Here is a 101365-nt window from a genome sequence, read left to right on the forward strand (position 1 = left end):
CTTTCTTGCTTTTTCTTTCTTACTTTCTCTCTTTCTTTCTTACTTTTTCTCTTTCTTTCTTACTTTTTCTCTTTCTTTCTTACTTTTTCTCTCTCTCTTTCTCTCTCTCTCATAGATAGAGCACCCACATATTTGAGCAGTGCTAGCAGCAGGGGCAGAGCAGTTCTGATGCATTGGTCCCCTCACACCACCACACAGAGCCAGACAACACACCAAGACTATGGAGACAAGAAAGCAGAGAAGAATTACACTGTACCTGGAAAACATTTGGCTATTCAGGCTTGCAATCCCTTTATGGGGCTAGAATAGAGCAAAAGGAAATAATTAAAGGCTAAAAAMATACCCTACTATTATTAAATTCCAGAGGATGAGCTATTTTAAAGGTATATAAATATTTGGCAAAAAATTCTTAACAATGTTCTTTTAAAGGAACTTCTTTATGTAAGCTAGGTTTAAGAAGATATCTTTGCAGAATCTAATAAAATGCAGAGTTTCATATTGTCTCGTACTTCCATTTAAACTGCAATGTCTAAATGGCAGAAGGTCCCAGCATAACTGAAAAAATATTTTTCACACCTGTTCCCAACATTGAAATTAAATATCAGTGAAGCATTATCAACTCTAGTGGTATAAATTATTTACTTACTACATACACAATTAACATTTTCATGAGTTTGACACACTYCGGATTCTATAAACATTATTGTGCAGTACAGGATTCCTTAATACTTTGGGGAGGCAAGGGATGAGAAAGAAAACCAATGTGCATTTTCATATCAGAAAGTGATCATAGAGCCATTTAAAGACAAAATCACAAATAAAACAAGGATACAAATCAAATTCTGTACAACAGAATTATGAATTGGGACAAAAAAAAACAACAAAAAAAAACAAAACAAACAAAACCTATCTTCTTATCTTTCACACAAACAGCCCAGAAAGCATGTTGGTTCATGTGCATCATCTTAGATTTGCTAACATTTTGAGTAATGCAGGCAAGATTTGCAGACACGTGATCATCCAGCACTTCTCAGCAGACTTTTTTTTTCTGAAAAAAAATCAAGAGTAACCCAGCTAAAACTGACAGTGGGTCTACAGAAAGGTAACACTTCAATAAGATCAGTGGAAGCTTTTCTTGCATTTTAACTGGCATTGGATTGATTAGGGGTCAGAAATGTCACAGTCCTTCAGCACAGTGCTGAGCTTGGGATGCAATTCCAAGGGCACAGAGAGAAGCATGTGGATGTGCCACTTGTTTTTGCTGCAGGGTGAACACCCACACTACCCACAGAGCAACTCTGCTGTCACACAGGTTTGCTACAATCCCACAAAGCTTAGAAATCTGCCTGTTGATGCAGAAAACAGGGTCATTTTCATTTCTAAAGCCAAGGCACCRAGCTGTGGCTGGGAGTTGGGAGGTGCCCCAGACCCCAGAGATGTTGGCTCTCACACCCCTCAAGGACCTGCTCGTGGGCCATGGCCTTTGTCTGACTGAGCCTTTGGAAACTTTTCAAAATCTTTGAGAAATTGTGAAAAGGTGCCTCCAGGTGTTTGCATCACCCTACCACACATTCAGCCTCKCTCCCAGCTACCAAGTTCCTTAGGAGAGATGATTTTAAATGGCAGAATTTGCTGTTGGAGCTGTGTTGGAGAGGGCTGGGATGAGCAGCAGCGCTGCTACTCAGAAACAACGATTGGCTAAGACTTCAGTTTTGTGGTGAAAATGGAACTACTTCCAAAAAATCAAAATATGTTCCTAAGTCCTGGTTCTCTCTCCTACAAAAAGACCAGGAGGCTGCCAGCTGAGCCATGTCTCATGGAAGTTTTCTGTTAAGAACATTAAACTCCAGCATCAGAAGAGAAGCAGAAATAAAGTAATTCATGCTACAGCAAAGGCACAAAGAAGCCAAAACTTGCAGGCAGMGTAGTGCCCAAAGGACACAGCATCTTTGAAGGACATTAAACAGCCCCCAGAAGACATCCAGGGGCATGAGAAAGGACACAGAACAAACAGCCAGGTATTGGCTCCTCCCTACAGAGAAGTAAAGCTCTTGCAAAGTCTTTTTGCAAAGCCCATTTATGTGTCTTCATAACCCATTAGTTTTTTGTCACACAGTCCCTCAGAGCTGAACTGTGCAGTAATTTAATTTTTTTTGCATGTGTTTAATGTCACAAACTTGTTGACAAGGCACAAAACCACAGAAATCATGGGGGAGGTCTCAYTGAAGGTTTGTCTATATGCATATTTTCTATTCTTCCCAAAGCCTTTAAAGCTAAACCACAAMAAAACTGTGACTTGTGGAACCAACGAGGCTGAAACCACTCCAATTGAAAATCAGATACCATGACAACAAGTGAAATACAAGACAACTGCTACATTAAATAAGATTCGGAATGCTGCAGGATTTTCTAAGTGTTGAGGATGGGATTGTTTGTTGGTTTTTTTTTTATCACTGGCTGTTACAGTTTCAGGTCTGAGTACTGACACAGGTCAGTAGACCTCCCTCTTCTACCTAAGAGGGTGGAAAGTCACCTTTTATTTACTATCATGGAATTAGGATAAAACTAACTACATAAAACTAACTCTGCACAAGTGGAGTTTCAACAGTGAAAAACTGGGAAAAGTAAAAGAGAAATAAAGCCTCCTAGAATCTGATTATCTTTAGGAGCTAGCTGGCAAGATAAAGGATCAAGCTATCAAGCGAGGCTTCAATTAGGCTGATTTTTAATTGCAAGTAGATTTGATTAGTAATGGAAATCACAGTATGAGGAGGCAACTTAAAATCATATTACAGTGTTGAAGTCACACAGTAATTAAAGCTAGACCACATCCCTAGAAAAATATTGGAAACCACCAGCCAGAGACAGGCTGCCCACATTCCTTTTTATTAACTCCTGATTCCAGCAGGTTTAGCTTTTATATTCTGCCAGCTATTGAATAGGAAAGCTAATATTATTAATTATTTCTAAGTCCAAGGAATTAATTCCCATTAGTTCTAGCTAAGAAGTAATTCTTTTAAACAATCTGCCATTAACTGGCATGACAGCGTGGCATGGGGAGGAACAGCTTTTCCCATGTCCCTTTGTTTACAGGATTTCCAGGCACTATGCCAAGATTTTTCTCTATGTTAAAGAAAACTCCATTCTTTCACATCCTTCATTTCCCTGCACACAGCTTGACTCCCATTCTGTCAAAATCCCTTTGAATCCTTGATACAGTCAAATCCAGTTTTTTGTGGCACTCTGAATTTATGAACTGCATTTTTGTTTGCTGTTTTCTCTGAGCACGGAAGGTTGGGGACAGAAAAGAGATGAAGGTGGGGAAATGACTCTTTGCCTTAACCTGGCTTCYATCAGATTCATCTGATGGCCCCTAATCCTTTCATCAGAAAGGAGTGTGAAAGTCAATCCCCCTTTCCACAGCACCCAAGGTTTTCAGCTGTTTTTGCATCTCCCCTCAGCTCTTTTTCCAGACCATGAATTCTGTATTGCTCACTCCCAGTCACTTGAATGCCCTTGCACAATATAAGATAAGCAAATTTGTTTCATCTGGAATATTGATCAGAGATTAATAAAGGCTGTCATGAATGAATCTGAATTTCAAGTTTTTACCTGTCTGATGTGAGGATTTTGTTTTCCAAGACAGAAAAACGGTGCAAAGCATATCATAGGTCAAAAAGCCCTCTCTTCAGTTTGGCTGATGTAATGTTAGTTTTGGTTAGAACAAAGCTATTCATTTTCCAGGAGATAGGAAAAAAATGTGGTCATTTATCTGTGCAAAGAAATATCTGCTCAAGGGAAACTATTGGAAAATCACTTTCAAAGTAGAAAAAAAAAAAAAGAAAAAGAAGAAATAAATTCTTAAAAAATACATCAGTATTTAAATATTTTCACATTATTGGGCTGTCTTCTGCCTGCTCTGTTTTCCCAAATCTCTAGTATCATTACACTACCATGATTTTATCATRACTCTAAAATTAGTTTAAAGCTTGAAAGTTTTTTTTAAAAAGTTTTTTAAAAAGCTATTTTCACAGCATATACTCTCATTCGGCCCCACACCAAGTTGAGCTTAATATTAACAAGGATTTTTCCCCAATATCAAAAGCAAAATCACTTACCAGTAGAAAAAAAAATACAGTGTTAAAGCTAATGGGTGTTGTACCCCTTAATCTCACTGCAGTATTTGATGTAACACTTAAGCATTAAGATTAAGCTTCAGGAATCTTAATTTACCATCACGAAATAATCTTAATTTACCATCACATACCTTCTCACCTTACACATTTGAGTCTGAGAAACTGAGAGACAGTGTCCAGTACTCTCAGCTATTTAGAAAATTCATGATTCTTGGTATGCTTTAGGACCAGAGAAAGAGGAGTTAATCAATATTYACTTTGATGCTTTGGACCTGCAGCATGACTTTTTAAGTCTCACAGTAATTTCAAAGCTGTGAACCCCCATAAGTCTCTCTATTTCCACTCAATATAATGAGCACATGTCCAACACTCTCAATTTTTTGTGTCTCCTTTTGCATGTCCAGGCTCATAACCTCTCCTGAAGAAATGGTAATGGAGGAGAAGCAGCAGGCATCAAAAACAACAAGTTCAGCAGTCTTAAATAGCTTTTCTTCCTCAAAACTCCACCTAAGGCTAGAAAATTAACTGAAATTAAACTGAACAAGAAGGATGAGGGGCACTGAACCCTGATTGAAAGAACAATAACCAAATTGCCTTTCCCCAAAATTAAAAGGCACTGAGAGCAGTGATGAGAGGCACCCGAGGACCATCCCATCACTGTGTAATTAGATTACACACTGTAATTAGAAATTTCCATATTTCTGATATGTTGGCTATGAAAGCAGCTGATAWTCCCAGCACAGGAAATTCACACTTTTGGGGTGGCTTTTTTTCAYTTCTTGCTGCTTGAATAACAGTGCTCTTATTGCAAATATCCAGGCAATGCATTAAACTGAATTCCACTTGGAACCTCTTCCCAAACGTTATGAGACAGACAGGAAGATAYCAAGAAAATATTCCTAATCTTTTTACACCAGTGACTGATTTTACTTACACTTCAAAAACCTACCAAAATCCAGGGAATCCTGCAGACAAGGGAAAACCATTAGAAGATTAAACTAGAATTATCTTAAATAAAAAGTTTGGACAGGGGAATTTAAAGTAAGTTTGTCTTGAATAAAAACAAGAAKGGCAGGGATGGAAATCATAATTTTAATTGCACTGTTCAAAGGAATCATCTCAGGGAAAATAATACAGAAATGGGAAAAAAAAGAAAAACCAAATAGCTTGATAGTTTCATTGGAATACTATTTTTTCATTCTAGGGCTTCCAACTCATAGCAGAAGTAATGGTCTGTATCAGGCTCTTTGAAGGCAACTGGATATTGAAAACCACTTATAACTTGTAGAAACATGTCTCCAAGGCAATCTCCATTGCTGCTGGTGCCAAGCAAAAATACCAGAAAATTTAATTAAAAACAGAGATTTAAACAAAAGTAGCTTTATACTGATTCTCAGTGGCCTTATTCTTCTCGCTCTTGACAGCAATCAGAGATGGGAGGTCTGATGTCCTGTAAACTCCCGTCCTCATCCTCCCTTGGCAAGATCTCAGCTCAGAGATGTAACCCTCAAAGCTGAGGTTCCCTTCAGAGTCRTCACAGGAGCGTGTGCCAGAGTCCTCCAGTTTGACCCCATCCACATCGATGATCCTGTTCACAGGGAGCTCTGTCCCGGGGTTCCCTCTCGCACCAGGAGGGTTAAAGCTTCTGCTGGGCTTTGTCACTGGACACTGGGTCTGCTCACAAGAGCTGCCTGAAGTCCCTTGTGAATCTTTTTTCTTTCTGTTTGCACCTAGCAGGAGAATTAAAAAAAAAAAAAAAAAAAAAAAAAAAAAAAAAAAAAAAAAAAAAAAAAAAAAAAAAAAAAAAAAAAAAAAAAAAAAAAAAAAAAACACAAAACAGAAGAGTTACGTATCATCGGGTTTTAGCAATTTGCAATATTGCAACTTAATGGAATATCCCTCAGCTGGGATATTCATTCACTCCACCAAAGAGATTTATTGATGCACCATGTAGGTAACTAAGCAATAGAACTCAAATGTGAAATGCTAGTATGTATCTGTTGTAATGTAGCATTTTTCAGATTTGAAAAAGACTCCTTTTAAAATAACTACTCAGTATAATTCTGTACTCTAGAAAAAAAGTCTCACATCAGCAAACCCAAAGGTAAAGAAGGAGAATATAAATCTTTTACTGGAGCAGAATGGGGGATATTCTTTCAGTTGAACTGGACTTSAAGACCATGCTGAGACAGTATTTTTACTTGGCTAGGGCTTAATTCTCTAGCAGACTTGGAAGGGATTATTTGAAGTTGCAGTTCACTGCTCTGAACTGCAACAGAGCAATTATAAACCACAGTTTACAGGACAAGAATAAAAGAAACAAATTCACAGAATCAYCAAATCACAGGATGGGTAAGGTTGGAAGGGACCACAGAGGGGCATTTGGTCCCACCTCCCTCCTCAAGCAGGGTCATCCCATAGCACATGGCACAGGATTGTGTTCAGATGGCTCTGGAATATCTCCCGGATGGGAGACTCCACAGCCTCTCTGTGGACAGTTCCAGGGCTCTGAACAGTAAAGAAGTTCTTCCTCACATTCCTGTGCATCATTTTCTGCCCTTGCCTTGTGTTCCAGCACCACTGAGCACAGCCTGCTCCATCCGCTGTCACCCTCCCTTTGGATATTTATAAACATTGCTGAGGTCTCCTCTCAGTTATTCATTCTAAGGCTGAACAGGCCCAGTTCCCTGATTCTCTCCTCATAAGGGAGATTCTCCAGACCCATGAACAGCTTAGCAATTCTTCCCTGGTCCTGCTGCAGGAGCTCCATGTCTCTCTTGTCCTGAGGAGCCCAGAGCTGGACAYAGCACTCCAGATGTGCCTCCCTGAGGCTGAGCAGAGGGGCAGGATCCCCTCCCTGACCTGCTGCCATTGCTCTTCCTAACACCCCCCAGGATCCCATTGGCCTTCTGGGCCCCAGGGCACTGCTGGCAGCTTCTGCACCCCCAGGTCCTTCCCCAYTGAGCTGTGCCCAGCAGGTCACTCCAGCCTGGGCTGATGTCCAGGGTTGTTCCTCCCCAGGAGCGGGACCCTGCACTCCCCCTTGCTGAATTTCAGGTTGTTCCTCTCTGCCCATCCCTCCAGTCTATTGAGGTCCCTCTTGAAGGGCTGCACAACCCTCTCAGGTTTGAGGGCTTTAAACATTCAAGAAACACCTGAGTTATGTGGGCACTTCTAAAATCAAATTGCCAGGACTCAGGCCTGTTCTCCAGAGTACACACACAAAGTCATTACCATCCCAAGACAACCACAGTTTAAACCCTGAGCTCCCCAAAGCCAATTTTGTGTCAGGGGTGACCCTGCAAACTATGAGGAGCTTCTTAAAGCAAATGCACAGAAGCTGATTTGCCTGTCAGCAGCAACAAGGGAAGAATGAAGAAAGAGCTGATTTCAAGATTTGCACCACARTTAACAATATGGTTTCTGTAGCTGAGGTTCCCCCCATAATGAGGGGCAACATTTTCAGASAACTGCTTCTATTAGATGAAACTGAGAGCCAAGAAAAAAAAAAAGAAACTTTCAAGGCACAAAGGCAGACCGGAGTAGGGGCTTCATTTCATATTTAATTCCTTTTTTCCATGTATTTTCTTAGCCATCTTTTAAAAGGTACCACCTTATCTGACATGCTTTACCCAAAATATTCTGAAATGTTGTGCCACAGTACTTGCAAGTGCTTAACCAGCACATTTAGCCACACAAATCCCATGAGACTGGTGTGGTTAAATCCCATAGCTGTCTTTCAAATCTGTTATTTGTGTTTGTTCCATGAAGTGATTGGCATAGTTTTATTCAAGGAAARGAAACTTCCATCTATAATCATCGTAATCAAGAACTTTTTGATATGGAGAATGGGGAAAATGCAAATGAAAAAAAAGAAAAAAGCACTTTCATACAGTTTCAATCAAATCACTCCAGGGTCTTTTTGAGGCATAAAGCTTTCGGTTTAAGAAAAATAAGTCAAAATCCTAAGTAATGCTGTGTTTAGTGTTTTAGCTACAGTGCAGYCCCACCTGAATAATGTGGGTATTCCGCATCAGTAATGCTTGCCTTATTTTCAGAGGAATTAGATCAAACTCCAAACAAATCAGCTGAGCAGAGAGAGGCAGAAAGCTTTCTCATCCTTGGTATCCCAGCATGAYTCCAGCCTACTAAATTGCAGCTAACATTTAATGGGACTACATTACACTTGGTGTTTAAATCTCCCTGCTGAAGCTGAACACTGGCTTAATTTTAACTGCTGCTGGCATGGCTGTGGTGCAAAATGCTRTTTTTCTGCTCTGAAATGTTTATCTTACATGAATGTACTGACTTGTTCTCTTAACCTCTTTAATTTACTATCCTACGCCCTTTGAGGAAGATCTGTGATTCTCCTTTCAAGCTGTTTTAAAAGCTCTACAAGTCACTAAAATGCCTCCTAATGACAAATTACCACAAATGCATTGCATTGACAGAACATGAGTCACCCAGCTGTCCTAGCACTGAGAGTACATCCTGTTAAATGTCACATAAAGGAACAACTTTGATTGGGGTGGAAGGTCTCATATCTGTTGACTTGAACGAGGCTGAAACACTTYCCACAGTCAAAAGATGCAATGGAAGGTGCAAGTATTTATTTGGTTGCTGAGCTTCTCTACACCTAAATATGAGAAATGCCATAAAGTCTTATGGTGTCACTGAGTCACCACACAAAGCAATGGGTGTGCAAGCTGTCTAACAGGAACACAGCAAAAACAAGGAAAGGTTTGCTCTCAGGCTTCACAGGACATAAGCTCGTCTGAACAAGAACACATTCACATTATGGACATTTATTCTAGTAATGTCCTTTTCAGGAGCAATCTCCCTGAAGCATCAAATAAATTACTAMTAGAGGCAGGACAGTAATAGAAAACATCTTGTCTAAAATTTCACTTCAAAAGAATATGGAATTACTAAGGGATGATATTGTGAAGATGATYTCACTTTTCTTGTCAGGGTAGAAAAGAATGTGGCTCATCTTCACCAAACAGGAAGATGATTTCAAGAGTTGCACTACACAGAAAAAAAAAAGTATTTTCATGTAATTCTTTTTCTTCATTTTTTTAAAGAAAAAAGCTTTGATGGAACAAAGCTCTTTTACACAAATGATAGGCTAGATTCCCCAAACCAGCTTGTGTATAAACATATCCACAAGTTTTTAAGCAGACCCAAGATTTGCATGTACTCTGTGGAGCTTTACAATGAGGTTTCAATGAAGTTGGTAACAATTTTGCACTGGTCTCCTCCTCGAATTTTCTTTTTGAGTAACAAATACCTGCACACACTTAGCTGTGCAGGGCACCATCTCAGGTACAGAGAGCCTTCACAGGTAAAATTTCTCTCCATATATTTTTGTACTGAAGTGATGAAAACGTCCATGGACAGCTTTGCAGATTGCTTTGCTTTGTATAAAGTATGTCAGGAATGATATTACATTTTCCCAAATCTGATCTGTCAACTGTTCTACCTCACTTCAGTAGGGAAAAAAAAGCCACTGCTCAGGGCAATAGTGACACAGATGAATTTCTAGGCTGGAACACCACAATCATGCTCATTGGTGATCTCCTCCTCCCTTGCTAAGCATTCCACACAGCTCTCAGGGAATTTTCTTGAGCTTCTGATCCTGTTAATATGTCCCAGCTGGTTTAAAGATGGGGAGATGCAGGTCATCTTTTGTCCTTAAACCAGAGATCTGCTGTGTCMCAGACTCACAGCCAAATGACTGATTAGAAGGCTAACTGCATCCATCTGCATTTTTCCAAAGGTTACAACAATCAGGCACTGTTTTGGCTGATCTCCTGAWTTCTTTCACCGATATTTCTATTTTTCTGACATCTGGATTTTGTTTATTATTGGCACTCTCAATTTAACATCATTGTGAAGAACTATCTTTRTGGAGGGAGACAAAGGGAAATCTTCTGTATATTCCTCAAACTCTAAAACCTAAGCAAGAGAGTACAAGACACTATCTTCCTGGCAGTTTAGGAATAAGGCAGCATTTGGCAAAATTCCAGACCAAGACAAGATTGCAAAAAAAGCTGGAAATTTCAGGAACAGCATTAACTGTCAATTTAGGYGATAGGATCATATAACCACAAGTCTAATGCAGATGCTTGGGGATTTAAAGGTCCACCCACAACACCTTGCAATTATATTGTTTCTATGCCATAATTATTAAATTCATTTAATTTCAATGTGCCAAATTAAAGTTACGATTCTTTTAATAAAAMCTCTTCCAAACTGAGTGTTTCACTAACCATTCTACCTTTGCTAAAATCCTTCTGTTCTTGTCAAAATCATTTACTATTTAGAYGGCTCTCAGTTCTACTGAAAGATAACAAGAACATCCTGTTGATTTTCATACCACTGATCCCAGGCATTTGATTTCTAATGTCAGAGAGGACCAGATCTCAGTTAAAGGGAATGAGCTCTGGATTAATGATTTTGTACTGACTTAGAGCAGATAAGAATCCCTTTGAAGTATTTCGTAATACTTAGAATACAACTTTTGTGAAAAGAAGCCAGTGAAGTTTTCMGGGGCAATTCCTGGAAATGGTGATTTATGGAGATATACCACCCCCAAATGCAATCAGACATTTCGGTCTCCAAAGCAGCAAAGCTTTGGGGTGTGCTCTAACATGGGAGTGTGGGCAGACACTGTTCCAGTCTCTGACTCCATGGAGCCTGTCCCAAGGTGGCACCACACGGCCTGAGAGAGCATTTTCTTACAGAGACTGAAAGAAGGAGCTCTGTGATGGTCACTTCTGTAGTGGGTGCTCATTTCAGGGGTCTGGAAATGCGCCAGTATGAGTAACTTCTTTACTTGGGCATAATCTGGCAGCTTCACTCTGTGAAAGACACATCTCCCTTCCTGTCCTAAACTACTASAAAATGCTACTTTTGCATTTTAGCCCTCCCACACATGGATTCTTTTAAGTGGTGGATGAATGACTTCCACAYTGACATACTGTTACTACTGCAAGAATTTTAGGGTTTTTTTAAGTTTGTGAAGTGATTTATGCTCCTGAAGGGATAAGGMTACTTTACATTCCAGTTTTAGAATTCCAAAGGTTAAATTTTCTTCRGCAGTTTCCTTCTTTTTATCTCTTAATTGACACAGCACCGAGAAGAATGYGGATTTAATAAAAGATTCCTACCTACAGTTTATGCTAAATCTTTTCAAAGGAAATTTGACTTTATATGCTGAATTTCACTTGCATGATGAAACAGCAATTGCAGCATATGCTCAGTGCCTTGAAATCTGACTCAGTAAAATGAAGATTATTTTACAAAACTGCAATATTCTACATTACCAGCTTATTTACCTTTATCCTTGGAATTTTGGGAATACATTTGCAGCCTAAGTCTAGAAATGGGCAGAATGGAAATCCTTTCATTGCACTCATCTCTAAAGCAATCACAAGAACAACAAAGCACCAACCATCATTCAGAAAGACAAATTTGGAATATTCTATGGAAGAGGAAGCTGGTATGGTCAAAACAGGGAGCACTGCAACCATTTCTTGCTGAGGGCAGTGACCTCTCACAGCTACAACAGCAGCTGAAAGGAGCTGCACACAGGGTCATTTAAAAGCCAGGAACAGTCCCAGAATAAATAAAAGTTCTGAATTTTGGTCCAGGCAGACATGMATGCCCTCAATAACACTGCCCAATTTGCTGAAACTTTCTGTTTCTCCGCTGCTAAAACTRAAAGAATTTTTGACTCCTTTCCAAGCAAGAGACGTGATAAAACATCTCTGCAGCAGCCTACACACATCCAGCCATCAGTGGTCAGTCAGGTTTAATTATTGCAGAGAGTCCTATGTTGGGAAATAGTGGATTAAATTACTTGAATCCATTTTAATTTAATTAGCCATTCATTCAGTTATTTTTCAGTTATGAAATTCTAAAATGTGGTTTTGTGGGGCTACTGGTTATATTTCAAATAATTCAATGAAGTTCATTTCACGATCCAAATGCTGCCATGGTTTGCTTACATCCAGGTGTAACCCACGTGCATTTGGTTCAAGGGACAGCTGTCATTTTTCCAACATTTCATCTAGCCAGTGAGAAAATTTGCAATTCTTTCTAAAACGTTTATCTTGTTGCTTGTTCAAAATAAGATTATTCAAAATAATATAATTTCAAGTAATCATCCCCCAAGGCCTTCCTTGCTTCCTAATTCGTCTACTCTAAACTCTCCTTCTCCTTTGTTTGTTGTTGATCACAGTCGTGTACTACATGTAATTCTCCCATTTAATCATGCCCTGATTAAAAGAGGATTAACACATCCCAGCCTTAGCATTTCTGGATCCTCATGAGTACTTATTTATATTGATCCAGAATCCAATTATCGTATATAAATTTACACAGAACTAGTAAGGATGTAAGTTACTGCAAGAAAACAGCCTTTGTTAAAAATAATGATTTACATTATTTTTAAATCTTTAAAGTCATAATTCCCTCCTTTTCTTGAATTTTTATTTATGTTTTCATTCATAKGTGGTTATCTTGATTTACACAGGGAACACCACTGGACTGTCTTTAAAATATGCCACATGAATGAAAAGATTATATAAAATATTAGTTATGTAAAATACTATACAATTTATTACAAAACACCAAAGGTTTCTTTTCAAATTTTGAAGATAGATATGGGATTGCTCTTAATCTCCTCTTAATCTCCTTAAGTACCTCAAACTTGTTTGTGCTTGGCATTCATTACCACTGGAATTGAAAAGTTCAGTAGCCAAAAAAATGCAAGTCACAGAAATGCCACACTGATCACYATTCTAATGATCTGATGTCTATTCCTCAGCTGTGGGGCACTGCATCCTCTCTGAATAATAAAAGAAGCAGTTGGGGAATTTTATTTTTTTTTGGCTTTGGGAACAATAGCCAGTCGCAGACTCTGAGAGACTACCCCGGCATTTGATTTCTGCATAATTTATCTTTCACAACAAAAACATCTCAGAACTGGTACTAACTACTCCATTTCTGAAAAAAAGTCTTTCCAATAAGAAAGGAAGCAAGTTACTTTGAGGGTACAACTGTATACCTATTTCAGAAAAAAAAAGAAGTTTCTTTAAAAAAAAAGTTATATAACTTTAGATTGTCTACATTCATTCTTTAACTTCCATAGACACTTCATTAAAGTATAATTCCAGAGAATTCATCATGCTTTTACTTCCCCTTGCTAGCTMTCTATCATAACCAATCACACTATATGCTTGTTAAAAGGGAGATTTGAATCAACTCTTTTTTTGATTGCATTGCTGGATCCAGTCTATATATCTGCCTGAAAAAAACCCCTTCATACTTGGTAGAAAATTAATTCCATTGACTATAATTGCAGTGTCATTTTAAGAATAATTCTCATCTTAACTGGGGGAAAAAAAAAAGCCCCCAAAACAACAGAGAACTTTTCAAGAGAAGGAAGAACAATTTGATGGACTCAAATCTTTACAGTCTGTGCCCCTYCAGTCTGGATTGCTGCAAATTGTCCTACCTCAGGATGAAATCGTGTTCCACGAAAAAGCCCAATTGCTATCGTGACTAAATGCCCAACTTTGTTGTGGAGGCAACAATCATGATGAACAATTCAGAGCAGTGGAACATTGCTGAATAAACAATCCAGTGCAGGGCCTGCAGCTTCATACTCACAGCTCTTGAGGAGAATAAAGCTTTGGAAAGCTGCCTTTCCCCATGGCAGCTATTTCACACTTGGGTAAAGCATGTGCCCAACCCCTTGCATAAACTGGACAACAGACTATACCAGACAATTAAAAAAATATTTAAAAAAAAATTAAAAAGAAAACAAAAACAAAAAAAAAAAAAAGCCAAAGATATTGAATTATTGAATTGGCTTTTTAACACTTTCAAAATTCAATGCATTGCTTTAAGCCAATCACACCACACAATAATTATTTCTTCCACAGATGGGTACCATCATTATGTGCAGAGACATGAAAGAATGTCTTCAGATTACAGAAACCTCTGATTTTTAAAGTGGGAAATTTGCCAGAACTAGCAGGCTTATTCAAAATAAAGACATTTTCTCTTGATGAGTAACGCAACTAGAATCAGTAATGATTCTTGTGTTGCTAACTGATTTGCTATTTACCTCACAGCTAAGTACTAATGCAGTATAAAAACATTTAATTTCTTTCAGAAAGTTAAGAACTGCATTTGAAAATGTGTTCTCAAAACCTCAGAGTGATGCAAACCTTATTTTGCCACCTTGTATTGTTCATGTTTTGCTTTCTAGATCACCAAATGAAAAAAAATCTTGAGCGTTACCAATTACAGGGATGAACCCTGGCCTGGCTTTGCTACACCAGCAAATTGCCTCCTGCAGAACATGAGGGACTCCTCCATTCCTCCCAGGCCTTTTCCCAGCATTTGTAAACCCAACAGGAGCAGGGTAAGCACATCATTTGTCGTTATGCCAATTTGGAACCAAGATTACAGACCTCTTCAAATTATGTAGCCATTATTTTTCTTTATATCCCAACATTTTAATTGAATAAACCAATCAGAAATGCAATTTCCATTGATAGGAGATTAAAATGAAGAACCATTAAAGCACTTAAAAAAGCAACCATTATTAATGATTTAGTCCTTTGAGATTTYGATTCTTGACTGGAGAGAGTTTCCAGAAGTTTTTATTATAATTATGTACATCATTGAACAGCCTTACCATGCAAACTCCAATAATGAAAATAGAAAAGTTTTATTTCAGCCCACACTTTTTCCATAAAATCACCRTTCTTTTCTAGAATACAGTTCCCATCAAATAGTAGTGTGTTGTGAGAGGAGTGTAGAATACAGTTACTATATGCGATAAGATTGTAGAAAAAAGGAAGGYGTTTTACATCTTTCTTTTAGATTTTCATTATCCCTAAAAAAAAAAAAAACAAACTGGTTTGCCAAAAAGCTAAAATAAATTTAGATTTTTAGTTTTGAAAAATTAGTTTGATTACTTACTCTCATGGGTGACTATGACAGAATAGTAAGACACAATCACCACTGAAAGTACAGAGGACTAGGTGGAATACATGCAAATTAAAATCCATTTTTAAAAAATTTAATTCAATATGGAGGGTATTAGCTATTTGTGGTGAAAAAGTCTAAATAATTTTAGAAGGGGAACTGCTACAAGACTTTMAACTGCTTTATTTTCTTCCATGGAGGCCCTCAAATACATGGGAACACAGTGACTTTTGGAAAAACTGGATTTTCAKCCCCCAGAACACAATGAGACCTAGTTAACAGCACAACAAGCATTTCTGCAGAATTTTCTTTTTAATTAGGCTTCGCAGTGCTGTTACAGGTAGGACCCATCCTGAAAAGTGGAAAGAGTAGTGTGGTGTCCAGCACCCATCCAACCCCTCATTTCTTACCCAAGATTWCCAAACAAAGAGGTGGTTACTTTGGTTACTCCACACCAAATGAGCTGAGACCACCAGCTCATTTCTTAAAGACCAGGGAAGAGTGGCTTTAGTTTAAAATAAGAAGGAAAGTAATGAATATAAAGTTTAGCCCAAGAACCCAAAGACAGAAGAAATTCTCATTTCAGGAGTTCCTGTTGTGACTGATTTAAAAGAAATCTCCTGTCTTATCTGCCTTCTGGAGCACATGCCAATGCTCTGGATTTCACATGTGACCCATCAGCATCTCAAGACAGTATTTGCCCTTTGATGTCTAAATTATTAACAAATCTAACTTTTGTCAGCTTTGTATCATGGTAATTGCTAGTTCATATTTTTTTAATCTCTTTGTTATAAGAAGATAATTTCAATCAGAATTCTTAGTCCAGCACTGAAAGAATTTTTAAAATGATGAAGAAAATGAAAGCTTAAAACCAGTTTGCGTAACTAGAGCTAGAATTTATTACTCCTGAGAGAACAAAGATACAAAATACATGTGAAAACTACACAAAGATTTCTAACAAAGTAAAAAGTAGAAAGTGGGAAAAGGGAAAGCTACAGCTCAGTGGTTACACAGRAACTTATGGCATGCATTAAAATATTGTAAATTCATGAAGTATTTTTTAAGTGCAAATGGTTTTTTTAACAGTTCTCACTGAAAAGTATGCAAATTGATACCTATGTTGTACACTTGTCATATTATCAGAAAGACACCAACACAAATCTATGCATATATACATCCATTTGTCTGAAGTACATTTTGTGGTTCTGTTATCCATAGGCACTGGTTACAAGTCCGTCCAATACTCAGTTTCAGAAATGAAGTGGAGCRCTTATAGAACATTTCTCAGATACTACTAATAAAGGAATTGGCTTTAAAATACCGAGGATGAAATAATTTGCATTGCCATTTATAAGCATCCAACAACCAAAGAAGTATTTACAKATCATCAACCATACAGATAAAGAACAGTATCAAATACTCTGTGTAAAAAGATAAATAATTAAAATGTATATTCCCACATCACAAAGAAATGTGATCATACAAATATGGCACCATATGTTTGTGAAACATCAAAAATAAATGTAGCACATAGATACCTCTTCTTATATTTTACATTAAAATGCACAGTACAGTGACTGCAAAATGTCAATGTCACGACACCCATTGTCTTCAAATTCTTGTTCCTGGCAAGAGTAATTATTATTAGAGTCCGTGTTTATAAAGAAATTCCATAYTTCAGCCTTGGGCTAATATTGCTCTGTGATATTGCTAGACCATGAAACTTACATCCTAAAAAAAGTTACATATTTTCTTTAAAATTAGATATCTAATAGGAAGCTACTTGATATGTGAATATTCTGGGAGGAAGTGTGATTGATGCAATCTATTTCCCTGTGTAGCAAAGTATGGGTTAAAAAAAATGACGTTTTTATTTTTAGTCATGAATATCTAATTTATTAGCGAAATATATTTTAAGTTGAGGCTTATCCATTTGGCTTATCCATAAAACTTTAATCATAAACAGTACTGCAATTTTCAACACWTAATTAGGGTTTTTGTTAAAGCATTTAAACTTCCAAACCCTAATCATGTATCTCATTATGAGAAATGGATCAGAAAATCTGGAACACAACAGTGCTATGGAGCTCAAAATGCTGATACCCTGTTTTGTACTCTGAGGGTGAATGAGATAATTATAGCACATGGATGTATTTCAAAGGTTTGTCTGCATGTGGCCATTTTTGGCTACATGCCATATCTAAACAAAAGTACATTGTTAAAGGCAACCAGAAATATTACAGTTAGAACAGACTAAGGCAATTAAAATCTTTTTTCCTTCTTTTTTTTTGGTTAAAAAAAAAAAAAAAAGTAAGGTGCAGAGAGAATTTTCTTTGTAGTTTTAATGGGTGCCAAATACTGATTAACAGTGYCAAGGAAAAAGTAGTTTTACACAAAAGGAAAGACTATTAAAATCTAGAAATACCTGAATTGGATCTTTGATATCCAGATTTTTCCTGATTACCTGCAAAAGGAGTTGGGGGTGGGTAGTTGGCTTCTGAGAGTTTACTGATGTCTGACGGTGGTGTTGGTGGTGGCGGTGGTAGCAAAGTGCTGTTGGGGCTACTGATATCTCCTTCAGCCACAAGAGTCAAGTCTGCCACGTTCTCATCATCCACCATTTGAATGCCTTCAGCTTGGAACTCTCTCGACTGCCTTTTCCACACCGCGGCGTTGTTTTCTGACGCGTGCGGGATTGGAGACAACGGAGGACTGAAAGGAACRCTGAAAGTCTTCTGACTGTGGAGTGCTGCCAAAGCAGATTTATGTTTATTTTCTGAATAACCCATTTTCTTAACTGAATTTTCGTTAAAGTTTTGCACGGACTCCTGTTTTCCACTGGGTGATGTACATCCATCACTGCTATCACTTTTTGAAACTCGCTTGCCTTTAGGAGCTGCGGGAGTGGATGAGGATGGTTCTGGTCCAGTGGGTGGTAAACGAAGAAAGTCAGGAAGAACAAGGTCTTCTTTCCTTAGCAGTCCACGTTGGTCATCTGCTCTGTTACTTTGAGCTTTGGATATGAGTTCAAAAAATTCTATTGGGGAAAAACCCAAAATTGACAAGTTTTTGTCAGAAAGTGCAATGCCATTAAAACGTACATTTTCAGCACATTTATTTTCCATGAAGATCTTCAATTCTCTCAATGCTGCCTTGAAATAAGATCCCATGTTAATTAGGAACTTTTTCAACTGCAGCAATGTTCACTAGCATCACTATAATTAAAACCATCAGCATTGCTATTGTAAGAGTTTTGCAGTTTAGAACAGCTGCAATTCACTGAGCCTTGAACACATCTTCTATTTTACGCMGTTAATAAATCTGTACACACACGCGGGATTTTTTAATTCTTTATACAAAACAAGGCTCCAGTCTCACAGACAATGGGTGCACGTTTTTATATTCTGGATGGGTTTYACCCATCTTAACTCAAAAATAGCATGCCATTTGAACATTCAAAGATTCAGAATGTTGCAAACTTCCTCATTATATTGAGTTTCTCTCAGTATAATTATATTTTATCACAGTTTAAATTCAATTCATGGTGTAGTTTTAAACCAGGATGTTATCATCACAGGGTATGATCAGAGGAGGATTTAAGTAACCCCATTTTACTTGGAGCTGCAATGAATCAGTAGCTTACAGGTAGTCAATAACCATCCAAGGAGCCATTACCAGAAGCGATGGAGCAGCTTTTTATAGAGGTTTTAACACAATTAAAAGTGATTTTTCTGATCATGTCCTTAATGATATCCAATGGTTTAATATGTTTCTATATATAAATAATACTCATAGTAGATCAACACTGTTCTAAAAAGTTTCAAAACTTGGCAACAAGAAACTTATCAATTGTAAGCCAAGAATTATACCACTCCTCAAAAAAGAAGCTTTGCAACAATWAACAAACTCTTTGGTACAAAACATAGACATATAAAAATATGTAATTCTTAATATAGGGTCTCTGCATGTCCTAAATTTTCAAGAAAGCACTTTAACTACAGAATATTAAAAGATGCTTAAAAAGGCCATCTCAAACAGATTAATTAAAATCAACAGTTTCAACCCAGCTTAAAAACAGTTTGAAGCAAAAGCCGTTAAGAACTAAAGCAACAGAATGTTAGTATCAGTTTTAACTTAGCATAGCATGAAGTCATACACTTGCAACTTGTATGACCTTATTCCTAAATCCTCTACTCATACTTGGCAGGCTTTGCAATGTATTCATAAAAATTACTTTTTCACATGCTTTTTCAAATGCCATAAARTCTGAACGTAGCCAAGATGGAAGCTTCAAAATGCTTCTTATTGCCAAAGTTTTGCAAAATGGCAGTAGGCATATTAAAACATGCAACATTTCTAAGATATGTCATACAAAAATGTTTCTGAAATTTCAAAATTCATAGAACAGTGTTTTGTTTTTTTAAGTTAAAAAACAGTCTACAACATTTGGTACGCATTTTCCAAACTTTGACAAATTTCACAAAACTCAAAATAAAATGTGAAAGCCTCGAATTCTGAAGTTTTCAAATTATGTTAATGTTTTACTCAGTCCTAGGAAAAAAATGAAAGTATTAAAATGTTGAAAACAAGCTAACAAAATAATAAGCAACAGAAAATAATTTAAAATGCACTAATATTTTGTAATAACACTTATATTAAAAACATCTATTTTGCAGTAGGAGTTTCAGCCATAGCATTTTTTCTCAGTTCTAGTCAGTGGACATTTATTCACAGATGAACATTCACAGGTAAACATTGCTGTATAAATGTGCATAACCAGGTTTTGGATATGCATACGAGGTAACTCCAGCAGTAAATTTTAATCTATGGGTCAAATATGCCCTTTGATTTTTTTTTTCCTAYTTGGGGAAATAGGGAGGAACGTGTAGGGCTGACAGACAGCTAATCACTTCARTTCATGTCCTAGGGCAGAGAGTGTTATGCCAAGATTTCTAGTGCTACATCATTTTTATGCCTCTTTCTCCCATGGACATTCSTTTTTTTCTATAAGAAAGCAAATTCTCTTCTGAGTTTTTTTACTATGGTATCACCAGAACTATTAAGATGTAGTGAAGGTAAAAATAGGACTTAGAAAATGCAAGATTACCAATGACCTCTCTGCTTATTTCTATTTGTGACCACTTTTCAGTGCTTTTGCTGAATGCAAATTTTACTGTTGCCCATCACGTCTCCTCCTCAGTCAGGCTGCACTGCCCTGGCTGTTACAGATTTAGCAGAAAACTCACAAAAATTCTTACCTGAGTACATTAAGGTCTACACTATGGTGCAATGCCTGTCAGTGAGTTGAACCCTTGTATAAAGGTGAACAGAAAGCCAAACTTCYACACAGCTTACAGAGAGTATCGAATGGGATGTTCAACTGCAGTTGRGTAGCTAATTCCTTTTTATTTTGCAGGAATTAGGTACCTCTCACTTTTGAAAATCCCACTCGGCACCTACATCTGTATTTAGATATTCTTAAAATTTTACGTTCAACTTAAGAAAACGTGACAATTCAAACACACCAAACAAAAATATAATGGTCACGACTATGATTTTCACAACACAGCATAAAACACATGGTACCTTATCCTACACACACACACAAAATTTTTCTAAGACTACTTATGTTAATATGTAAGCTATAAAGTTCACATACCCTCTGCTTCATCCAAATTTATTTTCTGACATTTTTTTTTCCCAATCTTTGCAATAGAGTCTTCTCTCTTTGACAGCCGGACTTCCCTAGCATTTTTTCCATTTTCGCCTTTCATTTTGATAGAATTAGACTTTCCTAGAGTTCTTCCCTCTCCCTGCATTAGAAGGAAAGTTAAGGTACTACTTATATTCAGGCTCTACCATTGTATACATAAAATGGCCTAAGGGAATGAGAAAGTTATTTTGGAAAGACATTTCTCTAATACCACAACAAATGCTTTAGCTTAGTCTTGATTATGGCAAAGAACATTTGCCATAGCAGTTCCCAAAAACRTAGAAATAAATATAATATTCTTTAATATGAAGAATTCACATAACAGAAAGGGCCTTGGAACTACAGAGTAAYTCAATCATTTTCAAACATAGATAAGCCAATGAGACACGAGACAACAAACACAACACAGTGGAGAGTTAACTGATTTATCACGAAGACAAAGTTCTTCACAAATAAATGCTGTTGACAGTGGAAAAATATCAGACAAATTACAGCTATATTCAATCTAGTTACATAATTTGGCCAATTCAAAATCATGTGTGAATGCAGCCTTTAGTACAGAATTCTAGAAGGAAACAGAAGATGATCTAATGGAGAAAAACCGTTGCAGAAGACTTACAGTAGATCCTTGACTTCTCGAAGAAGATACAGTTGCAGTCTGTTTTACTAATACGCCTCTTTGTCTTTCTGCAAACATTGAACATAAACATACCTTCGGTAACTACCGATTTATAATTCCCCAAAGAAGCAAGATTTAGGTGACAGTGTTGGACACAACAGATTTTTSCTTTCATATTGCACTAATACCTACTCAGAAAATAAAGAGTGAGCACAGTTAACATCCATGATACCTTTCAGTAAAATCCTACCAGAATCTCCCTCCTATCTTCAGGTTTTCCTCATACTTGCATTACTTTCAAAGTTTAAGGATGCTGAAGTTTCACTTATGTACTCAATTTTCAGTTGCTATAGATCAAATAATCCTAAAATCTGAGCTTATAATTGTGTGCAATTCTCAAATTCGGAATTTAAAAAAAAAATTAGCAGAAAAGACCACTGAAAGGCCATGTTGATTCTTTTCCAACCTGTTTTATGCATCAATTGTTTTGTAGGAACTGCCATATCTTCCTYGCCATCTTCTAAGTAACCAAATGGCTCCTTCAAATTAAATCTGCCTACAGCAAATGTACCAACACAGAATCACAGCCCTCCTTCACTGGTACATTGCCACAGCACCAACCCACTGCCAGAATGATCCTCTATGATTTTGGCTTTTACAGCTGCTGACAGCACATTGGATTTAGGCTTTACTTGTAATCCTTAAGCTAATTATCTGTGAGAGTATTTAGATTGAAAATTTCTTTCAAAATAACAATTGGTTCTGTTGACTAGAAAAATGACAAATCTGATTCTCCTCAATAAACACYTCAGTCTTTATAATCTCAGTTCTTCCTCAAAGAGGATCTCTGCTCTAAGTCTGTTTAATTCAACCATAACTAATTCAGTTTTTAAAACGAAGTGTTCAATATCTKTTAAAAGGTCTCCTAATGAAACCAAACCTTTACACTCAAGGCTGCTTGCACTAATCTAGAGTGTTAATTATGCCAAGAGATTGTCAACTGTTCAGTTGATAAATTTTTATTTTTCTATTTTGCCTAAGGTAATCACAAATTTTATCCTTTTTGATGTTATTTCCAGAAATCATCACTTAAAASTGGAGAAGTAGGCTCTGCTAGTTTCTCATGCTTAAGGAGGAGGTTATGATAGCAGTATATATATAGCTGCTGCACAAACTGTTTTATTCACACAGAATGTTCCTTACTAAATAATTGCCAAATGCACAGATATTTGGCACTTTATTCACATTATTATTACTGGACCCTATGTTCCTGTTTGTAGATCTATGGCAGAGTGCAAGCAAAGAATTCAAATGTTATTAGTGCAAAATTTCTTACAGCAACAGTAAAAGTACTTGCTATCACAGATTTAAATTATTCTTCAGTCTTCATAAACTGCATTCCTTTTTAGTCAAAAAGAATATGTGCCACATGCTACATATCTAAATTTAATCACATTTACCTCACCTTCACATCAACAGGAAAAACTRACCAGAGTCAGGGTTTATAAAACTGACTTGAGACCATAAACAAAAGCTTTTGTACCAACTTACCTCTACCCTTTGCTGGCTCTTTTTCATCTAGAACAACCCGTTGACCATCCAGATTAGAAATAGGGACACCAAGATCAAGTGGTTCCTGCTCACCACTCTAAAGTCGGATCACAGTTTGTATGTAATAGAGAAAAAGCTGTTTTCAGAACAAATTTATGCAGTCTAACATCTTTGACAGAAAACGAGCAATGCATTTTTATGCTTCAGGGTAGCTTCAATATCCTTCTACCATTCTAAAAATGTTTATTCCATTGGTGTAAAACTACCTTGATTTCAATGAGTGCAACCCATTTCTGTGAGGAGAATGGTTGTGGGGAAAAAAAGATACATGGAGAAAAAAAAATCATCCAATTTGTAAGTGTGCTCATATACTCTAGGACCATCAGTGTGTATGTGCAGCAAATCATGTTTTTCAGAGGACAYTTAAGATTATTTTATATTCTAAATTGATTGTATTTTGTTAATTTTGTAATTTTATTAAATTAAGTTACTGTTATACCAACATGTTTTTCAGTTATCTTAAAAACTTGGACTGGTTCAGCTAAGACAGCATACTCACATAGAAATACCACAAAAGTAACTTTGCATTCCCTGGTATTTCAGCATAATAGGAAAGAGAACATGCTAACCAAGAGCTCAGTAGTAAAGTTGAATCTGTTTGCTTTCACAAAAAGTTTCTGCAAGGGGATTTGTGGTAACCTTTGTGTTTCCCAGGATAATGGAAAAAGAGCTAATCCAACCGACTTTCCCTGGCTAATAATGGGAGTTGAGTTCTGGAAGAAGCTAAGTTCAGGCTTGTTTATTTAGGATGTTGGATTTATTCTGAAGAGGAATGCAAAACAGATTTAGACTAAATATTTGAGGYGACTACTATTAAGCACAATGCTTATGACTACAATGCCTTTTATCTCAAAAGGTAGCTATAGATATTTTAATGCCTAATTGTCAGGAGAGGAATCATTCCAGGGACTACCATATGATCTTCTCCAGACAGAAAATACTGCTGCTTGAATTACATCAAAGAATACTTACTAGTCTTGCCACAAGCTCGTTAAGATTTAAACCATATTTTGCCACCACAGGCCTYAAGACCTCTGTTACTGGCTTGGTGGGTTTCGCCTTCAGACCAACTGACCGATTGATTGGAACGAGATCCAGCCTGAAACACAGCAATTGTAACACTAAGTGTGAAATATTCCACTGAATAAAGTGCACAAAAATAAATAAAATCCAATCTACAGCAAAGTTAAACCAATTCACAGATAGTAACCAACTGGAACTGCAGTAGCACAAGTCTGTGCTGACAAAGAATTTATTATTTTACTTTTATTTCTTTGTTATTATATTTATTATTAACAATATTTAACACAAATCAAAATTCTACCATTTCACTTGCCAGAGCTTTTCACTCTGAGGAAAATGAGCCAATTTGTTTCAGACCAATCAAAAGCRTTCCACAGCACTTCCATCTTTACASTGAGATTACTCTGATCACTMTGGTCCAGGACTRCTTCCAAAGGGACTCCATGCCTGGACTACAGACTTGGATGCATGAAAARTATTTCTTCTCAATTCCACAGGAGAGACTCACAATCTCTTATTCAATTACATGGGATGGACTTGGACAAATATTTGAATTTTTAAGCAGAGGCACAAACACAGTAGAATTCCAGATGATGCTACTTTTTTAGGGTTGGTGCCACCATATGATGAAATACTGGCATCAGAGAAACTTATATACCAAAGCTGTTAAAGCATTTCACTTAGAATTTACGGGCTAAAGACACCTCTCTTCAGAGTCTATTTTGCAATTTTGCATAATTTGATTAAAACAACAAAAGAATAATGAAAACTAAATAAATAAATAAATAAACAAACCCAAATAACTAATTCATTTGCATCTATTTCTCTACACAGARTTGTTYCTAGCTTYGGTTTGGTTTGTTTTTTTTTTTTCAAATGCTCTTCATCTGAATTCTCCATAATCCTCATTTGACTGTAGTGGTAGTACAGCATCAAAACAAGAACAGGCTTATTACTAACAAAACAATCAGAAGAAATTTATATCTTCATCAGATACTACAATTACCAGTAATTTTGCCAGTCACAAACATAAAACTCATGTTTTCTCTCATAAAAATTAYTTAAATACAAGATGTTTAGTCATGTTGACTTTTCCCTTCCACAAGAAGCCAGAATAACAAACTTTGTCCTTCATATTACCTTTTCATTCATCAGTTACTAAGTTGAAATGACCCCTTTCAATTATTAGCTAGTAATTGATACAAAAGTGGCAAACATTCAGGTAACCAAGTAAACCCACACAGTATTTCTCTTACGTCTGAAAATGTTCCAAATATTTGACTATATTTGCTTACATAGGATCTGCCCAGAGAAGGGAATAATGTAGAATATATCTACATTTTAATTAACACACAACTAACATATGGTACTTCCTACTTAAAGCTCTTTTTTAACTTGGAAACTCAACAAGCTCACACCTAATAAAAGATTGCTCAATCTAAATTTCAAAACTGAATATGCTATGCAGTATTTATTAACCTGAAGTACCCTTAAATAGAAAMGAGCCCCCCTTCCTGAGGAAAAGTAATATAGAGCCAAAATGAGGAATGCTTGACAAAATAAACTTTATTCACTTCTGAAGTGCAGCTCAGTAATGTAATCCACTTTACTCYACTACTTTTTCCTGAAATAATTATTTCAGGGGTTTTCATAGCATTARTTTGGATTCATTTTGGAAAAAAATGCAAGCATTATTTTGAAAAAAAAAAGTATGCTATCAAATATATTGCATAAAATGAACTATATAATGTACTGCATTATATTATATCCATACTAATAATTTAWCATTGACTTGTTTAAGATTCAGGGYTCATCAGACGAATTTTATTTATACAATTAGTCTTACTGTAATTTTCCAGGTGGGCATATAATTACAGATATGACTGARTGAGAACATGTCATTAATAAATATATCCATTTAATTTTAAGACTAGGAGACTCACAGCTCAAGTTCCACCCCTTTCCTGTGCTACTCCAACCTACTAAACACATCTCTTCCTGATGTGGAAGGTCCCTCTGGACCCACAGATCTGTCCAGTGCTTTCACAGCTGCCTCAGCTTGAGCWGTTTGACATCATAATAATATTTAAATATGCCTAAGCTGAAACACTGGCATCAAAATCCCATTTGTATCCTGAAGAGCCATCCAAAAAGCCCCTTTCTGCAGCTGCACAGCCTTCTGTTTCGGTGCCCATCCTTTATTGCACTTAAAAAAGGTAAAATGGAAAATGGGGTAGAAAATGCCAGAGAAAGATGGTTTTTTTTGACTCTTACCGAAATAAAGTGCGTTTTTCTAAGCGCAGGTCCCGAGACTCCAGGATACTACTGTCTTGGTGCAACACCAGTGGCTACAGAGCACATCAGGAATAAAAGAAGAGAGGGAAAATTAATTTTAAAATATGTCAAAAAGAGGAGCTGTGTTGTTAAATTTTTAATGTAACTCATAATATTATTATATAGGTTGTATGCATTCTAGTGAAATTCATTTACAACATGGAACATGATTAAAGCATGTTTTTCTTTTGGCTAGGTGTGAAACAATGACCAAAATTCAAATTCCACTGGAGTCAGCAGGTATTCAGGAAGTCATGTTTTTAAAGCAGACCTAGATTCTTCAATTTACATAAATTACATAGAATGATCCATTAGAAAATATGGGCAGCTAACAGTTTTTAAAGGACTTAAAAGAAAAAGCTCATAACTATGAACATTCATTGATTTTTGCCATTGTAATCATCCAGATTGATCAAAAGCAYGACTTTAAGAGGATAAATACTTCATGTGCACAGCTTCYCTTTGAAYTGGAGATGTTWCTGTTGGACTAAGAACCATCAYACACACCCTGCTCCATCCACACAGATTGCTRTCTTGGAAATTTTCCTCATTATTAAAACCTGTACTTTATTTCTAGCATTAATGCATCCTATTAATCTTTGAACAAAAGAATGTCACTATGCTTTAGGGTTTTAATGCAGTAGCATCCACTACCACACATTTGTTTCCTTTATGGGTACTTTAAATTCTCCTTCAATTAACCAGCACTGCCAATGCAAAGCTACAGGCAGRACCAGTACAGAGAGAGCCGAATTCCTTATTTGTAAAATAGGGATGAAAATGTTCCCAAAAAAGAAAAGGAATAAGCAGTACCTTGTCACCTCCAACTAAAAACAGGTCCACTGCAGCTATGTTAATGCCATGCTTCTCACAGACCCCAGAGAGCACCTCTTTGATGGAGAACCCGGATTTCACAGCCATTTTGCTCGATGAACCGTCCGGAAGGTTCACGCAGCAGTATTTGGGRGATTTGTCTTTATCTGGGACAAATGCAGGCAGTCTTGAGGTTTCAGACTTGAAAGGAAAAAGAAAGGTCAGTGCCCAGTGGAAAAATTAGGACTGGGTATAAACTCTGAGAGTCTGCAAAAATCAAACCAAGCCAAGGACYATACTTTCTGCCATGCTTTAGAAATCCTTCCAAGTATCACAAATGTCAGGTAATTTTAATTCATTGGAAAAAAACCATTTAGATAAAGATCACAATACTGCACAAATCTAAATTTATTTAAAGAACAGACGAAGTTCTAAGCAGTGTGTAAAACAGTTGCAGGATTTACTAAAGAACTGCTACTTAAGAAGTATACATGTAAATAAAATCTTATTAAGCATCCAAATAGTTAAATATTTGTGCTCAGTAATGTCGTGCTGATGTAAAAATTACCATTAGCACACTGTGAATCGACATTTAAGTGAGGAGGAATGCCTTTAAACATCAGGCTCCTCAATCTTTCCTCTCAAAATTTCCTCTTCTTTTAACATAATCTGAGTTCTACGCACAAATACACCACAGTCAAATTAAAATTTTTTATTTATTCACTTCATGACCATTAATTGTTTTTATTAAAGGGAACTAGAAGTACAATGTTATGGTCTAGGTAATAACCTTTATCCTAGAGTAGCAGTAGAATAGTAATACTACTAAATATCAAAAGTTTATCTGAAAATTTAACAAAAAGCTCACTTACAACTTAAAAGGGTACTAAAAAATACTGGTTTTGACAACCTTTTAGGGTACTCATCATGCTTTTTCTCTTTAACTTGATGCTTCTCATTCAAATCACAGTAACTTTCTGACTTAAATCAGGTGGGAGTGGGAGAGAAATGAGGGGTTGTTGCTTTAGGGAGGCTTTGCATTTTCTATTTTTTAAGACAAGACTTTTCTGCAACAGAAATAAACATGACTTCACCATGCTTGTTCCTCTGATCAATATTTTTAGCATAGGTAAAATTACAGTTATTAGTTAGTTGTTCATTACCCAGAATCTAGTCTACTAGAGGGATATCAAAAGCACAAAAAATCTTTAAAATTTCCATCTTTTTTTATTCTTCCTCCATATCAGCATAGCTTAAATAAAGGATTACATTCTCTGTTTTATTAATACTGTTTTAATTTTGCATCTTACTTATTTCACACTGTGAAGGTAGAACTTGATGATTAGAAGTCACAGTGTCTTCATTTCTTATTTTCTTAGAGTGACAAAGTGCAACAAAATTCCCTACTTCTCAGATATTTAGGACCAAGTTGAGTCATAACGACAAGAACACRACTTTAAAAGAAACAGACAGAAAAGAAGTATGATAGAAACTGGCCAAAAAAATTAAAATAATGCAACTTGTATTGGTCTTATTGCATAGGCCAAGAAAGGGGAAAGTTTTAACTTGTGGTTGYTCAAAACAGATTCTCTCTCTGGTAGGTGGGACAAACTCTTTTTAAACAGCTACAGCCTTTAAAAGGRAAACTTTATTTTGGTAGTTCACTGGTGCCTGAAGTTTAGACAGACAAGATGCAAAGCATATTCCAATATTGCAAGGACAAAATAAGAAGTAATATATGAATGCAACCTCTATTACATTTCTAATTCTAAAATTGMTTAATATTGCATCTTGTGCTCCAACTGTATCACTTAAAAACCCTTTCCCAAGGTATTACATCAACCAAGTAGCATCACACTACTTGGAAAATCAGAAATTCACTGTTTTATCTGCTCCCCCAGTTGTTCTTTAGTAAGAGGCAGCCATTACCAAGTCCAGACTAGCAGTGGATGACATGGAGCCTTGGGATTCCCGTCTGTATGACAATCCATTGGACTGAAACGAATCTGTTTGTGGAAAGAATCAGCAATCAGTAAAGAGGCTTGCTTWATTATTTATCATAATGCAGATTAGCTTCTCTGGTCACAAATTTTTCTTTTTCATTAAAAGGAGATAAAACACCAAATCTTCATATYGTGCATGGAAATGTGGAAGCCAAAGCAACTTTTGGTCAAGCATTTCTTGGTTATGCAACCCCTGAATAAACCCACTTGCTTCTATATTTTTAAATCTCTTTTTTAAAAAAATCTTCATTTAATTAATCAGATTTAGCAAGATTTCAATATGTCATCTTAAAAATTATTCTACCTCTAGAGATTTTGAAGGGAGGTAAATATTTTTAAAGTGCAAGTATGGTGTTAGAAAACTAAAATCTAAGACAATTACTAGTCACTTCCAGAAGGTCAAGTCAGCAATATAATATAATATAATATAATCTCAGCAAGTATTTTGGATGTATTTTCACTTATGAATGTCCTAAGAACACTCAAATTATCCACAAGATCAAAGATATATTGTGGATCTGGGCATTTACCAGAAGCAAAAACCACAGTAACAAATATGGACCAAAGTTGGTGCTTCACTGGAATTTCTTCAYTTTTTTAGCTCAATAGAATAATTTTCTGCAAAATTTTCATCCCTTCTAGAGGCCATGTACAGGTGCTTTCATAAGGGAGATCTTCCTTAAACTCTCAAACACAATTAAGTAACAAAACAGCAGGTTACAAGGGCTTTCACACCTCTGACTCTTCTGTTTTCATTTTAGTCAGTGAAGGTGAAAACAGATGGTGACTCTTCARAAGTGAACATACCTGTGTGTTACTGATAAAAGAAAGAAAAGTAGGATAATGCAGAYGGAGGCATTTTTAAATAGCTGTAACTATGGCACTATTTGCTGTGCTGCTCCTGGACTTTTCTGGAAAGATTTGAAATTATCTTTCTATAAAAATAGTACCTCTCAGCTTGAAAAAGCAATTACCAGCATACAGAAAGGCAGAACGTGCCAAAAAGTAGGAAAAAATGTCTTGAGGAAGTCAGTAAAAACAAATTTAAACATTGCCATACTTTCTTCTATTGTACATCTTCCACAAGACTGCAGCAATACTGGCCATGCCACAGCCTTTAGACTTGACAGCTCTTCTCCTCTGTCACTCCCAAGAATGCACTTACAGAGCAACAGATCATGGTGAGATTAATCACATCTAATGCTGGAGCAACCTTGAAACAAAGTGGAATGTGATACTCACCGTTTGGATAATCACCGTTTTCTCTTCTCTTCTGTGATTTTCCCAAACTCTTACTTCTTGACCATGAGAAGAACGTCCCCCTTTTCTTCTTCTCAGTGTCCTCCTCTCCTGACTCTTCATTTAAAGATCTTCCTGACTTTGATTTACCACTTAGCTGTCACCAAAACACAATTAAATCACTGGTTGGATCACASTTGTGAGTATATTGTCTGAAATAAACCTTCCCACGCTTCTTCCTAAAACAAGAGTGTGATGGCCAGGTTAGCTGTCTTCGTTACCCCACGCACAAATGTCTGTGCCAACTTTCCTCTCAGCAGCAATCAAAAAAATAAAACCCAAAAAAATAAAACCCAAAAAACCTCACCAGTGGCAACAAAAAGAAATATATAGATGGAAATGTGCTGCTTGGTAGGGAGTACAAAGCAATAGCTGGAAACAAGCCATGGAGAGCTCCAGCAAATAGGAAAGAACTGTCCCCAGCTCACCAGTAACACCTAAGTTAATGTGGAAAGGCCATTTGCCTTGCTTTTTTAAACACTGAATTTCACTTTGGTATTTTTCCTAAGCTAGGCTTGAACGTGAACAGCTTTTAAAGACAATGACAAAGTACTGTTTAACATTTACAAGTATAATCAAGTATTTATTAGAGTTGAAGAATACAAATGTCAGGAATGTTTGATATTAAACTAAACTTGCTTTTAACAAGCTAGTATTCTTGTTAGATTATTAGAATATTCCTTTAAATGCTACTTTTTAAAGGTTCCTAGTCATAAGAATACATAATGGCAGATGGGGTAATCTGTAGTGATTGACATGAATAATGAAAAGTTATAATTTACCCATACAGTTATGTAATGCTATGGTGGTATTATCTGCAAGAAGAAAAAATAAACCCTAAATAATGTCAGGGGATCAGTCAGTAAGACTACTGGTCTAATTTTTAAGCAACTGTACTTATTTAACACGAATTATCTTAGTTTAGTAAGAGCTAAGAAATTTTAAAAACCACCCTCTGCAAAAATKAGTTAGCTTGGTTAAGCCTTCTCCAAAATTCTGTTAAAATGACTTCTCTCAAATTCTCTTAATTCCAATACTGAAGCAAAATAAGCTTCTGAACTGGTGCACTAAAACAACCCTTACTTTTTATTTGTACATATATATTTAAATAATAATTAAGATTTAAAATTATATTCAGAAAATCAAWATCTAGAAAACTGAGTCAAAGGCAAGGATTTAAAAAAAAAAAAGCATTTTTCTGAGTACATAAAAATTTTGTAATAATATTTGCCAGCTCCTCTAACCACACCTTTTAATTTTATTTTATATATTTCCTTTTATTTTCTAAAGAACTTGAAAAACATTATTTTAAAACACAGTTTTCAGCTATAACAAGGTAAAGGTCACCTTTTTTGGTGTTGACATGTTGGACTTGTCTGAGCTGACGCTGTGTTTAGAAGTGGGGCTGCTGGGAACACGCTGAGGATCAGGAAGGGGMCGTCCTTCCACTTCAGCGAGGATGCATTCTTGGTAAAGGGGGGATTTGAGGAAGCGAGTGTAGCTATCAAACTTCATCAGGTTAAATATCTGAAATTAAACCACAGTGGATAATGGTTACATATGCTTGACTAACACATCAAGAACATTAAGCTMCTTTGCAACAGCCAACTCCCACAAGATTTAGGACATTAAGCTGTAAACAGCAGTAGGTGTGACCTTGTTTAGAGCTGGTTAAATACACTGCACCCATTTAAAGTGAAACATTACTTGATCTATTCCCTTAGTACAGGCTCAGAAAAAAAGGTTATGATTTGTGCAAAGTGCAAACTGAGATGTTGTAGAGTCTTGACAACACCATCCTCTTTTACTGCATTGATGCCATCCTATGTGGAGATTCAGCAAGTTGGCCACTTAAGACATTTTGTACAGATTATTACACCAGTATGTGACAGAAGTTACACAAGTGTGTTTTAAGATAGCTGTGAACAAACAGGGTTTATGTTCTAAAACACACAAATATGATATAGTCACAATATGCAATAATAAAAGATACACAAAATTAATTGCTGAGGTGAGGAGAAGCTGAGAGTCCTTTAYAGTTYATATAATSTTCAYACTCATAGAATCATTYAGGCTGGAAAAGATCTCTGAGATCATCMRGTCCAGCYKTTAACCCAGAACTGTCAAATCTAACACAAAACCATGGTCATGGTCATGACCATAAGGAAAAAAAAAACTATCAGTATATTTGGACAATTCAATAGTCAGGGTGCTGTAGGTCTTGAAAGAGAATAGTTTACATTAAATGACCAATATTTAACCATAAAGAAAGCTGCTTTATAACAGGCCTGCAGCAAATATCTGAAGCTAATTTAACCAAAGCTAAACTTATGAAAGTGAAGAAGAGCTTTTTCTTAAACACTGAATAATGTTTAAATTTTTGTTCCATTTTTGCAAACCTGCTATTTTAACTGAATCCATACATTTAGCTCTATATCTTCTGTGATTCAGTGGCTCTGAGAAAAGAGTATGAATGGCCATTTCTCTGGACATGACAAACTCACCAGATGTGAAGGAAGTACACACCACCCAAAATTATGGCATTCCCAAGAGTATGAAGGAAAGTCCATCCCTTTGAGACAGAATGGCCCATTTATAGATGGAAACCATACTTCAGACTGTGCAGGGACACCTTCCCAACAAGCTTTAGCCAAAACTTATCTTGTAAACAGCAAGATAGAGCAGAGAGAACTGGATCCTGTCACAGAAACCTAACTCAAAACTGAATGCCAACTTCCACAGTCTTGCCTTTCCCTTCTGTATATTCCATTCCTGCTTAGGTGCTCCTGTCTTCTTTGCTGGGCCTTCCAATGCCTGTTTTCCACATGGTAAGCGATGGAAAATATTTTTGTATTTGTTAGCTTCATCAGCTTAGCAGGCTGAAATTGCTCAGTGCCAAGTCCAGTGTGCCCTCAATGCCATGACAAAGAGACCATGCAGTACCAGAGATTTCTCATTTGAAACCTTGCTCACAAAGGGGAATCTCTCTCACACCACTCTTTTCTGACCATAGGTAAATTTAAAAAAACAAGTTCCAGAGCACACGCAGTCTTCAGGCCAAGTCTCAACAGATTATTGAGTATACACAACACACACAGTTTTGAAACAATTCTTGAGTTCTGTTGAGCYCAAAGCTCTGGTGTATTGCCAAAACAGCATAAAATAAGGAGCAGCAATTACAAAAAATCAAAATGCCTCAGTCTCAAGGACTCACAGAAGCACCACTGATACAAGATTACTGGGGGAAAATGCTAAGTACAGTTTGCAGGCTCCAAGACAGATGTGAAAACCAAACTAACTGAAAAATATAAAATACTTCACCTGTCCTTGAGTTTCTTTAAGAAAATTAAACTTACAAAGGTTACACTACTCAACAAATCACAGTTTTTTAAACTGAATGCATTTTGTGCCCCTAAAATGTAAGACATGATCCCACAACACAGCTTACACAAATACCTTCAATTTAACACAGCTTCACAATGAAAAACAAAACTTTGCAYAGTTGCCCCCCACCACAGAATCTAGCACCAAAAGAAAATAAAATTGTTTTCCACGCTAGGTGGGAAGAATAAAAGGAAAAATTGTAGAGTACTAAGAGATACAAGAAAAGAGATGCAGTCTGCATATTAAATATATCTAATACAGCAAAAAAAATTGCAACCTTTTAACTTTGCTGGATAGAGTGATGAGAGCTTAGCTAATTTACCTTGAGCTGATTATCATCTGCCCTACTATGTTTCTAGCCCACGCTACATCCATGATTTACTATATTTAGCATTATTATCATATTTATGTATCTTAATGACTGCTGCTTATTTGAAAACAGMTAGCAGATGTTCTTACAAATGAAAAACGTTATCTTTTAAAAGCATAATTTGAAATTTTCAGATGAACAAGAATGGAAAAACTTACATCCATTATCAAATCTACATGAAGTACATGATATTTTATTCTTATTTTAGTATGTTCAAGTGACCTACACTCTCCTCCATCCAGAAACACTCAGAGTGATTGTTTGTATTCAATTTATAAAAAAAGAATATCCTAACTAGGTGTTTTGGTTGCAYCCACACTGCCATTACAACCTCTAACAAGAACAAGGACAAATTTGTCAGGACATGGACAGGAAGCAACTTCTACGGGTATTCCCAACAGGCAGTGCTTGAAAGAGAATGACCTGAAAGTATTTCCAAGGCACTTTTYCACATCCTTCTGCAACTCCACTGCAGCCTTACAGCAACACTCCCCATTCCCCAGCATCACAGTCATCCCACTGCCCCCACAGAGCAGCACCCTTGCACTCTGTGGTCAGTGTCCAACTCTAAAAAATCTTATGAAAACCACAAAGAGGGAGCTTTCACTCTGTGAAGGTTGTGCCACCACTGTGAGCTGAACTTTGAGAGTCTGTGGTGTGCTGCAGTGACTGCACAACCCACAGCTCCATGTTCTGCAGGCGCTGCCACCCACCAAAGTCACAAAAAGACCTTGTGGAGAAGCACCCGCTGACACCAAGGAATTCAGAGCCATGGAGCAGCTGATTTCCCAGCACTAACCTCAGCCTGGCAACACCACCAGCACCTCAGACAAACTCCAAGGCCATGTCCTTCAGCAGAAGGAACCCTCATCCAGCTTCACCTCATTTTTCAGGGGAAGGARCAGGTCTGACTGAGGCACTGACAACTGGAGATAAACAGGTGAGGCACAGACAGGCCTTGTGGCTGAGACTGGACCCAMACAGGAGCATTTTCTCTCACATTATGAGCCCTCCAACTAAGGATGCAGCATTTTCAAAGGGAGAAAACCTTCAYCAGCCCCATCACCTGACTCATCAGGACACCTTGTACTCCAAACAAACAAATAGGAGAGGATGAGGAGGAATTCAGGATTAGTTTCCACAACACCAGGATGAAAAACACATGAAAAAATGTCTGGGAAAGTGGTGGCTGGTAATTCCCACAGAAGGCTCAGGCTTGGGAGGTGCATAAGGAGCAGCTATAATGGTGGAAGCTCCCAGAGCAGCAGTCAGAATCACCTTTCCATCTCCACTTTCCAGGAGGACGATACCTCACCCAGCTGCTCAGATTCCACAAAAGCATCTGAGATTGTGTCCTAAAATTGTCACCTGGTTCATTAAAGCAATGGCCTTGATTTCAAAATGATCTCAAAATTACTTCTRCTAATAAAGTGGTAGGGTGGAAGAGTTACCAAAGAGGGGGCTTAAGAGAAAAAAATAAGAAACTTAAATTCTATAGGAAATGTAAAATGTATTCTGTTGTTACATAACTGTTCTGAATATCAATAATTATTTAAAAYACATGCACTTCAGAGGTCTTCAGATACCAACAGTTTTAAAACCTCTTTGCCTCTTTGACAGTGCTACTAAAGCATAAGGCAAGAATTCCTTTAACACAGCTGACAAAACCAAAAGCAGACAATATTTGTGCACTCAACTCTTCACTAAAGAAAAGAAAACCAGTCATATGCAAACACTTCATGCAATGGTGCTGCAACACATTGAATTATTTACTTGTACTAAACCTTCATTTCAATAATAGTACTTCTCAGATTATTTTTTAGTTAAATGACAATTTTCTACACATAACAGAAAAACAGTCAAGCAGCCTTTTTTCTACACTGTTAACAGAATCTAAAGTACACAGCATGTGAAAACTATGTTTATAGATCACAAAGGAAAAGATATCAGCTAAATATTGAGCATTCATGTTTACTCTGGTTACCTGAAGTTGCTGTTCCTTGAACATATCCGGATGGGGAGAATTGAGAATATCATCTGCCAGCTGTGCCTGGCTGTCAATATTAACTGGGGTTGTAGCTTTGCTACACAAGAACTTACTGAAGATTTCCCGAGCCCTGTAAGAAAGCTACAGAAAAGAAATGCTAAATGAGTGTTGGTTTTAAAACCATATTTTTAGCTAAGCATTTCTAACACTGATATATTCCACCCAAAAATACATAGCCACTCCTGAATCTTTGATATATGTATTTTTCATTAAACAGCTTTTGGTTTAGGTACATAAACAGGGTTTTTTTCTTTAAGATTACAAATATTCATCAAATATTTCTTAAGCAGAAAAGGCAATCCTCCAAATAAAAGTTAAAATAATCAAGCAGTGAAGCACAGCAAGCATTTTTTCAAAAAGGAGTGTAGATTTTGTAAATTTCAGACCTTTTGCGTAATAGTTATTATTTAAATAAATCCTCTAAGAATCAATTTCTAGAAGTGAGAAAAAGATAAGTACATATATGAATATTTACAGTCGAAACCACTCATTTTTAACTTGTTTACTTTGAAACACCCACATTGTGAAATTAATGAAAAACCCACTAAGCTGAGCCCAGGGCCCTTAAGGGTGGTGTTCAGAAAACACATTGTTTGAAGACAGAAGAAAGTAGGAGAAGAAAAACCTCATTAGTAAACAAAAGAGTAAAGACAGACTTGGAAGGCGAAACTGTTTCCACCACAAAACCTGACTGGATTTGGCTGTGGTGTAGACAGAAGTGTTGCCAGCCTGYACAAAGTTCAAAATTCACCCAAACTGCCTGACCAATGCAGGATTTCCTTAAAAAGATGAGATGGAGATTCTCATAGTAGGTGAACAAATGTGAGAGCACCACCCTTGGGGCAGCAGACAATCCAAGTTATTTAGAAACACAATCCTGGTTGGTGAAGGCAGTCTAGCTCAAACAGTGTCAGAAGGCTCTCCTTGATACGTTTAATTTGCTCTGCACTTCCATGCACTGGGCCACCACCACTGGCCATTCCCAACATCCAGGATACCTTACCTCATTCTTACAGAGCTGCCTCTGCACTTTGCTGCAGTTTAAATATAGCCAACATCTTAAATTTAGGTCATCCAACCCTGTTTTACTGATATCACAGTACAAAAACCAAGCACAGCTCATTAACTTCAATAATCTTGAAGGAGTAATAATTTTTGAAGAAGSAACACAATGTCCTGAAATACAACCYTGACTTACCTCTTTTTTATCATGTGCAGGTACATGGTTAAAATATTCACAGGCCTGCCAAAATAAAATATTTTCTTCACTAAATTCTTTCCGTAGAAATTCCTAGGGGAAAAAAAAAATAAACAAATAAATAAATAAATAAATGTCTCAGAGAAAATTCAAACAACATATTTATAATGCTTGGAAAGTTGTATAAAGGTAACTTTTCAATCACTCTCATAGTCCAGTTTTCTTCTAAAGTAAAAATCAATGTATGTCCAACACATACCTAGTGCTTCCCCTCTTTCTCCTGTCTTTTTAAAGATGTATAAAAGACAGAGAGAAATTCTGAGAAGAATCCATCAAGTTACAATCAAATAATTCGCAAGTACAAAGTTTGAAGTGTCATCCGAAGTAGTGTATAAACTAGTGAATAAACGTTTATTAAAAAATTCAAATAATTTATAAACTTCATTTTTAAATTACACTGTAAACTGCCTTTGACTGCAGTTCTACTAATATAAGACAGCAGATTTTTAATCAAGCAATGCCCATAATCAATTCTGGATTCATTAAAGTGTCTTTCTGCATCACACCACAACTACAAAAGAAAAATCTTTCATCACTGCTTGCTGATGTGGTTACATGGTTTCTCCTCAGAAAAGACTCAGAGGAAAAAAAAATATCTTCCAGTAAGACACACAATAATCAGGACATTTGCATTGCAGCATCCTAAAGTCCAAATGAACACCAGCACTGATTCAGCTGGAAAACTCTACCACCACAAACTATCCCATATTCAAATYTGTATAATTCAATATTCTCCCAAAGTCTTAAAATAAAAACATTTTAACCATCAGGGGAAAAATAAAGATACTGAAAAAAACTTGWTCCTCTAAAAAATTATCTAGACGTTTAAGTAATTGGAAAAAAAGCTTGTTTATATTTTAGAGCCTTTATTTTTAATTAATTAGTGTTTAATTGGAAATTTTATTCTAAGTTAGCTAGAAGCCACAACCTCCACTCAATTGTCACATGGGTTTCATTGAAGCTTATTATTCAAGGCAGCCTCAGAAAGCTGTGTAAGAAGACTCTCCACAGAAATAAACTTCCATTTMTTTGTGCTTTTCAGATTTACATGGACTTTAGGGACTCAAATGATAAAAAAGCAATTGAGATAAAGCACAATCTAAATCCCCTAAGCAATACTTCAATTTAAATTAAAAGTTCTTCAGATACATAACCTGGGACACCAAATATATAAAAAGATAATCCAGAGACTAGTCAGGGGACATTTCTGCATTTTACATGTAATTATATATTAAAAGAGAATCAAATTAAGTGAGCAGGAACCAAAACACAACTGCCTRCTTYCCACTTGGCACCTTCCCTGTGAATYTGGAGTCCATCTCCCACTTGTCTCCTTGTGGCCACAGGATTTGGGCACAGCTGGCTGTCCAAAATTCAGTGTCACCAGAAGGTCCAGTGCTGGCYCAGCTGGAACATCAGTCAGCCCAGCACAAGTCACACATGGTTGGGAAGGGGAGAGGTTGGTCTGAGCCCCTGCAGGTTCAGCTCTCCCACCTCCTGGGCCATTATGCAAAGTGTGAGTATTTGCAAAACATGCAAAATCTCTCCTTAGAGAGTTGCTCCTGCTCTGTGACAAAGCTGTCCTCAGGAAAGGCAGATGCTGGATCTCAAATGCACCAAGGCACACACTACACAACCATGGATCAAAGGCTGGTGCCTCAGTGCTCTTGGATACTGGCAGCAACCTGGAACTGCACAGTGTAATGACAACCAGGCTGCAAATAAGTCTGAGCAATGGCTCTGGACATCTCCTGGGCCTCAAGAAAATGGTGCTCCACATGAAAAATTTTAACAGTCCCTAATTTTTTTTTTAAATGGGTATTTCTTTAACACTCGTACTTTCACAATGTTTATAAAAAGAATTTTTAATTAGAATAAAATGGGGAGAAAAAGTAAAGCTTCCAGATTATCTGAGGCTGTCTTTCGCTGAAATGAAATGTACCTTTCACCTTTTAATCTGAAAATTTATTAAAATTTCATGAGCTACTTTTTACATTTTTCATGTAAGTTTTGAACTAACGTAGCAGTGAAAAATTAATGCAGCAATTTCCTGAGTGTACCTAAGTTTACTGAAGGTTTACAAGTAATTAGAAAAGTCAGATGAACTTTCAGCAGCAAACCCACAAACTACATCATTTTTCAGATGAACTCTGACATCAGATYAGAATTGTAATTTTTCTTCCAGCTTGACAAGAAGTTCCAGTATCAAAGCAGAAATGCGAATAACTCTCARGCTACTCTGCTAAACCAGGGAACATAATATCCAGGATGTATTATTTTGCTTTCCTCTTCTCTGTTTCCTCAAACAGATGTTCACTGTTAATGTGGGTTTGGGGTTCCCCCACCAGTTAATGTAGAAGTCTGTTTATTAACCATTGTGATTACTTAGTACTTYTGCATCAAGCAAGAGACTGAGTTACAGATTACTGGAATCTGCAGTATCTCCTACACCACAGGTTTCCTTATATTCTCTTTGTGAAAATTATTTGGGCAGAAAAAACTGACCCTGTGTAACTCATTCAGGATCAGCAACACACTCCCAAGTGCAACAAAGCAAAAGTATTTATACCCTCAGCTTCCTTGCATGTAAAAGAGAGATGATGCTATTTACAACTTCATAAATGAGAACAGGATTTAAGTACTGCAGAATATTTATGCTTTGCAAATACTTAATATTATTCCTTCAAGTTGCAGCTTTAACCAGTGCTCTTAGCTACCATAACTACTTCCAAAAAGTATTTYTAAAAACCTTTTTTCAGGCAAATAAGGCTCTCTGTCTTTGAAAAAATCTTCTATGTGGCCTCCAATGTTTCAGTAGAGATAGATGTGAATAATGACCCATTCTTACAAAACTACCAAAAGTACTTCCTTCTTCTTATACAAAGGCTACAGACACAAAAATAGCATTTTACAAAATGGGGAAGCATTCTGAAAGCTCCCAGACAAAGCCAAATATAGCTTCCATTTTCACCTGAAACTTCTGCTATGCAGAAAAGCATGGCAATCTATATATTACTATGAACTCTTACTCAACTGTGAACTYGTGTAAATTTAGAAAGGTGCTCAGAAAACCACTGAGTACAAATGGATTCCTGTGCAAGGACAGCATCAAGGAAAAAAAAAACAGGAAGATCACTGCAGCAGTATTTTGGAAAGCCTCTTAGTGTCCCTCAGAACTCACCGAAAAGTATTTGACACCGACAGAATCCTGAAGAAGACGCTCGAAGGAAACGGCCCAGCTGGCAACTCTGCGCTCCCGCAGCCGCCGGCAGCTCTGCACGCTGGGAAGGCTGGCATTGCTACTCAGGCTGTTCTCACTCACACAGTCCTTCAATTCCGTGCTATTCAGCTCTGTTGATAAAGGAAATCAAATCTGTCAATAAAGTAGTAGTCACTTTTACTCTTCAACATTGTGTACTTATCACACCTCCTGCTCAAGCTCACGTGGTGCAGACTTCTAAATATCCCTCCCCATTTTTATTAAGAGCATCTGCATAGAAAAAAAAAAAAATGCCCCGAACATCTCTCAGGTTTCCTCTGTTCCACTGCAAAGAAATTAAATGAGTGTCTTAAAAGCAGTCCCCAATAGAAGCAAAAGGAGCAGGCCCAGAACAAAATCTTTTTTCTTGTTCCACAAAATAAAATACATTTTCCTGTTTATATTTCTCACCCTATAGACTGCACTCCCTCATAAAACTATCCACGGAAAGTTGACTTTCAAGAACCCACTTGTTCACCAGAATGTGGGCAAAAACCTATTTGGTGATAGGAGACAGCAAAATTTCATATACGCTTCAAATGGTAAAGTCAGGGAATCTGTGAAATTTTACATGGAAATACAACATTCCTGTTCACACTGAAAATTTAGGAAAGGAGTCAATTGTGGAAAAGAACATTAAGGAAAATGAGCTAGTAATGGATGCCTTCCCCATCCACAGGAAGCAGAGGCATCAAACCATAGATCCTCAATTTATTATGGCTTCTGATAAAAAGCAGGATCCATTCCAGACTCCAGCCAACATACTACAATAATTTAGAGACCCCAAGATGAGAAATTACCAAATTCTTTAGACCTTGAAAAAACCAGAAGTGATTTTGTATTCTGAGAAACTAACACGAACCCATAGAGAATTCAGGGAAACACAAAAAAACCCCTTGTGTAGGAGCCTAACAATTTCAAGCATTAACCCCAGATCATCTTTGTCACATGTCAGTAAACAAAATACGCACACAAAAAAAATCTTAAGGTGACCATTTGTTCACAGAAGTAGAAAGAGGAAAGAAATGACTGTGGTAAGTAAGAGAGGGAACTGCTTACAACAGGGTTCTACTCAGATTTGTCATTTACTTGTTGCACACCCCTTTACAGGATGGTCCCTCCACGTCCCAGCGCACACAAATGTAAAACTGGCAATGCTGAACTCACAGACACAACTTCACAGAGGTGATACAAGGTTTAATTCATTCTGAGTACCCAACCAGAGCCTGAGCTCCCTGGTCGGATCTCCCTTCTTCCAACAGGACAGGTTGCACACAGAGATCCAAACTGAACGAGATTCTGAGATGAAAGGATTGAAAAAAACCAGACATTCAACTGGTTGAAAAATTTGCAGTAACAGATGTGAGAAGATAATATCCTCAAATTGAATAGATGGTATATTCAGCAGTTTTATGCCAAATGGAAGTGCATGCATGCAGTTCACTAGAAATGCAAGCTGTTTGAGAAAACTGAATTCACAACCAGTCAGAAATGGACTAWTCATCACAAGGACATTTTAATGATTTTCATCAGTTATTCATTAAGTCTAACTAAAGCAATGAGTAATTTCATCAAAAAAACCCCTACTTTACAAGATCTCCCAAGGTCTCCTTTTATGCTAGAAGTATCTGAAAGGACTTTGCATTTCCAAACTTCATGTTACAAAGCATTATTGTTCCTCCCTGGAAGTAAGAACTTTGAAAAAAGGACCATTCCAAACCATCTACAAGCATAGGAAAAAGTTATAAAGATAATTGTAAGGATAAGAAAAAAAAAAATTAAGGAAAGTTCTGAAACTTAATTTTTAAATGTATTCTTAGCTCAGAAATCTTCACTAAGATGCAACAGTTAACTATCCTGAGTTTCTGTAAGCAAAGCTATTTTTAAGACAAAAATAAAACAAGTATGGCAAAGATACAGAATTAGGTGAGGGAAGAACAAAATGTACCTTAGTATTTTGAACAAGGATAATATTTAAGGACACTAGTAAACAATCAGGSGTATAAATTATTTTCTTTGCCTAATGACCATATTAATCAAAGCTAATTACAAACATTCAGCAAATACTGCCAARTTTTCTTACACAAATATTTACTCACTTTTTCCTTTAAGGCATTTGAAAGAGCATAACCAAGTCAACTCTTAACTTCATGACAGAATACCTGTCACCACAGCGAAACTATTGTGAAAGAAGTTAGTGTGACTCTGAAGAGAATGATATCTAAATTTATTATCTGAAGTATTTTGCTTTAACTCTGCAGGTGGGTATGTTCTATTTTACAGTCCAGGATATAAATAGACACCCACTTCTTGATAGATCTGGAACAGTTTCAGATACTGCCTCACTCCTGGAGGGCTCAATCTCCAGTAATGAATGATGAAAATTTCCTTGTTCCTTTCAGGCAAAGTCAGAAAGGCAAACCCATCTCACATASCAAACCCCTGACTTGGCTGACAGAGAGAAATTGGGCAGCAGCCACACCAAGTGCTCACTCTGGATCCAGAGTCAGTGCCTGGGGACTCAGGAGGGATGGGGAAGTGGCAGGCACAGCAGCCACCAGCAGCCAGCCTCACCTCCCTCCCAGTGGCAGGCGCTCAAATTCCCYGTGGCAGCAGGGAAACCAAACTGCAATTACAGCCTCCAGTGTTTATACCAGTGGTAACTGCTAACTACCTKTAATTGCCAGCAGCTGCCTGCTCTCCCCAGCTCCTCAGAGTCACACTCCTCTCAGCTACACTGGCTTCTCCCTCCTCTGATACGCTGCCGACTCTGGAGATCCCATGAAAACAAATGAACCAAAATAAGACTCTATTTCCAACCACCGGAGAGCTACTGGCACAGGTCCTCCAACGTGTTAACACAGCATTAAGGGATTACTCATTCCCAGTAAACTGTCTCTGTTCTGGTAGATTTAATTTAGGTAATTCAGGCTTTTTTCAGAAAGAACTATTTTAATTTATACTTAACCCTGACATGGCTTTGGTTTCCCTTAATGAAAAAATGCAGTTGGTTTGTTTTTAAAATCTGTACAGCTTTCTGCTGAGTACCTGTGAAAYCTGAAAACAATACAGAACAAGGCTGGAAAAGGTTTGGTTATTCTCCATTACCACCCAATCATCAGCTGCAATTAAAACAGTTACAGCCTAGTACAGATATACCATTTAGAACTGGAGAAATGTCAGTGAAATGGAAGGAAAAACACCTCCCTGACTCTAACATCGGTACCCAATTTGACCAAATCACACTTCAATGAAGACTGTATACACCACAATTCCTGCTCCATTCCCCGTGCAGAGGAATGTTTCCAATGTAAGACTTCAGCATCAGGTTTCCTGACTCTCACAGCTCATGCATTCCTAGGTACACAGAGCCCACCTTGGAAAGCAGGAATGGAGAAACTTTCCAGCCAGGTCACATATTTCATGTAATGAGCCTTCTGTGATGATCATCAGGGGAAACACAGAGCCCTGACTCCCACCCTCAAACGTTCTCACCACAGGGCTCTTGCACAAAGTGAACTCCTCCTCCTCCTCCTCCTTGTAAAGTATTTAAAAATAGAAAATGAGCAATTGTGAATCTCAGGATGCCAGAGGAGTTCAATGTGAAAAATCCCAGCTCTGCATGGCCAACAAGGACAGCAGCAGTGCTGTGACGTTTCCAAATGCCTGCCTTCCTTTGTCATCACTGTCGGAAGCTCCGACTCATCTTGCATTACCTGTAAAAAGAGACTCCTTGCTCAAACATTCCAAATCCCAGGCACCTAACTTTATTTTTGTTCTGCTTGAAAGCAACTATATCTAGTGAGGAAAAACTACTTTCAGCGAAAACTCCTTCTGTTTCATTTATTACCTTTTGGAAATACAGAAATGTCACAGAATGCTATCTAAAAAATCCTCAAAACACAACATTTTGCACCTTCTCTGTTTACACATTCCAGGAAGGGTCTTGGTTTTATTTCTTTTACAAAAACAGCACTAGTACTATGTAAGAAAATGCAGGCATTCAATCAACTAAATCTTGAAAGTATTCACAGTAAGATGACTTCAGAAATTTTGATTTGGAAAATATAAAGCCATAAGCCTCATTACAATTAATGAAGGATATTTTGTATGCGCTTATATGTATTTTGTATACATTTTTCAGCCTACAACTACTTATTGTTGTGAGAAGCTAAGCATACTCCTTGTAATCATCGGAACGCATACAATCATATAATTAAGATATTCTACTTAATCACTAAGTACATTACCTGGATACAGCTGATAAGAACCACTGTGGTGCCACTTAATCAAATACTTCAAGCTCCTCACTGAAAGCCATCCTTCTGAATCCATACCAAGTTYAGCTGAAACGTCCCGGAACCCATTGGGTGTAGATTAATATGACTGTACAGCACATTGTTCCTCTGCAATTTTGGGATGAGGGAAGCTAACACATTTCCCACAGCAATTCCTGGTAGCCTCTAACACCATTCTAAACAAATTGATTCCTTACCCTCGTGGCTTCAAGCAGAGGGAAGCAATAGTATACTTAACACAAAGCATTATAAAATGCTGCATAAATAATTTAAAGAAAAGACCTTTTGCCACTGCTGCTAAAGGAACTTGAATTATTTATGCTGCAGTGGAACACAGCTACAGCGAGCAGGCACCACCAACAGAACTGGCAAATAAGKCATATACCTGTTAGAGGAAATAATCCATCTGTATTTATAGTGTAAAGAACATAAAATTGTGTTTTGCTTTATTTTGTACTTTATTGTGAATTTTTTGCCTTACCTTCTTCAGTTACTTTTTAAAATACAGTTTTACATTATTTATTACAGCAAACATCAGATTCCTTTCAAAATGGACTTTAGGAATGCTTTTTCTTATGAAAATTCTTCCCAGGTGATGAACACTAAAAGCAAAAATCTGCAGAAACTACAGCAAAGTAGTATCTTAGGAAAAAAGATGTGCATATAGTATCTGTYAGGCTGAAGTATTTGGAAATAGCAGACTCCAGCTTTGTGGAACTGATCTCTGCGGRGAAGAGCAGGTAAGAACTGACTCAGACAGGTCAGTTAAATCATCTTCTAATGTTTAACTGACCCTTATGGTCCCTTCACCACCTCTGTCTGGGAGATGAATGATGATGGCACTTCTGTTATAATCCTTTGACCTTCAGGTTTCCCCTCTGTAAAGTGCCATCCAGGTATAAATAGCAAAATCAGACATTAGCTGGGGACTATTGATCATCCCTGTGACAACTCAGATGGCACARTGCTCACAACACCAGGCACAGCCTGCGTGCTGTGTACACACTCCCACTGCTCCCACAGGCAGCAGCCAAGGACAGTTTTGAGGAGGGAAGGAASAGAAACCTGCTAATTGCAGGTCGCTGTAGTAACATAAAATGGTTCCTGMTATTCCCTGAGCAGAGGTGCTGCAGATTGGTTGATCTATAGCAGCAATCTTGCACCTAAGCGTTATTACAGTCTGCATTCTGATTGTCTGCAATTCATTACCCAAACCAATTATGGTTAAGAGCTGCTACTGGTCAGCACATCTGGAAACAACACTAATTTACACATTACCTATCTCACAATGCCCAAGTGCAGAGTTATGGCTGATAGGAACATCCCAGCCTTGCAAAAGCTGAGACCCATGCAAAATAAACTCAAGAGGGGGTAGATGGTTTCCAGGGCCAGCCTCTAACATAATAAAAGCAGTATGACATGAAGCTTCATTGACTTTGGAAAGGAAATGCACAGGGAACTRTTGTGCCTCCTACCATACTGAAGGGATGTATTTGAACACATAACTGCTTCTTACATGTGAATTTTCTTCCCTAAGAAAGAAAAACACTAAAGCATCTAGTTATATGTAAAATGCTAATATTAATTAGCAATACAAAGCAGGACAGAAGGTTCTGGAGAGACCTTAAAGGACCTTCCAGTACCTAAAGGGTGCTACAAGAGAGCTGCAGAGTGACTTCTGGCAAGGGCATACAAAGGGTAATGGTTTTAAACTGAACAGGACGCAGATTTAGATTAGATATAAGAAATTTTTCACTCTGACAGTGATGATAACACTGGAACAGGTTGCCCAGAGAAACTGGAGATGTCCCATCCCTGGAAGKGMCAAGGCCAGGTTGCATGGCAGGGGGGTTGGAACAAGTTGACCTTTACGGTCCCTTCCAACCCAAATCATTCTGTGATTCTGTGATGATAAAGATTTAGTCTAGAGARGGAAGTACACAGTGCTGTGCTAATGGTAACACTGGTGAAAATTAATCTAAACTAGACATACCCTAAAATGTCTGTCTGTGATCTATTTACATATTAGAGAGATTAAGGAAAACTGGAAAAATTTCAGTGCTGTGACATACTTAATGAAAGTAAAAGCTAGAAAATGTAATTCATCCATGAATCAGAACTTTTTATTCAATGCAGCTCAAAATGAAATTAATTAGGAATTTATTTGATTTCACTTTTTCTGATTACGGTCTCTCTGGCTCTTTTTTTCCCAACCCACTAKCTGGGTATTTAAGCATTGATTCAATATTATTCAGCATAGCTCAACTACCACTTTTATACAAATTATACCCCTTCTTAAGTAGCATTTAACAATGAAGAGAGAGCTCATGTTAAATTCTGAACTATCTGAAAAAACAGGGAATACAACTCAGTAGAAAATTGCACATAATTCCTTGGCTGCTCTTTCACCTCTGYGACCTTACATGGCCCTTGGATTTCATGAGTTCAAAAAACTATATAGAAAACAGTTACCTACAAATTTGGAATGAGATACAAGTCATATTGGAAGAGCTGAAAATAGTGGAACTTTTAAAATAAATTTTCAGCTAGAAGGATAAAAGCTTGAAATGATTGTTAGATGAGTACTATCACAGGTATTTCCAAGTCTGGATAAGCAACAAAATAACTTTCATTAATATAGAAGAAGAACCCTCATGGAGACAAGATACAAGTACATTGCATATTGCCTAAAAAAAGATCAATCAAATTTTTGGTCCTCACCAACTACATACATAAAGTCTGTGGTCTGTTTTGACTTTTCTATCAAGCAGGTAACATGCAAAGGAAAAAAAAATGTATTTTTCGCAGGAAAACACAGGTTACATTTTAGGAATAGAAAGCAGAAGAAACACTATTGTTTTCTGTTTTGTTGTTTTGTCTCTTTGCAGACAAGACAGATACAACACAGAGTCTATCTTCTCATCCAAACAGAAGTACTGCAAAGCAGCAGACTGTGTCAGCAGTAGAGAAGAAAAATACCTGACAAAGTCAGCCACTAGTTCCAGCAAAGAGCCAGCAAAAGAGCCAAAACAGCAATGTTTCTGTCAAGTGCAGTTTTAGTCTTGCAAGGAATTAGGACATGATGAAATTTGGTAAATAGTATTATTAATTTTGCATTTACATTTGCATGYACTATTAAAAAATTATCCTTACCATTCCAAATATTTTTTTCCAATTTCACTGCATCTGATTACAGTAACACAGCTTGTCCCCTTCTGACCTTTCYATTTAATAAAATTGTCTTGTAATCTTGTCAAAGAACAGCAAATGCAAAAATATSTAAGTGAGTTCCTCTACAGGATCAAGTGAACCAGCTCCTGCCAGAGAAGACAAGGAGAAAAGCCATCTCCTGTATACCCTACATTGTACAAATTCCTTTATTCCATTAAGGAAGCATTTTTTAACTGTTTCAATTAACTTCAAAGCTTCAGAGAAATCATCTTCTAATGTTYAACAGAGATTGGACATCCTTTAAAATATTAAAGGCATCTTATAATCAAAACAAGTAAGCTTATGTGCAATAAAGAGGATTTGACTTAGAAGTACTCCAGAAATGCAAAAGCTCCATGCTGGGATTTCACAAATATCAAATTACTTACCCCCTTCTCAAAAAGGATCACACTTAAGGAATTTCAACCTCAACAAATATACCAACACAGCTTACAACTTAGAAGCTAGAGCATCTCTTCAAAAGCAAATGAGGTATGTAAAGGACAATAAAACAGAGAATGAGATTTTATCTACCRTCCAATTATGCTGAAGTCTACCAGCTCTGCTTCTTTATTATCATGAATGAAGAAGCCTAGTTATCATAAAAATGTGCATATATAAATGTACCATAAAAAATACTATGCAAATAAAMCAGTGAAAGTATGTGAACACAGTCTTGCAATATTTTCATTGGCACAGTTCCCAAAGCTGTCACAGAGTTCTGCACCACCTTGGACTCAAATCTTGCAATATATCACATAATTTACCACATATTATGTTGYTTAATGTGGAAAATTGATTATTTTTCATTATAAAAGTAATAGCTTCATTATAAAAGTAAAAGCTTCATCTTACCTCCATCAGAAACAGTTGCTGACTGCAATAAGAAAGAAAAAAAGAGGTGTTACTGAAGTTTCATGGCAAGCATCAGAAATCTTTGAGCTTCACATAGTATTTGCAGTGTTAGCTACTTTTACCATCTTATTAATAACAGGTAATAWTAGAGAGAAAAATGTAAAGGAACCAGCTGTTACTTTCTCTTAGGTGTTTTCTCCCCACCATTAAATTCATCCTGAACTTTATAACCACTGGATCTGATCCCACTAATATTTACTGGAAGAAGCATTTCCTGAATGGTAARTAGCTACACTGCTTCTAAAAGTCCTTCTTAGAAGAACAGAGACAATTGGTTGGTACTTGTGACAAAGTAGATACCTAAAACTGACCTGCAAAGACTTCAAACAAAAACAATACCCCATACACTTTAGTTGGCTGCAATATGTGGAGATGCAGTATCTGTAATATCTGGCATTAAATGAAAATTCAGAGTGTTTTCAGTCAGGTGACTCTGAAAACTTCCCCTTCCCCCAGAAATCGGCCACTTCTGGTTGCCACAGACACAGAAGGACTTTCAGAGTGTTTCCAATAAGCTAGAACTTAACTTCAATAAGTAAGAACTCCTCATCACCTCTACCTGTATTGTACATCAGGTTTCCAAGGACAATTAGTGTTCTAGTGAAATGTTGATGTTTATATGCTTATCTTCCCTAAACTTTTCMCTTTTGATCACAAATTACCTCAGGTAATACCTCTATAAATCTGAGTAGTGACCATTTCCCAAAAGGATACTCCAATGCTTGAACCTTGACACTCTGCTGWGTAAAGTCTGGAGGACAAATGCTTTTTAGAGTTAAGTTTGTGTTGATTTTTTAATGACCATTAGAAAGAATTTTTATTTCAGTTTAGGGAATCTTTTCTTGGTCATTGAAAGTGTCCTTGAACCTTTAGGGAACCTTCTAAATAGTTTAAAAGAAACTCTTTTCTTTTGTTCTTTAAAAACCTAGGAAAGAATGACCTGCAACATCTACAACCTCTTCAACATCAGAAACACACATTAGAAGAAAAGCACAAATACACACACAATTCAAGTTAACAGCTACCTCTTCACAGTTTGTATTTTTCAGCCTTGACAACAAACATTCCCACTCTTCTTGAGAATCCACAAAAAGCTTTAGTAACATCWTATCCTTTCTTTATTGCACAGCAGGCTCTCACACTGCTGCTAAGACTCTCTGAAGAACATCCCTTGTCACAAACTGTTGTGTTCTCATCTCTCTCATCACCAGGAGAGGATCTGATCTAGTCTTTACAAGACTTCTGGGACTTTCAAAGTCTAAACTAATCTCCACTGACATCATTCCCCTGGTGTTAGTTCAGATAAACACAAATACATCTCTCATGAAAAAGATTTAAAAAATGAAAAATGGCGGCACTTCTCCTTAATTACACAAAAATAAATGCTTCAGGATCTGTGAAGCACAATAATGTAATCAAAAGTATATCCAAGCAATCTCTTTTTAATATCATTGTTTCAGGTATCAAAAATGTGGTTCTGTTTTGGTTACAGTTCTTCAGTGGGGCTTAGGACATCCTATTACTTCTATTTTGCACATAAGTCTAGTAAGCACATTATGCATTCAGGAGCCATAACTTAATTCATGTTTGTAATTTAGAAAATTTAATTTCATTACTGAAAGCTGGTTTATAAATTTGATTGCTTCTAATTTCTTAAGTCACATCACTGCATAGTACAGTTAATGAACAAACAACTTCAATGTCATTTCTCAAAGAAGGAAGAAAAGGATGACTCAAAGTAAAGTAATAGTATCAGTTTACATTTAGACAGAAAAAAAAATCAAAGCACTTTCGAAATATCTATATCTTGGAATGGTCATTTACTTTGCCAGCTTTCATTAACCTAGATTGAAACACCAAGTACAATTCTTCATATTTCTGAAAGGTATGAAGCAAAATTTATAGAAAAAGAATATTCACAGTACTTTTGTCAAAACCTGGGAAGTTAACAATTATAAAGACTCATTTTAAAGGGAAAATGGTGCCATTTTATAGAAAGACTCAAAAATTAAAGGGCAATGAGATGCAGTTTTACCTCAGCCCATTTAGCATAAGTTAATGCAGTGAACTTTCTACACACCATGAGTTKGTTTTGTCTGTTTATTTTAAGTGCTTTGTCTACTGCACATCACATTACATGTATCAGCAACTTAAAATCTCTCCAAGCAAAGCCTTAGTAATTATTATGTTAAAACAAAGCACCTATAGGAGGAATTATATTTTACATTAGTGTCACTAATTCTGTGAACTACAGCATTTGTTTCTGTAGATCATAGAATAAAATCCATTTTAAGAACATTTCTTTAAATTCATCTRTGTAACTAAATCCACCTAATTCAATAAAACCACCTAGAAACTAAAGCTTGTAATTACTGTGTAAGAATTCACAGCAATATGTTCAAACCATGTTTGCGAGTACTKAGAAATCTCAGCATAAACCTGTCAGAAACTGCATGCAGTCCACGTTCAGACAAAGAAGTTTCTCTTCTAAACTGTTCAGCTGAAACTTGTCTAGATTTGTCTTTGAAAGGTATAAGTTGCAAGACCAGATTTTTTTAAATACTATGATGATCTCATTTTAAAAATACACTTTATGTTGGGGGCTGTTTTTCATTCTTCAGCACTCATGTTTCCCACCACTGGAGGCTCTTCAGGACAAAATTTGATCTACTGCACATAAAAAGTTTGATTATTTTATGAAATTTAACACCACACACATATCAAGAACCACCTATTGAAAAACATACATATCAGAAAGCTATCAAATTGAACAGTTCTTGCAGGTAGACATTTCTGAAAGAGGAGGAAGGACAGGGTATGACTCTGCCAGTTAGGGCTAATGTGAGGATTTTCTTAAACGTATTTAAGCATCTAATTCCAAATGACAGAACATATATGTTGTGAATGCATACAYGAGCTATCATCCAGAGATAAAATCTAATTGCATGAAACCATCAAATCTTTCACAACAAGATGAGAACTGAAATTAGTTCTTCAAGTTGCCCCAGTTACCAAATTGGTTTAGGAAAACGTCCATGGTATAGGCCAGCACTCTGATGGCAACAAATTACCAAAATTTTGAAAATAAATCTAATTTAGGAAWGCTAAAATGTCTTCCAGTATCTGTTTATGGGAACTCTGCTTGCTCATCTGGCTGAATTAGCAGCTGAGTTACACAGACACACACACACCCCACACAGTTGGGGGATGCAACTCTGCTCCAGAGACTTCAGGGTGGGATCTTGATCCCTGTGATTCAGGAGAGAAGCCCAGTGCCAGGTCCAGCAGGCTGAAGAGTGGCTTCCCAGTTATCACACAGCATAAAAGATGYTCTAGGTCTCTGTAAACTGGCAAATGCTTCAGAATATATTTGATRGCATAAAGTTCTGAATAAGAGAAAACATGTTACATTTCCCTTTTCATCATCTCCCTTTGCTAGGTGGAAAAACCAGAAGGGCCCAGAGCTTTTGATGTCGTGTTCAGGATCTTCTTGCAGCAAATCTAAGAGTTTTAGCCTACAATAATTATCAGGGAGAAAACTACTTTGTGAGTAGCTAATGTTATTTTCACCAGAATAGAAAACATAGCACCTTGCACCAACAACGAGGTACAAAAGGAGASAGGGCATAGAGGAGAATAATTCATAAGGCTGAAAGTTCATAAGGTTGGAACAAGCTGTATCTTCCACCTTCATGGCCTATAACCTGCTGGATGTGTTCACCACTGCGTGAAGCCTGTCTGATGACATCTYTCAGGTGACAGAAACTCTTACCCACTTAGTTCCATCTTACACATCCCATTTTACATGGTCCCAGGGAAGTGACCAGGCACTGTCAAATTCTGCCATAATAACATCATGAAGAAAACCAACAAATACCCTGCCCATAGCTCAGACAAATACATATATTGAGCAAATAAATCCACGTGTACAGACTACCCAGRTAACACAATACAAAAATGTCCTTTTCTCCACCACAAGATTTGTCACTCAAGTTGAAGTCATGCTCAAATACTGGAGCAGAACAAAGCGAAAGAGGGGGATACCAGCAGAGGTGACACATTCTGGGAAATGCCAGGCCTTAGCAATAAAATGGAGCAACATGAAATCATCTGTGCTATTACAGTGGGGGTGAGTGCCTTCCTGAGTCAAAAAAGACATCTCTGTTTCCCACTCCTCCTGAGACACAGAGGGTAAAATGKGYAAGGAGAGTGAAGATGTATTTCTCTCTCCTGSTCTAACAGTGGCAAAATCACAGAYTCAACAGAAATATCTCTTCCTTTCSTGGGCATCCTGAAAGATTCACAATAAAAGGGATTAAAAATGACCTCTGTGTYGCCTTCCTAAAGCACACTTYCTTCCAATACAGGCATCGACTTCTTGCTGCATYCAAAGAATTCTCTGACTGCTGCCAGAACCTGTAACTTACCCAGTACATCACTTTACACACTATTTCACTGAAGTCCCTGTAAATAAGCCTTTCAGSTTAAAGTAGTACACTCAGCTCCACCAACCTTCCAGTTTTCTCATATGATTTCAGTCTAGAGAATAACTCTAGCAAATCTGTTGGGTTCTGGAGWTTTACAGGCTGAATGTAAAGAACCAACTTTCAACATTTCAAACTTAACTCAGGGAAAGCCTATTGCTCAGCTGACCATCTGCTGGCATCTAGCATATTCAAACTAYTTCTTAAATCACCTGAAGCAACTTCTCTTTTTGCCAAGCTAGGAATTATGAGAAGACCCCAAGGTCTTCAGTCACGTTACTCCAGGATTTTCATTATATACATGTATTTTTAAATAAATTACAGCATCAACATAGGTCATGCCATGAACTCCAGTGATCTCCGAGAGGGAGATCTCGTTTCAAAATATGGTATATACAGTTCTAACATTTTAAATAAAAAATAAAATCATATTACTCATAAATTATGGCTAGWTTTTCCTTCTAATAAATAATCTCAAATGTACTTCTCACCTAAAAAACAGCACAACAGTACAGGCTTTTTATCCTTCTTTCAGAACATTATTGCAATTAATTTCATGATTCAGAATTCTTTGAGAAGAGTGCCCCTTCAGAATGCCACTTAAAGGAGAACTATTACACAATATCACTTTTCAATTCTCTACCACCAAAGTGCATTTATAATAGTTAACACAAAAGCATTCTGTGTGTAAGAGTTCTGAAGAAAAAATACTGTACAACTACTGTACAATAACTTTACTGAATACATTCAGCATGTTTCTGTCAAATATTTGAATCTATGAAGAATAAATGATGTGACATTTGGAATTCCTTTTAGAAATAAATGTTCAACTTTTCACCCCTAACAAAACCAATCCTATCACAAATAAACACAGTCCCTTAAATGCCAAATTCATCCCTAAAATTATTTTTATAAAGATATGTACAAAATATATACAGTCTTACCTAAAGATATAATATTGATACAATGGTACAGAAGCATATACAAAATACTCTGCACATAATTAAAAAATAGGCATACATTATAAACATGGGTTTTTAGCTTTATACATATTGGGCATAATTCACAAATACATATCAAAATCTCAGTGTTAGTTGGTATAGCAAGATTACTTTTCTCTTATAATAAAACCCAATGTTTGCATTTACAAAGGAATCTTAACTCAAATACTTTAAATTTAAAAAGCTTAAAGGCTAAGCAGAAAGCATTCTGAAGCTGATACCATTTCTTGCCAATAACAATAGCCTATTCTAATTTCTCACTGCAACAATGCCTTGCTTTAGCTAAATATAATTCATATCACTTACCCGCTCTTCGTAAGAAACAGCAGTTATTTTTCCTAGCAGTACTCTTCCTAAATTCATCTTCACTTAATATGGAAAAAGCATTTCCTTAACACGTCGGCTTCTCAAAGATTAAACTAAAAAATTCAACGCTGTTCCATGCCTGTACATGCCAGTAAAGTTTAAAGGCATTTCATATGAAGTTCTATTTTACTCCCTTTATGTTACCAATAGCAACAGGCCAATGCAGGAAGCTGTGGTTCGTCAGGGATTCAGATTAGATCTCAATTATCTCTCACCAGAAAAGCTCGATCATTTTATATAAATCATGCTGATTGTATTTTAGAATGTTTCCTATAACAAATCAGGAAAATAAAATGACGTTGAACCGTGTGATAGTCCTGTATTCAATAAAACAGATTTCCAAGACAGTTTCCAAAAAAACACTAGTTAATCACCCTAACATTAGTTACAGAAACATTTACATAGTAAACCACTATTTTCAGAGGTTTACATAATGCAAGCCAGAACAAAATAGGAYCTCAAATAGTCCATTCTGCTTAACTTTTCAGTGGTTAACACTATAAACTGCACATAAAAATCCACAGAACAGGAGGCTTGATGTATTTCATCAAACCTAGGAGTAGCCTGTTGTCACTAAAGGCAAAATTCTTCTTTCAGAAACCAACTGCTATTCTGCCCTTCCTCCCTCTCAACCTGAACCTGTGCTCAGCTGATGTCAAGAGAGTTCTGTGCACAGAGCCTCGGGAGCAGAGAGCAAAATAGGCTCCTGGTAATGTAAGAGGGAAGTGCAATTCACTTGCCTGTGACAGMGGTGTCTTCGAGACACTCTATATGGAAAGTACAGCATTTCAGGAAGTTTGCTGCTGTCCACAACAGTGACAGCACCTTAATCATCCATTGCTGTTATTTTTAAAGCAATCAGAACACGATTTTCTGCCAAAAATAAACACCAGAATTGCAAACTGGGATTGATTAGTGGGCATTTTTATGCTAGTGGGATGTCCTTAAACCCTAGGTGGACGCACCAGTAGTCATTATGGGAAAAGGAACTTTCTCCCTTGTTCAATGTGCATGTGGGAATGCCCCACACCCACAGAGTTCCTAGGTTGAGACCCTAATATAAAAACAACTCTGGGAAGAAGGCAGATATTCCTCGGAACTTATAAGGAAAGAAAATGAGACTAAAAGAAGAGCCTTTACTCAGTATTTCATGGTTAGACAGACTTGCAACAGCCAGGATGTGAAAGTCTGCACATCTTCCCATTTTGCATTTAGGATGAACAGACCTGGTTAACAAAAAAAAACTCAATCTTCTCAGTTTAATTTAGAGTCATCAGAGATGAAATTTTAAGCTAATTGCAGATGAAAATGGGGGAAGCATATTTTAACTAGCAGTTTAGAGACACAAGCAAATTGCTGTGATGGACAGTTAATTTTGTGATTGATTTACTTGCTTGAATAGGCACACCACTGCAGTTYTGAATGTTCCTGCAAGCATTTAATACCACGACAAAATGCAATGGAAACAAATGGTGGGCAGACACAAAGAAATGTGTTTCAAAAATTACAAATTATGCCCTCTATTATTCTAGGATTTCAGAAGCAAGTGCCCTATGATACTTGCACAGAAGAACAGTTTACTGTGTGTGGATAAGCATTTAAAATGTACAGTTTTATAAAGAAAAAAATGCCAGAGCTGTTTAAATAATGTATTCTGACACTAAATAAAGTGGGATGTAGATGTTTTCATTGTCAATACTTTAACCAAGTAGCAACACCATTACAAATAATCAGGAGACCAGGTGCTTAACAATCCTTACAATAAATGAAYAAAAATCACAAATGAATCAGAAATACATAAAAAAACTTCATTGTGAACACCCCTTTGGGCTAACAGAAAACAGGACTTTCATCAATAGCACTTATTTAACAGTCAATCTAAATCCTCTAGGGAATCACCTAGAAAGATCAAAAGTACTGGTACGACTTTAACAGGTGAGAATGTTACCCATAAGAAGGAGWAAGAGTAAAATAACCCCACACAAAAATGGGATGTAGCTGCAAGACCAGCAGCTCACCGGAGCAACTGCAGTGAGTGTTGTTGTGAGCACTGTGGGTGGGCAATGTTTTACACATTCGAGGCACTCACACTCGGCTTTATAAACCTAATAATCCCTTGGTTTAAACAGACCTTTGGAATTGTTGATTTTGTTTCACTGAACTAAGCACTGCATGTCCATGTTTTTCCATACAGCAAMTCTACTGACACTGAAAAATAACCTCTACCAATTAGACAGCAGCAGTTAATGATCATGGCCATGAAGTGTCATGTGGCACTGAAGGCCCTTTAAAAAATTCATATCCCTCTATATTTTCACAGCTTATTTCAGCACCAGCCRATATAAAATCTTGTGATTTTGCATAGCATATTTGTAAATCGGGCACGCAACTCAGAGGTCAAAGGTCAAAAGCAGAAGGAATGTTAATTTGCAAAGCTATTAATGGAAAGTGTTAAAGTATGGTACAACAGCTTTAAAAGCCTTATTCAGATACACCAAAGAYGACATTTGTAAACCCACATCCATCTGCTTAGAAGCTAAACTGTGGGAAGGGGTAACGACCCCAGATAAGGTTGATCTGTTTTTCTCTCCTACCCTCCCTCCACTTCCTGCTCATATTTTCTTTTGTACATTTGTTTTCAGACTAGAAAAAGCCAAAGAGAAAGACAGAATGACAGGGAGCCTGGATAAGTTTTAACTTGTCAAAGGATAAATAGGATTTATTATATTCCTGATGCCTAAATGAAGAAAACACACATAAAAACCACCAGGCAATCCCTTGGACCAGCTCCATATCACACAGAGCCCTAAACTAAATCTGACACTGGCAGAATGCACCACCAAAAACCTTAAATCTCATCAAGTATTGATTTTTTATGTCATATTAAAGTAACAACTACTTGCATGACAGCCACATGTTAAGAATATGATTTAGCTCACTGATCCTAGTCACTGAAATAAAAAGCAGGAGCATCAAAAAGCCTACACATAAATTAAGGAAACTGCCATAAAATAATATGTTTTTTCCCCTAATTCTCCAAATTTTCTGTTATCTGTCTAAATATATTTTTGCCAATGACTTGTCATCTACTCAACAATAAACAGACCCCATATGTGCTACTGATGAGAAGAGGAAATATTCTCTCATTTAMCGCATCGTGSATTCCCCCTATGATTTTTGAAACAGGAATCCTTCCTATTCCAATGCAATATTAACGAAAATATTTTGAAGTCCAACTAGCTGGAATTTGCTCGAGTATAAATAACTGAAGTAGAAGCTGCCTTGTCAGACACGGAGAGTTCCCCKGCAGTAAATCCCGCGAAGCAAAGGGAAGGATGCAAACGGCTGTTCCGAGTGCCCTCTGCTGTCTGCCACACTGCTCACTCTCCTGCCAAGTTCTCAAGTGCTAAATTCCAGCTTTGCCATCCAGAGATCCGCTCTAAAAACAAATATTTGGTTCTACGAGCCACATCGTGAACTTTGGAAAACAATTCTATAGGACTGCAGAGTGAAAATTTTAAAAAATACACTTTTTCAAAAATGTTTGTAAACAATTCCTTTTTCAATCTTCCTCTTCTGTTGATTAACATTTTAGGACAATTGAATTCGCTCCACTAATAAAAACGTGCAGAAACAACATAACTTGCACATCYGGATGGAAGGTAACTTGCAGTCCAATTGTAAGCTAAAATTAAACTGCATATTATGTTAAAGAGGATATGATTAAGTGACAGATCACTGAAACACATTTAGTCACATCTGAATTTCCTACTACTGCAGATGTTGCCCCTAAAAATTAATAGATTTTGAGGAAATAAATGTAAAAGTGAGCATGAAAACTACTGTATTTCAAGTAAATAATGTATATAATATCTTCCTACACTTTTCAATTATTTCCCTCATTTTAAAATATGAAAATTTTGCTGCCATACTTCTATAGCATTTAAGACAATTCCATTCTGAGATATCTAAACATAAAGAGTAAGACTATAATGTCAAAATTTGGTAATACAGCTAGAAGGCTAACTTGCAAAATAAGTGTTTTCTGAACAACAAGAAGCCAAAATTGATCTAACTCTATACCTCCGAAATTTTGTATTCTATTAATATCATTCATTTATTTTCAGTTATTTTAATAACTCATACCATCTGGATTCTGATTTATTGGATAAAAATCCAGCTGGAAGAAGAAAAAATCTCTTTAGCCACACAACTTTTAAAAAAGCACTGTAACAATTAAAAACATATCTGTAACAAGACATTTTTGCTTTACAGAAACACATGCAAATATAATAAAAATTGCTGAAAGATTTATCAAAAAGCTTAGAGAAATATCTGTATATCTGCTACGCTCATAATAAAAACAATACGATGCTGCAAAAGAATTTTAAACGTGTCTATAAAAATGGTATATTCTTAATTTCATAACAGAACTTATACAGAAAGTCAACTTAAATACTTATACTTACAAACTTTGTCTCTTTAAAACCTCATTGAATCCTTAGAAGCATAATYTATCATATTTCACTGCAAGATTTCTTAGCTTGGAAGACTACTCATTAAACCATATTCCTGTTTTCTGCTCGCTTTAAACAAACAAAACTTTATACTTACAGACACTTGACTATCAGTAAAAGTTTTCTCCATGTATAAATAATTTAGTATCTCATTGTTAAGAAGCAGTCCCTTCAACTCTATTATTACGCTCTTTCTGAACACATATTTACTTCTTCCAGAGTCCAGTCAAAAAATGAGGCTTCTCCGTCTGTTGCCCTATCAACACCGCTCCCATTCTCCTCCCTCCCCAGCACATTCCCCGCCCTCACTACTGGTTCTGTATCTCCTCATCAAAAGGAACAGGCAGCTTTCAAAATGGTGTTTAGGCAGGTCCTGCGTAACAATAAAGCTCCTGTAAAGACAACAGCGCTGCTGAGGAATCTGCTCATGTAAAATACATTTGCTAAGGGCCTACAGGACTCTGTCGTCAAGGTTTGTCCAAACTTGTTTARGCATTGAGTCAACATCGCTTTCTCATCCAAAGTATTCCCTTTTTTAATACATTCCCCTTTGATGAGAGTATTACCTGAATGAACTAGGTCACCAATCTCTACTAAAAATAATTAAAATATAATCTAAGAATACTTTAAAAAAATACATTGTCAAAGCACGTAAGACTCACAGCAAATTTCTTGCAGTCTCTGGCATGTGTGTACGTGTCTCGGTGTGATTACAATCATATGTATGCATATTGTGCAACCTATCTCACCCTACCAAAACTCTCCGTGCTCCTGTGAGTAAGCAGAGCACTGGCATTTACGAGGATCRTGTTCCAAGTGAAACATTACTCTCATCATTTTCAATACCACACCTACTCTTCAGACAGACCCRCAACATCTCTGCATTTTCAGAAAGAAATGCATGCACTTTCTGCCCAATAATAATCTTCAAACACCCTCTTTCAGCAGTTCCTTTGTTGAGAGGGAAGTTGAGGACGGGTTTTTTACTGTATTTTTTAAGTTTTAGAAGTACCGGTGAAATGTTTTAAGGATTTGACAGTGAATAAAAAGCAGTAGTAAATAAATAGAAAACATCCAGTARAAGTTCTAGGTGACTCCTTCTTTTTCTTTCTTTGAAGCTTCACTGGACAGATAAATGCATGAAACACTGTCCATCGTCAAGTCTACAAATGTGATCAGGTCAGAACACGGGTTTATCAAACCCAGTTTTATATTTCCAGCAGTGGCCACACATACAAGTCCAGCAACGAACAGCACAGAGCAGCACATCAGACATTTCCCTGATCACATTCTCCCAGACTCCAGGTATTTTTAGTTCAAGAGATTTCCTGAACCTGGCATGGCTTGTCTCTTTAATAATCCCCAGTGGCTCTCTTTTCCAAATACYTGTCCACTTTCCCTCCAGGACATGCAAATTTCTTGCATCCACAGCACTCTGTGGTGAGGCATCCCACAGACCGACTCACCTCCTACATGAACAATCGTGTTCTCCTGTTTGTTTTGCTCCTGGCTCCAGCTATCTTTAATTAATGKTGCCGACTTCTTGTCCCGAAGGAGAGTGAGCAGTCAATCCCAAATACTTTTCCTATGCCACCCATGATTTTCCATTCTTTCTTACACCTTTCTCAATCTTTTCTTCTTCTAATATATCAGAACATTTTAAAATAAAGAGACCAGGTATGGAAAAAGAAAYCACAGTTTGTATGCAATGGGATAATCTATTCCTTCTGTAATATTCCATAATAAAGGATTTTCCTTCTTTGCTACTGTAATGAGCTGTTGTTTACATGCAACTCCCCCTTATAACTCAAAGGCCTCACTCCTGAGAGGAAACAGTCTGATGACAAACATATATATCATTTGTTACATGAAGCTAAGGCTATTTTTCCTCATTTGCATTACTTTCCATTTATCTGCATACATTTTCATCTGCCATTTTGTTGCCCAGTCATTCAGTCATATAAAAGCAGCCTGGTCTCCTCTTCAGTCACTGCTCTCATCCTTCTTACCTGGAGTAACTTCACCTCACTGCTCACCTTCCTGGGGGGAGCCTTAAAAGATGCCCTTGAATCAACAAATTAATGTAAGAAACTGCAGCGAGGATCAGGGATCAGCCACAAGCAGCAAACAGTTCTGCATCTCAGAATCAGCCCCCAGGACCGTCATAGCAGCATTATTCTGTCTTCATGTCACATGCCTCAGACYCAGAAGAGGGAACAGTTTCAGTTCTAAGAGGATGAGCCCAATGTTAGAAGAATGCTAGGTTAGGAAGAAAGACAACTCTGAGAGATTGCCCCTGACCAAGAGCCACACTTGAGTGAGCATTGACTGTTCTGTCACTGCTCAAGGACACCAGAACCAAAATAACAGAGCCAAGGCCACAGTCCAGCACCTCATAATGCTGCACTAAGGAATAAGCCCGTCTGGAGCTTTAGGAGCCTTGAACTTGCTCACCCTGSCTGATCCTTGCATTTCCATGAACTGCAGAGTTGTTCACAGCATGTGAATTCACCTGTGTCCATTCAATGACCCATCTTAAGAATGGCAGTACTGACTACTACATGAAGCTTTATCTATGCAGAATGCAAGTTTGTATCTTGTCCCTGAAAGCAGATATTCTGTCTGGTTCTGTGGCAGAAATGGGCTTCTGTTGGAGAGCCAAGCCTGCAGGCAATAAGGCTTGGGCAGCACTTGAGTGGCAGGGTCAGACAATCTACTGATTGCCTCCTCAAAAGGAACTCAAAAGGAAATTTCTCCACACACTGCCAACTGCCTTTGCACATATAGGGATCTAATTCCCTAAGGAATCCATCCTGGGCAACACTGCTGGTTTCTCCTCAAGCACCACAGCATGGGGCAAGCACTGCCATGATGAGCASTGCCATATGCACCTCACAGAAAAAGCAGAGATGAGACCCAACTCACAGTACATTCTCAGACTGCTCTGCTCTTTACATGCAAATATACACAGCAAATTCSTCCAGAAGTAAAGGAAATAACCCAAAAGCAGGAGAAAACAGTAAACAGTAACATTACTGAAGGACAGTCATTCTACYAGTTGCAGTAATGGAAAATAAATCCCATTATTCTCAGTGTCCRCAGAAAAAAATCACAGTTTAACATTAAGGGCTGTGTCTAGGAATAAGTATCTCAAATTCACAATAAAGAGCTTGCACACAACTCTATTCATCTGTTGACCAACCCACCTTTGTCAGATAGTTTACAAAACAGTGTGAGGAGCACAAGAACTTTCCATGAAAAGGTCTATAAATGTAAACATAAGAGCAGATTGTGACAATCTTTTAAAAATTATTGTATAGTATAAAATACCAGCAAAAGCTTAACAGTAATGCACAGCAGTGCACAATTTGTGAAGAAAAATGCAATATATACTACTAGTATGATGTTTCCTTCTTCAAAGAGATATAAAGTACGTGGTTATATCCCACATGCCAAAGTAAAAGCCTGAAGATGATCCTCTAAAGRAGGCTGGAGAGTCTGAAATTCTTAATAAAGCAGTTTAGAGAACTAAATGTGAAAGCAAATGATGCTGCTGGGCAGTGTGACAGCCCAGACAGTGCAATCCCCTGCCCGTCCCTGTGTCTTGGCAGTGTTTCTTTACCAGCACAGGTGAGTGGCCACCATGCAGCCCAGCAGGTGAACAGCTCCAGCCAGGATTGAACAGACAGATCTAAACAGAGCAGAAGAATGCCTGACACAAACCACAGGATGCCTTCCAGTCTTACTGATCAGTTCCATGACCACATCAGTAATTCAAGGTAAAAAAAAAAAAAAACTCAATGTGTAATATCATGACTAACTTTCACTATTTAAAGCCAGATACCATGGTTCAGAGAGAGGGTTGGAGCCAGTGTAGGAAGGGACTCTGAAATCACTAAACACACCTCCCATGTTTTGCACTGCTCCAGAAGCTCACTCCTGGTGTGATGGGAAAAGAGAAACCAGAACCTCATCTGTGGGCACAGATCCATGAGGCTTCCAAAAGAGCAGTGTCAGGGGATGGTCAGTATTAGCACTCAGACTTCAGAATATCTGCATATGAGACTGGGTTAAACCTTTTAGCAGTCTATCATCAGCATGCTAAAAATACATTACTGCCTTTTACGTACAAATATGGASATTTTCTCATGGATGCACTTTTATTTCACAACTAGCCTTTCCCTCACTCTCATGAAAGCTGACAGCAAAACTGGCAATTAGTTGGTTATATCTTAGATAAAAATCAGCATAAAATATTGCCAAAGATACAGTATGTAAAGAGGGTACACAGTAGAACACATATATACTGGGAGCCCATGGCAAGTTGTCATAGCTTTAAAAAATTGGTGAAATCTAAGACAAAACTATACATTCTTTTCCAATTTCAAATTCACTATTAGAAGCTGAAAATGAAGAAGCCTTTTGATTTAAATAATGTACTTGTACTTGCCATAGTGGTTACGTTGTGGCCATGGTGATGATGTAAGAAAGTCAGTAAAGCAACCTCTGMAGGGAGAGTTAATACTTTTTATTAGATCATCTGAGAGGGTGGGAAAAGTTTGGGGCATGTTTAGATCTTCTTGTCTGATTTTCCTGGTATACTAGTTGGTCTAATATAAGCTATTATCTCCCTGTGTAAGCTTTGTCTGATTATTTAAATCAGTCAAACAAAAACAGGTACCCACTTTAAAACTTCTTATTAAGTCAAATGAGCATTTAGGGGGTTTTGCCACCCACAGATGCCAAAGCTAATATCCAGCAGAGACATGTCATTCATTAGTACAAAAAACTCATACCTAAGAGATGTGTTGCATGCTTTCAATTAGTAGATGAAATACAAAAAGAAGTTGATTCAGTGAAATTAACAAAACAGAAAAAAAAAATCAAGCATTATTATCTATAATAACACCTAATAATACTACATTATTAATGGTTGTAATTAAGATGGAACATTCTAACAAAAGCCCTCACACTGATTTTTAAAAAGAATACATGATACAYTCCAACTTCGAAAACATTACTAAGCTCTATAAATTTGATGCAACAAATGTACTTTTTCAAACACAATATAGCTTTAAGGTTTCCARAACAGGATGAGAACAAGACAAAAAGCTGCAACAGCCATTTTTTTTTGTCCTGATATTTAGTTAAAAGTATTAAATCATCTTTAATTTTAAAAATATCTGTACATTAAATGATTATTTAACAATACTTAAAGAGCKTGACATTTGTTTCCCTAAGAGATTATGTCTCTCATTGTACTACTCTGCCCTATTTTTAACTACAGAGAAATACCAAAAGTACAAGTACCAGAATGATTTTCAGGAAAAAACAGCTTAGAATGTTCTCCWTGGTGAGGAGGAACCTAAATTTTTTGACTTCAAGAAAATACTGCAAGGTTCCCCCATTTTCTCAGACTTCAAGAAAAATTCAAAGATGAGTAAAATGGGTTACAGTTGAAAGTGCTRCGGAGTCTGTTTCCAGAAGTGTTGATGAGTAAAAGAATTACAAGGACTGTGTTTAAGAAAATTTTTACATAGGTACTGTTCTACTCCCTGCAGTCTCCCAGAGACACCTTTAGTGTGTTTATAAATTTATAAACATCTTTTCCAGGACAGAATTGCGCAAGAGGATGAGAGTAGTGGCATTTATGCACAGGGAAGAAAGTGGAAAGAAAGACAGGATCATGTCCTCTCATCAAGCCAAATATTATATAATTATAAGGTCTTTTTAGCTTAAGTTACACCTTGAAAATATGAACCAGAAAATATGCTAGAAAGTAGAATTGGGGCAAATYACAAAATTAAATGATCATTAATGGCCACTATTTCATAACAAATTATTCACAAAGRAAAATGTATTGCTAGTTAAATCTGGTCTTAATAAAACCAGATTWCTTGTAATTTAATAAAGAAAAAATTCTATATACATTTCTTGTGAARACAACATAACAAAGGCACATGCCAGACATGTTCATTTTCTGAATTCAGTTCCAATTTACAGGATAATTAATCATAATCAGCCCTGTTGTGAACAAGCACAAATTCCACAGTTCAGAAATAAAATTCTGCATTTTCCATGTTGTGAGACATTGTCCCTACCACAATTGCAGCAGAACTGCATCATTAATTTTGCACTCTCATGCCATTTTGATCCCTACATATTTAAAATAATATAGTATACATATTTATAATAATCTTAGTAAAAATAGCACCTAGACATTAATGTTACAAACTTTTTTTCTGTGGTTTTATATGGTTTTTCTATGGGCTTCTCTATGTATGATACAGCTTCTGCAGGTAAGAGCTTCTGCAGTTTTAAAGAGAGGCAACTGTATCATTAACTAATTCTAACCTTTTAGGAATAATGTTTGTGTATGTATAGCCAGATGTAATCTAACAATTTAAAAGAAAATGTGACATTTTCTCGTGAAATCACATTTTTATTTATTTATTAAAGTAKCTATTAATATGCTGTATTCTCAGACAGATCTTTTTAAAAATAAATAAATAAATAATGAATTTCAAAGAAATCACGCCACCTTATGGCAGCAGTCAGCAACACTGACAGCTGGTATTTCACACACTGTTCATACTTCAACAAAAAATCCAAATACAGCCTTTTTAAACCTGCAAGCAATGAACAGTGTTCCACAAATGCCCATAAAAGAAACTCCATGGAACCTACTTACACTGCTCAATTTAGAAGATTAATTTGGATGCCAGCAGGAATCAAACCCACAAGCTCAGAGAAGCATATAAACTTTCTAATTTCRTGTTTGGATTATTACCTTATCCATTCTGCTAAGATAACTGCAAAGAACACAAAAGCAAGCGAGTAGCCTATACAATAGGCTCATGGTCATTATTCCAAAGGTGGAGTCTCTAAGAATTTCCTGGTATTGTTATTTCCTCTTCCACCAACCCTAAATAGATGCCCTGAAATAAACTAAACATGTACTAACAACATCGTGTTCTGCTACACTCAGTGCAAGAGTACTTGGGACAAGTGCTGAAGCAGCGGTGTTAACGTTTGAACCAAAATTAAAACATCTCAACACTATTTCATTTTGACATACAAAGCTTTTGAAATTCTTCTCTGGATTGCTGTTTCTCCTGGTGGTTGGGATAGCGAACGTATCATTCTCTTACAGCATGCAGAGCAAAAAAAAGAAATTTCAGAGCGAGTTGGACAGAGAACAGTCCACACCCACATAGCTACATGTAGTAAGGGCATCAGTCCAAATACAGATTTTAATACAGACCATTCCTTTGTCCAATTCATACTGCGACCTAGAATGAAAGTTTCCCCTTCCAAAGGAACTGCAGTCACAATTAGSATGTTGGGACACAGATCAACTCTTAAACTCTCCTGTTGGTGCTGCTCACTTTACAGACACTAACGAATAGCAACTAGGATATAAACAACAGAAAAATGGACTTTTTATGCCAGTAATTATGACATTTTTCTGAAATTATTGGAAGATCCCAAGACCCAATTTTAATAAATATTTATGCTAAATGTAAAACAACTACAAAAAGAGAAATTAAAACACTCAAAACATGAGATGTGCAAAAAACCTGCATGGAATTTCCATCTGGAAGACTGTGGAATGAACCATTTTTTTCCTGTTACATGTGAATTAGTAGCACCAGACTCTTTGGTATTCTGAGAGAATTCGCTCTTACTGCAACCAGAAATTCTGTCAAAACTGGTAATACATAGCAGCGAGCTTTTCCAATTTAGAAGAATCACAATTTTCTGATTAAGAAAGATGAAGCTAGATGGTTCCCAAACCCTTTTATCTAGAAGTTCTTGCTCTGTCTATGTTATGCACTTAATGCATTAAAGTTATGCATGCAAAGAAATAAAGTTTTTTCCATCAGGAGGAAAAAAAAAGCAAGACACTTAAAAGTTTTAGATATAATAGAAACAGACCACTAKGAAAAATGACCTTAAAAACACTCGAGAAATAAGTAATTACAGTTCCTACCTGCATTCCCTAAGCATGCCAGAAGCTCCTCCATATATTCCACTCCCTAAAAATCCACTGCACTGAGATCCCTTCTCCTTTAGCTCAGAGTCAGTGAAATGCCGTTCTTCCTACATTTTCCYCCAGCAGAAAACTCACAAGCGTCTCCTTCTTTCCTCCTCCCATCTCAAMTGCTTTTTCAACACCTCCTTCCCATTTAGAGGGTTCAGCGTGCCACATCCCCTCCCGTGCTGAAGAGGGCTATAATATTCATTCCATGGCTCTTGTGCCAAGAGCTCTGCACAGAATTTTTTTCCCCCCAGGCACCAGCCTCCCTCCAGACAAGTATGGTAAAGGGGTGAAGGAAGAATCTCTCCATTCACCTTCACGTCACTGTGGCTCAGGTTTTCCTGAGGAGGCAGACTAGGAGAGAAGATTAATGGAGACATATTCCTACAGGTGGTTCCTACAGCAAAACAGGAGGATGGCTTTTCATTCCTTATTTTCAACGAAACCACTGGTATGGTTTGGCCACTGAGATCCAAAACATCACCTGATGTTACACCAGATTACACCAGATATACACCATGCATAATGCTACACTTAAAAGGATCCAGAATCACCAAGTTGATTAGGAATTCCCTTTTCACAACTGCTGTCAAAATTCATTAGCTGAACAAAGACCAGAATATGATGGACATTTGATTTTTCTATATATCATGATACATTAATTTCCAAAACATTATGAGCATCTCGATCAGCAAAGTGTACTGTTTGTATTTACACAGGACCAAGTGTGACAGGAAAATGAAAGTCAGAATTCCCCACAGAAAGAGTGGCCACTGCTGGCACCAATGTAACCCATTAAGGAAATATTGAAAAAGACAGGTTGAAACCTGAAATCTGTATTCCCCTCACAAAAATGATAGTAAGTAACTATATTACACTAATACATTACTGACTTTCTTCCAGCAATTATCAGCATTATCTACTGGAAGCTCTCTAAGACTCACTTCTAAATTTCAAGTGRAAGTTAATTACCTCAAGGTCATCCAGAGAGCGAGTAATACTAAATCGCTTCGATCTTCCAAATGATCTTCGAGCAGAAGAACGTGGGGGAGGGGCCTGATTTAATCCCATTGAATGTCCAAATTTTGCACCCTAAACAAAAGAGAAAATACATATTAATTTACTTCTTTAATGTCAGTACACTGCTGATCATAGCAACAACAGCTGAGTTTTCAGGAAATGGATCTGCAAACCTGCAACAGGACCACAATTCCTAAACAAGTTGGTCACTTGCCATGCCCCTGTAAAATAACATACTAAAATTCATTAAAGTTGGCTTTTCCAGTCTCAAGTCAAATATCTTACACATTCAGCATCAAATTACTGTATAAACATGAGTCAGAAGTTAGGTTGCTAAAATGTACACATGATACATGTCAGTAATAAAAGCAAGATGATTCTAACTCTTTACTGTCTTAACTGGAAGCTAACTACAAAATATTTGGGTTTTCTATAGAAAATTACCATCCTAGAAACCATCTCACCCAGCTTCTTTTGGAATGTTTCTCCACATTTTCAAAAATCTAACTTTCACTTCTTTTTACAGCCTTGGTACTGCCAAGTCCAACTTTTTAAATCACACAGTACAAAATCRCAGGAACTTTTGTTCTGAGGAAAGCAACTACCTCACGTGGATGTTCCATTACTAGAATTGGTGCTGCAGTAATTAAATCTAATGGTTTTCTCTTGTCCCCATAATCATACTCTTTCTCCTTAAAAAGTCGCCAGATGTCRGTTAAGCTACTCAGCATGTACGTATCAAGTTTATGCCAAATGGCAAAGTGTAAGCTTAAACCTAAAATTAGGCACACAGTCGGTGACTGGTGCTAAGCAGATGTACATAAACTCACTACATTACAAAAACTCRTGACTATGTGCCTGAAATTTTGGATTCCTTTCACTGTAACATTCAATGTGGGGAAGATTCCTCCCTGTCTACTGATGCTTTTTTGCTTTAGAAAATAAAAGACTTTAAGTCAGASCAAATTCCCCTCTGTTTCATGTCGGCATCTTTCTTCATTATAGTAAGCTTAAAAATGTATTTATTAGTACTTTCATAATTGCTCATTTGGCAGATKTGTAATATTTATTAAATTTTCTATTTGTGTTCACTTCTTCCTTTGGGCAAGTTTCTATGCTCTGAGTTCTGAAATATTTCAGTCTCCCTTTGATCACTCATTGGAAAGTCAATACACGTCACATTAATCAAAAGAAAAACCACAAATTTCGAATCCTCGTAACTTGATGACAGCAAGCACTCACATAAAGCAGCGAAGAGCAGTCAGAGCATTATACAGGCTCAGAGATGTCTGCCTGTTTTCTAATTCCCAAGGAGACAACACTATTCTGTAGTAACTGGGCTCTGGCCATCACCAGTGTTCACAACAGATTCTTTTTACAAGCTCAGARAATTATCAAGACAAAACAGGAATCTGGATCTAAAGTATGTAGTAGGGTTCATCCCCCCAACAGGCTTGAGAGTCCAACTTCATTCAGTATTAAAAGTGATCCATTTTTCTATGGAATCTCTTTCCCTCCTAATTTTTAATTTATTAAGGGTGTACTGCGGTTTTTTTTTTTGTGGGTTGAGAAGTAAATTGGGTGGGGTCTGCCAAAGAAAACTGGAAATCTGCTAACTGGAGATTAGCTTCCAAGGGTTTAAGATAGCACTTAAAAGTGCAGTGTAAACAAGCTAAAATAGCTTTTGCTAAATGATCAAATAAATGTGAAGAGAGGAAAATTGCTCTCTGTAAATGTTCACAAACAGCACCCACCAGAACGAGGACAGTTCCTGTCCTTTTGAGCATCTTTTTGAGCAACTTTTAAAATCATCAGTTCATCCAGGTTCCCAACTGCTTCACACTGTGCAGCCACACCACTCTTTCCTGTCCTAATGCCTAATGCAGTAATCTGTGCCACACAGTGAACTTCACCTCCACCCCTGACTCAGTTCTGCAGTATCCATTACYATTGCTGCACAGCTGATCAAAACATTAACAAGGCTCCTCCTGCATGAATATATTTCTGTTAAAACAACATGAATATATGTGTATTACCATTCAGTTTCACCACTACTCAAGTCCGGCCACACTAGTTCTGCAATTTTTAGATTTTTTAATTTTTAATCTGAGAATTAGTGATTATACTCTCAGACTACCAACAACTCAGCAAATTAACAGCATCACTAGTGCGAGTACAACTATGGTACTATGAAAGTAAGGAAACAGTTACACAGTGTGGATTCTGCTTAATGGTCTTCGATGTGTTTCTTAAAAGTAGATGCATCCCTCAGAGAACTTCATCTTTCATTGGTAAAAAAATGGTGAAAGGAAAAAAAACCTGAAAAACTATCAATAGCAGGTGTATCTATTCACATTAATGAATACATTTTCACTGTTCATTCTATTTCATACCAAAAAAARAATAAAAACTGCCCAGTATATATTTAAAGAGTAGAGACTGCCATGTATGATRCTGGAGATTGAGACAAGCACCTAGAGAACAAGCACTCAAAAGATTTTTGAAACAGTAACATTACGAATTGAAGGAAGAGGAACCAACTGCCTAAAGACAAAGCTAATTAGATTCCACTGAGAAGCAGATTCGAGATGAGATTAATTATCACCAGATGCCCCATTTTGAAGGCAAACACTGCTTACCTATCTGTGGCCAGAAGCATAACAAAGAGAAAGAGGGAGATTGGACAAAAATCACTTGCAAATTTTGTGGTATTAAAAAGGAGAAAATAAATTAGTATCCAATCAAACTTTTTATTYATGTTTTTTGACATTCTTATGCAAAACTCACTACTGAGCCCTGGATGGAACAATAAAGATAAGAGCAGGAGAAAAAAAATAGAGACCCTGAGAATAAAACAATGCTTAAGCAATGATTACAAAATACAAAAATGCACTGAGCTAGCCTTTTCCCCAACCCATCTGAATAACAATTGCAATTAAGAAAATGTTTTCAACTGACAAAAATCTCTTCCTTGCTCTGAAAAATCAAATTAATAATCTAAGAAATTAAGGAAGTCATTAAAAAAACCCAAAAAAACAATAAAACAAAAAGACTGCAATTCACAAGTATTTAATTTCATGGGAAGTCTCCCTTTTCATCATTTCTTGACTCTATTCCAGACATTCAGACTATGAAGGCAAACCTCCTTCACCAAATCAATTTAAAAAATAGTTCTGCATACACACAAGCACACAAATAAGGAAAGAATCACGTATCTTAAGCAAATAGCACCATTTTGGCAAATGTTCTTCATGGGACTCTGAAGAGCTGGAAACAAGAGCATCCATGTCTTTACCAGAAAACAGTCATTGAAACTAGAACGTACTAATCAGCAYGGCTAAAGATATCCACAGCCTTTGAGTTCAGAGAGATTGCTTTTGTGCAGTGACTGRTATTAATGTAATTTTTGCAGTCTTCTAGCCATGAGAAAATGATCATACTTCTAACATCTTTTATTACACTATTAAACAGATATTTAAAACCTCTCAATTATCTACAAACATTTCAGAGCAATACCAGCAGGACCAACAAAATGGCCAGGTTGGAGCAACCTGGACTAGTGGAAAGTGTCCCTGCCCATGGAAGAGGGCTTGGGAAAGATGATTTCAAAGTCCCTTCCAACACAAACCATTCTATGAAAAATATGCCGTTTCATTCTCTGTTAGCTGCCAAACTAAAACACTGAAATTTGCCGCATGAACATAAGGCTGTAGGGTTGTTTGGGTTTTTTTTTAAATACAGATTGACTGTAAGGCCTAGAACTCTTTATTACCCTACCGTAAAAGATTCTCTTTTTTAAAGAGTGTTGCTAAATCCATAAACTCTGAAAATATCTAGATATTCATGAAAATCTAAGAAATTCCATCAGAGAAMAGAATTAGAAACTAAAGACCACTGGACATTTCATTAAGTGGCTTTATTTTAGAAATTATAGGAATCCAGAAGCTAACAGAAAAGCACAGAAATTTGTGAAAACAAATTGATCAGGGAAAAGCATGTGCTACAGCAATACATCCTCTCTTATTTGCAATTGCAGATACTTACAACCCTGATACTACTACTACCATGATGAAAGTATAAAAGAACATATCTCTAAAAGCCTTTATCCTTTTATCATTTGGCAGATGGAGAGCAAAAACAACAAAGGATTAAAGGAATTAAAGCACTGATGCTTTTAAAAATCCATTCCTTTTTCTATTCTCAGAAAAAAGTAAAAATTATGAACTAGAATGGATTGAAATAACAGTTAAACATAACCATAAAAGAAAAAGGACAATGAATGGGGTATGTMATTTTTTTAATAGCCTACTAGATCACCACTTTTTCTTAGGCTAACGGGAAATGGCAARTGCAAATATGACAAGGAGGGCACTGAAAACAGGTCACCAGAGRAGGACTGACATAGCAGCTTTTTGTGAATGTGTCCAAGTGAGAGCAGTTTCTGTCTGAGAACAAGAAAGGTGTACAAGAAAAGCACAAATGAGAAAGTGGAAAATGTTGTACTTCATGTATTAGCAAGACAGAGGGAGTGGAGAAGGACATGACTCACATTAGACTGCAAACAGATGGACAGAAGGAACAAAAAGGATCCAGTATAAGATGATTTGCACAACTCTAACGACTTAAAGATAGAACAAAAAAGGATGGACTCTTGAAAGTATTTTTAACTGATAAACAAGTCAGACAGCAGTTCAATATAACATTTTTGGCAGCTTTGCATGTACCTCTGACCACTCATGCAAGCTCAAGAATTGCAGCAGGCTGTCCCATCATCTCCACTAACAAAAAACTCTGGTTTACAAAATGAAATAAYCCTGTTTCTAAGGCAGATCCACAGGCAGTCATGCCAGCACAACTCATGATATTCCCTGCCAACTCTGGCCTGAGCACAACAGGAACWCTTTTAAGCTGGAACTACCACAGAATCGCAATGTGAAACTATGACAGCCAATATGTGACTGTAACCTGGAGCCTGAGTGCACAGAAGAAAGTGGATGAAACCCTATCAATTATTCAGARCATGAAGAAACAAAATACCTTTAGAAAACCTCTTCAATTAGCTTAAAGGAATTSCCAGCTATAGCACAAGCCCTACTATGCTCCTTCATATTCCAGCAAATGCACTTATCGAGCACTACAACTTTGTAACAAATGATCATACCCACCAACCTGAAATTTCCATTTTGTGCTAAATAGCCTTTGTGCCTCTCTACAGTTATTGTCTGGATATTATTAATAACTTTCCTCTCCTCTGGTTCCAGTTCTAAAGCTGAGGATGCAGGAAGGGGGTTGTGAGGAGGAACACAGGCAGCTCTTAGTGCAAGAGACTAAGGAAGGGGAGAAATTTTTGTCAGAAGTTCAGGCATCCCTGACAACGAAAAAAAATACAGCGAGCTGGCAGCAGGAATCCAAAAAGGGAGGAAAGGAGAAAGAAAAACTGTGAGGCTTTATGCCAGCTTCACAACTTCCAGCAAATTTACTCTTTTCATGGAAAAYACATTACAGTTTGTGGATCTTGAGACAAAACTAAAAGGAATAAATCTGATGGGGCAGAGATTTTGCCTTCTCTATGGAAGAGCAGAAARAAGGAAAGGTAAAATATAAGAAAGGAAGCTAATCTAAAAGGTTTAAAAAGCACTAACAAGGCTGATCATATACATTCATTGAATTATGGTTTCAAAACTGATTCACAATAAAAGTTAACCTCACAGTATTTGTTCAGAGGCACAGGAGTGAAATAGTTTCAAAAGTTTAAAAGCTTGATGAAAAAGCTCATGAAGCAATTTAATGTCATGAGCAAAGTTCTAGGAGCTCTAAGACAAAAATATCATTACTGGTATGCACTAATCTTTACAGAAAATGTTTTTCCTCCTGTTCAGGTGGAACAARCACATTATCTTATGTCCTGGTCATATAAGAGAACACAAAAGGACCATGCACATGCTACAATGGTCACATTGCTTGCCTCAATTTAAGGAGCTCAACTAATTAAGGAGTTCAGTAGGATTTGCTACATTCAATGTGTCACAGAACTTAATCACACTAACTATAAAATCACAAAATTTTAATTTATTTCCAGCCATTAAAGCTTTTTAAAACTTCCATTGTTTTTAGGTTTGATTCTATGACTCTGTATGTTCAAGTGCATAACAGTTTCATACACTGATCATATAATTTGAAACTTCTGTGAAAATTCAAAATTTGCCAAATTTCATCCCAACTGTTGAGCCCTTCAACAGAAGGGTCATCTGGACTGGCAGTTAATCTTTAAAAAAAATGTAGGTTTAAGACTTCAGAAAGAAAGTTCCTAATTTAGACCTTTCTGAAAAGGGATGGGAAACAGGGATGCCCCAGTAATGCAAATAAAGTGCACAAAATCTCAGAAAAAAAAAAAAAAAAAAAAAAAAAAAAAAAAAAAAAAAAAAAAAAAAAAAAAAGCAGTTGATGCTTATATTATTCTGCCATCAATATAAGTATCAAATCCTGCTCTGGACCATGCAGCTTTTTCTTCCTCTCTTGTCCACTCTGATCCCCAACCACCCATTCTCCTGACCACAACCACCCCTCTGGAGCAGTGCAGAACAGACCCTGCCCACCTTTGCCCCTCATCCCACCAGCCAGCAATACATGCTCCCACCCAAAAACTGACAGTGAAAATTGCAGTTCTTGTAAAATGAGGGTCTGAGAACAGGATGGATTGAAATAAGGGATATCCTCAGTGAGGACTGCTCATATGCTGAAAAAGAGAAAGGAAAAAGAGAAAGGGAAAAGAGAAGGGGAAAGAACTGGCTATGGTGCAGTCCCCTGGCYCATAACAGTGGGGTGGAGGTGACATTGCTGATGGAGAGGGCTCCASATGCTGTGGGCAAAACCAGAACAAAGTGACGCCCTTCAGGCTGCCCTGCACTGGTGCCATCATCAKGGAGTGACAGCACCTCACAAAAAATAGGTGGGAGAGGGTTCATTAAAAATGGTCTATCATCATTCAGATGTCAGCTTTTCTGCAGGCTTTAATTACACTGCAATTCCTGTATTTTTATTTTTTTTTTTCTGCTGGCGTACACCAAGATGACAAAGAATTCAAATGTTATTATTCACCAGATCAACAGATTGGATGACTTTTAAGAATATTTCTTTATTAATCAGATGATGACACATTTCACTCCCTTCTAACCATTAAAATGGCATTTTGAATGCCAGTTTGGTCCATGATACAATGAAGAATGTTATAAAATTTCATGTAAGATCTGTATGAACTCCAGGAAAACACAGAAAAGAGACTGTTCTGTCATGCTGAATCCAGGTAMATGAAATTTAATCTTGTCTCCCATAATAAGGATATTAGGCATAAAACACTGACCCACCTACACTTCAGTACTATTCTAGTCCCTTTTCAAGAAAAAAAAATGATTTTATCTAAGCAGATTAAAAAGTAAAATCATTTTCTCTGTATAACTAGATAAAAGTATAAGTTGTAAGCCTGGTAGTTGGAAATTGCACAGGAACAGAAAGACCTTACCACACTAGGGGAAAACGCAGAGAAAAATACAAATACAACATAAMAACTGGTTTCAAGAACCTTGAATATTAGGTAAGTACTAGCTGAAAATATTAATTCAGTATAGCCAAATAATCAGCAACCATCAAAATTCTAATCAGGAATCATCAGAAAAGCAAAAAAATCAACAAATAAGACTTATAAATACATTGCCTGCCCACATATTTTTAAAACTGCTTATAAGTCTGGTAACCCATTTCAAAAATATTATTACAGCAACCAATTATATTACAATTATGAAAAAAAATTTGGACGGGAGAAGACTAAGCTGACTTCTGATTAGAAAGTAAGTGTTTGGTGGGTGAGGTTTAAAACAAAATAAAACCACCAAAAGAAAACACAGAGTAAGATTATTCATATTTCTCATGAAAAATATTAGCAGGTATGAAATGAAACCATRTGGAAAGTACAATTAATTATGGTGTGTTTTCTTTCCACACTATTAAACTGCAGAATATATAAGTCAAATGATATCAGGAACGCCAAAAGTAAAGGTTCAGGTAAGTTTTAGCAATTCCACATTTACTTCTGTTAATTACAGATCTTTATTCCATATGGACCTATTTCTTCTACAGTGGAAAAGCTTGTATTTTACTGCAAGGAATTCAGTTCTTTCTTTGTACAGACAATAACTTTATAATCTCCCATCTCAACRTTTTTATATTTAAAATATAAAAATTAAGCCATTTTCCATTACTTCAGTTCATTCTGGGCTAATTATTTTTCTCCATGCTATTTTCTTTCTAGCACACAAATTTGAAATGAGGACATTTCACAAAAGTCAGTATCACTCGACAGATATTTACTGTCCAGATTTTATCCAATTTCTTTTTCAGAGAAATGCAACCAGCATTATTTGGGCTTTTTACACACTTTAAAGATCCTAGAACCATTTTAAAAATAACTTTTAAAAATTACAATTGATATGAAAAGGCTGCATGAAATTCCTAAACATTGAATTGCTTTTCATTTTCTCAAAGCAAAAATCAGAGGACCTATTTCCTATAGATGCCTCTCTGCAGATTAATTCACAATAGCACGTTCTCAGATCTAGCCTGGTCCTTGGCATTTTCCTTAAGTTCTCTTTAAGGTATATAGGTACATCTCAAATGAGATCAAAGCCTATAATTCCAAAAGTTAACATTAAATTTAACTGCATAAGAATAGCAATCCAGCTGCCATTAATTCTGCTTTAAAAACAGCTGTGGTGGAACAATTTAAGCCAGTGAGCAAACAGAATTCTAAAGGAAAGGGAAAAAAAACATGTAATTATGCAACAAAAAAAACAAATATGGGAACCACAAAGCTTTGCCAACATTGTCTCTGCATCTAAAATATCTGCTTTGCAATTAGTTCACCATCCAGCATTAAAAAAACCTGCAATTTTTGGATCTGAAGCAAATTCCAGATTTTCATTTAAAAAAAAAAAAAAAAGAATTTAACTTGAACAGAATATCTTTTTCAGTAACACTTGCTTTGCACAACTCTGAAGTTGATACAGTTAAACTTCTGAACAAAACAGAGTAACAGTAATATTTATCCAAGAAATACATTAGCAAGGAAAGATGCCTTAGTGAACCCCACAGTATTGCTTATCTGTCATCTCTCTTCTATATATTTACAATATTTTAAGTAGCTTAAGTTATGAAGGTTACCAAGCATTTGACATATTTTATGGTTCTAAAAAGTACATACATATTTGCAATACTATTGTCCAGTGAATGAGACTCCTGCAATAAGATTTTCTATTCTGTCTTCTTCTAAGATCTACAAATTGGATCCAACTACAAATTCACAGCTTTCATTAGCACAAAGAATAATGTGATCAAGATAGAAGTATAACAAGTGTAAACAGTAAAGGATTTCCAAAAGTCAATATCCAAAATTTTAACATTTCCTTAGTTACATTTTAATAGATTTCTAATATTCACTTGGAATAAACCTGATACCCAAATGCTGGTTAACAGCCTCAGGTTGTAAAACCTCTTTTGATCTTCAATGTTATACCCACTGCCACAACATTAAAACAGACTTTCTTTTTTTTAAAAAAGAGAATGGTGAGAGGTCAATGCCTAGGATTCTGTCCCCATGGTGAGAGAAGTCAAAGACTAAACTGACTGTTATGAAGCTTTCCAGTGGAAAAAGGAGTCTTTTCCCAGTAAAACTTAATTAAAAACAGTAATGGGTAGACATATTTTTGGCCAGGCACTAGCCCGAAAACAGAGTGAGGGTTGAACAAAATCAAATGTATTATATTAATTTAATCTAGAGGGAAAGGAATGCTTCCCTGTTCAGCAATTTCTTAAGTCCCTTGCCAATTCTAACATCCCCTGGTGTTTTCATATTGCTTATGGTGCTTTTCATTTGCGTCACCCAAAAACCATGAAGAGTGAGTAGGTAAGTGACTGGAACTTAGTGGGATGCTAAAGAAGGTGCAAAGAGCAATGCAACAGCAAAGGCAGTGGAATTCCAGTGCAGCTGGAATTCCAAACAAAAAGCAGGAATTATTCCATTCCCACTGAAACCAAAACCAGGCTCTTCATGCTAGTCTCACAGACCTSAGGAGAGCACACACCCCACATCAGCCTCAGAACAATTCAGAAGCTTCTTGTCACCAGAAATCTTCCTCAACTGCTCTCTGATTAAAATGCACCTTGTCTTCCATGATTTGCATTTTCAGTAAATTTCAGCAACATCATCAAGCCTCTCACTACATGTTTTAGTCTAAGACCTACAGAAGACATGGATASTGCCAAAAAATTCTCATTAGGGGCTTCAATAGAAATCTGTTTGTGTGACACTTGGAAGAAACACCAGAAATGTGAGGCTCACTACAAGAAATAGTTTGAGAGGTACACAGGGCCAGAGATACTTCTTATCAGAATCTCCAGAAGAGGTGGACTAGAACAAAAATTGCCTTGGTTTAGCTCTCCTCTTCCCGTGTATAGAAACCATTTTAAAATGTTAAAATAAAAAATATATATATACAGCAATTGCAAAAGTATGTGTCCAGTAATTTGGGGATAATTCATAACTAGAACATTTTAAAAAAAAACAAGAAACCTCATTCTTTCCACTAACAAAATCAGGCATTTTTAACTACTTTCAACTATTCACACTTATATTGAATTACAATATACTTTATAGCAGTGTAAAGAAAATTAAAATTTTAAAAGTGTGTTGGCCAATTATCACAAAACTAATCTCAGTTTAGTGAATTGAAAACATCACCACTAAAAGGAAAACAAAGCTCAGAAAATGTGTTTACTTGCTTGAAACCTGAAATCTGAAATGCCATATCTATTCCTACTCACAAGAAGCACTTCCCAGGCTCAGTTCTAAAAGTGCACTTTTAAACAGATATGTTCACTAACGCTTTCTCACATCTGCTCCTGCATGCTGTACAATTCACAAATGTTTTGTAAGCGCAGCTATAAAAATCTGGAAATAGTTTATGCCCATCTTACCCCCCACTAGCACTGTACAGTACAGCATATTTTTTGGAATTACATGCTGTGATTATCACTCTTTAACTGCACAGCAGCTCTGCTAGAGCAGAATTGCATCCAGGATCTCTTGTGTAATGAAAATTCCAAGGAAGACAGTGTTCAGTATGGAAGTACAGAGAGCATCACAAGAATCTCTACCTTTGGTAACCTTTCCTCCCTCTAGTGGCTTCTACTTTCCCATTAGGATGTCTTACCTTCAGTATTGATGTAAAAGACAAAAAAACCCACGCAATTAAAAGCAATTTAAGGACTGTTCTGCCAAATGAAGACTTAGACTCAGCCACTGGGTTGTAAAAAATATGAATGTAATCCTGTGTGGCYACTTTATATCCTTTATTCTGTAATTGGAATGAGTCTGAGCAAGCTGTGTAAAATAAGTCCTTATCACTCACAAAGGTCACAGGAAGCTGAGRATGTGTCGTTTTCCAGAACACAGGACCTAACCCTCCTCAATAATGGTTTGGAATGGGCAGTTTTACCTCTTCTCTTCACACRAAGCAAAAAGAGAGTCTGAATTTCTGAATTTCTCTCTTACAAAAACAAACTASTGCTCTAAGATGCAAATAGAGATTTTCCCTATTTCTGCAGTACCTGAAGAAGAACAAAGGCGTGTTCACCAGTAATGACATCCCCTGACTATTTTCATTGTACAACTTCATCTCTATGAATTACTCCAACTAACCTTTATGAGCTTTTCTCGACACTTTCAACAGCCTTCAGAAATACTGAAAAATAAAATCAAAATGCAAAAGAGGTTCTGTAGCCTTAACGAAGAGATTAAATGCTAAAGCCATGTAAGAATATTTTAAATGTGTCTTGCAAACAAAGTTGTCATTAATCAAAGAACAGATTGCCTRTTTTATTATCAGATAGACTTAAAAGGAGATACTTAGAGTTGATTTATGCTGATCTGAATGATACAGTAGGTGAAATACTATTACTCTTTACCCACATATACTACATCTTTCACCTTAGTGTGCAAAATTTTCTGTGAGATTTTAATTAGTACAATCTTGACTTCCATGAAATAAATGTTTCTGGAAAAAAAAATCTAATCCATATTACTTTCACGGACAACACTGCACACACAAATTTATTCCAGAGACMCCAAAGGAATTTCAGCAGCATCCAATACAGGTGGTTCAGTTTCCAAAGAGCACTTGGGACCAACATCCATAATGCACCTGCACTGGGTGCTGCATTTAGAGAGACCTTTTCTTTGGTCCATCAGCAAAGAGGTTATGAACCATGTAAACTTCWGGGCAGCAGACAGAATCAATTCTTAGGCATTTTGGGTGGGCAATGTTTACAAATTTAGTGTTTCTGTTTGGCTAATTTCTATCTGGTTTTTGAAAGCGGGAATCTCCTTGTATTTAAGAACACTTGAAATTTAATTTTATTGTGGATCTGGAAAACATTGCTGCCTGTAGCAGTGTTCACCTTAACAATACACAAGTGCATAATTATAACACATACTGGCTGCCTTTTTTTTTTTTATTTTCAGCACAAAAAGCACAGTATATAGTATAGTTTTATATAGTTATTCACCAGTGTATTGTTAAGGTGAAGACTCACTTAAGCATGGAACGACAAAGCTTCTTGAAGACTAATTTGGAGCATAAGATTCTGTGTTTCCCTGGAGTTAGCAAACAAATCTTTGTTTCAGATACAAAGCTGCTACTAATTCTTTTAGTATCAGACCAATAGTCTCCACTTCAGTAGAATTCCAGTTACCAACAACAGACTCACATGAGATTAGTTCCCTCAACAGCAAAMTGTGTATGTCACAAAGGGTATGTAATCATGCCGAATACTCCTCCCACACCTTTTTTTTTGTTTTTTAAGTCTCCTCCTTTTGTCTAATAGTAGACAAAACAAGCAGATGAAGCAGAAGTTTGGAATAAAATTTTAATTAGTTGGCAGAATGTTAGATTTGTGACCTAACACTAACAACTAGTTTTTTATGCCAATTTTTAAAGCAACTTGTATTGAGAGGTTTGCTGGAGCAAAGTTTTGTAATAAAATAGTCTTATTCAGTTAAAAGTGTATAATCCATGTTTTTGACTAATGATTRGACTACATCTCTATAAAAATAGATACCACTAAAATAACAGCATTTGCAAGCCAGCCTTCTACAAAAAGGAATCAGAATAAAGATGCAGACTGTTTCCATTCTTTTGCAGCTGAAGGTCAGAAGAAACTAAAGTCACTAAAATGTCATGCCTCCTTTTCATTTCTCCTTTTCATTTCACAGTGCCATTGTGACATTTAGAAACAATGAAAAGACAAAAAGAAAAGTGAGAAAGCCCCAAGAGACAATACTTCCAGCAGAAGTACAATTCCAGAGCTGCACTCAATCAAACAAGGCCTCTGCAAATGAGAGAAACTYCTTGTTTTCTTCATCTGAAATTTTGTAAACTATATAATACAAGTTTAAGTTTTAATGTGCAAATATTAGGGTGCAAAAGTACCATAGGCAGTTGGGTTTGGGTGCAGGGTTTTTTGATACTGTTAAGAACCAATACCGACAGATTCCTACCTTTTTATCATCTTTAGATTTCCTGATACTGTGTGGAGGGACAAATTTGTTCTGAATGTTGAACATCTTCTTGGACCATTCACTTTTGTGAGATTTTAGCTGTGGCTGACCAAAGCTGCCATSGACTCTGTACCTGTCAGCTGGAATCTTGCTCATTGGTGGCGGAAGGGTCCCGCAGTTGACACTGGACCAGCCATCAGTAGAGTCGGTGTAGGACTCCTGGTCGCTGGCATTTCCRTGCTGCCACTCCTGTAAAACGTGCACAGGCAGCCACCTCTGATTGCCCATGCCTGCAGCGTTTTTCTTTGATGGGGGCACTGAATTTCGGGAGGAAACTAATGGAACTTCAATGCGAGCAGAAGGGCTCAGGTGTTTGCTTACATTTTGGGACTTATCATTCTGAATTACTTCTAAAGGGATGTTTCCCTCTTGTTCATGGCAGAAGCCATTCCAATGGGAAGCGGGYTGATTTTGTCCCCTTCCTACKGGATTTTCCCATATGCTGCTAGGAATGTGTTTACTTGGATTGGTCCCTAAATCAACCACCAGAACTCTATTATTCTTTTCCTCTTGGTTGAAATTTCCAATTCCACTGTCACTGTTACTGCTTGTACTGTTATTCTGATGATCTGCATCCCCATCAAGGAAAGCCCTCGCACGCATTCCCTCGATCAATTCCCCCATGTCCCTGTACAGGACAGAAATAAACTGCAGCACAGGTAGAGATGATGTTGGGAACTCCAGACAGCCATTTGTATCTGGATCCGCTGTACATTCCAGCCCAAAACGTCTTGCTATACCCTGGTGAATTTTATGATGAAATAATTCAGGATCCACCATAAAAACATGRCAAGATGTCCTCAGGACCCCTTCATCTTCCTGAGCCAAGCTTGCATCATCGTTTGTCTGCATTGTAACTAGTCCAAAGAACCTTCTGTCATCCGGACAAACAGCACTGAACGCCAGTTTCTCTGCAGGATATTCTGCCACGACACCCGATTTGTCACTGCAGAGCTGAATACAGTCGTGCATTATCTTCATCATCACCAGGGAATGGATTTTTTGCTCTGCCCGCAGACGTCTCATGCACCCACGAATGGCCTGCAAACTCTCAGTTTCCAAATTCGAGGTTGTTGAAGGAAGTTCAATCGAGCCTAGGTAACCTACAATCATGGCAACATTCAAAATGCTTGCATCTAATCCAAAGTCTTCTGCACTCTCCAGTCCAATCCTAAAAACTGAATCATCATTCAGAGCTTTGGCTATTTCTTCCTTTGACAGTAGATTTGGATTGCTTACACTTTCATTGCCAGTTTCAAATTTAATAGCAGCAGAAACTGAAAATGACCTTTGTTTTGGTGCAGAATTATCTGAGTTACCAGCACAAAGAGCAGGRTTCTCAAAGATCATGTTGAAAATGCCACCAGACTGCATTTCTTCAACAACTTTCTCTGCTCTGTTTATACCCAGYGCTTTAGAGTCAGGTTTGGGTTTCAGCCACCCCTTCCCATCATAAAAACTAACTTCTTCATCACTTGAACATGAATCTATATGACTAATCCCTTCAGCAATAACCATGTGCAGGACTCCAGAACATTTCCCTATAAGTTTCACTACATCTTCGTGAGAGGCTTTTTTCACATTGATTTCATTAACCGCAAATATCTGATCTCCTGCTTTAAGTCCAACATAATCTGCAGGGCTTCCCTTCATCACACAACTAAGAACACAAGGAGCTTGTCCAGAAAGGGTAAACCCATAACCTGCTCTTCCTCGAGCAACTTCCACACTTCTTATCCGAGCAGGAGCATGCATGTTGAGTCGACGCTTGACCGTTTCTCCTGACCTATACATTTTAGATTTTTTTTTTTTCCTAAAATAGGAAAACTTTTATTTAGTCCAGTTTTTGGTCATGTTTCAAAGGTATCACTCCATCTGATGAAGATCTAAAGAAAGAAAGAAAAAAAACATTTTAATTCTCACCATATTTCAGGTTTTTCAGTACTCACTATTCCCTTTACTGTTCAGAAAAATTGCTAGTGACCTCTACCACAATCTATTGCCAGAGAATTAACAGAACACTCAAAACAGCTTGAAAAGAACCWCAGTCTTAATTTTACTGATGAGAAAGGAGTTGTAAATGCAAACAAAGTAGCTGTCCAAAATGACACCTTGACACAATGGCAACAAACAGAATCTAAATCTTTTGATGTACAGTCTGTTTTCTATACCAAACACATTATCTTCCCCAACTCGCCCAGGTTACCTACAACTCACTGAAAATCTGCCTTACTGCACCACAACAGAGCCACTGCATTTTGAGCACAAACAAAATCCTCAATGAAGCCCATCTATCCCTTCCCAGCAACATAAAAATGAGAGCTCGTGCCCATCTGCTCAGCTACGCCTCACCCCCCTGTGGGTACCTCACCCACAGGTACCACATGTCTCATGTAAAACAGATTAATTACCCGCAGAGTTGCCTGTATCTCCCCACTGACTGTAAAAGCAGCTTAAAATAAGTATCTCAAGCTTCAACTTCCTTACACAYATTTCACTTCCAAATGCAATGACAAACAGGCATTCAGTCATGTATCAGACCAAAGGGATCCAAGATCAGATTTACTGTTACACCCATCAACTATCTACTCAAAACAATTTGTCAGATAGCAAACACTGTAAAAATGCATTTCAGACCATTCCAACATCCATGTGTTTTAGTTTTAGCTTAAAAAAAAAAAAAAAAAAGGAGTGAAAAAGAAGGAACTCCACATGCTGCCAGTATTAATCATGACTTTACAATTAACATACAACAGTTTTATCTGAACAGCAAGAAATAGTAGATTTCACTGCATTTTGGTGTCGGCACTGAAGTCTGGATATCTTGTTCTAAATATAATTGGGCAACTTCCATTTTTTTTAGAGAGGTTTCCCCCACTAAGCAGRTTAAAATGCATAAAAATGTCTGACACAAATAAAAAAAATGACAACTTGTTCAGCTCTGAAACAATCCCCTTGTTGCATGATATGAACCCTCACTTTCATAGGTCTGGAGGATGACTGACAGAAACAACCATGATACTACAGCTACAAAAAATTGCAATAAACTCCGTCTGACCAAGTGCAAACTGATCTGGCAATAATCACTCCAAGTTAGTCCACAGGCTTATTCTTAATTCAGTCACATTGTAACACACTGAAGTGTGTAAGGTACTTGAAAGCAAGTATCCTGTATATGTGGGCAAATGCAGGCAACATTCTAGATAAATACATTCAGGTTAAGATATAAATATACRTACACACAGAGACAACACATTTCTTTATCATATCTAAAGTGCTAAATTAGTGGTGTCTCACCCACTATTTGCATGGAAGAAAAATGRCCAAGAAATCCTCCTGACATTGCTCTCGGCTACAGAAATATCAAAAACCCCCACACTCAGAATGTGATTTAATCCACAGCACACTACTTTCACAGTATTTCTGCCTGGGTTGGAACAAAGCAATTACATCAAAAGTTTTATCAACTAATAACCATATCAAAACTAAAATACAATTTAGGATGGTAGTCCTAATGACTCAATTACATACAAGCACTCTGATTACCAAATTTAAAAAACCACTGTTGTTTCTCGAATATTCTGCTAAATACTCAACTGCAGGACGTAATTCCCCCTAGGACCCTTCCAAACCCAAAATAGGACAGCTTTCAAGATACCAGAAGACATCCAGTTGGCTTTACTTTTTGAGTTTTAGTTCTTTTTTGCTTGAACAAAGGGACATCAGGTTTTTATGTCTCCACAGTGCAGCTGTGACTATTCAGTGTAGTWCAGTTTTTGCAAATTGTTTTAATATAGCAATTATCTAGCTTCATTAACAATACTTTTCCCATAATTTGAGTAAAAAGAAAAAAATAAAACAAACCACCACTTGGCTTTAAGAAGTAATGCAACTTCACACTTAACCTTTTAATGGAAATCATAACATCAGAAGTGCTGTGCAAACATTTAACCAAATTTAACTCTCACATTGCTGCAAGAAACCCCCATCAACTTGCATCCAGTCTCACATCTWACACATACTCTGACCCTTTCCTCATGGTGCTAAATTTGGGAACAAAGAGGTCACTGTGCACTCACCTATCGCTAATTAGGTCTGGTACTTTTTGAGAATAATCATTAAATATTTCAAGATATAGTTCTCCAACCAAAAAAAATTCCCAACAGCAAACAAAAACCTTCTGTCTAGGAGCATGAATATATACGTATGTTTTAATTTGCCTTATAGTGAATATTTTTGTTGTCAGCTGTCAGGAGAATAGCCTAATGTGACCCCTGGGTACCCTCCATAACTGTGCTGTTAGCCTGGTCAACATAAAGCCCTGTAGTATCTGGCACCTAAAACTGTGCTACTAGCTTGCAAGAGGAAAGGAAACAATTAGGAKACTATGAGATTATAAATAAACTCATTTTAAGAGTATAATTAAAAGCAGTTGTTACTTAAAAACTTAAGATTCTATATTGTAATGTTGAAGTGGCTGATAAGAAAATACTTTTTTCCAGCTATCTCTCTAATCTATAAAAAAACAGCCTAAGCACACTATAAAAAAGCACACAATTGAAAAGATACTTAGGGGGCTCTTGAGAAGAGGCAAACCCCAATGCTGCCTTACCTCACAATTCCACATTCGCCAAGAGAGGTTTCCCTTTTAACTCTGTTCACAAATCAATTTACCTACTTGCCTTCCTAACCTATGACCCTTACAATTCAAACATTTATTTCAGATGATAACCACTGATAATGAAATGTCATTCAAAAACCTGACAATTATAAAAATAACACAGCAGGCTGCTAACATGTTACTTTCCTCTAATAACRATGTTCCAGAGGTGTGAAGACTTTCAGCTATTAATATATTTGTGTAGTTGGTAGGTGTAAAGTTAGGAAATAATTAAACRTTTAAGGGATTTTGCTATTAATGTGTCTATACACTAAAAAAAACAAAACAAACAAAAAAAAAAATACCAATCCAAGAAAAACTGTATTACTTCATAGAAAAGTCACTTCTCTCCCTCAGTACCTGAACATTGCTGTGCAATTTTTGTGTCAATTGACACCCATGACAAACAGCTCACTAAATTTATCTAGGAAACTTCAAGACAAAGGACAAATGTATCTCTTCTGCAAGAACCCTCAGCATCCAAGGATGTTTTACTGCTACAATGGCAGGACAGGCAAATGGAAAAATTATTAATATAGTGTTTCTCATAAGTAGAAATTAGTGATTGCTTATTTGACTGATTGTCAAAAAGGTGACTGTTAACAGATTAGTTAACAGAAATTAGTTGACTGTTAACAGACTAGTTCAAAACTAAATTATCAAGTTACTAATTGCTAACTTCTGATTTCTTTGGCTCCATTTGAAACATGGAGCTAAAAAGATACAGCACAGAAGTGGCACAAACTTCCACCATTCCAAAGTAATCATGTCTGAATATCCTTTTCCTGTAAAAAATTGTAAAACATATACCATATCCAGTGAAACAAAAACATCATTTCACTYGCACTGATATAAGCTTTGAAGCTTTAGAACTGCAAAATATTTCACAGAACATTTCAGGCAAAAACACTAATATGTAGATATTAAGAGTTGCTCAAGTATGTGAAACAACATAATTTGCCCATACACATTAGCTTTGACACAGAACTGCAAAACAAAACAAACCATTCAAGTTTTCTGCCAGCATACATTCTGGTCTACCATTTTAATCATTATTTGTGGGGTAAAAACCACCAAAAATACCAGTTACAGTTGAATTGTACTGTATCCCACAAACACTGCATTTCTTTATGTAATGTTTTTACATATCCATGCTAGCTTTTCATGTCGTTTTCAAAACCTCTACTCCAAAGAAAATAACACGTATTTGCTTACTTTCAAGGGAGAGAGGTGGTTTGTTTCCTGCTTCTGCTCTTGTTATCTCATGGCAACAAAAAGAACAGAAGCAGGAGGCACACTCCTGCTACAGWCTATGTTAAACTGTAACTTAACAGTTACAGAGGGCAGCGAGGGCACCTGTGAAGTTTAAGAGTACATGACTGACCACCACTTCCCTTCAAAAAGCCTCTGGAAAARAGCTGGTACTCAGCACTACAGGATCCATGTTAATGTGCAGAGACACAGCAGAGAACTGTCTGGCTTCATTTTAGTTTTCAATAGTGAGACTGCAAGAGGATAAAGTATGCAAAGTGGAAGTGCATRGAGGAAAGAAACTGTTCCTTCATCCCTTCACACAGGTCTTGAAATAATGCAAAAGACTCCTCAGCACGAATGCCAGTTGTTAAGGCAGAACTGATGCCAAGTTCCTACAAAGCCCAAATGAAGTTATAACATTTGAATTCCACTAATYATTCAAATGTGTTACATGTTTATAGACGAGTTACACAAGAARCGCAACAGCACAACCTGTAAAAGACAGCTACCAGTTGCTTGAGAACTCAGGCAGGACAATATTTTAATAAAAAAAATCTCATCAGCATTTCACAATTGGCAAGACACATCATTATATTTCCTTTCGGTGTACCTAGTGTGATTATTCAAAAAATACTGACTGTAATTAGTATCAGCAGGCTAAAAAGTAGTTGTTCATCAAAATTCCCACTGAAAATAGTGTACGAAGTGTAAGGAACACAAACAGGACATTTGCTGTTTTGTCTGACAAGACTCATGAGAGCAAGGACAAAGTTTTCTAAAGCTATTGTACCAATAGACACCCATGCGTCTACAACTCACACTAATTTATTTGCTGTATTTAAGAAGGTGAAAAGGTTTTGTTGGCAGTTAAACATTTCCCCCCCCCCTTCTTTTCTTGCAAATTGGTTCCAGAGCTGTTGGGACGGCGCGCAGCAGGGCGGCACTCGGGGCAGCAGCAGCGACACCCGGGCGGGATGGGCTGAGGGACAGCCGGGAGGGCTCGGGGCGCTGTGCCGGGGCAGCAGGAGGGGCACGRCGGGCTCGGTGCAGCTCTGCACAGCCGCTCTCACAGCCGAGCTGCCGCTGCCCCGCTCCTGGGGAGGCTCCCAGCGCTGCCCGCGGCCGGTGCGGGGACATCCCGCGGGCACCGGGGGCGATCCGGGGGGCGGAGGGGCGGGAGGGGCGAGCGGCGGGTCCGCGCCCGGAGCAGCGCCCCGCGGGGTTACCCATTACCTGCCCGGCTCCCGGGGCAGCGCTTCCCGGGGGGTGGAGCTGCGGGGAGGGGAGAAGCGGCACCTGAGCCCGCAGGCACGGTTTGAAAAATCAAGCGGTAAAAGACAGGAGGGCACCGAGCGCCCGCGACCCCCCCGCAGGCGGCCCCGCCGTCCTCTCCGCGCTGCGCCCCGGGGGTCGCGGGCAGCGCCGCAGCCTGAGGGGTGCGCAGAGGGGCGGCCAGGGGCTCCCGTCTGCCCCCTCCCTCCCTCCCCTCGGCCCCCGCCGTCGCGCTCCCCTCCCCCCTCGTCCCCCCGCCCGCCGTCCATCTGCCGTCCCCGCTCCTCCGCCGCATCCCAGCGGGGTCCCGGGCCGGGCGCTTGGCGGTGAGGGGGATGGGAGAGCCGGGCGGGCTGCGGTGGGCGCTGCCCCGCTCGGACCCACTCACCTCTGTCTCCCGGGACTCCGGCTACTCCGCCGAGGCAAGCGGCTGCCCCGGTCACCGGGGAGAYGGCGCCGGGCTCGGCCGCACGGCGCTGCGGCCACTGGCTGCCCGGCGCTGTCAGTCACCGCGCTCGCCCGGCGGGGTGGCGGTCGGGTTCCCGGACAGAGAAAGGGGAGAGACAATACCCCGCGCCGGAGGACTACAACTCCCTGCGTGCCTTGCGAGCGGCCCGCTCGCTCTGGCCGTAGGGAGCGAGCCGCGCGCGGCATGACGGGACGAGTAGTTCGCTGGTCTCCCCTCGCCGCCTCGCCTCGCCCTGGGCTCCGGCGGGGCGGGCAGTGCGCAGGCGCGGGCTGGCGGCGGCCGTTCGAACGGGGCTGGGAGCGGCCGGGCCGKGAGCGGGGCCCGGGGCTCGGCCTCGCACTGTGGGCACGGCAATGTCCAGCCCCACCGAGCCGGGGAGCTGAGCACAGCCCAGCCCCACCCGGACGGTGTGAGGGGAGCGATCGCCAAGCCGCGTGTCGGGAGCGCAGGTGGGTCAGGGAGGCGCTCGGAGGTGCCTCAGACAGGTGTGCCGCGCCTTTGAAGCCCGGGAATAAAGTGAGACAAACCGCGCAAGGTAAAGGTACAAATGGGAGGGAGGAGRGTTGGCACTGCCTTTTATCGGGGGAGGGTGAGGAGGTGGGTGAGGCACTTCGYAGTGATTAAGTATCCAAAGGGAAAAGCGAAAGGGGAGTTGTGCCGCCCAGGTGGAGCGGGGCACAGGCAACAAGTGCTCAAAATACACCGTGGACAGCTCTTCACTTCAGAAAGGCAATACTGATAATCCTTATTGTAAATAGAAATAGGAAGAGGCGGGGAAAGTTGACAGCAGTTAAGAAATTTGTAAGGAATGTGAGTCAGAAAAAGGGACAAAYTAATCAAATGTCCTTTACTTTCCCCCCACAGAACCCGAAAAGATTTTGTTATCTTAGCAGAAGAATGGGATCTTTAATTGTTAGCATGTACTTGTAGAAATCCTTTGTATGTGGGGTATTTCAGTTCATTTCTCTATGCATGGGAAACCTGACACTGAACCCAATTATTTCCAATTTCCACTTGTGGTTGTCAAGACCGTATGTCTTTGCCACTCCTTCTGTTGTTGTGTTTCCCCACCAGATCTAGGACTGAGCTGCAGGACCTCCTTGCTTGGAAGATTGATCAGCCGTGTATTTCAGTGTGACCTTGTAAACAGCTGTAAATGAAGAAAATCTCTTGGAAAGTGACAAGTGGAATTGTAACTATTCCACAGAGGTAACTCTGTCGTTATGGAATTAATACAAAGGAATTATATTTTATTTTGTTTCAAAGAGGAGGGATGCTAAAAAGTGTCATCAGCATCGACTAACTTTAAAATAATTATTCCATGGCAGTGTCAGATTATCCCCTCCCTTGTTGTATTTGTAATAACCAACAGAATTGACTGGACTTCTTTAACAGCACACGAGTATGGATTTAGTCTGACTTCATAGAAGACTATTTTGTACTACAGCAGAATTTCCTATGTAAGTAATACTCAAGAAGGAAGAAGTGAGAACTGAAGACTGRCATGCCAATAGGTGTGCTCACACACTCTGCTGGCAGTCAGAAAAATCCACCTCATCCGGAATGAGTTTAGTGCTTTGCTTCAGTGCTTTCAGAAACGGTGATTAAGACTTCATGTTATAATCTGGAAYAAGGTGATTAATGGCTCCTCAAAAATCCACACAGGGTCTCAGCTGTAACTTACTGTTTTCACCACTGTTAGAGACAATAAAGGAAGAAAGAGTGTGAAACAAAGTGATAAGGATTTGTGGCTTTGGGGCTGGAAAAGCTTTGGCTTATAAGCCTAAGTAGCTTAATGTTGGGCATACAGACATCTCAATCACACCRAGGGTGGCTGTCACAAAACAGCTTGTCAGGCTTCATCTGCAGAGGTTTACAATGCATCCTGTAATGGAGGGTGATTATTGCTGTCACAAATACCATATGAGAAATCTGAAAATAAACATAGTCCAGCATCTGATGCAAAGTCTGTGRTTTTAATTACCATTGTTTAATCAACTTAGTTAAAGGAATGAAACTGTTTGGTTGTTTCAAAAAGGTTTTTAGACATGCAGAAAAATCCTCACATAAATGTCAGTTTTATCATTTAATATTTTTAACCTGTATAGAATAATAAAATCGTACATGATTGTCAGTATCAAATGCTTGTTCAGTTTACAAATATTATTCCAACTTTCCTAGCTTGACTTTATTCTGAACAGCAGGGAAGATTATGTGTCATATACATTGTAGTTAGCTTGTGTTGGCCATAACTGGRAGCAAAATCATCATTATAAAACTTTCTTTTAATTCTAAAAGCTTTTCTACCTTCTGTCAATCATCCAGTTCAAAGCATCAGCAGAGATCCTGTTTTCTACACTRAGAACTGGATGAACACGCAGCCATCAGGATCTTCCTTGTCTTCCTTCCTTACTAGTCCATCYAATATTTAGAAATATCTTTCTCTCTATTTTAAACATAGTTTTCTACCTGGTGTGACACACTCTTGGCAATGGGAAATGGAAGAAAATATTTTTGTATAAATGCATTTTGGTTTGCATGATGGTGTTTCCCACCTTTGCACGTCAATGTACAAAAACCCCTTACAAGGAGCGGAGAAGTAGAAATAAAAGGGGATGGATACTGATCCTGTTAAATCTTGACTGGCCAATAGAGGACATATCCTCTCAAATCCTGCTTAGGTTTAAAAGGATTGATTCTTGTGCATCTACTTGGCTTTGTAATTGTGTCCTTACCTACTATGATATTTAATTAAACATTGCAATATAGTTAAATAGGTTTTGTGTTGAAAGGTTCTTGTGTGCATTTAAATATGTGAATTGTGCCGTTCACAGAATTGAAGGTTTAGATGGTAAACTGCCTGGAACATTTTTTTGTGTGTGAAAACAGGCACAGCTAGGCCATGGTCCTGACTGCACCTTTGGAAAGCACTGCAATATAAATATAATTATTTAATATCCTAGGAAAATTAATTTCCCTACAGCAGAATGTTCTGTATTTATTTTCCAAAATTCAYTAAGAGATTTTAAATTAAGCAGTTTGTTGTCGTCAAAAACTGAAAATACAAATTATTGCTCATTGATGCCAGTTTTTCTTTCCTCTACTATGGCTACATRTTATTAAAGCTGATGTCATGTTAAACCTTCAGTGCTGATGAACAATATAGAATACAATTTAGAACCAAAATATCTGATACAAGCATACCTAATACGCTTCTGTCAAGAACTGGAAACCCAGGAACAGAGTTTGGCCTTACCTGTATCAGTGGAAGCAAAAAAACATCTACCCCACTATTTCTTGTGGGCAAGGAATTTATATCCGAAATTCCACAGTTCATGATAAATGCCTTGCTTTTCTGAGCCTAAATAACCTTCTGAAATGAGAGTTCATTTGTTATTTTAGCCTTGACAGCAAAAATGGAATTCTTCTCAGTAGCTTCACCATTGCTCTTAAGTTCCTCTCAGAACTAGGTTAAGGTCTTGCCTCCTACTAAAATTTCAGTTCCACGGTAAAAGTTGATGGATTATTTATTTGAACCTGTGGCAGCCAACTTCCTCTTTCACCTTTTTAAGGATACRACATGTGTGGTGACTTACATGAGCTAGGTGATCCAGGCAGTTCCTGCTGAGGTCCTGGTGATKATGGCTGGTCTCCCATGAGCATTCTTACATTCTTTCCTTGATAAMTGACATCTTCCAAGTATTGCCTACCAAAACATCCTAGTTTCATCTGAAATAGAAAATTGTCCTATCTTTTTTTTCATAAGATAAATTTTTCTTAACAATGGACTTCAGCCACATGCCTTATACATCAAATGTGCTTTCATTTGGAGGGGGCAAGACAAGATGACAAGACTGCTGTGTCTCCAGCTAAGAGATTCAAAGGCACAGCTGTAGTTGGAGACCGATAACTGCTCATAAGATTTATCAGAGAGGAATTTTCTTCTAGTGCTGAGGAACACTGCACCAGTGTGCAGGCAGTTTAGAAGATGCTGATATCCTTCTGCAAGCAAACCATGATGTGTGTGGGATGTTGCATAGAGTTCATTTCACAAATGAACAYATACAGATAATCTTACAGAAGGAAAATCTACGTAAGAATGAAGTTCCTCAATGTACATTGTACCTCTTTTAACCAGCTTCCTAAAATAGGCATGGATTATTCTTATAAGAATAATAAATAATAACAAGCCAAATCACAAGAACTTTTTGGCAGCAAGGAGACACAAAACAAGTGCATCATTTCCGGTGTAATCTGTATTATGCCGTTTTAACTGTGGTGAAATTTTTTCAACTGTGGTCTCATTTTTTACTGCAGGTTAACCAATGTGCAGTAACTCTAAATAGGCTTAAATCCTTGAATAGATGAGCTGTAGATTTAAACCCTATGTAGACAGTTTTKTTACAGKTTTAACACTGRTGTATTTCATCTTCTTTTAGTGAAGTTCCAAGTTWAATGAAAAGGARATATATAAAACATTWTTCATGTAAGTTTAAAGAAGGCATAGGCATTATAGTTAACATAAGTTCATGTGGGCAAGGTTTTATGCATTYATAAAAGAGATTGCATTTGATCTGATTATATTGAATTAAAGATAAATTATAGTTAAACCTCTAGGGAGAAGGATGAGGATCATGGAGAGTTTTTTAAGTAGTTTTAATTAATTTTCTAAATATGTTTACTTTGCAGTTCATAGAAAATTGATATTCCTATAACTTCCCTCAGTGAAACAAGCTTTCCTCAAGCTGTGATAAGTGCTTCTCAACACTTAAGTCTCTTGGAAATTTTATATCTTTAATGGTATGCACCAATTCATTTTTTTTTTCTTGCAATGCATAGCAATCCAGAACTTACCCCTAGGGTAACAACATACAGTCAAGAATTTTAGCTCACTCAGAGCTCAGTTGGGATGAATTCCCTGGGAAGMTCCCATGGAAGATGAAGGAACTTGTGAGTGCTGTCAGTTTTTTAAGGGCCCTCTCCTGTAAGCACAAAACCAGTTCATGCCCTTTAAAGGTAAGGAAAAGTAGGTGGAATAAGAGAGTCCCTTGGCTTAAATGTGAGCTTCTGAGTCTGCTCAAAACTGAGGGAGAAGCGCACCAGAGATGGAAAATCCATGGAGAACTACAAGGGCATTGCCAGGGTGTGCAGAGGCAGTTGGAAAAGCAGAAGCTCAGCTTGAATTGAAATTGCCAGAGAGGTCAAAAAAGGCAAGAAAGGGTTCTTCAGGTTGTTGTTCTTAAACAACAAGCAGAAGGAAATACCGGCCCACTGTTAAGCAGCAGAGGTGAATCAGTCACCCACAATGCTGAAAAGGCAGAGATTCTCAACACATTCTTCAGCTCTGTCTTCACCAGCACTGTTGAGCTGCAGGTCCTGGGATCAAAAATCCAGSTCTGTACAAACACCAGCAAACACTGTCAGTGAAAGAAGAGCTGATCTGTGAACTGTTACAGGARCCTGACCCCTACAAATTAATGGGTCCTGATGTTACACACCCAAGGGTTTTAAGAGAGCTGGCTGATGTCATTACAAGGATGCTCTTCATAATCTTGGAGAAGTTATGGAGATCGGGGGATGTCCCAGAAGACTAAAATAAGTCTAATGTYACCTGATCTACAAGWAGGGCTTAAAGGAGGATCCAGGAAATTACAGGCCTATCAGTTTTACTCCATTCCCTCAGGAAGCTGGGGAACAAATCCTCCTGGGGTTATCACAAGTCAAATGAAGCMCATGATTGGGAAAAGCCAGCAGAGATTCACCAAAGGCAAGTCATACTGGACAAACCTGATCACGTTGTGACAACACAATGACCAGCTCAACTCATGTGGGGTTGAATAGTGGACATTTTCTCCAAGACTTTCAGTACATTTTCCCAGACACTCCTCCTAAAGAAATGTGTTCATTAGGATCTAGAAAATGGTCTATGCAGYGGATGGGGAATTGGCTGCCCAGACACAGCCAGAGGATGGTGGTTAATAGCTCCTTTCCAAACTGGCAGCCTGTCACAAGTAGGGTCCCCCAGGGATCAATATGGGGCCCACATCTATTTATTATCTTCATAAGTGATCTGGAGGATGGCATTAAGAGTATCCTGATGAAGTTTGCTGATAATGGCAAGCTGAGGGGGAAAGTAGACACTTTGGAAGGGGGAGCCACCCTGCAGGAGGATCTGGATAGGCTGGGAGAGTGGGCAAATGAGAAATTTATCAAGTTCAACAAGGACAAGATTTTGTCCTGGGAAAATACAATCCAGGAGTGCAGCATAGGTTGGRGTCTATCTGGCTGGGGCCTGAGGGTCCTGGCAGACAACAAGCTCAGTGTATGTGACCAGGGTGCTGCTGCTGCAGCAAAGAAAGCCAAGAAAGGCTGGACCAGGGTCCTTTCCAACCTGCTACTATGTGATTCTATGACATCACTTTTAACTAGGATCAAACTTAGATCTTATGGGCAGTCAGCTCTAGATAACTGGATGTCATTCAATGTGGTTGACTGGTCTGTTTTTTAAAGAACATACCTGRAATTATTCATCCTTATTAGAAATGYGGTTCAATAAACACTTTAAAATAAGCTGTAGAGGAAAGAAAAATTTCCAGCCAGAAAAATTATGCATAGGAAGAAAATTTCACACCCAAAATGGCAAAGTATTTSAAATGTTTCTGTTAAAACACTAAAAAAGATCAACACAAAAGTTTAATGATGTAGTCTCAAGCTTGCAGACACAGGAAGCATGCTACCATAAAATCAGGGGAAATAAATTAGCAATCTAGAGACCAGATGGTTAGTATTTACTTGCTGACATAACACCACCAAATGTTCCTAAATTTCTTTTTTAAATTTGTCTTTCACATTACATTATCAGCACAGGAACTGATCTTGCAAACATACACATKAAGATTTCAATATATTTATTCACTTGAGTAGTCCCATTGACTTTAGAACAAAAGACTGCTCACAGAACCAGGCTGTCAACTTAGGGTAGGTCTACAGAGTTGTGAACTCTTCGCTTGCATGAAACTGGGCAGGCTAGGCCTGGAAAAAAATTTAAATCCTATATATGTGTTTTTGTTCTGGTTTTGTTCTCTGCAAGAGACAGCAGTTTATGGAGAATAGGATAAAAGGCATTCCCCATCCATTAATATGTTTCCTAGTCTAGTAGATAAGTGTTAAACTTGGCAGGGCCTGAAATAAATTGAAGTCTTAAAATGCTTCTACAATCTCAAGTCAAGGAGTAAAAAAAAAAATAAAAAAATTACAAACATTTTTACCCAGAAAATTGCTAATACCAGCATGAGTTAATACAGTTTAATTATATAGGATCCTCCTACAAACTACTTAACTTCTCTCCTTTGTGAAAAAATGTCCTTGGTTCCACATATATTTTCCAAGACTTATTTTTCTCTGATGGGAAAAAAAATGTCGCTCCTTGYTCTGCACTATTTGTAACTTGTTTAAATTATCTGTGCAAAATATACAGAATTTCACTAATGTTAGCCTTTCATACTCTAACTTTTCTCCTTCAAATTTATGCTTTTTCTTTCATTTTCACTTTCTGAAGTGTTGTGTTCCCTCATCCCTGTCATGAGTGGTTTTGTTTGGAGGCATTTACATCGGCCCTTTGCCCAATATATTTTTCCCATCTTTCATCAAAATCTGCTTCTCAATTGCTTGCATGTTTCTCAATGTCTCRTTTTCTTATCTGCCTCCTCAGGTTCCTTTTCCTTTATTTTCACATSACTTACAAAGTCACCTGCCTCCAGGCAGTGTATTTCCTCCCCTATTAATATTTCCATTTGCACCATCTGTGTGTGTATATGCAATGCAAGCACCTCATTTGGTGAGAGAGATATCAAACTGRGTTGACCCCGTTACTGCCCTGAAAATAAGAAATTTGCTTTCCTGTGCTACAGTTCCTTTGTCGCTCACACTTCTAGAAACYATGAGAGAGTTCCTTTAATGTCATAGTTAAAAATGATAAATTTGGGTAACCCCTCATGAATAATGCTCCCCTTGAATAATTATTATGCTCAGCACCTTACTCAAACAGGTACAGAAGCAGTGTCTGTGTTTTGCAAAAGYGGGAATTCTACCAAGAATTTTAATTCTAGGCAGGTCTTTCAAGTTACAATTTGTCTGAATATCACAAACATTCAAATATCTGTACCTGCAGCTAACTGTCCCATACAAATGAGAAAGATGTGACTACCTTAAACAAAAGAAAAAAAAAATCCCCCAGAAAACACTCATTGTATTTGTTTAAGTAAATGTTCAGTCTTTACAGGAACAAAAGAAACAGAAGCAATAAGAAACTATGTGTAGGTGGGGAATTTTYAACCTGTTGTCACAAAGCATTAGAAAAATTCTGTCATACATCAAACTATGAATATTTGTCTACAGCGTTGCTGTATTCACTCTCTAGGCAAAAACAGGGCTAGAACACAGGAAATSTATGGATGGGAATAAAACCTTTTGTTGAAGAGATGAGTATTTAAAATTGAGCTTTGAAATTTAACTACTAAAAGTGATGTTTCGTACTAAAAAAAARTCTCACAGCCACCAGAAAACAGCATTTTCTTTGACAGAGTTATGTCAGACAATGTTTGGAGTCCCACCTGGAATGCTGTGTATCATTCTTGTAACTCACCTTTAAAATGGATGMACTTAAAAGAGCAAAATTAACAAAAAAGTCATCAAAATCCTACCTTATAAAAGAGTATTATCCACCAGAAGKAGGGTTGCATGGAAAATGACCTCTGGCTCTCAAGAATAAATGCTACATAAAGCAGCAAAATCAGTGTTGATACAAGAAGAAATTGGTATAAATTCATCAGGAATARTCCCAGAAGCAATCTTATAACTGCATTTACCTGTCTGTAATGCAGCTCTTCATACAATTCTGGGGACAAAAATCCCAACTGATTTTAGGATACAGGTCCACACATTTACAATTTTACACTATGACATAATTCCTTGTGGTAGCAGAGAAGGAATAAGATTCTCTCCATTCTTGTGTTCCTACAGATCTGGAGCTGTAATAACATGGAAGGACAGGGGCTTCCTACTCTATGGTACAAGGTTCAGCTGTGCTGCCATTGTTGTTGCTCATTAATTGGATTTAATTGCTACGTGATTTAAGTAGATAGCAACAGTAAATACTATTAATTCCTGTGGAGTCAGGGGAGGGTTTCTTTATATCTTGTTGTAAACAAGTTAAACTGTCAGGAAACAGTAAACGTGTAACCTGCCTGAATCTGTGGCAGATCTACATTTGCCATGTATACAACTATCTTTGCAGAGTCACAACGAACGCTTGCCATTTTTCCAATCATGCAATCACTGTAGTAGAGGTGAGGAAAGTTACCACATTTATATTTCAGCAGCAACCAATTTTCTCCAGATTCATTCTTCTACTACATTTRCCTTATCCTCTTATCATTAATTAAACTCTGTAGCAATGGGCCACATTTAGATATTTAATAATTCTCAATCTTCATATCTGCAGGATCTTCTAAGAAATATTTCCACATATTATTAATTTACTTGGTGAGTATAACCTTTATYCTGTTCAGCAAGCATAATTAGAGATTAATTTGTTGTGTCTGGGTTTTAAAATATTTTGGCTCACCTTTATATAGGCAACAACGCATTAAATTATATGGGAGAATGCAAACACCTTCAAAGACAATGGAAATTGGTCTGAGTTCCTTGTACTAATTGTATAGTTTCTGTACCTTTGCTCTTACCTATGCAGTAAAACCAGCAGAAGTATCTTTTCTAAGGAGAACACAAAAAGAAATGGCACATAGCGAATTCTGCCGGCCAATTTTCGAATGGAGGTGAAAGGTTATTTGAATGTTTCATGGAAGAGGCAAACAGGTGCTGGTGTTTGATCGCAGCTCCCCGGGTACAATCCTCTGTGCCTGCGGCTCCCTCGTGTGGTGCATCCCTGTCCATCCCAACTCGAGCTGCTCACCGGAGCTGTGCCCACAGCAAATGCTCACCTTGGCTTCCAGATCGACATTCTGGGCACCAGCACAGCGGATCTTTACACTGCAATTCATAACCGTGAACCTGCACTGTGGTTATCATTCCCAGTATTCTTTGCTGTCCCAAAGCACACTATCTGCCCAGCAATAAGGAGTAAGTTTCTTCTTTTTCTTTATTTCATTTGATAGACATTATATATATGTATATACACACAGTACAATATTTTTCTTTTGTGATAGAGAATAAATGGAGGTCTTCATTGCTGGTTGTTTGTTAAGTCAACAAATTCCAGTTAATAAAGAAAAAAAAAATTAAATGTTTAATATCAAAAGCAACTTCAAGTATCTTCTATACATTTTAGTATTCAGTATATAGTAAGGTGGTTTGGGGGGATTTTTTAATATCAAAAATGTATTTGAATAGACTATTTTTACTCTCATACTTTAGAGTACTATTCATATCAGGCATGGAGTTTAAAATTATGTATCTCATGGTCCCAACTAGCTCTTCACAAGAACCATAGGTCACTTATACAATCAGGCATATGTTTCAAAACAGGGTTTAATCATCAGCAAAGCCAAGGTGCAATTACCATGTTTAGAAATGCACTATTTCATCCTCCTAAAACAAATTAAGCTGCAGTCCTTGATGTGAATCAATATACAACACCACTGTTTGCAAAACAATACCTGACCCAGGCATAAATAGTACTTCAGTTCCCCGAGCTATTTATCCCTTAACCTTTCCATATAAAAATAATTGAATTTAGGCATATATTGCACTAATTTTATCATACTGGATAGCTCTTGCCCTGCATTATCTGTTTTCTTTGCTGAACTAGGATTACACTAGGGTTTTAATTTCCATGAAAAACCTGGGAATAGAGCAACAGACACACATATGGTGTGCAATAAATGGTTATCTATAATAGCAATAGTAATCTCAGAGGCATTCACAAAGGAAACTACACATTAGACTTGGAGATCATTTTCTCCAGTAGATTCATCATTCTCTCCTGTAACTGCAAGCTTTGAACTTGAATGATGTTCTGCTGATCCAGAATCCTGCGCACTTCTCTACAGGTTTCTTCCATAGCTCTACTCAACTTCTTTTGTTCTTCCAACATGGCTTCCATTAATTTTAGCTTCTTCTTTTGGAAACTGCAGTTTTGCATTTTTCTTTTCTTAACTGGTCTTTCTTCAGCTCTGAAATGTGAATATTTGTTAAAAATTAAASTCATATTTATTTTAAAAAGTTAGAACCTAGAATTGTATAGCATATTCTTGGCCAAGGTACAACCTAGTCAAATTTTAAACCCCGTGTTCTCCA

At 37.5% G+C, this 101365-nt stretch overlaps 2 protein-coding genes across 7 annotated transcripts in view; both read right to left on the reverse strand.

Moving 5' to 3' along the window:
• Window positions 1–5197: 5197 nt before the first annotated feature.
• Window positions 5198–90142, reverse strand: RGS12 (regulator of G protein signaling 12). Of its 6 annotated transcripts, none has more exons than XM_057365276.1 (18): window positions 89969–90139; window positions 82335–84280; window positions 68681–68800; window positions 49240–49261; window positions 40799–40968; window positions 37558–37650; window positions 36297–36440; window positions 31906–32085; window positions 30502–30655; window positions 29186–29262; window positions 27257–27457; window positions 26384–26457; window positions 24059–24185; window positions 23027–23123; window positions 21476–21543; window positions 20803–20956; window positions 17608–18180; window positions 5198–5866 (listed from the first exon to the last, which is right to left on the reverse strand). In XM_057365276.1, the coding sequence occupies exons 2-18, from the start codon at window positions 84186–84188 to the stop codon at window positions 5502–5504; spliced, it is 4473 nt and encodes a 1490-aa protein (XP_057221259.1). In that variant the 5' UTR covers window positions 84189–84280; window positions 89969–90139; the 3' UTR covers window positions 5198–5501. The 6 variants fall into 6 exon arrangements, with proteins under 6 accessions (XP_057221259.1, XP_057221258.1, XP_057221264.1 ...); XM_057365275.1 differs by having other exon boundaries at window positions 17569–18180; XM_057365281.1 differs by lacking the exons at window positions 68681–68800; window positions 82335–84280; window positions 89969–90139 and adding an exon at window positions 67661–67797 and having other exon boundaries at window positions 5209–5866; window positions 17569–18180.
• A 10109-nt stretch (window positions 90143–100251) lies between these two features.
• MSANTD1 (Myb/SANT DNA binding domain containing 1) overlaps window positions 100252–101365 on the reverse strand; it is a 20065-nt gene continuing 18951 nt past the window's right edge. Inside the window, exon 3 of the mRNA XM_057365282.1 lies at window positions 100252–101241. Coding sequence (XP_057221265.1) covers window positions 101001–101241 — 241 coding nt within the window. The 3' untranslated portion in view covers window positions 100252–101000. The remainder of the gene's footprint in view (window positions 101242–101365) is intronic.

The sequence above is a fragment of the Malurus melanocephalus genome, unplaced genomic scaffold, assembly GCF_030028575.1.
Source record: "Malurus melanocephalus ecotype Western Australia unplaced genomic scaffold, MMel_1.1 scaffold_50, whole genome shotgun sequence".
Taxonomy (NCBI): Eukaryota; Metazoa; Chordata; class Aves; order Passeriformes; family Maluridae; genus Malurus; species Malurus melanocephalus.